At 48.4% G+C, this 144,179-nt stretch overlaps 3 protein-coding genes and 1 non-coding gene across 6 annotated transcripts; 2 read left to right on the top strand and 2 right to left on the bottom strand.

The window, feature by feature from the left end:
* The first annotated feature begins 21,522 nt into the window (after positions 1-21,522).
* PLD2 (phospholipase D2) lies at positions 21,523-88,347 on the top strand. 3 transcript variants are annotated; one of them, XM_063930772.1, is made up of 26 exons: positions 21,523-21,593; positions 52,336-52,460; positions 54,156-54,276; positions 54,733-54,863; positions 55,758-55,909; positions 56,141-56,237; positions 57,115-57,180; positions 57,316-57,374; positions 58,342-58,434; positions 59,069-59,221; positions 62,781-62,930; positions 63,048-63,131; positions 63,730-63,808; positions 64,170-64,280; positions 64,447-64,623; positions 72,830-72,956; positions 73,528-73,646; positions 74,135-74,248; positions 79,466-79,570; positions 81,059-81,147; positions 81,343-81,456; positions 81,838-81,887; positions 82,182-82,319; positions 82,449-82,602; positions 86,611-86,728; positions 87,027-88,347. In XM_063930772.1, exons 3-26 carry the CDS (start codon positions 54,168-54,170, stop codon positions 87,249-87,251), a joined length of 2,814 nt encoding a protein of 937 aa, XP_063786842.1. In that variant the 5' UTR covers positions 21,523-21,593; positions 52,336-52,460; positions 54,156-54,167; the 3' UTR covers positions 87,252-88,347. The 3 variants fall into 3 exon arrangements, with proteins under 3 accessions (XP_063786842.1, XP_063786841.1, XP_063786843.1); XM_063930771.1 differs by lacking the exon at positions 21,523-21,593 and adding an exon at positions 47,123-47,227; XM_063930773.1 differs by lacking the exon at positions 21,523-21,593 and adding an exon at positions 47,123-47,227 and having other exon boundaries at positions 72,833-72,956.
* A 6,151-nt stretch (positions 88,348-94,498) lies between these two features.
* Positions 94,499-94,619, top strand: LOC134938747 (U5 spliceosomal RNA). The gene has a single exon (XR_010181238.1). It is a non-coding gene; the product is annotated as a U5 spliceosomal RNA (small nuclear RNA).
* Positions 94,620-99,710: 5,091 nt separating this feature from the next.
* LOC134934773 (olfactory receptor 5V1-like) lies at positions 99,711-101,430 on the bottom strand. Its single transcript, XM_063930133.1, has one exon. The coding sequence runs from the start codon at positions 101,428-101,430 to the stop codon at positions 100,486-100,488; it is 945 nt and encodes a 314-aa protein (XP_063786203.1). The 3' UTR covers positions 99,711-100,485.
* Positions 101,431-135,648: 34,218 nt separating this feature from the next.
* On the bottom strand, positions 135,649-136,653 carry LOC134934150 (olfactory receptor 6F1-like). Its single transcript, XM_063929649.1, has one exon. It carries the CDS (start codon positions 136,651-136,653, stop codon positions 135,649-135,651), a length of 1,005 nt encoding a protein of 334 aa, XP_063785719.1.
* Positions 136,654-144,179: the final 7,526 nt, after the last annotated feature.

Below are 144,179 nucleotides of genomic sequence, written 5' to 3' on the forward strand. Positions count from 1 at the left end.
TCACAGGCATGTCACTATTACACCTTAGTCTTGTCACTATTACGCCACAGTCATGTCACTATTACGCCACAGTCATGTCACTATTAGGTCACAGGCATGTCACTATTACACCACAGTCATGTCACTATTAAGCCACAGTCATGTCACTATTAGGTCACAGGCATGTCACTATTAGGTCACAGGCATGTCACTATTACACCACAGTCATGTCACTATTACGCCACAGTCATGTCACTATTAGGTCACAGGCATGTCACTATTAGGTCACAGGCATGTCACTATTACACCTTAGTCATGTCACTATTACACCACAGGCATGTCACTATTAGGTCACAGGCATGTCACTATTACACCACAGTCATGTCACTATTAAGCCACAGTCATGTCACTATTAGGTCACAGTCATGTCACTATTACACCTTAGTCATGTCACTATTATGCCACAGTCATGTCACTATTACACCACAGTCATGTCACTATTACGCCACAGTCAAGTCACTATTACGCCACAGTCATGTCACTATTAGGTCACAGGCATGTCACTATTATACCTTAGTCATGTCACTATTCCGCCACAGTCATGTCACTATTACACCTTAGTCATGTCACTGTTACGCCACAGTCATGTCACTATTAGGTCACAGGCATGTCACTATTAGGTCACAGGCATGTCACTATTACACCTTAGTCATGTCACTATTCCGCCACAGTCATGTCACTATTAAGCCACAGTCATGTCACTATTCCGCCACAGTCATGTCACTATTAAGCCACAGTCATGTCACTATTAGGTCACAGTCATGTCACTATTAGGTCACAGGCATGTCACTATTACACCTTAGTCATGTCACTATTACGCCACAGTCATGTCACTATTAGGTCACAGGCATGTCACTATTACACCACAGTCATGTCACTATTACGCCACAGTCATGTCACTATTAGGTCACAGGCATGTCACTATTACACCACAGTCATGTCACTATTACGCCAGTCATGTCACTATTACACCACAGTCATGTCACTATTACGCCACAGTCATGTCACTATTATGCCACAGTCATGTCACTATTACACCACAGTCATGTCACTATTAGGTCACAGGCATGTCACTATTACACCACAGTCATGTCACTATTAGGTCACAGGCATATCACTATTACACCACAGTCATGTCACTATTACACCACAGTCATGTCACTATTACGCCACAGTCATGTCACTATTATGCCACAGTCATGTCACTATTACACCACAGTCATGTCACTATTACACCACAGTCATGTCACTATTAGGTCACAGGCATGTCACTATTACACCACAGTCATGTCACTATTAGGTCACAGGCATGTCACTATTACACCACAGTCATGTCACTATTACACCTTAGTCATGTCACTATTCCGCCACAGTCATGTCACTATTAAGCCACAGTCATGTCACTATTCCGCCACAGTCATGTCACTATTAAGCCACAGTCATGTCACTATTAGGTCACAGTCATGTCACTATTAGGTCACAGGCATGTCACTATTACACCTTAGTCATGTCACTATTACGCCACAGTCATGTCACTATTAGGTCACAGGCATGTCACTATTACACCACAGTCATGTCACTATTACGCCACAGTCATGTCACTATTAGGTCACAGGCATGTCACTATTACACCACAGTCATGTCACTATTACGCCAGTCATGTCACTATTACACCACAGTCATGTCACTATTACGCCACAGTCATGTCACTATTATGCCACAGTCATGTCACTATTACACCACAGTCATGTCACTATTAGGTCACAGGCATGTCACTATTACACCACAGTCATGTCACTATTAGGTCACAGGCATATCACTATTACACCACAGTCATGTCACTATTACACCACAGTCATGTCACTATTACGCCACAGTCATGTCACTATTATGCCACAGTCATGTCACTATTACACCACAGTCATGTCACTATTACACCACAGTCATGTCACTATTAGGTCACAGGCATGTCACTATTACACCACAGTCATGTCACTATTAGGTCACAGGCATGTCACTATTACACCACAGTCATGTCACTATTACACCTTAGTCATGTCACTATTCCGCCACAGTCATGTCACTATTACACCTTAGTCATGTCACTATTAGGTCACAGGCATGTCACTATAAGGTCACAGGCATGTCACTATTACACCTTAGTCAGGTCACTATTACGCCACAGTCATGTCACTATTAGGCCACAGTCATGTCAGTATTAGATGACAGGCATGTCACTATTACACCTTAGTCATGTCACTATTACGCCACAGTCATGTCACTATTAGGTCACAGGCATGTCACTATTACACCTTAGTCATGTCACTATTCCGCCACAGTCATGTCACTATTAAGCCACAGTCATGTCACTATTACGCCACAGTCATGTCACTATTAGGTCACAGGCATGTCACTATTACACCACAGTCATGTCACTATTACACCACAGTCATGTCATTATTAAGCCACAGTCATGTCACTATTAGGTCACAGGCATGTCACTATTACACCACAGTCATGTCACTATTAAGCCACAGTCATGTCACTATTACGCCACAGTCATGTCACTATTAGGTCACAGGCATGTCACTATTACACCTTAGTCATGTCACTATTACGCCACAGTCATGTCACTATTACGCCAGTCATGTCACTATTAGGTCACAGGCATGTCACTATTACACCTTAGTCTTGTCACTATTACGCCACAGTCATGTCACTATTACGCCACAGTCATGTCACTATTAGGTCACAGGCATGTCACTATTACACCACAGTCATGTCACTATTAAGCCACAGTCATGTCACTATTAGGTCACAGGCATGTCACTATTAGGTCACAGGCATGTCACTATTACACCACAGTCATGTCACTATTACGCCACATTCATGTCACTATTAGGTCACAGGCATGTCACTATTAGGTCACAGGCATGTCACTATTACACCTTAGTCATGTCACTATTACACCACAGGCATGTCACTATTAGGTCACAGGCATGTCACTATTACACCACAGTCATGTCACTATTAAGCCACAGTCATGTCACTATTAGGTCACAGTCATGTCACTATTACACCTTAGTCATGTCACTATTACGCCACAGTCATGTCACTATTAGGTCACAGGCATGTCACTATTACACCTTAGTCATGTCACTATTAGGTCACAGGCATGTCACTATAAGGTCACAGGCATGTCACTATTACACCTTAGTCAGGTCACTATTACGCCACAGTCATGTCATTATTAGGCCACAGTCATGTCAGTATTAGGTCACAGGCATGTCACTATTACACCTTAGTCATGTCACTATTACGCCACAGTCATGTCACTATTAGGTCACAGGCATGTCACTATTAGGTCACAGGCATGTCACTATTACACCTTAGTCATGTCACTATTACGCCACAGTCATGTCACTATTAGGTCACAGGCATGTCACTATTACACCACAGTCATGTCACTATTACGCCAGTCATGTCACTATTACACCACAGTCATGTCACTATTACGCCACAGTCATGTCACTATTATGCCACAGTCATGTCACTATTACACCACAGTCATGTCACTATTACACCACAGTCATGTCACTATTAGGTCACAGGCATATCACTATTACACCACAGTCATGTCACTATTACACCACAGGCATGTCACTATTAGGTCACAGGCATGTCACAATTACACCACAGGCATGTCACTATTAAGCCACAGTCATGTCACTATTAGGTCACAGGCATGTCACTATTACACCACAGTCATGTCACTATTAAGCCACAGTCATGTCACTATTACACCACAGTCATGTCACTATTACGCCACAGTCATGTCACTATTAGGTCACAGGCATGTCACTATTCCGCCACAGTCATGTCACTATTACACCTTAGTCATGTCACTATTACGCCACAGTCATGTCACTATTAGGTCACAGGCATGTCACTATTAGGTCACAGGCATGTCACTATTACACCTTAGTCATGTCACTATTCCGCCACAGTCATGTCACTATTAAGCCACAGTCATGTCACTATTCCGCCACAGTCATGTCACTATTAAGCCACAGTCATGTCACTATTACACCACAGTCATGTCACTATTAGGTCACAGGCATGTCACTATTACACCACAGTCATGTCACTATTACGCCACAGTCATGTCACTATTAGGTCACAGGCATGTCACTATTACACCACAGTCATGTCACTATTACGCCAGTCATGTCACTATTACACCACAGTCATGTCACTATTACGCCACAGTCATGTCACTATTATGCCACAGTCATGTCACTATTACACCACAGTCATGTCACTATTAGGTCACAGGCATGTCACTATTACACCACAGTCATGTCACTATTAGGTCACAGGCATATCACTATTACACCACAGTCATGTCACTATTACACCACAGTCATGTCACTATTACGCCACAGTCATGTCACTATTATGCCACAGTCATGTCACTATTACACCACAGTCATGTCACTATTACACCACAGTCATGTCACTATTAGGTCACAGGCATGTCACTATTACACCACAGTCATGTCACTATTAGGTCACAGGCATGTCACTATTACACCACAGTCATGTCACTATTACACCTTAGTCATGTCACTATTACACCACAGTCATGTCGCTATTACGCCACAGTCATGTCACTATTAGGTCACAGGCATGTCACTATTACACCTTAGTCATGTCACTATTACACCACAGTCATGTCACTATTACGCCACAGGCATGTCACTATTACGCCACAGTCATGTCACTACGGGGCCGCTATAATTTTTATTGCTGCTTATTGCAGTGCAAAGAAAAATCTCTTTTTGCTGCTCCGATACCACCCCAGAAAGGTCAGGGTCACGGTACCGCTGGGCCAGTTGTGCATCGTTCAGCTGCTTCCACAAAACAGTACTGATAAATTCCAGTAATAAGAGGTTTGTTAGTGGTGATAGGAATCATCGTTATTGCCCCTACTGTACGTTAGTGAGGACAGGGAGTGACGGGGAGACGGAGCCTCCAACACCACAGTGCACTGCTGGCTCACTTATTATTCTTATTAACATTTACTTACACAGTGTCAGCACATTCTGTTACACTTTAGTCGGACTCAGCAGCAGCCGTCTTTGCCTCTGCGACCTTATGCTAATGCTGACACAAAGCCCTTCCCTGGGTACAGGAGTGCGTCCGGATGTCCTAGTACTCAGATCTATAGGTGCTACATTACCGCCTGGTGCTTACAGATGCCACCATCTGTCACACCTCGGGAACTTGCACCAGCCCTAAGGTGATTATCTCAGTATGGCCTCCTATGTACAGCGTCTCTGTATGCAAAAGGGAGTAGGGTGAACGGCACACACGGGACCCCGCGGGCCAATATCAGAGAGGGATCCTTCTCTGTGTACATAAAAGCATGCAGGCATAGTCAAGAGGTTCAGTTGTTCAGACCAAACAGCACAAAAGGGAAGAAATGTGACTGTGGAATGGTTGTTGGCTCCACATTTGGTTGAGGGTTGGTGTGGGGTGAGTGGTTTGAGTATCTTCTGGGATTTTCAGGCACAACAGTCTCTACAGGTTACAGCAAATGGGGCGCATAACAAAAAACATGAAGCAAGCTGCAGTTCTCTGGGCAAAAGCACTTTGTTAATGAGAGAGGTCAGAGGAGAATGGGCAGAAAGATGCCTAGCGGACGGGAAGGTGATAATGACTCCAAAAGACAGGTATTACAGCGGCTGTGCAGAAGAGCGCCTTTGACAACACAACACAGCACGGTGGTCCGTGAAGTGGATGGGCTACAGCAGCAGAAGACCTCAGAGGGTTCCTCTCCTGTCAACCAAGACCAGGAATCTGAGGCTACAGTGGGCACAGACTGGAATCTCGATGTCTGCCGCAACATGCAGGTGGTAGGGTCAGGATGTGGTGGCAACAATATGAATCAATGGTTCCTTGAGGATATGGAGATATTAGCACTTGACTGTAGTCAGAAGGGAAAGTGCCACTGGAGAGGGAAGCATGGCAGATGTGGGCAGGCTTCGTGGTGGAGGAGCTGTGGTGGATGGAAGAAATGGAGGGTTAAGACCTTGTCCTTGGTAACTGGGGAGAAAGAACTGAGGGCGGGCAGGGGAAAGGGGAAGGCAGGTGAGCATGGATAGTCTCGCTTTTGACTTTGGTGTGGTGGGAAAGTCAGAGATGGACATCGGAAGCTGGTGTTCAGGAACCATCGTTATTCCCGTTTGATGGACACAAGGGCTGATTCATCCTGATTTGGTTGCAATTCATCAATGTGTTCGGGACTGAGCATGCACTGGAGCCGCAGTGCGTTTGTTCTGCAACTCCGGTTGCAACCTGCGGCCACGGGCATCCCTAAAAGTAGAGTGCTGCGAGAACGGGCTGGTGGTGGAACATGTGTGGTGACGATATCACTTATTTGTCTCCTTGTTATTTGTATTGCATTGTGTACTGCCTAGTCACTATTAAGCCACAGTCATGTCACTATTACGCCACAGTCATGTCACTATTAGGTCACAGGCATGTCACTATTACACCTTAGTCATGTCACTATTACGCCACAGTCATGTCACTATTAGGTCACAGGCATGTCACTATTAGGTCACAGGCATGTCACAATTACACCACAGGCATGTCACTATTAAGCCACAGTCATGTCACTATTAGGTCACAGGCATGTCACTATTACACCACAGTCATGTCACTATTAAGCCACAGTCATGTCACTATTACACCTTAGTCATGTCACTATTACGCCACAGTCAAGTCACTATTACGCCACAGTCATGTCACTATTAGGTCACAGGCATGTCACTATTATACCTTAGTCATGTCACTATTCCGCCACAGTCATGTCACTATTACACCTTAGTCATGTCACTGTTACGCCACAGTCATGTCACTATTAGGTCACAGGCATGTCACTATTAGGTCACAGGCATGTCACTATTACACCTTAGTCATGTCACTATTCCGCCACAGTCATGTCACTATTAAGCCACAGTCATGTCACTATTCCGCCACAGTCATGTCACTATTAAGCCACAGTCATGTCACTATTAGGTCACAGTCATGTCACTATTAGGTCACAGGCATGTCACTATTACACCTTAGTCATGTCACTATTACGCCACAGTCATGTCACTATTAGGTCACAGGCATGTCACTATTACACCACAGTCATGTCACTATTACACCACAGTCATGTCACTATTAGGTCACAGGCATGTCACTATTACACCACAGTCATGTCACTATTAGGTCACAGGCATATCACTATTACACCACAGTCATGTCACTATTAAGCCACAGTCATGTCACTATTAGGTCACAGGCATGTCACTATTAGGTCACAGGCATGTCACTATTACACCACAGTCATGTCACTATTAGGTCACAGGCATGTCACTATTACACCTTAGTCATGTCACTATTACGCCACAGTCATGTCACTATTAGGTCACAGGCATGTCACTATTAGGTCACAGGCATGTCACAATTACACCACAGGCATGTCACTATTAAGCCACAGTCATGTCACTATTAGGTCACAGGCATGTCACTATTACACCACAGTCATGTCACTATTAAGCCACAGTCATGTCACTATTACGCCACAGTCATGTCACTATTAGGTCACAGGCATGTCACTATTACACCTTAGTCATGTCACTATTCCGCCACAGTCATGTCACTATTACACCTTAGTCATGTCACTATTACGCCACAGTCATGTCACTATTAGGTCACAGGCATGTCACTATTACACCTTAGTCATGTCACTATTCCGCCACAGTCATGTCACTATTACGCCACAGTCATGTCACTATTAGGTCACAGGCATGTCACTATTACACCTTAGTCATGTCACTATTACGCCACAGTCATGTCACTATTACGCCACAGTCATGTCACTATTAGGTCACAGGCATGTCACTATTACACCTTAGTCATGTCACTATTACGCCACAGTCATGTCACTATTAGGTCACAGGCATGTCACTATTAGGTCACAGGCATGTCACAATTACACCACAGGCATGTCACTATTAAGCCACAGTCATGTCACTATTAGGTCACAGGCATGTCACTATTACACCACAGTCATGTCACTATTAAGCCACAGTCATGTCACTATTACGCCACAGTCATGTCACTATTAGGTCACAGGCATGTCACTATTACACCTTAGTCATGTCACTATTACGCCGCAGTCATGTCACTATTAGGTCACAGGCATGTCACTATTAGGTCACAGGCATGTCACTATTACACCTTAGTCATGTCACTATTCCGCCACAGTCATGTCACTATTAAGCCACAGTCATGTCACTATTCCGCCACAGTCATGTCACTATTAAGCCACAGTCATGTCACTATTAGGTCACAGTCATGTCACTATTAGGTCACAGGCATGTCACTATTACGCCACAGTCATGTCACTATTAGGTCACAGGCATGTCACTATTACACCACAGTCATGTCACTATTAGGTCACAGGCATGTCACTATTACACCACAGTCATGTCACTATTAGGTCACAGGCATATCACTATTACACCTTAGTCATGTCACTATTACACCACAGTCATGTCACTATTAGGTCACAGGCATGTCACTATTACACCACAGTCATGTCACTATTAGGTCACAGGCATGTCACTATTACACCACAGTCATGTCACTATTAGGTCACAGGCATATCACTATTACACCACAGTCATGTCACTATTAAGCCACAGTCATGTCACTATTAGGTCACAGGCATGTCACTATTAGGTCACAGGCATGTCACTATTACACCACAGGCATGTCACTATTACGCCACAGTCATGTCACTATTAGGTCACAGGCATGTCACTATTACACCTTAGTCATGTCACTATTACGCCACAGTCATGTCACTATTAGGTCACAGGCATGTCACTATTAGGTCACAGGCATGTCACAATTACACCACAGGCATGTCACTATTAAGCCACAGTCATGTCACTATTAGGTCACAGGCATGTCACTATTACACCACAGTCATGTCACTATTAAGCCACAGTCATGTCACTATTACGCCACAGTCATGTCACTATTAGGTCACAGGCATGTCACTATTACACCTTAGTCATGTCACTATTCCGCCACAGTCATGTCACTATTACACCTTAGTCATGTCACTATTACGCCACAGTCATGTCACTATTAGGTCACAGGCATGTCACTATTACACCTTAGTCATGTCACTATTCCGCCACAGTCATGTCACTATTACACCTTAGTCATGTCACTATTACGCCACAGTCATGTCACTATTAGGTCACAGGCATGTCACTATTAGGTCACAGGCATGTCACTATTACACCTTAGTCATGTCACTATTACGCCACAGTCATGTCACTATTAGGTCACAGGCATGTCACAATTACACCACAGGCATGTCACTATTACACCACAGTCATGTCACTATTACACCTTAGTCATGTCACTATTAGGTCACAGGCATGTCACTATTACACCACAGGCATGTCACTATTAGGTCACAGGCATGTCACAATTACACCACAGTCATGTCACAATTACACCACAGGCATGTCACTATTAAGCCACAGTCATGTCACTATTAGGTCACAGGCATGTCACTATTACACCACAGTCATGTCACTATTAAGCCACAGTCATGTCACTATTACACCACAGTCATGTCACTATTACGCCACAGTCATGTCACTATTAGGTCACAGGCATGTCACTATTCCGCCACAGTCATGTCACTATTACACCTTAGTCATGTCACTATTACGCCACAGTCATGTCACTATTAGGTCACAGGCATGTCACTATTACACCTTAGTCATGTCACTATTAAGCCACAGTCATGTCACTATTAAGCCACAGTCATGTCACTATTCCGCCACAGTCATGTCACTATTAAGCCACAGTTATGTCACTATTACACCACAGTCATGTCACTATTAGGTCACAGGCATGTCACTATTACACCACAGTCATGTCACTATTACGCCACAGTCATGTCACTATTAGGTCACAGGCATGTCACTATTACACCACAGTCATGTCACTATTACGCCAGTCATGTCACTATTACACCACAGTCATGTCACTATTACGCCACAGTCATGTCACTATTACACCACAGTCATGTCACTATTAGGTCACAGGCATGTCACTATTACACCACAGTCATGTCACTATTAGGTCACAGGCATGTCACAATTACACCACAGGCATGTCACTATTAAGCCACAGTCATGTCACTATTAGGTCACAGGCATGTCACTATTACACCACAGTCATGTCACTATTAAGCCACAGTCATGTCACTATTACACCACAGTCATGTCACTATTACGCCACAGTCATGTCACTATTAGGTCACAGGCATACCACTATTCCGCCACAGTCATGTCACTATTACACCTTAGTCATGTCACTATTACGCCACAGTCATGTCACTATTAGGTCACAGGCATGTCACTATTAGGTCACAGGCATGTCACTATTACACCTTAGTCATGTCACTATTCCGCCACAGTCATGTCACTATTAAGCCACAGTCATGTCACTATTCCGCCACAGTCATGTCACTATTAAGCCACAGTCATGTCACTATTACGCCACAGTCATGTCACTATTACGCCACAGTCATGTCACTATTAGGTCACAGGCATGTCACTATTACACCACAGTCATGTCACTATTACGCCAGTCATGTCACTATTACACCACAGTCATGTCACTATTACGCCACAGTCATGTCACTATTATGCCACAGTCATGTCACTATTACACCACAGTCATGTCACTATTAGGTCACAGGCATGTCACTATTACACCACAGTCATGTCACTATTAGGTCACAGGCATATCACTATTACACCACAGTCATGTCACTATTACACCTTAGTCATGTCACTATTACACCACAGTCATGTCACTATTACGCCACAGTCATGTCACTATTATGCCACAGTCATGTCACTATTACACCACAGTCATGTCACTATTACACCACAGTCATGTCACTATTAGGTCACAGGCATGTCACTATTACAGCACAGTCATGTCACTATTAGGTCACAGGCATGTCACTATTACACCACAGTCATGTCACTATTACACCTTAGTCATGTCACTATTACACCACAGTCATGTCACTATTACGCCACAGTCATGTCACTATTAGGTCACAGGCATGTCACTATTACACCTTAGTCATGTCACTATTACACCACAGTCATGTCACTATTACGCCACAGGCATGTCACTATTACGCCACAGTCATGTCACTACGGGGCCGCTATAATTTTTATTGCTGCTTATTGCAGTGCAAAGAAAAATCTCTTTTTGCTGCTCCGATACCGCCCCAGAAAGGTCAGGGTCACGGTACCGCTGGGCCAGTTGTGCATCGTTCAGCTGCTTCCACAAAACAGTACTGATAAATTCCAGTAATAAGAGGTTTGTTAGTGGTGATAGGAATCATCGTTATTGCCCCTACTGTACGTTAGTGAGGACAGGGAGTGACGGGGAGACGGAGCCTCCATCACCACAGTGCACTGCTGGCTCACTTATTATTCTTATTAACATTTACTTACACAGTGTCAGCACATTCTGTTACACTTTAGTCGGACTCAGCAGCAGCCGTCTTTGCCTCTGCGACCTTATGCTAATGCTGACACAAAGCCCTTCCCTGGGTACAGGAGTGCGTCCGGATGTCCTAGTACTCAGATCTATAGGTGCTACATTACCGCCTGGTGCTTACAGATGCCACCATCTGTCACACCTCGGGAACTTGCACCAGCCCTAAGGTGATTATCTCAGTATGGCCTCCTATGTACAGCGTCTCTGTATGCAAAAGGGAGTAGGGTGAACGGCACACACGGGACCCCGCGGGCCAATATCAGAGAGGGATCCTTCTCTGTGTACATAAAAGCATGCAGGCATAGTCAAGAGGTTCAGTTGTTCAGACCAAACAGCACAAAAGGGAAGAAATGTGACTGTGGAATGGTTGTTGGCTCCACATTTGGTTGAGGGTTGGTGTGGGGTGAGTGGTTTGAGTATCTTCTGGGATTTTCAGGCACAACAGTCTCTACAGGTTACAGCAAATGGGGCGCATAACAAAAAACATGAAGCAAGCTGCAGTTCTCTGGGCAAAAGCACTTTGTTAATGAGAGAGGTCAGAGGAGAATGGGCAGAAAGATGCCTAGCGGACGGGAAGGTGATAATGACTCCAAAAGACAGGTATTACAGCGGCTGTGCAGAAGAGCGCCTTTGACAACACAACACAGCACGGTGGTCCGTGAAGTGGATGGGCTACAGCAGCAGAAGACCTCAGAGGGTTCCTCTCCTGTCAACCAAGACCAGGAATCTGAGGCTACAGTGGGCACAGACTGGAATCTCGATGTCTGCCGCAACATGCAGGTGGTAGGGTCAGGATGTGGTGGCAACAATATGAATCAATGGTTCCTTGAGGATATGGAGATATTAGCACTTGACTGTAGTCAGAAGGGAAAGTGCCACTGGAGAGGGAAGCATGGCAGATGTGGGCAGGCTTCGTGGTGGAGGAGCTGTGGTGGATGGAAGAAATGGAGGGTTAAGACCTTGTCCTTGGTAACTGGGGAGAAAGAACTGAGGGCGGGCAGGGGAAAGGGGAAGGCAGGTGAGCATGGATAGTCTCGCTTTTGACTTTGGTGTGGTGGGAAAGTCAGAGATGGACATCGGAAGCTGGTGTTCAGGAACCATCGTTATTCCCGTTTGATGGACACAAGGGCTGATTCATCCTGATTTGGTTGCAATTCATCAATGTGTTCGGGACTGAGCATGCACTGGAGCCGCAGTGCGTTTGTTCTGCAACTCCGGTTGCAACCTGCGGCCACGGGCATCCCTAAAAGTAGAGTGCTGCGAGAACGGGCTGGTGGTGGAACATGTGTGGTGACGATATCACTTATTTGTCTCCTTGTTATTTGTATTGCATTGTGTACTGCCTAGTAATTATTATGTGTGTTAGATGGGCAGGTAGCCCTCCTCCGGACCCCCATTTTCTTGGCTCCTCAGCTACTGGATAATTTGTGCAGGGAACGGTCATTAGTGGTCAGTAGAAGACCAGGACCAAGTTGTGGAGACCATGGAGGACCTAGCAATAACAGATCTTCTGGCAGCGGGGTCACTGCCAGGTAAGACAGTAAGACTGGAGACACCATGGTCACATCACAACAGGGGCACAGTCACCGCCACCCCCACCCAAAACAACACTTGGTAAAAGCAAAGACCAAACCTTGTACTTTGGCCTCGTTCTTAGACATCTCTGCAGCACATAGTGCATGCAGGGGTAGAGATTTGGGGAGGGGAGGGCTGGGTAGAGGTGGCTGCACAGGGATCAGCCTGCAGGGGGAGAGATTTGGGGAGGGGAGGGGGGGCTGGGTAGAGGTGGATGCACAGGGATCAGTATGCAGGGGCAGAGATTTGGGGAGGGGGGGGCTGGGTAGAGGTGGATGCACAGGGATCAGCATGCAGGGGGAGAGATTTGGGGAGGGGAGGGCTGGGATAGAGGTGGCTGCACAGGGATCAGCATGCAGGGGGAGAGATTTGGGAGGGGGGGGGGCTGGGTAGAGGTGGCTGCACAGGGATCAGCATGCAGGGGGAGAGATTTGGGGAGGGGAGGGCTGGGTAGAGGTGGCTGCACAGGGATCAGCATGCAGGGGGAGAGATTTGGGGAGGGGAGGGGGGGGGTCTGGGTAGCGGAGGCTGCACAGGGATCAGCATGCAGGGGGAGAGATTTGGGGAGGGGAGGGCTGGGAAGAGGTGGCTGCACAGGGATCAGCATGCAGGGGCAGAGATTTGGGGAGGGGGAGGGCTGGGTAGAGGTGGCTGCACAGGGATCAGCATGCAGGGGGAGAGATTTGGGGAGGGGGGCTGCCCAGGGATCAGCATGCAGGGGTAGAGATTTGGGGAGGGGAGGGCTGGGTAGAGGTGGCTGCACAGGGATCAGCCTGCAGGGGGAGAGATTTGGGGAGGGGAGGGGGGGCTGGGTAGAGGTGGATGCACAGGGATCAGTATGCAGGGGCAGAGATTTGGGGAGGGGGGGGGGGCTGGGTAGAGGTGGATGCACAGGGATCAGCATGCAGGGGGAGAGATTTGGGGAGGGGAGGGCTGGGGTAGAGGTGGCTGCACAGGGATCAGCATGCAGGGGGAGAGATTTGGGGAGGGGGGGGGCTGGGTAGAGGTGGCTGCACAGGGATCAGCATGCAGGGGGAGAGATTTGGGGAGGGGAGGGCTGGGTAGAGGTGGCTGCACAGGGATCAGCATGCAGGGGGAGAGATTTGGGGAGGGGGGGGGGGGTCTGGGTAGAGGAGGCTGCACAGGGATCAGCATGCAGGGGTAGAGATTTGGGGAGGGGGGGGTCTGGGTAGAGGTGGCTGCACAGGGATCAGCATGCAGGGGGAGAGATTTGGGGAGGGGAGGGCTGGGAAGAGGTGGCTGCACAGGGATCAGCATGCAGGGGCAGAGATTTGGGGAGGGGGAGGGCTGGGTAGAGGTGGCTGCATAGGGATCAGCATGCAGGGGGAGAGATTTGGGGAGGGGGGCTGCACAGGGATCAGCATGCAGGGGGAGAGATTTGGGGAGGGGGGGGGGTCTGGGTAGAGGAGGCTGCACAGGGATCAGCATGCAGGGGGAGAGATTTGGGGAGGGGGGGGGTCTGGGTAGAGGAGGCTGCACAGGGATCAGCATGCAGGGGTAGAGATTTGGGGAGGGGGGGGTCTGGGTAGAGGTGGCTGCACAGGGATCAGCATGCAGGGGGAGAGATTTGGGGAGGGGGAGGGCTGGGTAGAGGTGGCTGCACAGGGATCAGCATGCAGGGGGAGAGATTTGGGGAGGGGGGGCTGGGTAGAGGTGGCTGCACAGGGATCAGCATGCAGGGGGAGAGATTTGGGGAGGGGAGGGCTGGGTAGAGGTGGCTGCACAGGGATCAGCATGCAGGGGGAGAGATTAGGGGAGGGGAGGGCTGGGTAGAGGTGGATGCACAGGGATCAGCATGCAGGGGGATAGATTTGGGGAGGGGGGGGCTGGGTAGAGGTGGCTGCACAGGGATCAGCATGCAGGGGGAGAGATTTGGGGAGGGGGGGCTGGGTAGAGGTGGCTGCACAGGGATCAGCATGCAGGGGGAGAGATTTGGGGAGGGGGGGGGGGCTGGGTAGAGGTGGCTGCACAGGGATCAGCATGCAGGGGGATAGATTTGGGGAGGGGGGGGCTGGGTAGAGGTGGCTGCACAGGGATCAGCATGCAGGGGGAGAGATTTGGGGAGGGGGGCTGCACAGGGATCAGCATGCAGGGGGAGAGATTTGGGGAGGGGGGCTGCACAGGGATCAGCATGCAGGGGGAGAGATTTGGGGAGGGGGGGGGCTGGGTAGAGGTGGATGCACAGGGATCAGCATGCAGGGGGAGAGATTTGGGGAGGGGGAGGGGGGGCTGGGTAGAGGTGGATGCACAGGGATCAGCATGCAGGGGGAGAGATTTGGGGAGGGGGGGGGGCTGGGTGGAGGTGGATGCACAGGGATCAGCATGCAGGGGGAGAGATTTGGGGAGGGGGAGGGCTGGGTAGAGGTGGCTGCACAGGGATCAGCATGCAGGGGGAGAGATTTGGGGAGGGGGGGCTGGGTAGAGGTGGCTGCACAGGGATCAGCATGCAGGGGGAGAGATTTGGGGAGGGGAGGGCTGGGTAGAGGTGGCTGCACAGGGATCAGCATGCAGGGGGAGAGATTAGGGGAGGGGAGGGCTGGGTAGAGGTGGATGCACAGGGATCAGCATGCAGGGGGATAGATTTGGGGAGGGGGGGGCTGGGTAGAGGTGGGCTGGGTAGAGGTGGCTGCACAGGGATCAGCATGCAGGGGGAGAGATTTGGGGAGGGGAGGGCTGGGTAGAGGTGGCTGCACAGGGATCAGCATGCAGGGGGAGAGATTAGGGGAGGGGAGGGCTGGGTAGAGGTGGATGCACAGGGATCAGCATGCAGGGGGATAGATTTGGGGAGGGGGGGGGCTGGGTAGAGGTGGCTGCACAGGGATCAGCATGCAGGGGGAGAGATTTGGGGAGGGGGGGCTGGGTAGAGGTGGCTGCACAGGGATCAGCATGCAGGGGGAGAGATTTGGGGAGGGGGGGGGGCTGGGTAGAGGTGGCTGCACAGGGATCAGCATGCAGGGGGATAGATTTGGGGAGGGGGGGGCTGGGTAGAGGTGGCTGCACAGGGATCAGCATGCAGGGGGAGAGATTTGGGGAGGGGGGCTGCACAGGGATCAGCATGCAGGGGGAGAGATTTGGGGAGGGGGGCTGCACAGGGATCAGCATGCAGGGGGAGAGATTTGGGGAGGGGGGGGGGCTGGGTAGAGGTGGATGCACAGGGATCAGCATGCAGGGGGAGAGATTTGGGGAGGGGGAGGGGGGGCTGGGTAGAGGTGGATGCACAGGGATCAGCATGCAGGGGGAGAGATTTGGGGAGGGGGGGGGCTGGGTAGAGGTGGATGCACAGGGATCAGCATGCAGGGGCAGAGATTTGGGGAGGGGGGGGCTGGGTAGAGGTGGATGCACAGGGATCAGCATGCAGGGGGAGAGATTTGGGAGGGGAGGGCTGGGTAGAGGTGGCTGCACAGGGATCAGCATGCAGGGGGAGAGATTTTTTTTTTTTGGGGGGGGGGCTGGGTAGAGGTGGATGCACAGGGATCAGCCTGCAGGGGGAGAGATTTGGGGAGGGGAGGGCTGGGTAGAGGTGGCTGCACAGGGATCAGCATGCAGGGGGAGAGATTTGGGGAGGGGGGCTGCACAGGGATCAGCATGCAGGGGGAGAGATTTGGGGAGGGGGGGGGGGGTCTGGGTAGAGGAGGCTGCACAGGGATCAGCATGCAGGGGGAGAGATTTGGGGAGGGGGGGGGTCTGGGTAGAGGAGGCTGCACAGGGATCAGCATGCAGGGGTAGAGATTTGGGGAGGGGGGGTCTGGGTAGAGGTGGCTGCACAGGGATCAGCATGCAGGGGGATAGATTTGGGGAGGGGGAGGGCTGGGTAGAGGTGGCTGCACAGGGATCAGCATGCAGGGGGAGAGATTTGGGGAGGGGGGGCTGGGTAGAGGTGGCTGCACAGGGATCAGCATGCAGGGGGAGAGATTTGGGGAGGGGAGGGCTGGGTAGAGGTGGCTGCACAGGGATCAGCATGCAGGGGGAGAGATTAGGGGAGGGGAGGGCTGGGTAGAGGTGGATGCACAGGGATCAGCATGCAGGGGGATAGATTTGGGGAGGGGGGGCTGGGTAGAGGTGGCTGCACAGGGATCAGCATGCAGGGGGAGAGATTTGGGGAGGGGGGGGGGGGGCTGGGTAGAGGTGGCTGCACAGGGATCAGCATGCAGGGGGAGAGATTTGGGGAAGGGGGGGGGGCTGGGTAGAGGTGGCTGCACAGGGATCAGCATGCAGGGGGATAGATTTGGGGAGGGGGGGGCTGGGTAGAGGTGGCTGCACAGGGATCAGCATGCAGGGGGAGAGATTTGGGGAGGGGGGCTGCACAGGGATCAGCATGCAGGGGGAGAGATTTGGGGAGGGGGGCTGCACAGGGATCAGCATGCAGGGGGAGAGATTTGGGGAGGGGGGGGGGCTGGGTAGAGGTGGATGCACAGGGATCAGCATGCAGGGGGAGAGATTTGGGGAGGGGGAGGGGGGGCTGGGTAGAGGTGGATGCACAGGGATCAGCATGCAGGGGGAGAGATTTGGGGAGGGGGGGGGGGGCTGGGTAGAGGTGGATGCACAGGGATCAGCATGCAGGGGCAGAGATTTGGGGAGGGGGGGCAGGGTAGAGGTGGATGCACAGGGATCAGCATGCAGGGGGAGAGATTTGGGGAGGGGAGGGCTGGGTAGAGGTGGCTGCACAGGGATCAGCATGCAGGGGGAGAGATTTGGGGGGGGGGGGGCTGGGTAGAGGTGGATGCACAGGGATCAGCCTGCAGGGGGAGAGATTTGGGGAGGGGAGGGCTGGGTAGAGGTGGCTGCACAGGGATCAGCATGCAGGGGGAGAGATTTGGGGAGGGGGAGGGCTGGGTAGAGGTGGATGCACAGGGATCAGCCTGCAGGGGGAGAGATTTGGGGAGGGGAGGGCTGGGTAGAGGTGGCTGCACAGGGATCAGCATGCAGGGGGAGAGATTTGGGGAGGGGGGCTGCACAGGGATCAGCATGCAGGGGGAGAGATTTGGGGAGGGGGGGCTGGGTAGAGGTGGCTGCACAGGGATCAGCATGCAGGGGGAGAGATTTTGGGAGGGGGGCTGCACAGGGATCAGCATGCAGGGGGAGAGATTTGGGGAGGGGAGGGGGGGCTTGGTAGAGGTGGCTGCACAGGGATCAGCATGCAGGGGAAGAGATTTGGGGAGGGGAGGGCTGGGTAGAGGTGGCTGCACAGGGATCAGCATGCAGGGGGAGAGATTTGGGGAGGGAAGCTGCACAGGGATCAGCATGCAGGGGCAGAGATTTGGGGAGGGGGGGCTGGGTAGAGGTGGCTGCACAGGGATCAGCATGCAGGGGGAGAGATTTGGGGAGGGGAGGGCTGGGTAGAGGTGGCTGCACAGGGATCAGCATGCAGGGGGGGAGATTTGGGGAGGGGGGCTGCACAGGGATCAGCATGCAGGGGGAGAGATTTGGGGAGGGGAGGGCTGGGTAGAGGTGGCTGCACAGGGATCAGCATGCAGGGGGAGAGATTTGGGGAGGGGGGGGCTGGGTAGAGGTGGCTGCACAGGGATCAGCATGCAGGGGGAGAGATTTGGGGAGGGGGGGCTGGGTAGAGGTGGCTGCACAGGGATCAGCATGCAGGGGGAGAGATTTGGGGAGGGGGGGCTGGGTAGAGGGGGGCTGCACAGGGATCAGCATGCAGGGGGAGAGATTTGGGGAGGGGAGGGCTGGGTAGAGGTGGATGCACAGGGATCAGCATGCAGGGGCAGAGATTTGGGGAGGGGGGGGGGCTGGGTAGAGGTGGCTGCACAGGGATCAGCATGCATGGGGAGAGATTTGGGGAGGGGAGGGCTGGGTAGAGGTGGCTGCACAGGGATCAGCATGCAGGGGGAGAGATTTTTTTTTGGGGGGGGGGGGCTGGGTAGAGGTGGATGCACAGGGATCAGCCTGCAGGGGGAGAGATTTGGGGAGGGGGGGCTGGGTAGAGGTGGCTGCACAGGGATCAGCATGCAGGGGGAGAGATTTGGGGAGGGGGGCTGCACAGGGATCAGCATGCAGGGGGAGAGCTTTTGGGGAGGGGGGGGGGCTGGGTAGAGGTGACTGCACAGGGATCAGCCTGCAGGGGGAGAGATTTGGGGAGGGGAGGGCTGGGTAGAGGTGGCTGCACAGGGATCAGCATGCAGGGGGAGAGATTTGGGGAGGGGGGCTGCACAGGGATCAGCATGCAGGGGGAGAGATTTGGGGAGGGGGGGCTGGGTAGAGGTGGCTGCACAGGGATCAGCATGCAGGGGGAGAGATTTTGGGAGGGGGGCTGCACAGGGATCAGCATGCAGGGGGAGAGATTTGGGGAGGGGAGGGGGGGCTGGGTAGAGGTGGCTGCACAGGGATCAGCATGCAGGGGAAGAGATTTGGGGAGGGGAGGGCTGGGTAGAGGTGGCTGCACAGGGATCAGCATGCAGGGCAGAGATTTGGGAGGGGGGGCTGGGTAGAGGTGGGCTGCACAGGGATCAGCATGCAGGGGGAGAGATTTGGGGAGGGGAGGGCTGGGGTAGAGGTGGCTGCACAGGGATCAGCATGCAGGGGGGGAGATTTGGGAGGGGGGCTGCACAGGATCAGCATGCAGGGGGAGGAGATTTGGGGAGGGGAGGGCTGGGTAGAGGTGGCTGCACAGGGATCAGCATGCAGGGGAGAGATTTGGGGAGGGGGGGGCTGGGTAGAGGTGGCTGCACAGGATCAGCATGCAGGGGGAGAGATTTGGGGAGGGGGGGCTGGGTAGAGGTGGCTGCACAGGGATCAGCATGCAGGGGGAGAGATTTGGGGAGGGGGGGCTGGGTAGAGGGGGGCTGCACAGGGATCAGCATGCAGGGGGAGAGATTTGGGGGAGGGAGGGCTGGGTAGAGGTGGATGCACAGGGATCAGCATGCAGGGGCAGAGATTTGGGGAGGGGGGGGGCTGGGTAGAGGTGGCTGCACAGGGATCAGCATGCAGGGGGAGAGATTTGGGGAGGGGAGGGCTGGGTAGAGGTGGCTGCACAGGGATCAGCATGCAGGGGAGAGATTTTTTTTGGGGGGGGGGGGGGGGGGGGGGGCTGGGTAGAGGTGGATGCACAGGGATCAGCCTGCAGGGGGAGAGATTTGGGAGGGGAGGGCTGGGTAGAGGTGGCTGCACAGGGATCAGCATGCAGGGGGAGAGATTTGGGGAGGGGGGCTGCACAGGGATCAGCATGCAGGGGGAGAGATTTGGGGAGGGGGGGCTGGGTAGAGGTGGCTGCACAGGGATCAGCATGCAGGGGAGAGATTTGGGGAGGGGGGGCTGGGTAGAGGTGGCTGCACAGGGATCAGCATGCAGGGGGAGAGATTTGGGGAGGGGGGCTGCACAGGGATCAGCATGCAGGGGGAGAGATTTGGGGAGGGGGGGCTGGGTAGAGGTGGCTGCACAGGGATCAGCATGCAGGGGGAGAGATTTGGGGAGGGGGGGCTGGGTAGAGGTGGCTGCACAGGGATCAGCATGCAGGGGGAGAGATTTGGGAGGAGGGGCTGGGTAGAGGTGGCTGCACAGGGATCAGCATGCAGGGGGAGAGATTTTTTTTGGGGGGGGGGGGGGCTGGGGCTGGGTAGAGGTGGCTGCTCAGGGATCAGCATGCAGGGGGAGAGATTTGGGGGGGGGGGGCTGGGTAGAGGTGGCTGCACAGGGATCAGCATGCAGTGGCAGAGATCTGGGGAGGGGGGCTGCACAGGGATCAGCATGCAGGGGCAGAGATTTGGGGAGGGAGGGGGAACAGCATGCAGGGGGAGAGGTTGGGGGCAGGCATGTGAGTGCAGGCTGGAGGGAGAGGCTGAGTATAAGATGATTAGCATGCAGTGAGGCTGGGGCAGAGATTTGGGGAGGGCCGGGTGGAGGGGGCTGCAGGGTGACTGGCATGCACTGCCATAGATTTGGGGAGAGAGGCTGGATGGAAGAAGCTGCGGTGTGATTACAGATTTGGGGAAGGCGGAGAGGGGGCGTGGCTGCAGGGTGAGTGGCAGGGGGGGCGTGGCATAAGGGGGCAGGGATTAGGGGAAGAGAAGAGGCTGCATAAAGAGCAGAGATTGGGGAGGGGCGTGGCTACAGGGTGCAGAGATTTGGCAGATAGGGGGCGTGTCATACAGGGGGCAGGGATTAAGGGGAGAGAGTAGGCTGCAGAAAGAGCAGAGATTGGGGAGGGGGCGCGGCTGCAGGGTGATTGGCATGCAGGGTGCAGAGATTTGGGCAGGCGGGGGCGTGGTATGCAGGGGGTAGAGGTTTGGGGAGGACATGGTGTGCTGCAGGAAGTAGTGCGGAGATGCAGACAGGTATTACCGGCATGTGCATGATATATAATATATACATTGTATAGTGTCATACACAGAGACTATGTACATTATACACACACACAGCTGACTGTAACTGAGGTCATCAGTGCACAGGTGACTGCTTATGTGTATATTATATGGGGGCATAGGTGTCTGCTCATGTGTATATTATATGGGGGCACAAGTGACTGCATATGTGTATATTATATGGGGGGCATAGGTGTCTGCTCATGTGTATATTATATGGGGGCATAGGTGTCTGCTCATGTGTATATTATATGGGGGCACAAGTGACTGCTTATGTGTATATATATGGGGGCACAGGTGTCTGCTCATGTGTATATTATATGGGGGCACAGGTGACTGCTTATGTGTATATTACATGGGGCAAAGGTGTCTGCTCATGTGTATATTATATGGGGGCACAAGTGACTGCTTATGTGTATATTATATGGGGGCACAGGTGTCTGCTCATGTGTATATTATATGGGGGCATAGGTGTCTGCTCATGTGTATATTATATGGGGGCACAAGTGACTGCTTATGTGTATATTATATGGGGGGCACAGGTGTCTGCTCATGTGTATATTATATGGGGGCATAGGTGACTGCTTATGTGTATATACATGGGGCAAAGGTGTCTGCTCATGTGTATATTATATGGGGGCACAGGTGACTGCGTATATGTATATTATATGGGGGCACAGGTGTCTGCTTATGTGTATATTATATGGGGGCACAGGTGACTGCTTATGTGTATATTATTATGGGGGGCATAGGTGTCTGCTTATGTGTATATTATATGGGGGCATAGGTGTCTACTTATGTGTATATTATATGGGGGCACAGGTGACTGCTTATGTGTATATTATATGGGGGGGCACAGGTGTCTACTTATGTGTATATTATATGGGGGCACAGGTGTCTGCTTATGTGTATATTATATGGGGGCACAGGTGACTGCTTATGTGTATATTATATGGGAGTCACAGGGTGTCTGCTTATGTGTATATTATATGGGAGGCACAGGTGACTGCTTATGTGTATATTATATGGGAGGCACAGGTGACTGCTTATGTGTATATTATATGGGAGTCACAGGTGTCTGCTTATGTGTATATTATTTGGGAGTCACAGGTGTCTGCTTATGTGTATATTATATGGGGGCACAGGTGACTGCTTATGTGTGTATTATATGGGGGGCACAGGTGTCTGCTTATGTGTATAATATATGGGGGCACAGGTGTCTGCTTATGTGTATAACATATGGGGGCACAGGTGACTGCTTATGTGTATGTTATATGGAGGCACAGGTGACTGCTTATGTATATAATATATGGGGGCACAGGTGTCTGCTTATGTGTATGTTATATGGGGGCTCAGGTGTCTGCTTATGTGTATATTATATGGTGGCACAGGTGTCTGCTTATGTGTGTATTATATGGGGGCACAGGTGACTGCTTATGTGTATATTATATGGGGGCACAGGTGACTGCTTATGTGTATATTATATGGGGGCTCAGGTGTCTGCTTATGTGTATATTATATGGGGGCACAGGTGACTGCTTATGTTTATATTATATGGGGGCATAGGTGTCTGCTTATGTGTATATTATATGGGGGCATAGGTGTCTACTTATGTGTATATTATATGGGGGCACAGGTGACTGCTTATGTGTATATTATATGGGGGGGCACAGGTGTCTGCTTATGTGTATATTATATGGGGGGGCACAGGTGTCTACTTATGTGTATATTATATGGGGGCACAGGTGTCTGCTTATGTGTATATTATATGGGGGCACAGGTGACTGCTTATGTGTATATTATATGGGGGGGGCACAGGTGACTGCTTATGTGTATATTATATGGGGGCACAGGTGTCTGCTTATGTGTATTTCTCTATCGTCCTAGTGGATGCTGGGGTTCCTGAAAGGACCATGGGGAATAGCGGCTCCGCAGGAGACGGGGCACAAAAAGTAAAGCTTTTCCAGATCAGGTGGTGTGCACTGGCTCCTCCCCCTATGACCCTCCTCCAGACTCCAGTTAGATTTTTGTGCCCGGCCGAGAAGGGTGCAATCTAGGTGGCTCTCCTAAAGAGCTGCTTAGAAAAAGTTTAGCTTAGGTTTTTTATTTTACAGTGAGTCCTGCTGGCAACAGGATCACTGCAACGAGGGACTGAGGGGAGAAGAAGTGAACTCACCTGCGTGCAGGATGGATTGGCTTCTTGGCTACTGGACATCAGCTCCAGAGGGACGATCACAGGTACAGCCTGGATGGTCACCGGAGCCGCGCCGCCGGCCCCCTTGCAGATGCTGAAGTCAGAAGAGGTCCAGAATCGGCGGCTGAAGACTCCTGCAGTCTTCTAAAGGTAGCGCACAGCACTGCAGCTGTGCGCCATTTTCCTCTCAGCACACTTCACACGCAGTCACTGAGGGTGCAGGGCGCTGGGGGGGGGCGCCCTGGGAGGCAAATGTAACCTATATAAAGGCTAAAAATACCTCACATATAGCCCCCAGAGGCTATATGGAGATATTTAACCCCTGCCTGGATTCACTAAATAGCGGGAGACGAGCCCGCCGGAAAAGGGGCGGGGCCTATCTCCTCAGCACACGGCGCCATTTCCTCTCACAGCTCCGCTGGTCAGGACGGCTCCCAGGTCTCTCCCCTGCACTGCACTACAGAAACAGGGTAAAACAGAGAGGGGGGGCAAATTTATGGCGATATTTTGATATATATAAAGCAGCTATAAGGGAGCACTTATTATAAGGCTATCCCTGTTATATATAGCGCTTTTGGTGTGTGCTGGCAAACTCTCCCTCTGTCTCCCCAAAGGGCTAGTGGGTCCTGTCTTCGTTTAGAGCATTCCCTGTGTGTCTGCTGTGTGTCGGTACGTGTGTGTCGACATGTATGAGGACGATATTGGTGTGGAGGCGGAGCAATTGCCAAATATGGGGATGTCACCTCCTAGGGGGTCGACACCAGAATGGATGCCTTTATTTATGGAATTACGGGATAGTGTCAACACGCTAAAGCAGTCGTTTGACGACATGAGGCGGCCGGACAATCAATTAGTGCCTGTCCAGGCGCCTCAAACACCGTCAGGGGCTGTAAAACGCCCTTTGCCTCAGTCGGTCGACACAGACCCAGACACAGGCACTGATTCCAGTGGTGACGGTGACGAATCAACCGTATTTTCCAGTAGGGCCACACGTTATATGATTTTGGCAATGAAGGAGGCGTTACATTTAGCTGATACTACAGGTACCACTAAACAGGGTATTATGTGGGGTGTGAAAAAACTACCTATAGTTTTTCCTGAATAAGAAGAATTAAATGACGTGTGTAATGAAGCGTGGGTTGCCCCTGATAAAAAGCTGATAATTTCAAAGAAATTATTGGCATTATACCCTTTCCCGCCAGAGGTTAGGGAGCGCTGGGAAACACCTCCTAGGGTGGACAAGGCGCTAACACGCTTATCTAAACAAGTGGCGTTACCCTCTCCTGAGACGGCCGCACTTAAAGATCCATCAGATAGGAGGATGGAAAATATCCAAAAAAGTATATACACACATGCAGGTGTTATACTACGACCAGCTATAGCGACTGCCTGGATGTGCAGTGCTGGGGTAGTTTGGTCAGAGTCCCTGATTGAAAATATTGATACCCTGGACAGGGACAATATTTTACTGTCGTTAGAACAAATAAAGGATGCATTTCTTTATATGCGTGATGCACAGAGGGATATCTGCACACTGGCATCACGGGTAAGTGCTATGTCCATTTCGGCCAGAAGAGCTTTATGGACGCGACAGTGGACAGGCGATGCGGATTCAAAACGGCATATGGAAGTTTTGCCGTATAAAGGGGAGGAGTTATTTGGAGTCGGTCTATCAGATTTGGTGGCCACGGCTACAGCCGGGAAATCCACCTTTCTACCTCAAGTCACTCCCCAACAGAAAAAGGCACCGACTTTTCAACCGCAGCCCTTTCGTTCCTTTAAAAATAAGAGAGCAAAGGGCTATTCATATCTGCCACGAGGCAGAGGTCGAGGGAAGAGACAGCAACAGGCAGCTCCTTCCCAGGAACAGAAGCCTTCCCCGGCTTCTACAAAAGCCTCAGCATGACGCTGGGGCTTCTCAAGCGGACTCGGGGACGGTGGGTGGTCGTCTCAAAAATTACAGCGCGCAGTGGGCTCACTCGCAGGTAGATCCCTGGATCCTGCAGATAATATCTCAGGGGTACAGGTTGGAATTAGAGACAGATCCACCTCGCCGTTTCCTGAAGTCTGCTTTACCAACGTCCCCCTCCGAAAGGGAGACGGTTTTGGAAGCCATTCACAAGCTGTACTCTCAGCAGGTGATAGTCAAGGTACCTCTTCTACAACAAGGGAAGGGGTATTATTCCACTCTTTTTGTGGTACCGAAGCCGGATGGCTCGGTAAGGCCTATTCTAAATCTGAAGTCCTTGAACCTGTACATAAAGAAGTTCAAGTTCAAGATGGAGTCACTCAGAGCAGTGATAGCGAACCTGGAAGAGGGGGACTTTATGGTATCCTTGGACATCAAGGATGCGTATCTCCACGTTCCAATTTACCCCTCACACCAGGGGTACCTCAGGTTCGTTGTACAAAACTGTCACTATCAGTTTCAGACGCTGCCGTTCGGATTGTCCACGGCACCTCGGGTCTTTACAAAGGTAATGGCCGAGATGATGATTCTTCTTCGAAGAAAAGGCATATTAATTATCCCATACTTGGACGATCTCCTAATAAGGGCAAGGTCCAGAGAACAGCTAGAGATGGGATTAGCACTGTCTCAAGAAGTGCTAAAACAGCACGGGTGGATTCTGAATATTCCAAAATCCCAGTTAATGCCGACACCTCGTCTGCTGTTCCTAGGGATGATTCTGGACACGGTTCAGAAAAAGGTTTTTCTCCCGGAGGAAAAAGCCAAGGAGTTATCCGAGCTTGTCAGGAACCTCCTAAAACCAGGAAAGGTGTCTGTACATCAATGCACACAAATGGTCAGGGTCGCATCTTCAGATGCACCTGCGGATAACCCTGTCTCCAAGGACAAGGGTGTCTCTTCTGTGGTGGTTGCAGAGTGCTCATCTATTGGAGGGCCGCAGATTCGGCATACAGGATTGGATCCTGGTGACCACGGACGCCAGCCTGAGAGGCTGGGGAGCAGTCACACAAGGAAGAAACTTCCAGGGAGTATGGACGAGCCTGGAAACGTCTCTTCACATAAACATTCTGGAACTAAGAGCAATATACAATGCTCTAAGCCAGGCAGAACCTCTGCTTCAGGGAAAACCGGTGTTGATCCAGTCGGACAACATCACGGCAGTCGCCCATGTGAACAGACAGGGCGGCACAAGAAGCAGGAGTGCAATGGCAGAAGCTGCAAGGATTCTTCGCTGGGCAGAGAATCATGTGATAGCACTGTCAGCAGTGTTCATCCCGGGAGTGGACAACTGGGAAGCAGACTTCCTCAGCAGACACGATCTTCACCCGGGAGAGTGGGGACTTCATCCAGAAGTCTTCCACATGCTGGTAACCCGTTGGGAAAGACCAATGGTGGACATGATGGCGTCTCGCCTCAACAAAAAACTGGACAGGTATTGCGCCAGGTCAAGAGATCCGCAGGCAATAGCTGTGGACGCGCTGGTAACGCCTTGGGTGTACCAGTCGGTGTATGTGTTTCCTCCTCTGCCTCTCATACCAAAAGTATTGAGAATTATACGGCAAAGAGGCGTAAGAACGATACTAGTGGTTCCGGATTGGCCAAGAAGGACTTGGTACCCGGAACTTCAAGAGATGATCACGGAAGATCCGTGGCCTCTACCTCTAAGGAGGGACTTGCTTCAGCAGGGTCCCTGTCTGTTTCAAGACTTACCGCGGCTGCGTTTGACGGCATGGCGGTTGAACGCCGGATCCTAAAGGAAAAAGGCATGCCGGAAGAAGTCATTCCTACTTTGATTAAAGCAAGGAAGGAAGTAACCGTGCAACATTATCACCGAATTTGGCGAAAATATGTTGCGTGGTGCGAAGATCGGAGTGCTCCGACGGAGGAATTTCAACTGGGTCGATTCCTACATTTCCTGCAATCAGGATTGTCTATGGGTCTCAAATTGGGATCTATTAAGGTTCAAATTTCGGCCCTGTCGATTTTCTTTCAAAAAGAATTGGCTTCAGTCCCTGAAGTCCAGACCTTTGTTAAGGGAGTGCTACATATACAGCCTCCTGTGGTGCCTCCAGTGGCACCGTGGGATCTCAATGTGGTTTTGGACTTTCTAAAATCTCATTGGTTTGAACCACTAAAGAAGGTGGATTTGAAATATGTCACATGGAAAGTGACCATGCTTCTAGCCCTGGCTTCGGCCAGGAGAGTGTCAGAACTGGCAGCTTTATCTTACAAAAGCCCATATCTGATTTTCCATTCGGACAGGGCAGAACTGCGGACTCGTCCGCATTTTCTCCCTAAGGTGGTGTCAGCATTTCATCTGAACCAGCCTATTGTAGTGCCTGCGGCTACAAGTGACTTGGAGGACTTGGAGGACTCCAAGTTACTGGACACGATCTTCACCCGGGAGAGTGGGGACTTCATCCAGAAGTCTTCCACATGCTGGTAACCCGTTGGGAAAGACCAATGGTGGACATGATGGCGTCTCGCCTCAACAAAAAACTGGACAGGTATTGCGCCAGGTCAAGAGATCCGCAGGCAATAGCTGTGGACGCGCTGGTAACGCCTTGGGTGTACCAGTCGGTGTATGTGTTTCCTCCTCTGCCTCTCATACCAAAAGTATTGAGAATTATACGGCAAAGAGGCGTAAGAACGATACTAGTGGTTCCGGATTGGCCAAGAAGGACTTGGTACCCGGAACTTCAAGAGATGATCACGGAAGATCCGTGGCCTCTACCTCTAAGGAGGGACTTGCTTCAGCAGGGTCCCTGTCTGTTTCAAGACTTACCGCGGCTGCGTTTGACGGCATGGCGGTTGAACGCCGGATCCTAAAGGAAAAAGGCATGCCGGAAGAAGTCATTCCTACTTTGATTAAAGCAAGGAAGGAAGTAACCGTGCAACATTATCACCGAATTTGGCGAAAATATGTTGCGTGGTGCGAAGATCGGAGTGCTCCGACGGAGGAATTTCAACTGGGTCGATTCCTACATTTCCTGCAATCAGGATTGTCTATGGGTCTCAAATTGGGATCTATTAAGGTTCAAATTTCGGCCCTGTCGATTTTCTTTCAAAAAGAATTGGCTTCAGTCCCTGAAGTCCAGACCTTTGTTAAGGGAGTGCTACATATACAGCCTCCTGTGGTGCCTCCAGTGGCACCGTGGGATCTCAATGTGGTTTTGGACTTTCTAAAATCTCATTGGTTTGAACCACTAAAGAAGGTGGATTTGAAATATGTCACATGGAAAGTGACCATGCTTCTAGCCCTGGCTTCGGCCAGGAGAGTGTCAGAACTGGCAGCTTTATCTTACAAAAGCCCATATCTGATTTTCCATTCGGACAGGGCAGAACTGCGGACTCGTCCGCATTTTCTCCCTAAGGTGGTGTCAGCATTTCATCTGAACCAGCCTATTGTAGTGCCTGCGGCTACAAGTGACTTGGAGGACTCCAAGTTACTGGACGTTGTCAGAGCATTAAAAAAAAAAAAAAAAAAAAAAAAAATATATATATATATTGCAAGGACAGCTGGAGTCAGAAAATCTGACTCGTTGTTTATATTGTATGCACCCAACAAGATGGGTGCTCCTGCGTCTAAGCAGACGATTGCTCGTTGGATCTGTAGCACAATCCAACTTGCACATTCTGTGGCAGGCCTGCCACAGCCTAAATCTGTAAAGGCCCACTCCACAAGGAAGGTGGGCTCATCTTGGGCGGCTGCCCGAGGGGTCTCGGCATTACAACTTTGCCGAGCAGCTACGTGGTCAGGGGAGAACACGTTTGTAAAATTTTACAAATTTGATACTCTAGCTAAGGAGGACCTGGAGTTCTCTCATTCGGTGCTGCAGAGTCATCCGCACTCTCCCGCCCGTTTGGGAGCTTTGGTATAATCCCCATGGTCCTTTCAGGAACCCCAGCATCCACTAGGACGATAGAGAAAATAAGATTTTACTTACCGATAAATCTATTTCTCGGAGTCCGTAGTGGATGCTGGGCGCCCATCCCAAGTGCGGATTATCTGCAATAATTGTACATAGTTATTGTTAACTAATTCGGGTTATTGTTGAAGGAAGCCATCTTTCAGAGGCTCCGCTGTTATCATACTGTTAACTGGGTTTAGATCACAAGTTGTACGGTGTGATTGGTGTGGCTGGTATGAGTCTTACCCGGGATTCAAAATCCTCCCTTATTGTGTACGCTCGTCCGGGCACAGTACCTAACTGGAGTCTGGAGGAGGGTCATAGGGGGAGGAGCCAGTGCACACCACCTGATCTGGAAAAGCTTTACTTTTTGTGCCCTGTCTCCTGCGGAGCCGCTATTCCCCATGGTCCTTTCAGGAACCCCAGCATCCACTACGGACTCCGCGAAATAGATTTATCGGTAAGTAAAATCTTATTATTATATGGGGGCACAGGTGTCTGCTTATGTGTATATTATATGGGAGTCACAGGTGAGTGCTCACGTGTATATTATATGGGGCACAAGTGTCTGCTTCTGTGTATATTATATGGGGGCACAGGTGACTGCTTCTGTGTATATTATATGGGAGGCACAGGTGACTGCTTATGTGTATATTATATGGGGGCACAGGTGTCTGCTTATGTGTATATTATATGGGGGCACAGGTGACTGCTTATGTGTATATTATATGGGGGCACAGGTGACTGCTTATGTGTATATTATATGGGGGCACAGGTGTCTGCTTATGTGTATGTTATATGGGGGCTCAGGTGACTGCTTATGTGTGTTATATGGGGGCACAGGTGACTGCTTATGTGTATGTTATATTGGGGCTCAGGTGCCTGCTTATGTGTAAATTATATGGGGGCACAGGTGACTGCTTATGTGTATATTATATGGGGGGGGCACAGGTGACTGCTTAGGTGTATATTATATGGGGGCACAGGTGTCTGCTTATGTGTATATTATATGGGAGTCACAGGTGAGTGCTCACGTGTATATTATATGGGGCACAAGTGTCTGCTTCTGTGTATATTATATGGGGGCACAGGTGACTGCTTATGTGTATATTATATGGGAGGCACAGGTGTCTGCTTATGTGTATATTATATGGGAGTCACAGCTGTCTGCTTATGTGTATATTATATGGGGGCACAGGTGACTGCTTATGTGTATAATATATGGGGGCACAGGTGTCTGCTTATGTGTATATTATATGGGGGCACAGGTGTCTACTTATGTGTATATATTATATGGGGGCACAGGTGACTGCTTATGTGTATATTATATGGGGGGCACAGGTGACTGCTTATGTGTATATTATATGGGGGGCACAGGTGTCTGCTTATGTGTATATTATATGGGGGCACAGGTGACTGCTTATGTGTATATTATATGGGGGGGGCACAGCTGACTGCTTATGTGTATATTATATGGGGGCACAGGTGTCTGCTTATGTGTATATTATATGGGGGCACAGGTGTCTGCTTATGTGTATATTATATGGGAGTCACAGGTGAGTTCTCACGTGTATATTATATGGGGCACAAGTGTCTGCTTCTGTGTATATTATATGGGGGCACAGGTGACTGCTTATGTGTATATTATATGGGGGCACAGGTGACTGCTTATGTGTATATTATATGGGAGGCACAGGTGTCTGATTATGTGTATATTATATGGGAGTCACAGGTGTCTGCTTATGTGTATATTATATGGGGGCACAGGTGTCTGCTTATGTGTATGTTATACGGGGGCACAGGTGTCTGCTTATGTGTATGTTATACGGGGGCACAGGTGTCTGCTTATGTGTATGTTATATGGGGGCTCAGGTGACTGCTTATGTGTATATTATATGGGGGGGGCACAGGTGCCTGCTTATGTGTATATTATATGGGGGCACAGGTGTCTGCCTATGTGTATATTATATGGGGGCACAGGTGTCTACTTATGTGTATATTATATGGGGGCACAGGTGTCTACTTATGTGTATATTATATGGGGGCACAGGTGTCTACTTATGTGTATATTATATGGGGGCACAGGTGACTGCTTATGTGTATATTATATGGGGGGGCACAGGTGTCTACTTATGTGTATATTATATGGGGGCACAGGTGTCTGCTTATGTGTATATTAATGGGGGCACAGGTGACTGCTTATGTGTATATTATATGGGGGGGCACAGGTGACTGCTTATGTGTATATTATATGGGGGCACAGGTGTCTGCTTATGTGTATATTATATGGGCGGGGGGGCACAGGTGACTGCTTATGTGTATATTATATGGGGGCACAGGTGTCTGCTTATGTGTATGTTATATGGGGGCTCAGGTGACTGCTTATGTGTATGTTATATGGGGGCTCAGGTGACTGCTTATGTGTATAATATATGGGGGCACAGGTGACTGCTTATGTGTATATTATATGGGAGGCACAGGTGACTGCTTATGTGTATGTTATATGGAGGCACAGGTGACTGCTTATGTGTATAATATATGGGGGCACAGGTGTCTGCTTATGTGTATGTTATATGGGGGCACAGGTGACTGCTTATGTGTATATTATATGGGAGGCACAGGTGTCTGATTATGTGTATATTATATGGGAGTCACAGGTGTCTGCTTATGTGTATATTATATGGGGGCACAGGTGTCTGCTTATGTGTATATTATATGGGGGCACAGGTGACTGCTTATGTGTATATTATATGGGGGGTCACAGGTGTCTGCTTATGTGTATGTTATATGGGGGCACAGGTGTCTGCTTATGTGTATGTTATACGGGGGCACAGGTGTCTGCTTATGTGTATGTTATACGGGGGCACAGGTGTCTGCTTATGTGTATATTATATGGGGGCACAGGTGACTGCTTATGTGTATATTATATGGGGGCACAGGTGACTGTGCTTATGTGTATATTATATGGGGGCACAGGTGTCTGCTTATGTGTATATTATATGGGGGCACAGGTGTCTGCTTATGTGTATATTATATGGGGGCACAGGTGTCTGCTTATGTGTATATTATATGGGGGCACAGGTGACTGCTTATGTGTATATTATATGCAGGGGGCACAGGTGTCTACTTATGTGTATATTATATGGGGGCACAGGTGTCTGCTTATGTGTATATTATATGGGGGCACAGGTGACTGCTTATGTGTATATTATATGGGGGGGGCCACAGGTGTCTACTTATGTGTATATTATATGGGGGCACAGGTGTCTGCTTATGTGTATATTATATGGGGTCACAGGTGTCTGTGCTTATGTGTATATTATATGGGGTCACAGGTGTCTACTTATGTGTATATTATATGGGGGCACAGGTGTCTGCTTATGTGTATGTTATATGGGGGCTCAGGTGACTGCTTATGTGTATATTATATGGGGGGGGGGGGCACAGGTGCCTGCTTATGTGTATATTATATGGGGGCACAGGTGTCTGCCTATGTGTATATTATATGGGGGCACAGGTGTCTACTTATGTGTATATTATATGGGGGCACAGGTGTCTACTTATGTGTATATTATATGGGGGCACAGGTGACTGCTTATGTGTATATTATATGGGGGGGGGCACAGTTGTCTACTTATGTGTATATTATATGGGGGCACAGGTGTCTGCTTATGTGTATATTATATGGGGGCACAGGTGACTGCTTATGTGTATATTATATGGGGGGCACAGGTGACTGCTTATGTGTATATTATATGGGGGCACAGGTGTCTGCTTATGTGTATATTATATGGGGGCACAGGTGTCTGCTTATGTGTATATTATATGGGGGCACAGGTGTCTGCTTATGTGTATATTATATGGGGGGGGGCACAGGTGCCTGCTTATGTGTATATTATATGGGGGCACAGGTGTCTGCTTATGTGTATGTTATATGGGGGCTCAGGTGACTGCTTATGTGTATATTATATGGGGGGGGGGCACAGGTGTCTACTTATGTGTATATTATATGGGGGCACAGGTGTCTGCTTATGTGTATATTATATGGGGTCACATGTGTCTGTGCTTATGTGTATATTATATGGGGTCACAGGTGTCTACTTATGTGTATATTATATGGGGGCACAGGTGTCTGCTTATGTGTATACTATATGGGGGCACAGGTGACTGCTTATGTGTATATTTTATGGGGGCACAGGTGTCTGCTTATGTGTATATTATATGGGGGCACAGGTGTCTGCTTATGTGTATATTATATGGGGGCACAGGTGTCTGCTTATGTGTATATTGTATGGGGGCACAGGTGTCTGCTTATGTATATATTATATGGGGGCACAGATGTCTACTTATGTGTATATTATATGGGGGCATAGGTGTCTGCTTATGTGTATATTATATGGGGGCACAGGTGACTGCTTATGTGTATATTATATGGGGGCACAGGTGTCTGCTTATGTGTATATTATATGGGGGCACAGGTGTCTGCTTATGTGTATATTATATGGGAGGCACAGGTGTCTGCTTATGTGTATATTATATGGGAGTCACAGGTGTCTGCTTATGTGTATATTATATGGGGGCACAGGTGACTGCTTATGTGTATAATATATGGGGGCACAGGTGTCTGCTTATGTGTATATTATATGGGGGCACAGGTGTCTACTTATGTGTATATTATATGGGGGCACAGGTGACTGCTTATGTGTATATTATATGGGGGGCACAGGTGTCTACTTATGTGTATATTATATGGGGGCACAGGTGTCTGCTTATGTGTATATTATATGGGGGCACAGGTGACTGCTTATGTGTATATTATATGGGGGCACAGGTGTCTGCTTATGTGTATATTATATGGGGGCACAGGTGTCTGCTTATGTGTATATTATATGGGAGTCACAGGTGAGTTCTCACGTGTATATTATATGGGGCACAAGTGTCTGCTTCTGTGTATATTATATGGGGGCACAGGTGACTGCTTATGTGTATTTCTCTAACGTCCTAAGTGGATGCTGGGGACTCCGTCAGGACCATGGGGAAATAGCGGCTCCGCAGGAGACAGGGCACAAAAATAAAGCTTTAGGATTAGGTGGTGTGTACTGGCTCCTCCCCCTATGACCCTCCTCCAAGCCTCAGTTAGGTTTTTGTGCCCGTCTGAGCAGGGTGCAATCTAGGTGGCTCTCCTAAAGAGCTGCTTAGAAAAAGTTTTTAGGTTTTTTATTTTCAGTGAGTCCTGCTGGCAACAGGCTCACTGCATCGAGGGACTTAGGGGAGAGAATTTCAACTCACCTGCGTGCAGGATGGATTGGATTCTTAGGCTACTGGACACCATTAGCTCCAGAGGGAGTCCGAACACAGGTCTCACCCTGGGGTTCGTCCCGGAGCAGCGCCGCCGACCCCCCTTACAGATGCTGAAGATTGAAGGTCCGGAAACAGGCGGCAGAAGGCTCTTCAGTCTTCATGAAGGTAGCGCACAGCACTGCAGCTGTGCGCCATTGTTGTCACACACTTCACACCAAGCGGTCACGGAGGGTGCAGGGCGCTGCTGGGGGCGCCCTGGGCAGCAATATTTAATACCTTTATGGCAAAAGAATACATCACATATAGCCATTGAGGCTATATGTATGTATTTAACCCATGCCAGTTATCTAAAACTACGGGAGAAAAGCCCGCCGAAATAGGGGGCGGAGCTTATTCTCCTCAGCACACAGCGCCATTTTCCTGCTCAGCTCCGCTGTGAGGAAGGCTCCCAGGACTCTCCCCTGCACTGCACTACAGAAACAGGGTAAAACAGAGCGGGCGGGCATTTTTTTGGCGATATTTTGATATATTTAAGCTGCTATAAAGAACAACACTTATATAAGGTTGTTCCCATATATATTATAGCGCTTGGGTGTGTGCTGGCAAACTCTCCCTCTGTCTCCCCAAAGGGCTAGTGGGGTCCTGTCTTCGATAAGAGCATTCCCTGTGTGTCTGCTGTGTGTCGGTACGTGTGTGTCGACATGTATGAGGACGATGTTGGTGTGGAGGCAGAGCAATTGCCGATAATGGTGATGTCACCCCCCAGGGAGTCGACACCGGAATGGATGGCTTTGTTTATGGAATTACGTGATAATGTCAGCACATTACAAAAATCAGTTGACGACATGAGACGGCCGGCAAACCAGTTAGTACCTGCCCAGGCGTCTCAGACACCGTCAGGGGCTGTAAAGCGCCCTTTACCTCAGTCGGTCGACACAGACACTGAATCTAGTGTCGACGGTGATGAAACAAACGTATTTTCAAGTAGGGCCACACGTTATATGATCACGGCAATGAAGGAGGCTTTGCATATCTCTGATACTGCAAGTACCACAAAATGGGGTATTATGTGGGGGGTGAAAAAACTACCTGTAGTTTTTCCTGAATCAGAGGAATTAAATGATGTATGTGATGAAGCGTGGGTTAACCCAGATAGAAAAATGCTAATTTCAAAAAAGTTATTAGCATTATACCCTTTCCCGCCAGAGGTTAGGGCGCGCTGGGAAACACCCCCTAGGGTGGATAAGGCGCTCACACGCTTATCAAAACAAGTGGCGTTACCGTCTCCTGATACGGCCGCCCTCAGGGATCCAGCTGATAGGAGAATGGAAACTACCCTAAAAAGTATATACACACATACTGGTGTTATACTGCGACCAGCCATCGCCTCAGCCTGGATGTGCAGTGCTGGGGTCGTCTGGTTGGATTCCCTGACTGAAAATATTGATACCCTGGATAGGGACAGTATTTTATTGACTATAGAGCAATTAAAGGATGCTTTCCTTTATATGCGAGATGCTCAGAGAGATATTTGCACTCTGGCATCGAGAGTAAATGCGATGTCCATATCTGCCAGAAGGAGTTTATGGACGCGACAGTGGTCAGGTGATGCGGATTCCAAACGACATATGGAAGTATTGCCGTATAAAGGGGAGGAATTATTTGGCGTCGGTCTATCGGATCTGGTGGCCACGGCAACTGCCGGAAAATCCACCTTTTTACCTCAGACCCCCTCCCAACAGAAAAAGACACCGTCTTTTCAGCCGCAGTCCTTTCGGTCCTATAAGAACAAGCGGACAAAAGGACAGTCATATCTGCCTCGGGGCAGAGGAAGGGGTAAGAGAGGGCAGCAAACAGCCCCTGCCCAGGAACAGAAGCCCTCCCAGGGTTCTGCAAAGCCCTCAGCATGACGCTGGGGCCTTACAAGCGGACTCAGGAGCGGTGGGGGGTCGACTCAAGAATTTCAGCGCACAGTGGGCTTGCTCACAGGTGGACCCCTGGATTCTGCAGGTAGTATCTCAGGGTTACAGGTTGGAATTCGAGAAGTCTCCCCCTCGCCGGTTCCTAAAGTCTGCTTTGCCAACGTCTCCCTCAGACAGGGCGACGGTATTGGAAGCCATTCACAAGCTGTTTTCTCAGCAGGTGATAGTCAAGGTACCCCTCCTACAACAGGGAAAGGGGTATTACTCCACGCTATTTGTGGTACCGAAGCCGGACGGCTCGGTAAGACCTATTCTAAATCTGAAATCTTTGAACCTGTACATACAAAAATTCAAGTTCAAGATGGAGTCACTCAGAGCAGTGATAGCGAATCTGGAAGAAGGGGACTTTATGGTGTCCCTGGACATAAAGGATGCTTACCTACATGTCCCAATTTGCCCTTCACATCAAGGGTACCTCAGGTTCGTGGTGCAAAACTGTCATTATCAGTTTCAGACGCTGCCGTTTGGATTGTCCACGGCACCTCGGGTCTTTACCAAGGTAATGGCCGAAATGATGATTCTTCTGCGAAGAAGAGGCGTATTAATTATCCCTTACTTGGACGATCTCCTGATAAGGGCAAGGTCCAGAGAACAGCTGGAGGACGGAGTAGCACTAACCCAACTAGTGCTGCAACAACACGGGTGGATTCTGAATTTTCCAAAATCTCAGTTGACCCCGACGACACGTCTGCTGTTCCTGGGAATGATTCTGGACACGGTTCAGAAAAAGGTGTTTCTTCCGGAGGAGAAAGCCAGGGAGTTATCCGAACTTGTCAGGAACCTCCTAAAACCAGGGAAAGTGTCTGTGCATCAATGCACAAGAGTCCTGGGAAAGATGGTGGCTTCTTACGAAGCGATTCCATTCGGCAGATTCCACGCACAAACTTTTCAGTGGGATCTGCTGGACAAATGGTACGGATCGCATCTGCAGATGCATCAGCGGATAACCTTATCGCCACGGACAAGGGTGTCTCTTCTGTGGTGGTTGCAGAGTGCTCATCTGTTAGAGGGCCGCAGATTCGGCATACAGGACTGGGTCCTGGTGACCACGGCTGCCAGTCTGAGAGGCTGGGGCGCGGTCACACAGGGAAGAAACTTCCAGGGAGTATGGTCAAGCCTGGAGATGTCTCTTCACATAAATATACTGGAGCTAAGAGCGATTTACAATGCTCTAAGTCTGGCAAAACCCCTGCTTCAGGGTCAGCCGGTGTTGATCCAGTCGGACAACATCACGGCAGTCGCCCACGTAAACAGACAGGGCGGCACAAGAAGCAGGACAGCAATGGCAGAAGCTGCAAGGATTCTTCGCTGGGCGGAAGATCATGTGATAGCACTGTCAGCAGTATTCATTCCGGGAGTGGACAACTGGGAAGCAGACTTCCTCAGCAGACACGATCTACACCCGGGAGAGTGGGGACTTCATCCAGAAGTCTTCCACATGATTGTGAACCGTTGGGAAAAACCAATGGTGGATATGATGGCGTCCCGCCTCAACAAAAAACTGGACAGGTATTGCGCCAGGTCAAGAGACCCTCAGGCAATAGCTGTGGACGCTCTGGTAACACCGTGGGTGTTCCAGTCAGTGTATGTGTTCCCTCCTCTGCCTCTCATACCAAAGGTACTGAGAATTATACGGCAAAAGGGAGTAAGAACGATACTAGTGGCTCCGGATTGGCCAAGAAGAACTTGGTACCCGGAACTTCAAGAGATGCTCACGGAGGATCCGTGGCCTCTACCTCTAAGACCGGACCTGCTTCAGCAGGGACCGTGTCTATTCCAAGACTTACCGCAGCTGCGTTTGACGGCATGGCGGTTGAACGCCGAATTCTAAGGGAAAAAGGCATTCCGGAAGAGGTCATTCCTACACTGGTAAAAGCCAGGAAGGAGGTGACTGCACAACATTATCACCGCATTTGGAGAAAATATGTTGCGTGGTGTGAGGCCAGGAAGGCCCCGACGGAGGAATTTCAACTGGGTCGATTCCTACATTTCCTGCAAACAGGATTGTCTATGGGCCTCAAATTGGGGTCCATTAAGGTTCAAATTTCGGCCCTGTCGATTTTCTTCCAGAAAGAATTGGCTTCAGTTCCTGAAGTCCAGACTTTTGTAAAAGGAGTACTACATATACAGCCCCCGGTTGTGCCCCCAGTGGCACCGTGGGATCTTAATGTAGTCTTGGATTTTCTCAAATCCCATTGGTTTGAGCCGCTCAAATCGGTGGAGTTGAAGTATCTTACATGGAAAGTAACCATGCTACTGGCCCTGGCTTCAGCCAGGAGAGTATCAGAATTGGCGGCTTTATCATATAAGAGCCCATATCTGATTTTCCATACGGACAGGGCAGAACTGCGGACACGTCCTCATTTTCTGCCTAAGGTGGTGTCAGCGTTTCACCTGAACCAGCCTATTGTGGTGCCTGCGGCTACTAACGATTTGGAGGATTCCAAGTTGTTGGACGTGGTCCGGGCATTGAAAATATATATTTCAAGAACGGCGGGAGTCAGAAAGTCTGACTCACTGTTTATATTGTATGCACCCAACAAGATGGGTGCTCCTGCTTCTAAGCAGACGATTGCTCGTTGGATTTGTAGCACAATTCAACTTGCACATTCTGTGGCAGGCTTGCCACAACCTAAATCTGTCAAGGCCCATTCCACAAGGAAAGTGGGCTCATCCTGGGCGGCTGCCCGGGGGGTCTCGGCATTACAACTCTGCCGAGCTGCTACTTGGTCAGGGGCAAACACATTTGCAAAATTCTACAAATTTGATACCCTGGCTGAGGAGGACCTTGAGTTCTCTCATTCGGTGCTGCAGAGTCATCCGCACTCTCCCGCCCGTTTGGGAGCTTTGGTATAATCCCCATGGTCCTGACGGAGTCCCCAGCATCCACTTAGGACGTTAGAGAAAATAAGAATTTACTTATCGATAATTCTATTTCTCGTAGTCCGTAGTGGATGCTGGGCGCCCATCCCAAGTGCGGATTGTCTGCAATACTTGTACATAGTTATTGTAACAAACAAATTCGGGTTGTTATTGTTGTGAGCCGTCTGTTCAGAGGCTCCTACGTTTGTCATACTGTTAACTGGGTTCAGATCACAAGTTATACGGTGTGATTGGTGTGGCTGGTATGAGTCTTACCCGGGATTCAATATCCTTCCTTATTGTGTACGCTCGTCCGGGCACAGTATCCTAACTGAGGCTTGGAGGAGGGTCATAGGGGGAGGAGCCAGTACACACCACCTAATCCTAAAGCTTTATTTTTGTGCCCTGTCTCCTGCGGAGCCGCTATTTCCCCATGGTCCTGACGGAGTCCCCAGCATCCACTACGGACTACGAGAAATAGAATTATCGGTAAGTAAATTCTTATTATTATATGGGAGTCACAGGTGTCTGCTTATGTGTATATTATATGGGGGCACAGATGACTGCTTATGTGTATAATATATGGGGGCACAGGTGACTGCTTATGTGTATATTATATGGGAGGCACAGGTGACTGCTTATGTGTATGTTATATGGAGGCACAGGTGACTGCTTATGTGTATAATATATGGGGGCACAGGTGTCTGCTTATGTGTATGTTATATGGGGGCACAGGTGACTGCTTATGTGTATATTATATGGGGTGTCACAGGTGTCTGCTTATGTGTATGTTATATGGGGGCACAGGTGTCTGCTTATGTGTATGTTATACGGGGGCACAGGTGTCTGCTTATGTGTATGTTATACGGGGGCACAGGTGTCTGCTTATGTGTATATTATATGGGGGCACAGGTGACTGCTTATGTGTATATTATATGGGGGCACAGGTGACTGTGCTTATGTGTATATTATATGGGGGCACAGGTGTCTGCTTATGTGTATATTATATGGGGGCACAGGTGTCTGCTTGTGTGTATATTATATGGGGGCACAGGTGTCTGCTTATGTGTATATTATATGGGGGCACAGGTGACTGCTTATGTGTATATTATATTGGGGGGGGGGGGGGCACAGGTGTCTACTTATGTGTATATTATATGGGGTCACAGGTGTCTGTGCTTATGTGTATATTATATGGGGGCATAGGTGTCTACTTATGTGTATACTATATGGGGGCACAGGTGACTGCTTATGTGTATATTTTATGGGGGCACAGGTGTCTGCTTATGTGTATATTATATGGGGGCACAGGTGTCTGCTTATGTGTATATTATATGGGGGCACAGGTGTCTGCTTATGTGTATATTATATGGGGGCACAGGTGTCTGCTTATGTGTATATTATATGGGGGCACAGGAGTCTGCTTATGTGTATATTATATGGGGGCACAGGTGTCTGCTTATGTATATATTATATGGGGGCACAGGTGTCTACTTATGTGTATATTATATGGGGGCACAGGTGTCTGCTTATGTGTATATTATATGGGGGCACAGGTGACTGCTTATGTGTATATTATATGGGGGGGCACAGGTGTCTACTTATGTGTATATTATATGGGGGCACAGGTGTCTGCTTATGTGTATATTATATGGGGGCACAGGTGACTGCTTATGTGTATATTATATGGGGGGGGGCACAGGTGTCTACTTATGTGTATATTATATGGGGGCACAGGTGTCTGCTTATGTGTATATTATATGGGGGCATAGGTGTCTACTTATGTGTATATTATATGGGGGCACAGGTGTCTGCTTATGTGTATATTATATGGGGGCACAGGTGACTGCTTATGTGTATATTATATGGGGGCACAGGTGACTGCTTATGTGTATATTATATGGGGGCACAGGTGACTGCTTATGTGTATATTATATGGGGGGTCACAGGTGTCTGCTTATGTGTATGTTATATGGGGGCACAGGTGTCTGCTTATGTGTATGTTATATGGGGGCTCAGGTGACTGCTTATGTGTATATTATATGGGGGCACAGGTGACTGCTTATGTGTATATTATATGGGGGCTCAGGTGACTGCTTATGTGTATATTATATGGGGGCATAGGTGACTGCTTATGTGTATATTATATGGGGGCACAGGTGTCTGCTTATGTGTATATTATATGGGGGCACAGGTGACTGCTTATGTGTATATTATATGGGGGCACAGGTGACTGCTTATGTGTATATTATATGGGGGCACAGGTGACTGTGCTTATGTGTATATAATATGGGGGCACAGGTGTCTGCTTATGTGTATATTATATGGGGGCACAGGTGTCTGCTTATGTGTATATTATATGGGGGCACAGGTGTCTACTTATGTGTATATTATATGGGGGCACAGGTGTCTGCTTATGTGTATATTATATGGGGGCACAGGTAACTGCTTATGTGTATATTATATGGGGGCACAGGTGTCTGCTTATGTGTATATTATATGGGGGCACAGGTGTCTGTGCTTATGTGTATATTATATGGGGGCATAGGTGTCTACTTATGTGTATATTATATGGGGGCACAGGTGTCTGCTTATGTGTATACTATATGGGGGCACAGGTGACTGCTTATGTGTATATTATATGGGGGCACAGGTGTCTGCTTATGTGTATATTATATGGGGGCACAGGTGTCTGCTTATGTATATATTATACGGGGGCACAGATGTCTACTTATGTGTATATTATATGGGGGCACAGGTGTCTGCTTATGTGTATATTATATGGGGGCACAGGTGTCTGCTTATGTGTATATTATATGGGGGGAAGGAGTCACGTGACTGTTAATGTGTATATTATATGTTGGGGCACAGGTGTCTGCTTATGTGTATATTATATGGGGGGGCACAGGGGTCTGCTTATGTGTATATTATATGGGAGCACAGGTGTCTGCTTATGTGTATATTATATGGGGGGGCACAGGTGTCTGCTTATGTGTATGTTATATGGGGGCACAGGTGTCTGCTTATGTGTATGTTATATGGGGGCTCAGGTGACTGCTTATGTGTATATTATATGGGGGCACAGGTGTCTGCTTATGTGTATATTATATGGGGGCACAGGTGACTGCTTATGTGTATATTATATGGGGGCACAGGTGACTGCTTATGTGTATATTATATGGGGGCACAGGTGACTGCTTATGTGTATATTATATGGGGGGTCACAGGTGTCTGCTTATGTGTATGTTATATGGGGGCACAGGTGTCTGCTTATGTGTATGTTATATGGGGGCTCAGGTGACTGCTTATGTGTATATTATATGGGGGCACAGGTGTCTGCTTATGTGTATATTATATGGGGGCACAGGTGTCTGCTTATGTGTATATTATATGGGGGGAAGGAGTCACGTGACTGTTAATGTGTATATTATATGTTGGGGCACAGGTGTCTGCTTATGTGTATATTATATGGGGGGGCACAGGGGTCTGCTTATGTGTATATTATATGGGAGCACAGGTGTCTGCTTATGTGTATATTATATGGGGGGGCACAGGTGTCTGCTTATGTGTATGTTATATGGGGGCACAGGTGTCTGCTTATGTGTATATTATATGGGGGCATAGGTGTCTGCTTATGTGTATATTATATAAGAGCACAGATGTCTACTTATGTGTATATTATATGGGGGCACAGGTGTCTGCTTATGTGTATATTATATGGGGGATACAGGTGTCTGCTTATGTGTATATTATATGGGGGCACAGGTGTCTGCTTATGTGTATATTATATGGGGGGCACAGGTGTCTGCTTATGTGTATATTATACGGGGGGCACAGGTGACTGCTTATGTGTATATTATATGGGGGGGCACAGGTGTCTGCTTATGTGTATATTATATAGGGGCACAGATGTCTGCCTATGTGTATATTATATCGGATCACATGTGTGTGCTTATGTGTATATTATATGGGGGCATAGGTGTCTGCTTATGTGTATATTATATGGGAGTCACAGGTGAGTGCTCACGTGTATATTATATGGGGCACAAGTGTCTGCTTCTGTGTATATTATATGGAGTCACAGGTGTCTGCTTATGTGTATATTATATGGGGGCATAGGTGACTGCTTATGTGTATAATATATGGGGGCACAGGTGACTGCTTATATGTATATTATATGGGAGGCACAGGTGACTGCTTATGTGTATATTATATGGGGGCACAGGTGACTGCTTATGTGTATATTATATGGGAGGCACAGGTGTCTGCTTATGTGTATATTATATGGGAGGCACAGGTGTCTGCTTATGTGTATATTATATGGGAGGCACAGGTGTCTGCTTATGTGTATATTATATGGGAGGCACAGGTGTCTGCTTATTATTATATTATATGGGGGCACAGGTGTCTGCTTATGTGTATATGATATGGGGGCACAGGTCTCTGCTTATGTGTATATTATATGGGGGCACAGGAGTCTGCTTATGTGTATATTATATGGGGGGCACAGGTGTCTGCTTATGTGTGTATTATATGGGGGGGAAGGAGTCACAGGTGACTGCTTATGTGTATATTATGTGAAATACTCTGTGTCATTATATAATGCTGTATTATAATAATAATAATAATAATAATAATAATTATTATTATTATTAGTGACACTTTATATTATCATACAGCTTGTTCTGATCACTATTAGTGTGCATTTAGTATCATTATACTATTTACTATGGTGATTGTATAGATCATCCATGGTTATTATATAACACTATTGCTGTATGTGTAACCACAGAACACTCTATAACTTACACAGCACTATTACTTATTAATGGACTCATTATACAGCAATCCTTCCTGTTATCGGTGCCGGCTTTCAATTATTTAATAATCATTCCTTAAATTATAAACACTGCTTATGTTAGGACTAGTCATATTGTATTAGTGTGTGTGTGTGGCATTGTGTAGTGGTGTCTGTACTGGGCTGTTTGTGTATATATAGGACATAAAATATGGCATGTTGTAGTAGTGTCTGTACTGGTGTGTGTGTGTGTGTGTGTGTGTGTGTGTGTGTGTGTGTGTGTGTATATCTATCTATCTATCTATCATGGTGTAGTAGTGTTTGTACTAGGCTGTGTGTATATATGGCATTGTGTAGCAGTGTCTACTGGGCTGTGTGTATATAATTGGCATGGTGTAGTAGTGTCTGTACTAGGCTGTGTGTGTATATATGGCATGGTATATTAGTGTTTGTACTGGGCATGTGTGTATATATGGCATGGTGTAGTAGTGTCTGTACTGGGCTGTGTGTATATATGGCATGGTGTAGTAGTGTGTACTGGGCTGTGTGTGTATACATGGCATGGTATATTAGTGTTTGTACTGGGCTGTGTGTGTATATATGGCATGGTGTAGTAGTGTATGTACTGGGCTGTGTGTGTATATATGGCATGGTGTAGTAGAGTCTGTACTGGGCTGTGTGTGTATATATGGCATGGTGTAGCAGTGTCTACTGGGCTGTGTGTGTGTATACATGGCATGGTATATTAGTGTTTGTACTGGGCTGTGTGTGTATATATAGCATGGTGTAGTAGTGTATGTACTGGGCTGTGTGTATATATGGCATGGTGTAGCAGTGTCTTCTGGGCTGTGTGTATACATGGCATGGTATATTAGTGTTTGTATTAGGCTGTGTGTATATATGACATGGTGTAATGGTGTCTGTACTGGGCATGTGTGTGTATATATGACATGGTGTAGTAGTGTCTGTACTGGGTGTGGGCTGTAGCTGTATGGTGTAGTAGTGTCTATAGTGGTGTGTGTGTGTGTGTGTGTGTGTGTGTGTGTGTGTGTGTGTGTGTGTATATGGCATGGTGTAGTGGTTGTGGGCTGTAGCTGCATGGTGTAGTAGTGTCTATAGTGTGTGTGTGTGTGTGTGTGTGTGTGTGTGTGTGTGTGTGTGTGTGTGTGTGTATATGGCATGGTGTAGTGGTTGTGGGCTGTAGCTGCATGGTGTAGTAGTGTTTATAGTGGGGTGTGTGTGTGTGTGTATATATATGGCATGGTGTAGTGGTTGTGGGCTGTAGCTGTGTGGTGTAGTAGTGTATGTACTGGATGCAGGCTGTAGCTGCATGGTGTAGTAGTGTCTGCGATGTATGAGGGTGTAGTGTCTGTACTGGATGTGTAGTGTCTGTACTGGCCTGTATGTATATATGGCATGGTGTAGTAGTGTCTGTACTGGGCTGTGTGTTTATACATGGCATGGTGTAGCAGTGTCTGTACTGGGCTGTGTGTGTGTATGTATGGCATGGTGTAATAGTGTCTGTACTGGGCTGTGTATGTATATATGGCATGGTGTAGTAGTGTCTGTACTGTATATATGACATGGTGCAGTAGTGTCTGTACTGGGCTGTGTGTGTGTATATATGACATGGTGTAGTAGTGTCTGTACTAGGCTGTGTGTGTGTATACATGGCATGGTGTAGTAGTGTCTGTACTGGGCTGTGTGTGTATATATGGCATGGTGTAATAGTGTCTGTACTGGGCTGTATGTGTATATATGACATGGTGTAGTAGTGTCTGTACTGGGCTGTGTGTGTGTATATATGGCATGGTGCAGTAGTGTCTGTACTGGGCTGTGTGTGCATACATGGCATGGTGTAGTAGTGTCTGTACTGGGCTGTGTGTGTATATATGGCATGGTGTAATAGTGTCTGTACTGGGCTGTGTGTATATATGGCATGGTGTAGTAGTGTCTGTACTGGGCTGTGTGTGTGTATATTGCATGGTGTAGTAGTGTCTGTACTAGGCTGTGTGTGTGTATACATGGCATGGTGTAGTAGTGTCTGTACTGGGCTGTGTGTGTATATATGGTATGGTGTAATAGTGTCTGTACTGGGCTGTGTGTGTATATATGGCATGGTGTAGTAGTATCTGTAGTGGGCTGTGTGTGTGTATATATGACATGGTGTAGTAGTGTCTGTACTGGATGTGGGCTGTAGGTGTGTGTGTGTGTGTGTGTGTGTGTGTGTGTGTGTGTATATGGCATGGTGTAGTGGTTGTGGGCTGTAGCTGCATGGTGTAGTAGTGTATGTACTGGATGCAGGTGTTGTGTCTGCGATGTATGATGGTGTACTGTCTGTACTCGATGTGTAGTGTCTGTACTGGATGTGTGGTGTAGTGATGTATGATGTAGTGTCTGCCCTGGATGTGGGCCATACTGTGAGATGCAGGAGTCTGATCCTCTGCCTCCCTCTCCCAGTCTGGGCGTTGCTGTGTTCCCTGGGATGGGTGCACTGGGAGGAACGGATGGTGAGATCACAGGACAGCATCCATGCAGGAGTTACAGGATGGAAGTGCAGTGACATGTACCCAGCCCAGGAACAACAGAGGTGACTTCAGGGCAAGGCCCCGCAGTGTGTGAGGGGTTGGTGCACTGCAGGCAGTGATGCAGTGACTGCGCTGTGTGGGTTTAGTGTGGCAGGGCAGGGAACCGTGTAGTGTCTGGGTGTGTGATTACTTCAGGAACAGTACGCGTCTCTGCAGTGCAGAGGGTGATGTAGTGTGTAAGTTCTGGTATAGAGGAGGAAGTGATGTACGTTATAGTAACACAGCTGTGTTCATCTAGATGTTTATCACTAGTTGTATTAAACCAATTTCTATGTGCAAAAATGTCTTGTATTGTTCTACAGGAATAGCAGAGAGATGTAGTGTGGTGGTGTAGCATCATATATGGGAGCTGGATGAGCACAGGAATAGCAAAGTGATGGATTGGGGTGGTGTTGTGGCATATGTGGAAGCTGAACAAGCACAGGAGTAGTAGAGTAATGCACTCAGGTGGCTCCGTACTGGCATAGTTGTGTGTAACATTGCTCTGTGTAGGAATAGCAGAGTGGTGTGCAGTAGTGGTGTGATATATTTATTAGAAGTGGGATAAGCGCAGGTGTAGCAGAGTGATGCACTAAAGTAATATAGCTGGAGGCTGGCTATGTGTAGGAATAGCAAAGTACTGCTATAGATGTGTGTAAGATGATACTGTGCAGGAATAGCAAAGAGATGTAAAGTAGTGGTGTGATGTTTTTATTAGTACCAGGATCAGCGCAGGTGTAGCAGAGTGATGCACTGAGGCGGTATAGCTGGAGGCTGGCTATGTTCAGGAACAGCAGAGAGATGTGTGATGTATTTATTAGAAGCAGGATAAGCGCAGGTGTAGCAGAGTGATGCACTGAGGAGGTATAGCTGGAGGCTGGCTATGTGCAGGAACAGCAGAGAGATGTGTGATGTATTTATTAGAAGCAGGATAAGCGCAGGTGTAGCAGAGTGATGCACTGAGGCGGTATAGCTGGAGGCTGGCTATGTGCAGGAACAGCAGAGAAATGTGTGATGTATTTATTAGAAGCGGGATCAGCGCAGGTGTAGCAGAGTGATGCACTGAGGCGGTATAGCTGGAGGCTGGCTATGTGCAGGAACAGCAGAGAGATGTGTGATGTATTTATTAGAAGTGGGATCAGCGCAGGTGTAGCAGAGTGATGCACTGAGGCTGTGTGTGTGTGTGTGTGTGTGTGTGTGTGTGTGTGTGTGTGTGTGTGTGTGTGTGTGTCTAATAAGGCCAAATGTATCAAGCCTTAATAAGTGTTACAGTGGAGACAGATAAAGAGAGATAAAGTACCAGCCAATCAGCTCCTAGCTGCCATGTCGCAGGCTGTGTTTGAAAAATGACAGCTAGGAGCTGATTGGCTGCTACTTTATCTCTCTTTATCCGTCTCCACTTTATCACTTGTTAATGTTTGATGCATTTGTTCCTGGGACCATTTAAGCAGGTGTAGGGAATCTACAGTATGCTCTGATAGCTGTCAAGGTATGCTGGGACTTGTAGTTTCACCACACCGGCTGTCCTAGCCGGCAGCACAAGGATATGAGAGTTGTCTGTATGTCTTGGCATAGCCCGTTTTTTGCTCGGCGTATCAGGTGTGTACCTGGAATGAGGATTATCAGGTCTGCCGTGTGTGTCCGTCCATCCAATCCGTAATACACACACAGGACGTCCTGTTATCGTGTAAATCACCCGCATCTCACAGGCGATTACATTTGGGCCTATGTCTCTTTTTTTCTGTCATACTCTGTCTCGTTATATGGGCCAGGATGTAATGCGGTGCGACGTTTAAGTAAAAAAATCTGCCTGCATGTGAGGTCTGGCGAAAATACACACCAGAAACCTAGTGGTTAAACTCGCACAGTGTATTATGAGTTTTTTTACATTGTGCGAGTTTGAGAGAAGCATGCACATATCGGTGAGATCCGTGCATGCTTCTGTCAGGAAAAGTAAAGAAATAGTTAAAAAAAAGAAAAAGAGCAGGTTCCCTCAACACGATAACCAGCCCCGAGCTCTTTGAGGCGGTCCTGGTTGCAAAAATACGGGGAAATAAAATGTGTAGGGGTTCCGCCGTATTTTAACAACCAGCACAGGGCTCCACTAGCTAGGGAGGTAATGCTGCAGCCGGGGGACACTTTTATACAGGATCCCCTGCTAGTCACCCCTGGCCGGTGTTCCCTGGGGGAGTGGGGACCCCATATTAAAGGAGTCCCCCCCCCCCCCCTCCTCCTCCCCTCCCTCTCCAGGCACCCAATGGCCCGGGGCTGTCCCCGCCACCCCTGCGCTGTGGGTGGGGGGTTGATGTCCATTGTGTCAAATAAAATATATATATAATGTCTTTTACCTGTGGAACTAGAGGTCCCAGCAAGCCTCCCCCGTATGCTGGTACTTGGAGAGCCACAAGTACCAGCTTGTGGGGTATTAAGAGCCCGCTGGTTACTGTAGTTCCACCTGTAAAATAAATATTCCAATAAAGACACGACACGCACACCGTCACATTACAACTTTCACACTCGCATACATACACACACTTACACATACTTACCTACATCCCACTCCGCCATTCATGTCCCCTTGTCCAGTAGAATCCATTAGGATACCAGTAAAAAAAAAAAAAAATCCTATACTCACCTACTCCGGTATAGATCGGTCCTCTTCAGTCCATGTAGGCATCCAGGGGTTAAAAAACCCCAAAAACGCTAAAAATCCGGTCCACGCAACTTAAAGGGATCCACGTGTACACATGGATCCCCTTTCCCCGAATGCCGGGACCCTTCGTGACTCCTGTCACTTATAGACCCGCCAGCCAATCAGGGAGTGCCACATCATTGTGCTCTCCTGCCCTCCCAATCAAGCGGAGCGCCTAGTCTATAATAGGGGAAGAAAGCCCCATTGTCGTCTATTCTGGGAACCTGCGGTCTACCGCAGACCGCAAGGTAAGGTTAATTGAGGTCACTCTTGTGGGTGACCCTTAACTAACCTTGCAGTTTACATGAAGCGTCTTCAGTTGGGCATATCTTAGTTGTCTGTCTCTCCGCTAACATCCAAGTTCTGGTTCTCTCTTGTCCGTACTGATGGAATAGTAGCCGGAGAGGGTGGAGTATCTCGTAGTTTAAGCATGTCACATTTATCGTGACAACTATTGTATATACACAATGATAAAACATACATAAAGTATCCTTACATGGCCAGGTTGGACTATTACCAGAGAACGCCGTGAGCCAAGCCTTACACCATCTATTGTGGCAGGTGGTGGACCCAGGTATGGCGACAGGCTGGACTTGCTTCAGTGGTTTCAGCTTTCAGTATCACCTCCCCTGGAGCCAACGCGTTTCTCTATAAATTTCAAACTGTTTATTATATTGAGAAGTATAAAAGTTTGGATTTATGTATTTATTAAGGAAATTGTCTACAGTTGTCATCTCCTACCTTAATTGTGAAAGGTTGGGCTGGGTTTGAATAGAGAGATGCAACACATACCCCTCATGGCCTTACCGAAGATCGGGTGGTCGAAATGCGTTGGTTGTAGGAAGCGGTTTCTGAAAATGGAACATAGAAGTCTAAACTTCATCCAATGAAGTAAGTTCGGTCCAGGGCTATACCTGCGAGTTTGTGTGTAACAACCGTTCCTCACTCATTCCCTGCACTCTTTTTGGATGTCACTGATGTTTTCGTTCATACAACCTATTTGATGTCTCCAAAAAGTGTCTGTCTTGTTTTTGACCAGAAAGTCGGGCCTGTGCGGCTTCTGTGGCTGGGTGTAGTTCTTGTCTACGACTGTGGACTGCTGTGTAGAGCCAGGAGTTAGGGCCAAGCTGTGACGCCTAATCCCAAGCATCTGTGTTTGGTTATTTAGGATATTATTACGAAATGAAAGTGATTGCAGAGTTTAGTGCATTTTAAAAGCTTGAACTTGTGCTTTGGCATTAGTCCGCTCCCTGCAGATAGCGTAGGTGGGGGGGATTCTGCAGAACGTCAGGGATGGAGGCTTATCTCGTCTTTGTCTTTCGTCGTTCTCCCTATCCTGTAGCATTATGCCAAAACTTTTTTTTTTCCAAAAAGAAAACAGCACTTTTTTTTTTATAGAAAACATCCCACGTGATTGCTTCTCCCAGTAGATCTGCTGTGCTCTACAGTCAAAGAGAGGAATTGGGGACATTCCAAATAAAATATTGTGATTCTGAGTCACAAGTTGCCGATATCGGAAAAAGGCCCCTGCGATAGGGCGGGCGCAAGTTTTGATGGTAATTGCGTCTAAAGACACACCAGGCGTTATTACAGTGCCTATACGGGTGTCTCAGTCCTTGCACATTTAAATACAAAGATGAACAGCAGGGAGGGGATTTTGCATAAACTCGCAGTTGAACGACCACCAAAAGACGGATGCGCGGACGCGTCTGATCCCAAATCACCATAGTGTAGGACGTTAGAAGGACCATTTGGATGTTCCTCCACCCATATAACAGCAAGCGTTATCGAGCAAAATCAAGGTTCATAAAATGTATGAAATGATAATTATTCCGTGACTGAGCTTAAAATAACTGGTGGCGTGTTAAGCATCTGCGGTCAGTGCCCGCTCAGTAGAACTGAAAGCCCAGACTTTGTGCCGGAGATATCTGCGGCGATTTCCTCGTAATGCTTTATTGGGGGAGGGGGGAGTCATTTTTGCACGAATCCTCAGAAAACCGCATTTTGTTGAAGGATATTCTGCAAAAGAGAACGGATACGAATTCCCCTAAGTGTCAGCCTGGCAGCAAATCCGAGTGCAGCTGATTTGTCTGCCAGAGCGTTGATCACTGCGACGGCGCGACGACTAATGGCCACACGCGTCCTCTGCCGCAGTGAGTACTGAGCCCCTGAGGCTAAAAGGGGCACGCATCACCCAGAAGTCTGGGATAGATATTAATCAGTGATTTTGGTCCATCATACAGTCAGCACACATGTAAGCGATTGTGTCTGGGAATCCCCGGGAGGAGAGGGATCTCTGGGATAACCTGCTCAGTCTGACTCTTACCCGGGGAAGTGGAGGGAAGGGACAATGAGCAGTAAATATTAATAATACTGTGTAAACTGCAATAAGGTTATATGGAATATAACATACATTATTCATTCAATTTCTCACTTCAGGTACTCTTATCCGAAGTCCTGTAATCCAGCAACGTCCAAAGAAACTGATGGCTACAGTTCAGTAATGTCCTGCAGATGGTCTCTGAGTAGAGTACTGTCTTCTATACTCACTGTGAGGAGCACTGGTACGTTACTCAACTTACTGTAATAAGGAAGAGAGAGCCAGGGGCAGAATGAGAAGATATAGGGGTAGTTTTCTAATGTAATATAGAATATTTGATCCAATTTATGGAAGCCAAGTACCATGCATTCAAGTTAGTAGACCCATGCTTATCAATACTATGTTGGTTTAATAGACTACATTGACCTGGTAATAATTCACTCTTTACTTTGTTTATTTGAATTATCTTCTATGGGATTAGCTTTGTGTCTTGGGTTGGTGATAATGTAGGGTTTGCTCTGTGCCTTGGGTTGGTGATGAACCTAGTGTGGCTCTGTTCCTTTGGTTGATGATGAATCTTGGGTTGGCTCTGCGTCTTGGGATTGCTTTGTTTCTTAGGTAGGTGATAAATGTTGGGTTGACTCTATGCCTTGGATTGTTGATGACTCTTGGGTTGGCTGAGCACCTGAAGTAGGTGATATATCTTATGCTGGTGATTAATCCTGGGTTGGCTCCGCGCCTCCGTTTGGTGATGAAATTTGGGTTGGCTCTGCTCCTTGGGTTTGTGATGACTCATGGGTTGATGATGAATCTTGGGTATGTGGTGTATCTTGGCTTGGTGATGAATATCTGGTTGGTTCTATATCTTGGGCTAATGATGAATCTTGGGTATGTGGTGTATCTTGGCTTGGTGATGAATATCTGGTTGGTTCTATATCTTGGGCTAATGATGAATCTTGGGTATGTGGTGTATCTTGGCTTGGTGATGAATATCTGGTTGGTTCTATATCTTGGGCTAATGATGAATCTTGGGTATGTGGTGTATCTTGGCTTGGTGATGAATATCTGGTTGGTTCTATATCTTGGGCTAATGATGAATCTTGGGTATGTGGTGTATCTTGGCTTGGTGATGAATATCTGGTTGGTTCTATATCTTGGGCTAATGATGAATCTTGGGTATGTGGTATATCTTGGCTTGGCGATGACTATCTGGTTGGTTCTGTATCTTAGGCTGATGATGAATCTTGGGTATGTGGTGTATCTTGGCTTGGTGATGAATATCTGGTTGGTTCTGTATCTTGGGTTGATGATGAACCTTGGGTATGTGGTGAATATTGGGTTGGTTCTGCATCTTGGGTAAGTGATGAATCTTGGGTATGTGGTGTATCTTGGCTTGGTGGTGAATATCTGGTTGGTTCTGTATCTTGTGCTGATGATAAATCTTGGGTATGTGGTGTATCTTGGCTTGGTGGTGAATAGTGGATTGGTACTGAGTCTTGGGTTGATGATGAATCTTGGCTTGCTCATGAATATGGGGTTGGTTCTGCATCTTGGATGGGTGAAGAATCTTGGGTATGCTGCAGTAAGAACATAATTCTTGATCTGGGGACTTGGCACTTAGTGGGTGGATGTAGCAGATGCGGGCAGAATGTAGGTCTCCAGATTCCGCTTGATAGGATATGAATGTTTAGAAATTGGATTACCACAGCCAGTGGACACCACACATTACCTACGTGTAATAGGGAAGAAAGCCTAGGATGGTGGCTGATTGTCATTAGTGTTAGTACTTCTGTGCCTGTCCACATTATTCCACATTAGTAGTACGTGTTGTTTGACAAATATAATATAATAGGTCACTGTCACTGTGTACTGGTCTCATTTAGAGGGTCTGTTATATGCTCCTTCTATACATTTCTCACCACCTGCCCCTTTCCTCAAGGTGCTTACTACTATGCAGACCCCGGACAGCCCAGACGGGTGTTTCCTGCCGGAGCACCTGGACACCGCAGCCTTGGATATCGAACTCGATGAACTGGACTCTATACGAGAAGATGAAGACGGTATGAGGTGGTCTTGTGTATATACCGCGAATATTCTTTATGTCACACGGTTTTATTTCTTTATTACAGTTTACAGTTTGCAGTTAGTGGAATAGATGCTATCTGCCTAAATATCCCCTTCCCTACCTGATTCACCTGGGACAGGGACTAATCGGAAGCTTATTTCATATATATTGTCCTCTTTTTCATCCTGGCAAGTCTACAAATCTGTCACTCATACTCTACAGACTCTGGAGTATATATCTGAGGCATCAGAGTTCACAAACCAGGATCAGATTATCATTAGGTGGTGCAGTGGGAGCGTTATGTAGTGCTGTACTGTATTCCGCTGCAAAACATAATGCAGCTGCACCTGTTACCTGTACTGCATTCTGAAGAGTGAATTATTCTCCACTCATGGCTCACATAGACTACTAGTGATGTTCTTATGTCATAATTGCATGTTCTCTTTTTCAGGTTCTCATCTCAGTCCCTTCCTTACCGTCTATGACCAGAAACCACTCAAACATCAGGGGTCCATTTTCCTGAAAGGAGTCCCTGTACTGGCTCACATATCCCAGACAGAGCGTTACACTAGTGGCTCAAAGGTGATTAGTGGCACATTTATCATTCTGCCCCTCCCCCTGCAGGGTGACACAGTGACACAGGCAGGAGGGAGCTATGAGCCTGTCCCTCCCCCTGCAGGGTGACACAATGACAGAAAGAAGGGTGTTATGAGCCTGTCCCTTCCCCTGCAGGGTGACACAGACAGAAGGGAGCGATGAGCCTGTCCCTCCCCCTGCAGGGTGACACAGTGACACAGACAGAAGGGAGCTATGAGCCTGTCCCTCCCCATGCAGGGTGACACAGTGACACAGACAGGAGGGAGCTATGAGCCTGTCCCTCCCCCTGCGGGGTGACACAGACAGGAGGTAGCTATGAGCCTGTGCCTCCCCCTGCGGGGTGACACAGTGACACAGACAGGAGGTAGCTATGAGCCTGCCCCTCCCCCTGCAGGGTGACACAGTGACACAGACAGAAGGGAGCTATGAGCCTGTCCCTCACCCTGCAGGGTGACACAGACAGAAGGGAGCTATGAGACTGTCCTTCCCCTTGCAGGGTGACACAGATAGAAGGGAGCTATGAGCCTGTCCCTCCTCCTGCAGGGTGACACAGTGACACAAACAGAAGGGAGCTACGAACCTGCCCCCCCCTGCAGGGTGACACAGACAGAAGGGAGCTATGAGCCTGTCCCTCCCCCCTGCAGGGTGACACAGACAGAAGGGAGCGATGAGCCTGTCCCTCCCCCTGCAGGGTGACACAGACAGAAGGGAGCTATGAGGCGAGCCTGTACCTCCTCCTGCAGGGTGACACAGACTGAAGGGAGATATGAGGGTGACACCGGCTGTAGTACCTAGGTACCTGCGATGACTATTATAGAGTATTCTGATGATCAGTGACGGGGTGTGTGCTGCGCTAATGCCCCTCTCTCTGTGTAACAGGTCCGCACCAGCACTTTATATTCCATACACCTGACTCACGGACCCTTCCAATGGAGCATCAAAAAGAAATTCAAACATTTCCAGGAACTTCACCGGGATCTCCTCAGACACAAAATATTCGTCACCCTCCTCCCCCTCAACCCTCTGTCCCGGTACGGCTCAGCAGTGTACATGGCTTATTGTACTGTGGCCTTAGTCTCTTCTCCGCCAATCATAACTCTCCTGAGAGAATCTGCAGAATGTGTGTCGCTGACTGTCTCATTCCCTCAGGTCTCCTTCCGCCTCTTTGCAATAAGGAAGATAATTTAATTGACTATTTATAGCAAATTATGACATTCAGGTAAGTCTGTTAATGAAGCACTGATCTGTTATACCGTCCCCAGCTTTGCCGTGACGCGGCATCGCGTTGAAACCACTTCTGCAATGCCCTCGCTGCCTCGCGTCTCTGGAGAGTCCCCGCAACGAGCCTCCAGCAAACAGGTGAGTCACGTTGGCCTCGTACTCTTTTAATACAGGCTAAACGCTAACTAATTATTCAAGTGTAAAAACAGTTTTAGGCATGAGTTTGGGGTGCGGGGCCCCCTGGGTTGGTGTGGCCTGCTGCCTAATCTAGCACTTTTTTTTGCACCGTATTATTTTCTACCCATGTAACACTTTTACTTGTCACCATTGTAACATTCCTAACATGTGGCTTCTGCTTCTTACTTATGTAACAATTACCTCTCACTTGTGTGGCGCCTTGGGGAGGTTGGCCTGGGGTGGTCCCATGCCCTGGACTTGAACCTTAATGTTAGGGACCCTCCAGATGAGGTCACCTGGTTGCGGTTGGTGTTCCCACATATTTTTGGCCAAAATTTATGCTAAGCACCTCCATTGTGCTTTGTTATATTGCATAGTTTATTATAGTTATTCTGATTAGCATTGCTTGGTGTTATAGAGTGTGCATCTGCATTTTCTTTTTTTCTGTGTGGAACTACTACTAAGTCTCAGCATGATAGCACCTCATGGAATTAAGGTGGGCAGTCCATTCCTCCCCCCCATTCAATTATTCAACTATGTCTGGTCTTTAGTATTTAGAATAAACGTATTTGACCTATCAGAATATTCCCACCACCATTCTGATGGTTTCCTATCACTATATTCTACAGGCCCTCTAGAAAAAGGTCTAGAACTGAATTTCATCGTTTTAGGAAATCCTCCGTTCTTGGGAGGATTCCGTTCCTGCAAGAATATTTTTTCCAGGAACTCTGTTTTGTGTCTGTCTCCTGTGATTTCTCTTTCCTCCGTTGACGCTATAGCGCAGTTTCTGTGTAGACCCTGTCGCCCCTCCTGACACTTTACATCTTGTCATTTGCAGAAATACATGGCCGAATACCTCAACGTGCTGCTAACCAAATCCTTCTACCGAAACTACCATGCCATGGTGAGCCGCGCCCGCAGTGGGGTTCTGCCACCCCTTCTCCATCTTGGTTTTGTCGTCCGTACCTCCAGAACTGTGCCTTCATCTCCCCGGCTTGCAGTGGTTGTTACAAGTGACCAATTTAACTGTTTCTTTCAGATGGAGTTTCTGGAGGTCAGTCACCTGTCCTTTATTACAGACCTCGGGCCTAAGGGACTGTGAGTATGAAAACCTTCAATCTCTCCTTGCACAATGCAGTATTGTTACATGTAACAATATATTGCGTCATTGTACAATGCACCGTGTAGTGTGTACGGCGTTGCAGTATATTGTTACACCACACCACCGTGTCGATTTTTCGCACCGTCGTTGAGGTACCCAGCGTAAGAATCTGGCTGTGAAGAATTGCGCAAACAACCTGATTTTATAAACTGCTGCCAGGTTGTCGCTCCTGAGAGCCTCCGAAAATCACCCCCGGTGACGTGGCTGCTACAGACAAACGCATCGCTAGTCTCTAGCTCCGTAAAACGTCCTGTTGTCCATGTGTTCTACATGCATCAATTCAGTGAATGCTCTAGTACGTACAAGCATTCAAATTCCTATGTAAGAATGATCTTACACGCTAGCTGACCTCATCTTACACGCTAACCTTACACAGGCCCGGCGACAGGGGGGTACAAAGGGTACCTCCGTCCCGGGCCCCGAAGTCCTGAGGGGCCCCAAAGTCCGGAAACTATTCTGCGGCTCCTAGTATCCTCTGTTAAAGCTACCCCGCCATCCCCTTCCTATCCATCCCCTTTACCAGGTGCCGGCTTCCAGCAGCAGAGCTGTGCCATGATTCGTGGGTGTATAGGGGGCGGAGCCTAATGGCTAAAAGTTGCCTGGCTCCATGAGACCTGTGCTGTAACACTGTGTAACCAGGAAGTGTTTCTCCCCCTTCTCTCTCTCTCTCTCTCTCTCTCTCTCTCTCTCTCTCTCTCTCTCTCTCTCTCTCTCTCTCTCTCTCTCTCTCTCTTTTTCCTGCTCCCCTAATGGGAATTGTAGTGACAGCGGCGGGGTATGGGGGGGGGTCGATTTGGGGGGAGGGGCAATCTCTCACTTACTACCCAGTATAAAACTCTTCCTGTGTGTGCTGTAAGCAATATTGTCTTATAATTTGTATTTTTTTTTAAATATTTTTTATAGGGAAGGTTTCATACTGAAAAGATCCGGAGGCCACAGAATTCAAGGGCTCCAATGCTTCGGCCATCACCGGATCTGCTACCGCTGGTCAAAGAGGTCAGACCCTGGCGTGGGCAGTCAGTGTGTACCTTATATTACCTCCAATGCTAAAGGGGAACCATCCTGGGCCATCATCCTTCATACGGTTCAGACAGTCATTCCTCTACAAGGGCTTCCCAAAATGTACTGAGCCGTGGAGAGAGATAAAGTATCAGCCAATCGGCTCCTACCTGCCACGTTACAGGCTGGGTTTGAAAAATGACAGTTAGGAGCTGATTGGCTGGTACTTTATCTCTGTCCATGGCTTAGTACATCTGTCTCTAGAGCAGGGGAAGACCAGGTATGACACACCAGCTGCTTTGAAACTACACATCCCAGCATGCCCTGCCAAAGCTCTGCTGATAGAGCATGCTAAAACTGTGGCAGAGCCTGCTGGGATGTGCAGTTCCACAGCAGCTGGCGTGCCACACATTGCCTTCCCCTGTACCTGTGACGCCGTACTGCCCAGCCTCGCAGTAGCTTCACGCCGTGTCGCTGCAGGTCCTAAACTCTCCCCACACTGTCTCTGGAAAACGAAGATCTACTTACTAACTTTAACTCCTAAACTCCTGATTATTCTATTTGTATAATGTCCTTGGCCCCGGCGGGCGGGGTGCGGTCTGAGCGTAATCCCTCGTCTGGTCTCCTCTAGGTGGCTGGTGGTAAAGGATTCGTTCCTCCTGTATCTGAAGCCGGACTCCGGGGAAATTTCCTTTGTACTGCTCTTCGATCCTGTGTTCAGTATCCAAGTGGGTAAAAAATCCACAGAGACCAAATACGGCGTCCGGATCGAGAACTACTCCAGGTAATGGGGAGATTTACTAACGGCCCTCTCCTTACATTTTTTTTTATCGGTCCTTTTGCTTTTCTCTATAATTTCCCGCTGCATGTTTCATTTCTACAAATGGCTCATCCTGCCCACTGTAACCTATGTAGTGTGCCCTAGATGGCTGCCTCACCTGGCACTTGCATGGGCAGGATGTGTAACACGTGGAACTGTTTATGCACTGGGTATCCTGTTAGCCACGGTTAATTTGATCATTGTATGACTTCTTTCTATGTATTGCTTATTGCACATTGCAACCAATGTAGCGCGCCCAACATGGCTGCCTCGCCCTAGTACTCTGTCGTGCAGAATGAACAATGCATGGTTCTGAGGATTTTGCAATAATCTCGGCCAGTATTTATCTATCCCCATTTACGTGTCATCAGTTGCAGGCATTGCCTGCCCTGTCCAGTGTAATCCCATGTAGTGCACCTAAAATGGCCGCCTCGCCTGGATCCTTCGCGGGTAGGAGGAATAATCCTGCAACAGATGACACAACATGGCCGCCACGTCGTTGTGTTAGGTTCATGGCTCCCAGGTCTCTGCCCGAAGTGCCTGTTTCTTAGTCCACACCCCCTGACTCGCGGGGCGCCCTTGTGAGCAGTGTCCCTTTCACGGGGCACACCCCGTTTTCATGTGTGCGTGAGCGGGCATGCCAGGGCCAAAAAGCGGCCACAGTCCACCAATGTCAGTCTCTGTCGGTACCCCCTCCTCTCTAGCCAGCAGCGCAGCGGAACTGCGCAATAGGGCTGTAACGGAGTCCAGCACCATTTTCCCGGTGATCGGTGCAACCCTGCTACCGCTAAATGGGTGCAGGCTGTGGGCCTCCTGGGCCCAGAGGTCTGTGTGCACCCATTATAGTAACCACTGGTTACTCGGATGCCACTGGGACTTCTGCCCTGGGCAGTAGAGGTTTATCCCGGGTATATGATATTTAGGTAGGAACAGGATGCCAAACCGGGTATGATAAAGTGCACCCCAATAGGACACTAAGAGGGGCATTTACTAAGCAGTGATAAGAGCGGAGAAGTGAGCCAGTGGAGAAGTTGCCCATGGCAACCAATCAGCACTGAAGTAACATCTATAAAATGATACAGAGCTGCTGATTGGTTGAAGGGAAATCAGCAGCTCTGTATCATTTTATAGTATGCAAATTATAGATGTTACTTCAGTGCTGATTGGTTGCCATGGGCAACTTCTCCACTGGCTCACTTCTCCGCTCTTATCACTGCTTAGTAAATTTACCCCATAGCGTCTCACCAGAGACTTTTTGCATCACTAATGCGGATACAGTACAATGTGAGGGTGCACTGGCTGGAGACGCTGGCATTTCATGTGCTGCTGGGTGCCAGTCAGATGCTACTCTGGGTAAGATTAACAGGCTGCATCAGGCATCACATTTTGCATGCGATGCATCCCGCAACTCACTGCCAGCGTAACGGCGTTTAGTAACTCCGTATGCTTGACTATAATCTCATGGGCTAGCTCTCCTGATAAGATCTGTCTTTTCCCGCCCTTTAGCTCTCTCCACTTTTATCTCTCTCCGAGGTATGCTATAAATTGCTCGGATGAGTTTAAGGCGCCGATTCAGCGGCGATGACTTGCTCACCAGTAATTGGCCATTTTGAATCATGTGATGATCAGTGCGTTCTCTCATAATTTAAATAATGCGCAGCGCTGACCTAATGCTGCAATTTAATTATGTCTCGTACACATGAAGCAATTAATCTCATAGACTGACTATGATGGGATGAGGGATTAGTCATTAGTGGGTCATGAGATTAGCGGCACACAACAGCGTAGCGTCTTTTCTGAGGGGCAGATGTATTAACCTGGAGAAGGCATAAGGAAGTGATAAACCAGTGATAAGTGCAAGGTGATAAACGCAGCAGCCAATCAGCTCCTAACTGTCAATTTACATATTGGAGCTGATCGGCTGGTGCATTTATCACCTTGCATTTATCACTGGTTTATCACTTCCTTATGCCTTCTCCAGGTTAATACATCTGCCCCTCAGGGTGAGATATCATTGTGAAGCCTGAAGATCGCTGCTGTGTGTAATCGGGCAATGTTACTGGTGTCTCGCTGCCATATATACAGTATATCTAGCTCTCTCCCAGTCAGCAGATAATGGTTCTGCCTGACGGCTCCCATAATTCAGTCACTTATCCGACACGGCATTTGGTTCATCCCTAATATCCCTCTGCTGGGGACAGATGACTTTCTCGTCCCGTCATCCTCTTATCGCAGCGCTGCCAGATTAGCGAGACTCGGTCTGTAATGCAGAGAAATCTGCTGCTTAGGCAAACGTTAATCCCATTTATCCATTGTGGCTGCAGAAGGACGACTCTCCCTTTCCCAGCTTCTTCCGTCCTTGTGCCTGGGAGATCAAACGGCCTCTTTAATCCCAGTAATGTGACCCCCGTGCACTCCCTTGGACAGCGTGAAGTGGGGTCACGCGGTAATCATTGCTGAGGAGATCTGTAAATAGCTGTGGGAAGCCCCCCCCCCCCCCCCCCCCGCTTCACAGCTCTGTCAGTGGCCCATCTGTGGAAACAACAATCTGCATTGCACAGCACGACTAACTCCAGCCAAAGCCTTGCTGAGCCCACCCTGACTGCATGTGTCTTCCCCCGGGGGCCGGAGAAGTGACCAGGCGTTACTGTAGTGGAAAGGAGATAGTGGGGACTTGTGATCACTGCAATGGATTATATTAAATACTGTGTCGGCAGTTAAGGCGGCACTGTAAGATTTGTACCGTGGGTATTGCATCATAAAGTTACCCAGTACAAACGTGTGCAGAGCGCCCTGCTCGGCCCTCTGCACACGTTTGTACTGGGTAACTTTATGTTGTCTAAGGCAACCAATCAGCTTTGAGGTAACGTTTATCAATTGCATTCTAATCCATGATCTCTAGCAGCTGATTGGTTGCCACGAGCAACTTCTCCACTGGCTCGCTTCTCCAGTCTTATCACTGCTTCATACATCTGCCCCTAAATCCTGCACCAGCAGTGCTGACATTCACGGTGTCCTCAGGTCTGGATATCAACGAGCCACAGTAAGGGGCAAATTTACTAAGATGGTAGTTCTGTTTAAGGTGGGATGTTGCCCATAGCAACCAATCACATTCCAGGTATTATCTTCTAGAAGGTGCTAGATAAATGAGTAGAATCTGATTGGTTGCTATAGGCAACATCACATCTTAAATAGAACTCCCATCTTAGTAAATGTACCCCTAAGAGTGTTAAATCCAACCAGGTAGATTGCTTGTAGTGCCTTTACCAACGCGTTTCATCTCTTAGCCTTCACCAACCATCATATGTTCACGTTCTGTCCCATAGTGTTCCGTGTTACCCAGATGTAGAGAAGCTAGAGGCACATGTAGACTTCAGAGCACACAATTAAACACTGGTACACTTCCCGTGGGGTGTTGTGATTGGAATACACCTATAACCATGATTGTGCGTCCCACAAGCTCATTTACCGACATTTCAGGGCCCCTAAACCCAGATGCTGAGCGCTTGTCTGTAATTTACAGGACGCTGATACTAAAGTGCAGCGGGTATCGCCAGGCCAGCTGGTGGGGGCAGCAGATTAACCAGATTGCTGAGGATCATGGGAAGGATTTCCTGAGCATCCACCGGTTTGTTGCCCACGCCCCGGTGCGGACGAAAACGCAAGTGAAATGGTGAGGATGTGTGTGCGGCTCTTGTGGACTTCCTTTGGCCCACCTCGCTCTGCTTTCCTTCCACATTGCTATTGTCCTCCTGATCCTCCTCCGTCATCTGCTCTTTTCTGTCCTCAGGTTTGTTAATGGGTCCGGTTACTTTGCTGCTGTGGCGGATGCGCTCTTGCAGGCACGGGAGGAAATATTTATCACTGATTGGTGGTAAGATGGAACTTCATAATGATATTCAGAGGGTGCCTGTAGGACTGCTTTAGTAGATGGTGACATCCAGGGGGTTCCTGTAGGACTGCCCTAGTACATGGTGACATCTAGGGGGTTCCTGAAGGACTGCTCAAGTACATGGTGATGTCCAGGGGGTTCCTGTAGGACTGCTCTAGTACATGGTGACATCTAGGAGGTACCTGTAGGACTGCTCTAGTACATGGTGACACCTAGGGGCTACCTGTAGGACTGCTCTAGTTTCATGGTAATGTCCAGGGGGTTCCTTTAGGACTGCTCTAGTACATGGGGACATCCATGCAATAATCTGTAGCACTGCTCTAGTACATGGGGAAATCCAGAGGGTACCTGTAGGACTGCCCTAGTACATGGTGACGCCCAGGAGGTTCCTGTAGGACTGCCCTAGAACATGGTGACACCCAGGAGGTTCCTGTAGGACTGCTCTAGTACATGGTGATATCCTGGGGGTACCTGTAGGTCTGCTCTAGTACACTGTGACATCCAGGGGCTACTTTCAGCTGTTCATCTGCTTCCTATGCCTCAGACAGATCTGCATTGATATATTGTCTCGTCTGTGTAGGCTCAGCCCAGAGATCCACCTAAAGAGACCGGCATCTGATGACACGTGGAGGCTTGACATCATCTTGAAACACAAGGCGGTCAGTACAGGCGGCGTATGAGATCTTGGCATCTCCTCACCCAATGACACAGTGCACAGTTGCTGAAATGCAGGTTGTGCATAGTAGTGGTCATACTGTGGTCACATACAGTTCCTGAGAGGAGAACGTTCTCCAATGTAATTCATCCACCACTGCTGGTTGGGAGTCTCCTGCCCCTTTATATGGCTTGGCCAAAGAACATTACTCTCAAGGTCCACCCTCTGGTTGTTTATGAATTATCCCTTGTTCTCATAGCGCCTGCAGACTTTCTAGCATTTTGCCAAGATTGTCTCATACTTAGTATGGAGTCAGTTTTGCTCTTTGTTCTGTACTATGGTAATGCTACTATTTCATATTGCAGGAGGCCGGGGTGCGGGTTTGTGTGTTGCTGTTTAAGGAGGTAGAAATGGCTCTGGGCATTAACAGCGGGTACAGCAAGAGAGCGTTAATGCTCCTCCACCCCAATATCAAGGTAAGAGAAGAAGACCTGCACCCCAGCACCCACAATGATGCTATGCAGTATATGTCACTCGCTACACCCTCATGGCGTCAGCTTTCCTGGGTGGTCTTCTAGTCTTCCTCTCACCCCCATGTGTCTGCTTACAGTTCCGCCTCCCCATCTCTCCCTCCTCATGTAGGTGATGCGTCACCCGGATCATGTCTCCTCCATCGTCTTCCTCTGGGCCCACCATGAGAAGATGGTGGCCATAGACCAATCTGTGGTGTTCCTGGGCGGTCTAGATTTAGCCTACGGGCGATGGGATGATCACAGTTACCGGCTGACAGACGTGGGCGCTACGGAGAAACAGCAGAAGGTAATTATTGCTCTTCTCAGGGATTCATGTATGTCCTCCTCAGACTGTATCTGTTACTCAGTCACTTTATTCCTGTTACTTCCTTACGTTACTCATCTGTCCTTATCACTTTTCTCCGGTCTTGTTACCCCAATTGCGTTGCTCCTCTGACTCCAGTGCGTTGCTCCTCTGACTCCAGTGCGTTGCTCCTCTGACTCCAGTGCGTTGATCCTCTGACTCTGGCACATTACTCCAGTGCATTGCTCCTCTGACTCTGGCACATTACTCCAGTGCGTTACTCCTCTGACTCTGGCACATTACTCCAGTGCGTTACTCCTCTGACTCTGGCACATTACTCCAGTGCGTTACTCCTCTGACTCTGGCACATTACTCCAGTGCGTTACTCCTCTTTCTCTAGCAGATTGCTCTTCTTACTCCAGTGTTTCTCTGACGTCCTAGTGGATGCTGGGGACTCCGTCAGGACCATGAGGAATAGCGGCTCCGCAGGAGACAGGGCACAAAATTTAAAAGTTTGACCACTAGGTGGTGTGTACTGGCTCCTCCCCCTATGACCCTCCTCCAAGCCTCTGTTAGGTTTTTGTGCCCGTCCGAGCAGGGTGCAATCTAGGTGGCTCTCATAAAGAGCTGCTTAGAGTAAAAGTTTTGATAGTTTTATTATTTTCAGTGAGTCCTGCTGGCAACAGGCTCACTGCAACGAGGGACCTAGGGGAGAAGAAGTGAACTCACCTGCGTGCAGGATGGATTTGCTTCTTAGGCTACTGGACACTAGCTCCAGAGGGACGATCACAGGTACAGCCTGGATGGGTCACCGGAGCCGCGCCGCCGACCCCCTTGCAGATGCCGAAGTAAGAAGAGGTCCAGAAACCGGCGGCTGAAGGCTTTTCAGTCTTCATGAGGTAGCGCACAGCACTGCAGCTGTGCGCCATTGCGCTCAGGCACACTTCACACCGGCGGTCACTGAGGGTGCAGGGCGCTGGGGGGGGCGCCCTGGGCAGCAATGTTAATACCTTTCTGGCTAAAAAGAATACATCACATATAGTCCATGAGGCTATATGGATGTATTTCACCCCTGCCAGGTCTCAGAAAAACCGGGAGAAGAGCCCGCCGGAATAGGGGGCGGGGCCTATCTCCTCAGCACACAGCGCCATTTTCCTACACAGCTCCGCTGCTAGGAAGGCTCCCAGGCTCTCCCCTGCACTGCACTACAGAAACAGGGTAAAAAACAGAGAGGGGGGCATTTTTTGGCGATATTATATATATTTAAGCAGCTATAAGGAAACAACACTTATATAAGGTTGTTCCTATATAATTATAGCGCTTTGGTGTGTGCTGGCAAACTCTCCCTCTGTCTCCCCAAAGGGCTAGTGGGGTCCTGTCTTCTATCAGAGCATTCCCTGTGTGTCTGCTGTGTGTCGGTACGTGTGTGTCGACATGTATGAGGACGATGTTGGTGTGGAGGCGGAGCAATTGCCGGTAATGGTGATGTCACCCCCTAGGGAGTCGACACCGGAATGGATGGCTTTGTTTATGGAATTGCGTGATAATGTCAGCACGCTGCAAAAGTCGGTTGACGACATGAGACGACCGGCAAACCAGTTAGTACCTGTACAGGCGTCTCAAACACCGTCAGGGGCTGTAAAACGCCCTTTGCCTCAGTCGGTCGACACAGACCCAGACACGGACACCGAATCTAGTGTCGACGGTGAAGAAACGAACGTATTTTCCAGTAGGGCCACACGTTATATGATCACGGCAATGAAGGAGGCTTTGCATATCTCTGATACTGCAAGTACCACAAAAAGGGGTATTATGTGGGGTCTGAAAAAACTACCTGTAGTTTTTCCTGAATCAGAGGAATTGAATGACGTGTGTGATGAAGCGTGGGTTACCCCTGATAAAAAACTGCTAATCTCAAAGAAGTTATTGGCGTTATACCCTTTCCCGCCAGAGGTTAGGGCGCGCTGGGAAACACCCCCTAGGGTGGACAAGGCGCTCACACGTTTATCCAAACAAGTGGCGTTACCGTCTCCTGATACGGCCGCCCTCAAGGATCCAGCTGATAGGAGGCTGGAAAATACTCTAAAAAGTATATACACACATACTGGTGTTATACTGCGACCAGCAATCGCCTCAGCCTGGATGTGCAGTGCTGGGGTGGCTTGGTCGGATTCCCTGACTGAAAATATTGATACCCTGGATAGGGACAGTATTTTATTGACTATAGAGCAATTAAAGGATGCATTCCTTTATATGCGAGATGCACAGAGGGATATCTGCACTCTGGCATCAAGAGTAAGTGCGATGTCCATATCTGCCAGAAGAAGTCTATGGACACGACAGTGGTCAGGCGATGCGGATTCCAAACGGCATATGGAAGTATTGCCGTATAAAGGGGAGGAATTATTTGGGGTCGGTCTATCGGATTTGGTAGCCACGGCAACAGCCGGGAAGTCCACCTTTTTACCTCAAGTCCCCTCCCAGCAGAAAAAGACGCAGTCTTTTCAGCCGCAGTCCTTTCGTTCCTATAAGAACAAGCGAGCAAAAGGACATTCATATTTGCCCCGAGGCAAAGGAAAGGGTAAGAGACTGCAGCAAGCAGCCCCTTCCCAGGAGCAGAAGTCCTCCCCGGCTTCTGCAAAGGCCTCAGCATGACGCTGGGACCTTACAAGCGGACTCAGGGGCGGTGGGGGGTCGCCTCAAGAATTTCAGCGCACAGTGGGCTCACTCGCAGGTGGACCCCTGGATCCTGCAGGTAGTATCTCAGGGTTACAGGTTGGAATTCGAGAAGTCTCCCCCTCGCCGGTTCCTAAAATCTGCTTTGCCAACGTCTCCCTCAGACAGGGCGACGGTATTGGAAGCCATTCACAAGCTGTATTCTCAGCAGGTGATAATCAAGGTACCCCTTCTACAACAGGGAAAGGGGTATTACTCCACGCTATTTGTGGTACCGAAGCCGGACGGCTCGGTAAGACCTATTCTAAATCTGAAATCTCTGAACCTGTACATACAAAAATTCAAGTTCAAGATGGAGTCACTCAGAGCAGTGATAGCGAATCTGGAAGAAGGGGATTTTATGGTGTCCTTGGACATCAAGGATGCTTACCTTCATGTCCCAATTTGCCCTTCACACCAAGGGTACCTCAGGTTCGTGGTACAAAACTGTCATTATCAGTTTCAGACGCTGCCGTTTGGATTGTCCACGGCACCCAGGGTCTTTACCAAGGTAATGGCCGAAATAATGATCCTTCTTCGAAGAGAAGGCGTATTAATTATCCCTTACTTGGACGATCTCCTGATAAGGGCAAGATCCAGAGAACAGCTGGAGGTCGGAGTAGCACTAACTCAAGTAGTGCTCCAACAGCACGGGTGGATTCTGAATTTTCCAAAATCCCAACTGATCCAGACGACACGTCTGCTGTTCCTAGGGATGATTCTGGACACTGTTCAGAAAAAGGTATTTCTTCCGGAGGAGAAAGCCAGGGAGTTATCCGAACTCGTCAGGAACCTCCTAAAACCAGGGACAGTCTGTGCATCAATGCACAAGAGTCCTGGGAAAAATGGTGGCTTCTTACGAAGCGATTCCATTCGGCAGAGTCCATTCACGAATTTTTCAGTGGGATCTGCTAGACAAATGGTCCGGATCGCATCTGCAGATGCATCAGCGGATAAAATTGTCGACAAGGACAAGGGTCTCTCTGCTATGGTGGTTGCAGAGTGCTCATCTGTTAGAGGGCCGCAGATTCGGCATACAGAACTGGGTCCTAGTGACCACGGATGCCAGCCTGAGAGGCTGGGGAGCGGTCACACAAGGAAGAAACTTCCAGGGCGTGTGGTCAAGCCTGGAAACGTCTCTTCACATAAATATACTGGAACTAAGAGCAATCTACAATGCTCTAAGCCTGGCAAAACCTCTGCTTCAGGGTCAGCCGGTGTTGATCCAGTCGGACAATATCACGGCAGTCGCCCACGTAAACAGACAGGGCGGCACAAGAAGCAGGAGGGCAATGGCAGAAGCTGCAAGGATTCTTCGCTGGGCGGAAAATCATGTGATAGCACTGTCAGCAGTGTTCACCACATGATTGTAGTCCATTGGGAAAGACCAATGGTGGACATGATGGCGTCCCGCCTCAACAAAAAACTGGACAGGTATTGCGCCAGGTCAAGAGACCCTCAGGCAATAGCTGTGGACGCTCTGGTAACACCATGGGTGTACCAGTCAGTGTATGTGTTCCCCCTCTGCCTCTCATACCCAAGGTACTGAGAATTATACGGCAAAGGGGAGTAAGAACGATACTAGTGGCTCCGGACTGGCCAAGAAGGACTTGGTACCCGGAACTTCAGGAGATGCTCACGGAAGATCCGTGGCCTCTACCTCTAAGAAGGGATCTGCTTCAGCAGAGACCGTGTCTATTCCAAGACTTACCGCGGCTGCGTTTGACGGCATGGCGGTTGAACGCCGGATCCTAAGGGAAAAAGGCATTCCGGAAGAGGTCATCCCTACCCTGGTCAAAGCCAGGAAGGAGGTGACTGCACAACATTATCACCGCATTTGGAGAAAATATGTTGCGTGGTGTGAGGCCAGGAAGGCCTCGACAGAGGAATTTCAACTGGGTCGATTCCTACATTTCCTGCAAACAGGATTATCTATGGGCCTCAAATTAGGGTCCATTAAGGTTCAAATTTCGGCCTTGTCGATTTTCTTCCAGAAAGAATTGGCTTCAGTTCCTGAAGTCCAGACTTTTGTAAAAGGAGTACTACATATACAGCCCCCGGTTGTGCCCCCAGTGGCACCGTGGGATCTCAATGTAGTTTTGGATTTTCTCAAATCCCATTGGTTTGAGCCACTCAAATCGGTAGATTTGAAATATCTTACATGGAAAGTAACCATGCTACTGGCCCTGGCTTCAGCCAGGAGAGTGTCAGAATTGGCGGCTTTATCGTATAAAAGCCCATATCTGATTTTCCATTCGGACAGGGCAGAATTGAGGACACGTCCTCATTTTCTGCCTAAGGTGGTATCAGCGTTTCACCTGAACCAGCCTATTGTGGTGCCTGCGGCTACTAGCGATTTGGAGGATTCCAAGTTGCTGGACGTTGTCAGAGCATTGAAAATATATATTTCAAGGACGGCTGGAGTCAGAAAATCTGACTCGCTGTTTATACTGTATGCACCCAACAAGCTGGGTGCTCCTGCTTCTAAGCAGACTATTGCTCGTTTGATTTGTAATACAATTCAGCTTGCACATTCTGTGGCAGGCCTGCCACAGCCAAAATCTGTCAATGCCCATTCCACAAGGAAGGTGGGCTCATCCTGGGCGGCTGCCCGAGGGGTCTCGGCATTACAACTTTGCCGAGCAGCTACGTGGTCAGGGGAGAACACGTTTGTAAAATTCTACAAATTTGATACCCTGGCTAAGGAGGACCTGGAGTTCTCTCATTCGGTGCTGCAGAGTCATCCGCACTCTCCCGCCCGTTTGGGAGCTTTGGTATAATCCCCATGGTCCTGACGGAGTCCCCAGCATCCACTAGGACGTCAGAGAAAATAAGAATTTACTCACCGGTAATTCTATTTCTCGTAGTCCGTAGTGGATGCTGGGCGCCCATCCCAAGTGCGGATTGTCTGCAATACTTGTACATAGTTATTGTTACAAAAAAATCGGGTTGTTTATTGTTGTGAGCCATCTTTTCAGAGGCTCCTACGTTTGTCATACTGTTAACTGGGTTCAGATCACAAGTTGTACGGTGTGATTGGTGTGGCTGGTATGAGTCTTACCCGGGATTCAAAATCCTTCCTTATTGTGTACGCTCGTCCGGGCACAGTATCCTAACTGAGGCTTGGAGGAGGGTCATAGGGGGAGGAGCCAGTACACACCACCTAGTGGTCAAACTTTTAAATTTTGTGCCCTGTCTCCTGCGGAGCCGCTATTCCCCATGGTCCTGACGGAGTCCCCAGCATCCACTACGGACTACGAGAAATAGAATTACCGGTGAGTAAATTCTTATTTTTGCTTGTATCAAGCTATCATTACTCCATAACAATACTGCTGATACTCTTGTCAGACCATCATATTACACTCATTTCCACAACCCCCACCTACTTATAACTTGTTACATAGCGCTGCATATTATCACTTAATCTGCATTAAACCAAATATTTATGATCCACAACCCCTTGTACTGGTCATTGCTAATTTGGTCCTTCTTGGGCCTCCTATTCCACATGAGCCTTCCTTTCTCCATCTCCATGTAACACTTTTATTCCACACTCCACGTAGGGGGAGATGTATCAAACCTTGTAAATAGAACAATTGGAGAAGATGCCCAATCCGATGCTGTCATTTTATATAATGTTATACGTAAAGGAGAGAATATGATTGGTGTCTATGGGCAACTTCACCACTTGTCTGCTTTAGGTTTGATACATCTCCCCCATAGTTCCTTCTATTAATCCATGGAACCACTTCTGATACTTCATTCTCATCATAAACTGTTCTATTACTCCTTACTAACCCGTACTGTTGCTCCATACTCTTCATAATCCTTCCTATTCTACTTTACACTGTATAATCCCGTCCTGCTGCTCCTCTGCCCGCCTAAAGCCATCTTCTGTTCCTCAGCCTGCCAGCTTCTTCTCTGTCTGTGTAAACCCGTCTGCTGCTCGTCTGCCAGCGTAAGCCTGCCTACTGCTCCTCTTCCTGCCTAAGCCCAACTGCTGCGTCTCTGCCCGCCTAAATCCGCCTGCTGCTCCTCGGCCGGTCAGCTTCTTCTCTGCACGCGTAGGGCCACCTGCTGCTCCTATGCCTGCCTAATCCCACCTGCTGACCTGCCTACTGCTCCTCTGCCCTCGTTATCTCGCCTGCTGCTCCTCTGCCCTCGTTATCTCGCCTGCTGCTCCTCTGTCCTCGTTATCTCGCCTGCTGCTCCTCTGCCCTCGTTATCTCACCTGCTGCTCCTCTGCCCTCGTTATCCCGCCTGCTGCTCCTCTGCCCTCGTTATCCCGCCTGCTGCTCCTCTGCCCTCGTTATCCCGCCTGCTGCTCCTCTGCCCTCGTTATCCCGCCTGCTGCTCCTCTGCCCTCGTTATCCCACCTGCTGCTCCTCCGCCCTCGTTATCCCACCTGCTGCTCCTCCGCCCTCGTTATCCCACCTGCTGCTTCTCTGCCCTCGTTATCCCGCCTGCTGCTCCTCTGCCCTCGTTATCCCGCCTACTGCTCCTCTGCCCTCGTTATCCCGCCTGCTGCTCCTCTGCCCTCGTTATCCCACCTGCTGCTCCTCTGCCCTCGTTATCCCACCTGCTGCTCCTCCGCCCTCGTTATCCCACCTGCTGCTCCTCAGCCCTCGTTATCCCGCCTGCTGCTCCTCTGCCCTCGTTATCCCGCCTGCTGCTCCTCTGTCCTCTTTATACCGCCTGCTTCCACTCTGCCCTCGTTATCCCGCCTGCTGCTCCTCTGTCCTCGTTATCTCACCTGCTTCCACTCTGCCCTCGTTATCTCGCCTGCTGCTCCTCTGTCCTCGTTATCCCACCTGCTGCTCCTCTGCCCTCGTTATCCCGCCTGCTGCTCCTCTGCCCTCGTTATCCCGCCTGCTGCTCCTCTGCCCTCGTTATCCCGCCTGCTGCTCCTCTGCCCTCGTTATCCCGCCTGCTGCTCCTCTGCCCTCGTTATCCCGCCTGCTGCTCCTCTGCCCTCGTTATCCCGCCTGCTGCTCCTCTGTCCTCGTTATCTCGCCTGCTGCTCCTCTGTCCTCGTTATCCCGCCTGCTGCTCCTCTGCCCTCGTTATCCCGCCTGCTGCTCCTCTGCCCTCGTTATCCCGCCTGCTGTTCCTCCGCCCTCGTTATCCAGCCTGCTGCTCCTCCGCCCTCGTTATCCCGCCTGCTGCTCCTCCGCCCTCGTTATCCCGCCTGCTGCTCCTCTGCCCTCGTTATCCCGCCTGCCGCTCCTCTTACCTCGTTATCCCGCCTACTGCTCCTCTGCCCGCCTCCGACTGTCTTCTACTCCTTTGCCCGTCTAAGCCCACCTGCTGCTCCTCAGTCTGCATTAGTCTGCCTATTGCATCTACACCCTCCTGTGGCTTCTTATTCCCCTATAATGCTCCTAGTCCTCCACGTAACACTCCCTATATCTCCTCCTTTTCTCTGATATCTTTTTCTTTTGCTGTCTGTCTCTCGCTGCTCCTTACTTTAAGGTGGCCTCCTGCTGTCTCTCAGCAGGATGGATCCCCAGCTGATGACATTTCTCCTGAAGAGCCTGCAATGACGTCTCAGATATGGCTGGGCAAAGACTACAGCAACCTTATTCTCAAAGACTGGGTCCAGCTGGAGAAACCGTTTGAGGGTAAGAGACCGAAACATACCAACCTTCTATTCTTACCAGTGTGTCACCCTGCAGGGGGAGGGGCAGGCTCATAGCTCCCTACTGTCTGTGTCACCCTGCAGGGAGAGGGGCAGGCTCATAGCTCCCCTTCTGTCTGTGTCACCCTGCAGGGGGAGGGACAGGCTCATAGCTCCCTTCTGTCTGTGTCACCCTGTAGGGGGGAGGGACAGGCTCATAGCTCCCCTTCTGTCTGTGTCACCCTGCAGGGGGAGGGACAGGATTATAGCTCCCTTCTGTCTGTGTCACCCTGTAGGGGGAGGGACAGGCTCATAGCTCCCTACTGTCTGTGTCACCCTGCAGGGGGAGGGACAGGCTCATAGCTCCCTACTGTCTGTGTCACCCTACAGGGGGAGGGACAGGCTCGTAGCTCTGTTGGCATTCATTACACCCTATTCTTGCCATATTCCACCAGCTGTGCACCCCTCTGCTTTTCCTGAGCCTCCTCAGCATATGCAGCTCCCACTACACCTCCAGAACCACTAGGCACCGGCAGTGCGAGCTGTCTCCGCTATGTTATTCCTGTGTGTTATAGATTTCATCGACCGGATGCAAAATCCCAGAATGCCGTGGAGAGATGTAGGAGCCGTGATCCACGGTAAAGCTGCTAGAGACGCCTCTCGACACTTCATCCAGAGATGGAACTTCACTAAGGTGAGTAGCAGACCGGATAGCAGAGGCGGACGGCTGCGGCAAGGGCGCAGGGACCGACTGTGCAGCCGCTGCCTTCAAAGCTCTATTTCTTATGGGCTGGATTCGGGAATGGTCTTCTGTGGACAAGAGTTGCAGAATTGCCATCCGCTGTGCTTGCCGCGGGTGTAGTATGGTATGCCGGCGGCTGGACTCCCGGCGACCAGCATACTGGCGCCTGAACCCCGACCGCCGGAATACCGACACTGTGGCGAGCGCAAAGGAGCCCCTTGCGGGCTCGCTGCGCTCGCCACGCTGCGGGCACGGTGGCACGCTATTTTATTCTCCCTCCAGGGGGGTCGTGGACCCCCACTAGGGAGAATAGATGTCGGTATGCCGGGTGTCGGGATTCCGGCGCCGGTATACTGTGCGCCGAGATCCTGACATTCGGCATACTGAAGACCACCCCTTGCCGCGAGTGACCTCTTTCCGCCTACCCTACTATATTACAGACCACCAAGAGCAAATATAAAGGTCCGGCGTTCCCGTATTTACTTCCGAAATCCCTCAGCACAGCAGAGCGACATACCTACACGGTGCCAGGATGTCACAGCGCCACGGTGCAGGTGAGGCCGTGTGTCTGGTTCCTGAATGTGTGTGGTCACAGGTGATGCTATGTAGTGGAATAGCAGTGGACAGCGCAGCAGCGTAAGAGCAGTGTTAGCGGTATTTGTGTAGCGCAGCGTGATCTTATATTTCTGTGTCAGAGAGTTGGGTCTTTAGTGAGAGCTGAGTGGTTTCAGGGATTACAGAGCGGTAAACAGATGTTAATGAGAGCTGTACATGTGCTGTATGTGTCCAAGAATAGCAGAGTCCGATGTGTAGTGAGCGCTAAGGGTGCTGGATGTGTCCAGGAATAGCAGAGGAATGGTGGTGTAGTGAGAGCTAAGGGTGGCGGACGTGTCTAGGAATAGCAGAGAGATGAAGGTGTAGCGAGTGCTAGGGTGTGCCGGACGTGTCTAGGAATAGCAGAGTCGGAGGTGTAGTGAGAGCTAGGGGTGCCGGACGTGTCTAGGAATAGCAGAGAGTCGGAGGTGTAGTGAGAGCTAGATGTGTGTGAGATGTGTTATGGAATGGCAGAGAGCTGGAGGTGTAGTAGTAGCTGTGCATGCTAAATGGCATCAGAAATAGCGCAGAGATGGGGGTGTAGTAGATATGGATAGCAGAGAGATGGAGGTGTAGTAGAGCTGAATGGCATCAGGAATAGGAGAGGGATGGGGGTGTAGTAGCGCTTAATGGCATGAGGCATAGCAGAGAGTTGGGGGTGTAGTAGAGGTTAATGGCATGAGAAATAGCAGAGAGATGGGGGTGTAGTAGAGCTTAATGGCATGAGGAATAGCAGAGAGATGGGGGTGTAATAGAGCTGAATGGCATCAGAAATAACAGAAATGGGGCTGAATGACAGGAATAGCAGAGAGCTGGAGGTGTAGTAGAACGGAGTGGCTCCAGGAATAGCAGAGAGCTGGAGGTGTAGTAGAGCTGAATAGCATCAGGAATAGCAGAAAGATAGGGGTGTACTAGAGCTGAATAGCATCAGGAATAGCAGAGCGATGGTGGTGTAGTAGAGTAAATGACATCAGGAATAGTAAAGCGATGGAGGTATAGTAGAGCTGAATGACAGGAATAGCAGAGAGCTGGAGGTGTAGTAGAGCTGAATGGCATCAGGAATAGAAGTGAGATAGGGGTGTAGTAGAGCTGAATGGCATCAGGAATAGCAGAGTGATGGAGGTGTAGTAGAGCTTAGTGGCATGAGGAATAGCAGAGAGATGGAGGTGTAGTAGAGCTGAGTGGCATGAGGAATAGTAGAGAGCTGGCGGTGTCGTAGAGCTTAATGACATCAGGAATAGCAGAGAGCTGGAGGTGTAGTAGAGCTGAATGACATCAGGAGTAGCAGAGAGATGGAGGTGTAGTAGAGCTGAATGATATCAGGAATAGTAGAGAGATGGAGAAGTGTAGTAGAGCTGAATGGAATCAGGAATAGCAGAGAATGGAGGTGTAGTAGAGCTTAATGGAATCAGGAATAGTAGAGAGATGGAGGTGTAGTAGAGCTGAATGACATCAGGAATAGTAGAGTGATGGAGGTGTAGTAGAGCTGAATGACATCAGGAATAGTAGAGTGATGGAGGTGTAGTAGAGCTGAATGACAGGAATAGCAGAGAGCTGGAGGTGTAGTAGAACGGAGTGGCTCCAGGAATAGTAGAGAGCTGGAGGTGTAGTAGAGCTGAATGGCATCAGGAATAGCAGAAAGATAGGGGTGTACTAGAGCTTAATAGTATCAGGAATAGCAGAGCGATGGAGGTGTAGTAGAGTAAATGACATCAGGAATAGTAAAGCGATGGAGGTGTAGTAGAGCTGAATGACATCAGGAGTAGCAGAGAGATGGAGGTATAGTAGAGCTGAATGACAGGAATAGCAGAGAGCTGGAGGTGTAGTAGAGCCTAATGGCATCAGGAATAGAAGTGAGATAGGAGTGTAGTAGAGCTGAATGGCATCAGGAATAGCAGAGTGATGGAGGTGTAGTAGAGCTGAGTGGCATGAGGAATAGCAGAGAGATGAAGGTGTAGTAGAGCTGAATGACATCAGGAGTAGCAGAGAGATGGAGGTGTATTAGAGCTGAGTGGCATGAGGAATAGCAGAGAGATAGAGGTGTAGTAGAGGTGAATGGAATCAGGAATAGTAGAGAGATGGAGGTGTAGTAGAGCTGAATGACATCAGGAATAGTAGAGAGATGGAGGTGTAGTAGAGGTGAATAGCACCAGGAATAGCAGAGAGATGGAGGTGTAGTAGAGCTGAAATACATCAGGAATAGCAGAGAGATGGAGGTGTAGTAGAGGTGAATGGCACCAGGAATAGCAGAGAGATGGAGGTGTAGTAGAGGTGAATGGCACCAGGAATAGCAGAGAGATGGAGGTGTAGTAGAAGTAAATGGCACCAGGAATAGCAGAGATGGAGGTGTAGTAGAGGTGAATGGCACCAGGAATAGCAGAGAGATGTAGGTGTAGTAGAGGTGAATGGCACCAGGAATAGCAGAGATGGAGGTGTAGTAGAGGTGAATGGCACCAGGAATAGCAGAGAGATGGAGGTGTAGTAGAAGTAAATGGCACCAGGAATAGCAGAGAGATGGAGGTGTAGTAGAGCTGAATAGCATAGAGATGGAGGTGTAGTAGAGGTGATTGGCACCAGGAATAGCAGAGAGCTGGAGGTGTAGTAGAGGTGAATGGAATCAGGAATAGTAGAGAGATGGAGGTGTAGTAGAGCTGAATGACATCAGGAATAGTGGATAGATGGAGGTGTAGTAGAGCTGAATGACATCAGGTGTAGTAGAGGTGATTGGCACCAGGAATAGTAGAGAGATGGAGGTGTAGTAGAGGTGAATAGCACCAGGAATAGCAAAGAGATGGAGGTGTAGTAGGGCTGAATGACATCAGGAATAGCAGAGAGATGGAGGTGTAGTAGAGGTGAATGGCACCAGGAATAGCAGAGAGATGGAGGTGTAGTAGAGGTGAATGGCACCAGGAATAGCAGAGAGATGGAGGTGTAGTAGAAGTAAATGGCACCAGGAATAGCAGAGAGATGGAGGTGTAGTAGAGGTGAATGGCACCAGGAATAGTAGAGAGATGGAGAAGTGTAGTAGAGGTGAATGGCACCAGGAATAGCAGAGAGATGTAGGTGTAGTAGAGGTGAATGGCACCAGGAATAGCAGAGATGGAGGTGTAGTAGAGGTGAATGGCACCAGGAATAGCAGAGAGATGGAGGTGTAGTAGAAGTAAATGGCACCAGGAATAGCAGAGAGATGGAGGTGTAGTAGAGCTGAATAGCATAGAGATGGAGGTGTAGTAGAGGTGAATGGCACCAGGAATAGCAGAGAGATGTAGGTGTAGTAGAGGTGAATGGCACCAGGAATAGCAGAGAGATGTAGGTGTAGTAGAGCTGAATGATATCAGGAGTAGCAGAGAGGTGGACGTGTAGTAGAGCTGAATGATATCAGGAGTAGCAGAGAAGTGGAGGTGTAGTAGAGCTGAATGACATCAGAAATAGTTGAAAGAAGGAGGTGTAGTAGAGGTGATTGGCACCAGGAATAGCAGAGAGATGGAGGTGTAGTAGAGGTGAATGGCACCAGGAATAGCAGAGAGATGTAGGTGTAGTAGAGGTGAATGGCACCAGGAATAGCAGAGAGATGGAGGTGTAGTAGAGCTGAATGATATCAGGAGTAGCAGAGAGGTGGACGTGTAGTAGAGCTGAATGATATCAGGAGTAGCAGAGAAGTGGAGGTGTAGAGCTGAATGACATCAGGAATAGTTGAAAGAAGGAGGTGTAGTAGAGGTGATTGGCACCAGGAATAGCAGAGAGATGGAGGTGTAGTAGAGGTGAATGGCAACAGGAATAGCAGAGAGATGGAGGTGTAGTAGAGGTGAATAGCACCAGGAATAGCAGAGAGATGGAGGTGTAGTAGAGGTGAATGGCTCCAGGAATAGCAAAGAGATGGAGGTGTAGTAGAGGTGAATGGCACCAGGAATAACAGAGAGATGGAGGTGTAGTAGAGGTGAATGGCACCAGGAATAGCAGAGAGATGGAGGTGTAGTAGAAGTAAATGGCACCAGGAATAGCAGAGAGATGGAGGTGTAGTAGAGGTGAATGGCACCAGGAATAGTAGAGAGATGGAGGTGTAGTAGAGGTGAATGGCACCAGGAATAGCAGAGAGATGGAGGTGTAGTAGAAGTAAATGGCACCAGGAATAGCAGAGAGATGGAGGTGTAGTAGAGCTGAATGGCACCAGGAATAGCATAGAGATGGAGGTGTAGTAGAGGTGAATGGCACCAGGAATAGCAGAGAGATGTAGGTGTAGTAGAGCTGAATGATATCAGGAGTAGCAGAGAGGTGGACGTGTAGTAGAGCTGAATGATATCAGGAGTAGCAGAGAAGTAGAGGTGTAGTAGAGCTGAATGACATCAGGAATAGTTGAAAGAAGGAGGTGTGGTAGAGGTGATTGGCACCAGGAATAGCAGAGAGATGGAGGTGTAGTAGAGGTGAATGGCACCAGGAATAGCAGAGAGATGTAGGTGTAGTAGAGGTGAATGGCACCAGGAATAGCAGAGAGATGGAGGTGTAGTAGAGCTGAATGATATCAGGAGTAGCAGAGAGGTGGACGTGTAGTAGAGCTGAATGACATCAGGAATAGTTGAAAGAAGGAGGTGTAGTAGAGGTGATTGGCACCAGGAATAGCAGAGAGATGGAGGTGTAGTAGAGGTGAATGGCAACAGGAATAGCAGAGAGATGGAGTTGTAGTAGAGGTGAATGGCACCAGGAATAGCAGAGAGATGGAGGTGTTGTAGAGGTGAATGGCTCCAGGAATAGCAAAGAGATGGAGGTGTAGTAGAGGTGAATGGCACCAGGAATAGCAGAGAGATGGAGGTGTAGTAGAGGTGAATGGCACCAGGAATAGCAGAGAGATGGAGGTGTAGTAGAGGTGAATGGCACCAGGAATAGCAGAGAGATGGAGGTGTAGTAGAGGTGAATGGCACCAGGAATAGCAGAGAGATGGAGGTGTAGTAGAGGTGAATGGCACCAGGAATAGCAGAGAGATGGAGGTGTAGTAGAGGTGAATGGCACCAGGAATAGCAGAGAGATGGAGGTGTAGTAGAGGTGAATGGCACCAGGAATAGCAGAGAGATGGAGGTATAGTAGAGGTGAATGGCACCAGGAATAGTAGAGAGCTGGCAGTGAGAGCTGCGTGTGCTAGCTGGGTATAACATTCGTGTGACCAGTAACTCTCCCCATTGCAGGTGCTGCGGTCGGTGGACGGCTGGTCAGCCGGGTGTAATGAGTGCTCTATCCTCAATGCCTATCTACACTGCATATCCCAGGCAGAACACTATGTGTACATAGAGGTGAGGATGCTGCTACTCGCTGCCGACGGGCGTTACACAGCGTGTGGTTGTGTGACCGACCTCCATACCCCACACCATATGCTACTGTATGCTTTATATACACCTTATCAATTCAGTCACTTAAACCAATGACACCCTTCAATCAGAGACGTGGAGGGGGACGGAGGTGGTAGGGGGGGGAGGGGAGGGAACCGTAGGTTGCAGACAGGAGAGAAGTGTTCCCCGTACCAGCCTTACCCTCCCTAATAAATGACTCCTTATATATTATACTACACTAGAGTTTGTGGTCATTCTCTGGGATTGATGTAATCTGTGCCGCGCAGTCAGGAGCTGCCTCCATATTCCATGCTATTTGCATACATGAGACACCGCCGTCCAGAGCCGAAACCATTATCCCCTGCGTGCGACTCTAACCAGCACAAAGACACGGGCAGGAACGGAGGCGCCCAGGTGTGTTTCCCATCCCGCGGTCCTGGCACGGGGCTGTGTACTGGTCATAGCCGCTGGAATGTTCCCTGCTGGCCCACGTGGTGAGAGGAGGGTGCACGGTAGGAGGACGCCATACGCCGGTAGCGGTGAGCCTGTAACCCGTGTTATGTGACCTGTAGGCGCTCGGGGTCCTAGAAGTTCACTAAACCTGAAAAACAAGTTGTGCGGTACATAAATCTGCTGATAAGCAAATGTGTACACACACACACACACACACACACACACACACTGTCAGTGTCTATGTATATCATTGTCAAACCAATTATTTATTTAGGAAGTCACCTGCTCCCGTGAGTCACCGCCCCCGCCTGTCAGCACTTGCTGCGCAGTCCACACCGGGGCACAGTGTTTGCTTTAGCTCTCGGCCATGTAAGCTGCATTGCATTGTAACAAAGCGTTTCCCTGGGACTTTCACTACTGCAAATCCCACTGACGCCTACACATGAGAATGGGAGAATGATGATGTATACAGCACACTGAGAGGCCGAATTATTATAGCTACGGTCTCCCTGTCCTCCCCCTGCCATCTGCACGGTGCAACTGAACGTATGATTTGTCCATATGACCCCTTTCCAATAATTTGCTACCCAATTGCCATGTTCTGAGCAGATTGAGGCCGTTCGCTGCAGACGGCGGAGGCGTGCGGGCAGATCTCCTGGTTCTGTAGCCCACACGGTGTAACTGCTTGTCTGCCCTAGTCCAGGTTATCCGTAATGCCGTGGCCTGTGGCCCATCTGTGGGACTGAACAAGTCTGCCCGCTCTCCGTTCCGCTCGAGTATCTAGCGGACGATTGCAACCGCAGCCCTTGCGCTCAGACGCAGATGTTTGCTTGTAGATGCTTGCGCAGATCTCGTCGTCTTCCCATTATTTCACGAGTGAGATGAGACAGGGCGCGGTGTGTAATAATATCTGCGGGCGGGTAGAGGGGATGCGAGCGTTGGTAAGATCCAGGGGAACTATGATCCTCATATACCGTGCAATCTGCTCTCTCGTTCCAGAACCAGTTTTTCATCAGCTCCACAGATGGACGAACCGTCCAGAACACTATCGCGGAAGCGATTGTAGAGCGGATCTCCCGAGCGCACAAGTGAGAGAGGGGAAGGGGGGGTGGATACTCAGGCCGCGGCCTACCGGCTGTGCACGCACCTGGGTTACGGGTGGGACTAGCCGGTGGTTAGTATTGGATAGTGTCTGGGGCTTTGGGGTGCCCAGGTCTGTCTGTCTGGGGTGTGGTATGTCAGGCTGGTATTATGTAATGACCGTCTACTATCTATTTATACAGGGAGAATGCAAATTTCCGGGTCTTCATTGTGATCCCTCTGCTACCGGGATTCGAGGGGAATATTGAAATGGGGGGAGGAAACTCCATCCAGGCTATATTGCACTACACGTACAGGTAACCACGGGCTGGTCTCTATCTGTATGGTGGGTACCGTGTGATGCATGCGATCAGTTTCCCGCTATGTTGAGGTGTGTGGCGGAATGAGTAGGAGGGGTTATCTGGGACTCGTGTTCCCGGAACTATTCCAGCCAGTTATGTACACCAGTCCAGGGAGGAGAGGATCACCACCCATGGGCCAGAGTACCCTCAGACACACAGGCCCACCAGCAGAGTGGGGGTACTCGGGCCCATCCATAGAGCAGTGTCTGGCCATTCTGACTGATAGGTCTTATATCTCCTCACTCAGGACCGTGTAGTGAATCCTTGGAAAGACGCATCTCCAGGAAGACGATGTTATTGGGTTTGGTGCGTAACTATTTTCCTCTTCTCTTACAGTTCCATTTGTCGTGGAGACAGTTCTATCATCTCTCGCCTGAAGGAGGAAAGTAAGTGTGGTTGGGGGAGAGCGGGGTGGGGACATTACACTCGGAGGGTGGTGGATGTATTGGTTGATGAGGAGCCGACATTCAGCCAATCAAGGCACACCGCCGCTGCGACATGATGCAAGATAGGCCTCAACCCTGTCGTAGGTCCTCATTTTGCTGCACATTGATGAATAGAAGTTTTTAGGCCAGAAAGTGGCTCATTGTGTCATAGGTGACTTTGCGAAGAAGATGGAGAGGGTTCGGTATTGTCGCATAGCTCAGTCCAGTGTGTTTCTCCCCCTTCCTCTCTTGTAGTGGGCGACAACTGGCGCCGGCACCTCTCGGTGTGCGGTCTGCGGACGTACGGGAACATGCCTGATGGCTCTCTGGTCACAGAGCTGGTCTACATACATAGCAAGATGCTGATTGTGGATGACAGAACTGTTATAATTGGTATGTTCTGTGGGAAGAGATGATATGCGTGGTACATGGGCCGCTAAGACTGGCCGCATTTGTAATGTGTAGCTGGTATGCCGTCCTGCAGTGTGTGTGTGACAGGCTCCATTTTGTTCCTTACTCGAGGTTCGGCTAACATCAATGACCGGAGCATGCTAGGAAAGCGGGACAGTGAGCTGGCTGTTATGGTGGAAGATACAGAGTTTGTGCAGTCTGTGATGGATGAGAAGCCGTACCAGGCCGGAAAGTTCTCACTCAGCCTCCGCATGGACTGCTTCAAGTGAGATATCACCGGCGTCTTTACCTTATACTACAGTATCACCCATATCCTCCCCACACACTCCTAAACCATCACTGCTTCTCATACCTGCTACCTCCACCACACACACCATCACCAAGTCTCATACCCACCTCCTCCACCTCACACACCATCACCAGCTCTCATTCCCACCTCACACACCATCACTGCCTCTCATACCCACCAGTTCCACCTCACACACCATCACCAACTCTCATACCCACCTCCTCCACCTCACACACCATCACCAACTCTCATACCCACCTCACACACCATCACCAGCTCTCATACTCACCTCCTCCACCTCACACACCATCACTAGCTCTCATACCCACCTCCTCCACCTCACACACCATCACTAGCTCTCATACCCACCTCCTCCACCTCACACACCATCACTGCCTCTCATACCCACCACTTCCACCTCACACACCATCACCGCCTCTCATACCCACCTTCTCCACCTCACACACCATCACCAGCTCTCATACCCACCTCCTTCACCTCACACACCATCACCAGCTCTCATACCCACCTCCTCCACCTCACACACCATCACCAGCTCTCATACCTGCTTCCTCCACCTCACACACCATCACCAGCTCTCATACCTACCTCCTCCACCTCACACACTATCACTGCCTCTCATACCCACCACCTCCACCTCACACACCATCACTAGCTCTCATACCCACCTCCTCCATCTCACACACCATCACCAGCTCTCATACCTACCTCCTCCACCTCACACACCATCACCAGCTCTCATACCCACCTCCTCCACCTCACACACCATCACCATCTCTCATACCTACCTCCTCCACCTCACACACCATCGCCGGTTCTTATACTCGCTTCCTCCACCTCACACACCATCATCAGCTCTCATAGCCGCCTCCTCCTCCTTCCACATCATCACCAGCTCTCATACCCACCTCCTCCACCTCACACACCATCACCAGCTCTCATACCCACCTCCTCCACCTCACACACCATCACCAGCTCTCATACCCACCTCCTTCACCTCACACACCATCACCAACTCTCATACCCACCTCCACCACCTCACACACCATCACTAGCTCTCATACCCATTTCCTCCACCTCACACACCATCACTAGCTCTCATACCCGCCTCCTCCTCCTTCCACACCATCACCAGCTCTCATACCCACCTCCTCCACCTCACACACCATCACCAACTCTCATACCCATCTCCTCCACCTCACATACCATCACTAGCTCTCATACCCACCTCCTCCACCTCACACTCCATCACCAGCTCTCATACATACCCCCTCCACCTCACACACCATCACCAGCTCTCATACCGACCTCCTTCACCTCACACACCATCACCAACTCTCATACCCACCTCCACCACCTCACACACCATCACTAGCTCTCATACCCATTTCCTCCACCTCACACACCATCACTAGCTCTCATACCCACCTCCTCCACCTCACACACCATCACCAGCTCTCATACACACCCCCTCCACCTCACACACCATCACCAGCTCTCATACCCACCTCCTTCACCTCACACACCATCACCAACTCTCATACCCACCTCCACCACCTCACACACCATCACTAGCTCTCATACCCATTTCCTCCACCTCACACACCATCACCAGCTCTCATACCCACCTCACACACCATCACCAGCTCTCATACTCGCTTCCTCCACCTCACACACCATCACCAGCTCTCATACCCACCTCCTCCACCTCACACACCATCACCAGCTCTCATACACACCCCCTCCACCTCACACACCATCACCAGCTCTCATACCCACCTCCTTCACCTCACACACCATCACCAACTCTCATACCCACCTCCACCACCTCACACACCATCACTAGCTCTCATACCCATTTCCTCCACCTCACACACCATCACTAGCTCTCATACCCACCTCCTCCACCTCACACACCATCACCAGCTCTCATACCCACCTCCTCCACCTCACACACCATCACCAGCTCTCATACCCACCTCCTTCACCTCACACACCATCACCAACTCTCATACCCACCTCCACCACCTCACACACCATCACTAGCTCTCATACCCATTTCCTCCACCTCACACACCATCACTAGCTCTCATACCCACCTCCTCCACCTCACACACCATCACCAACTCTCATACCCATCTCCTCCACTTCACATACCATCACTAGCTCTCATACCCACCTCCTCCACCTCACACACCATCACCAGCTCTCATACACACCCCCTCCACCTCACACACCATCACCAGCTCTCATACCCACCTCCTTCACCTCACACACCATCACCAACTCTCATACCCACCTCCACCACCTCACACACCATCACTAGCTCTCATACCCATTTCCTCCACTTCACACACCATCACTAGCTCTCATACCCACCTCCTCCACCTCACACACCATCACCAACTCTCATACCCATCTCCTCCACCTCACATACCATCACTAGCTCTCATACCCACCTCCTCCACCTCACACACCATCACCAGCTCTCATACACACCCCCTCCACCTCACACACCATCACCAGCTCTCATACCCACCTCCTTCACCTCACACACCATCACCAACTCTCATACCCACCTCCACCACCTCACACACCATCACTAGCTCTCATACCCATTTCCTCCACCTCACACACCATCACTAGCTCTCATACCCACCTCCTCCACCTCGCACACCATCACCAGCTCTCATACCCACCTCCTCCACCTCACACACCATCACCAGCTCTCATACCCACCTCCTCCACCTCACACACCATCACCAGCTCTCATACCCATTTCCTCCACCTCACACACCATCACCACCTCTCATACCCACCTCCTCCACCTCACACACCATTACCGCCTCTCATACCCACCACTTCCACCTCACACACCATCACCGCCTCTCATACCCACCTTCTCCACCTCACACACCATCACCAGCTCTCATACCCACCTCACACACCATCACCAGCTCTCATACTCGCTTCCTCCACCTCACACACCATCACCAGCTCTCATACCCACCTCCTCCACCTCACACACCATCACCAGCTCTCATACCCACCTCCTCCACCTCACACACCATCACCAGCTCTCATACCCACCTCCTCCACCTCACACACCATCACCAGCTCTCATACCCACCTCCTCCACCTCACACACCATCACCAGCTCTCATACCCACCTCCTCCACCTCACACACCATCACCAGCTCTCATACCCACCTCCTCCACCTCACACACCATCACTAGCTCTCATACCCACCTCCTCCACCTCACACACCATCACCAGCTCTCATACCCACCTCCTCCACCTCACACACCATCACCAGCTCTCATACCCACCTCCTTCACCTCACACACCATCACCAACTCTCATACCCACCTCCACCACCTCACACACCATCACTAGCTCTCATACCCATTTCCTCCACCTCACACACCATCACTAGCTCTCATACCCATTTCCTCCACCTCACACACCATCACCGCCTCTCATACCCACCTCCTCCACCTCACACACCATCACCGCCTCTCATACCCACCTCCTCCACCTCACACACCATCACCGCCTCTCATACCCACCACTTCCACCTCACACACCATCACCGCCTCTCATACCCACCTTCTCCACCTCACACACCATCACCGCCTCTCATACCCACCTCCTCCACCTCACACACCATCACCGCCTCTCATACCCACCACTTCCACCTCACACACCATCACTGCCTCTCATACCCACCTCCTCCACCTCACACACCATCACTGCCTCTCATACCCACCTCCTCCACCTCACACACCATCAATGCCACTCTCATACCCACCTCCACCTCACACACTCCTACATCATCACTGCCTCTCATACCCAACTACTCCTGACACACTATCACTGCCTCCTGTTTCATTTCACACTAGCCCTCTCTCTGCATGTCTCGCTATTTTACCCGAATATCCCTGCACTCTCTCCCGTTACAGCACCGTTCTGGGCGCTAAGACACCTCCGTGTCTTAACGTCTCTGATCCAGTTTCTGATCAGTTCTTCAATGAAGTATGGAATCAGACGGCTCTAAACAACGCAGCTCTGTACGATCAGGTACGTGTAATGCAATGCATAACACCACCTATTCCGTGATGAGGACACACACCCCAGATACCCCAGAACAGGGTGGGGATTAGGCATTAGCAGCAGTTTTGTTGGAGGCGAGAAGGAACATGGGAAAAGAGAATGAATTTACAGTGGATGCAATCAGAGTATGGGGGAGTGGGGGAGGGTTTATCTTTCTCTGCGTGACATGTTTGTTTAAATTGTTAATGAGAGTGACTACAAAACATCTTCAGTTTTACTTCCATCCGCTAATTTTGTCTTGTCCTTTCCTCCCCCCTACTTTAAGGTGTTTCGCTGCCTCCCCACCAATGCTGTGCAGAATCACCGCGCACGCCAGGTGTATACCGCCGTTCCCCATTTGGCATGCACTGACCCCAACCTGTCCAGAGATATGCTAGCCAGGGTCAGGGGTCTGCTGGTGGAGTTCCCACTGCACTTCCTCTCCGAAGAGTGGCTTCTACCGCCCTTGAATTCCAAGGAAGGCGTTATACCAACAGAGGTCTGGACGTGACCCGCGAAATACACTAAGCGTCAGCTCATACCGCCATCTCTGATGTCCAGAATATAACGGTTATAGGACGTCTTCTGCCAGCTCTCCACTGCAAGCATTCCATGAGAAGTCACGTCACCTGCCGCGTATCCGACGCACATCCACACACTGTCCTGTCCGATCCCACATCTGTGTTCTGTGTGCACACTGTATCCTCTATTAATCACACACACACACTCTGTCCGTCTCTTGTGTACTGTATACACACACACACACACACACACACACACACACACACACTGTATCCACACACCCACACTGTATCCTGTATTAATCACACACACACACATTCTGTCTGTCTCTGTGTACTGTACACACACACACACACACACACACACACACACACACACACACTGTATCCACACACTGTCCTGTCCGATCCCACATCTGTGTACTGTGTGCACGCACTGTATCCTGTATTAATCACACTATCCTGTATTAATCACACACACATTCTGTCCGTCTCTTGTGTACTGTATAGACACACACACACACACACACACACACACACACACCCACACTGTATCCTGTATTAATCACACACAGGCATTCTGTCTGTCTCTGTGTACTGTATGCTCACCCACACTGTATCCACACACCCACACTGTATCCACAGACACACACAATCCACTTCTTTATCCCATTCATAGCCATACACTAATGCTTTGAGATCTCCTTCTCCTCTTTTCACCTCTCTCTTTCTCTTTTCCTACCTCCCGGTTACGCTTGCGATATGGACACGTGGCGTCGGCACAGCTGCAAATACAAAGTTTCTCTCTATTGTTCAATCCTTTCCTGCAGCTGGAGAACGGCGGGCGGTGGTGTTACGGAGGGTGAGAGGGCACTTTCTTTTTTCATTGCAGGAACAAATACCCCCAGAAAGTATATTCATCCAGCCGCCGCCCATCCTGGATCCCCGGATCTCCCTCTTCCCACTAATCTGCAGTGTTTACATAACCGCTGTGGTTTTTTTTTTACTATTAAAATTGTATTAACCTCATATTACGCTATAACGAGCTCACAATGCAATAAACACTAGTAGCGTCTTCCATCATAATTGTCTTCCAGAGATCTGTCTGTTGTGTTTTCAGCTTTAACACTAATAATTATTGATTTAAGTTATGGGAGTGACTGGAGTTTGTGATGCCAATAAACATTTTTATCTCTTTTACCCCTTCTATGCAATGTGGGTGGGGTGGGTGCTGTCGCCAGCTTCACCTCAACCTGTGGAGGCTTTATGTGCTGATCAGAGACGGATTAAGGGCCACATGGGACTGAAAATGATCACTGGCCTATTGTGAGAAAGGGAGGAGCTGTGACCAGTTCTGCGTGGGTGTGACCAGTGATGTGTGGGCGTGGTCAGTGTCGTGTGGGCGTGTACACCCCATACACTATCAGCTTCAATGTCTCCCTAAATACAGAAAAATTTGCTTCATTATCTGATGGAAATAGTGATTTAATACTTACGATTTATGGCCGACCAAGTGGCCAGCTGGGTGGCTGGTCACTATTATGCGGTCCTGATGATGGGCCTATATTTATGTGGAGGCCTGGAGCTATAATCCCATTCGTCCCATTGTTGATCTAGCCCTTGCACTGAACTTAAGTCTAAAAACCGTTCTGACCTTTACAAAGGTAGCGGAAAGCACTCACTCGAATTGTCCTCTATTTGCCAGGATCCTAAAATGAAGCCTGATTTTTACAGTTAGATAGAGGAGGCTTTATTTGCTGAAAGCCCTCTTCTGCCCTGACCCCATGTAAGGTAAATGAACTGTGCTTTTACTATGACTTCAGAAGCTTCAATAGGGCCACGGTGGTTTCAGGGAAATGCGCTTTACCTGGCAAGGTGTCACTTCCAGCTGAGACTACGATATCCGTCGTGGGGCTAGATTTACTAAGCAGTAGCTTTCATCATGTAGTCTGATCTGAAGTAATTTTAGCATCTTACGTTGGTTCCTTTTTCTCAGTGCCCACTTATCTCCACCTCCATAAGTAGCAGCTGCCGCCCCATTGCATAACGTTTGTTATATGGTGGACAGGTGGCGATACCGGTCTACTCACCACTAGAGGTGCCCATGGTCTGATCTTCTTTCATTGCTATGGTAATAAGAGCAGGGCAGGGGCCACCAGATTTGAGGCTACACATTCGTGGTCCACCCTCACAGAGGTAGTTACACCAATGGCCATCAAGCCTTATTAACATTTGTGGTGGTCTGTCAATAAAATGTTGCATTTCCTAGTACAGGCTGTGATCCAGTCCACTACCATATACAGTAGTAATCTCTGTGTTCTATGACCGCTAATACTTTTATATCCCAAGGTGGAACAGGATAGGCTATAAGCAGTAGAAGGGCCCATACTTTGATCTAATCTAGTCTCTGTCCTACAAGTAACATTTCAAATCCCCCCCCCCCTTTTACTATTATTATTACACTTTTTATTGGCGCCACAAGGGGTTCGTAGCACCATACAAAGAAAACGGACAGAACAGGGTAAAACAGAACATTATAGTAGCCAAAACAAACCGGACACAAATAACAACACCGCAGCCAGAAGGCGGCTAAAGTAAGGACACGACATCAACCATGATGGCAACATTAGTAATCTAAGCCGGCGGAATGGATGAACGGCTACAAGTGCATGGAATTCCAGAATATGGTCAGTGTGTGGGTGAGGACCCTTCTTCTAGGAGCTTACAATATTGGGGGAGGGGGAGACAAAAGACATGAGGCATGAGTAAGTCAATGGGGACATGAAGGTAGAGAGATAGCGATGGCTCGGGAAGGAGGAAGGTAGTGAGATTGAGATGGCCAGGGCAGGAGATGAGGCGAGGCACCAGGTGAATTGGTTATGAGCTAGATGGGTATGCTGTGATGAACAGGTGGGGGCTTTCTTTTTCATCCACTAGGGGTCACTGGAGTACTCTTGGGATATGGACGGCGTAGCAGAACAAAGGCACTGAATATTTAAATTTAGAACTCTCCACCCCTCCATATCCCAGAGTACCTCAGTGTACGAACCCAGTGTTTTTTCTGTGCTCAAAGCACTAACATCGGCTTGTGGGATTCCCACACTTGGATGGAAGATTTTATTAATTTTTCATTTTGACTTTTTTAATTTTTAATTTTACACTTAGCACATCCCTTCCCAGTTTCTGGAAAAACATGGGTCCGGGATGGTGCCGCTGCAAGGCAGCGCATGGCGTGTCGGTCCTCACAAAGAGCACCCTCACAGCCACAGGCAGCCCACTGTCTCCTGCAACAGCTGGACGGAGCTTACATAAAGAAGCCCCGTCACAGCCAGCAAGAAGTTATCAAAAGGAACAAGCTGGACGGAGCTTACAGAAGAAGCCCCGTCGCAGCCAGGAACAAGATGACTTGAAAGCTGGACGGAGCTTACACATAGAAGCCCCGTCGCAGCCTTGAATAGGAGAAAGGTAAGCTGGGGAACGGGGCGGTCAGCGCAGGCTGCCGCCCCGCTAGGTGGGTCACAGTGAATGCCGCTTCCACGCACCGCCCGCCACAGCGCCCAGCCGCTACGTCTGAGACTCGCTCCAGACGGCAGCGCTTCGTCCGCCCGTCCCAGCCGCTCCGTCCGGCCGACCAGCACATCCACCCGCAGACGCTCACTAACAGCGTTAACAGGGTGACAATCGGGCCGCTGCTCCATCCGGCCGCCCAGCACCGCAGATGCCAGCCTCCCTGCAAGTCTTCCCGGCTGTTCCTGAGAAGACACAGTGTTACAGGGGGGAAGGGGGGCGGTGGAATCGGGCGGCTCACTGCGGAAAGGGTATGTAAAATACATATATAAACAGCAGTTATACTATATATATATATATATATATATTTATTTATTCATAGAGCAATGCAGCTAGATGTGACAGTAAATAATGCAGACATGTATTATAACCTTTCAAAATTCCCCAAACAATGGAGAGAGTATAGCTCTCTTCCAAGTTGGAGGGTAACCCGCACCAAGATATGATTATCCAAGTAATCTGTATGCTTGGGATACCTTTACGTAGAATAATGCCACTATCACTATTAGTGAATAAATCATGGAACATTAACAAGGTAATTATAGGTGCTACCAACTGATTTAGGTCAGGATATAAAGTCAAATCCCCAAAGGGAGGGGAAAGAAAAAAGAAATCAGTTATTTGTGCGGTGCACACAACCCAATATCTACTGTATTAAAATTAATTTCTTTATTGATAATTCGTTAAAATCCCTGTATTATTCACACATATAGGCAAAATGCCACATTCAATGTTTATTGTGTATATAGATAATTGAGATAATTTTTTCAAACTAGTATTGTCCTTTATTAAGAATCAAGCGAAGTAATAAAAGATAGTAAGGAAAGTGAAAAAGAATGAAAATAAGTGGATAAAGATTAAAAACAGAGCTGGTGTGCCGAGTGCATTTTGTATTTGTATTATAAGATAATCCTAATATGCGTGGACCGTACTAATTCCTGCTATGTTATACTTAAACAAACGTTCTCACTGAAGGATCTGTGGGTAATTGAATCCAATGTAATTCATTAATAAGTATACATATATTTATAGATAACAGTAGCAGAAAATAAGTGCTGTATTCAAATAATTATTGAGGATTCCATAAGATCATACCCTTGGGATATTGTATATTATGCCTGCATGATTAAATTACTGAAAATAATTTATTGTGTACTTAATTATTGTACAACAATTATATATGAGGTGAGATCCAAATCTTTTAATGTGACAATTGGAATTCTCACACTGCCCTTATCTTGTATTATATTGGCACAGTTGCCTGGAAAATACTGGCAATATAGACTGTGAATCTGCTGTATGATACTATTGATATAATATCACAAGTTGTTAAACCACTATAGTGCCCTGAGGAAGCCTATAAGCGAAATGTGCATTGGCTTTGAGCTAATGTGTCCGATGTGCTAAATATAATTACTTGAAATAATGTCCTATTAATATATGTGTGCACCGTATTTAGGGGTATTGCTATAATTAGTCCTAGGCAGCGTTCCGGACGAGCGGTGCAGCCGCCCGTCTTGCTGTATGTTATATGTGATTTTTAGCAACAAGAAATCTATGATGGCACTGCTAATCTCACGGCAGTAGCTATAGGAATTAATAACTTCCTTTGCTGACTTCCCACTGACGTATTGTATCAGTCAGGAATTATTAGAGTGAATATATTAAATATACTGATTCAGTTCTATTATATGAGGTTACTATATATGAAACATTCGTGAAGATACTATTAGCGGGAGTGGCTGCAGTGGTTAACAATTCTATTTGCTGAATGCTTAATACATTAACCTATGGGTCCATGTGAATACAGTTCCTTATAAGGATACCTTTAACTGCGTAATATCGGCAGCAGTAAGCATCAATTTGACCACAAAGGCACCTACTGCAACTGCCCGTTTTGCTGGAGACCACATGTGACTGTTAGGAACAAGAAATTAATAACGGCACTGCCAATTTATGGCAGCAGTTATAGGAAACAAGAATTCTCCTTGCCTGATATCCCACTGACGTGTTGTATTAAACAAGAACCATTAGAGTGGATACCTAATGGTATATTGATTAGGCTTACTCAGCTTTATAATATATGAGGTCACCATATATGAAATAACTGTTATGATACTCTGAATTATGCCGTGCAGCTGCAGTGATTAATAATCCTATATGTTTAATGCCAAATGCATATACTGGTTTATCTAAATAGAGATCTCAATAATAACACTGTGAACTGCGCAATATAAGCAATAGAAAGTAATTATTTGATCACAGAGGCACCACTTATAATTGTAGAGTGCACACTGACACGTTTCTACTGTGCATATTATATTAAGTGTGGCACTATATGAACATACAGGTGCTCTGGTTAGCCCCAATTACTGAATTCATTGACCATACCTAGGTTCTTTTGAACTGCAGACCTTTCTTGGAAAACATAACATGGTGGTTTAACAACTTGTGATATTATATCAATAGTATCATACAGCAGATTCACAGTCTATATTGCCAGTATTTTCCAGGCAACTGTGCCAATATAATACAAGATAAGGGCAGTGTGAGAATTCCAATTGTCACATTAAAAGATTTGGATCTCACCTCATATATAATTGTTGTACAATAATTAAGTACACAATAAATTATTTTCAGTAATTTAATCATGCAGGCATAATATACAATATCCCAAGGGTATGATCTTATGGAATCCTCAATAATTATTTGAATACAGCACTTATTTTCTGCTACTGTTATCTATAAATATATGTATACTTATTAATGAATTACATTGGATTCAATTACCCACAGATCCTTCAGTGAGAACGTTTGTTTAAGTATAACATAGCAGGAATTAGTACGGTCCACGCATATTAGGATTATCTTATAATACAAATACAAAATGCACTCGGCACACCAGCTCTGTTTTTAATCTTTATCCACTTATTTTCATTCTTTTTCACTTTCCTTACTATCTTTTATTACTTCGCTTGATTCTTAATAAAGGACAATACTAGTTTGAAAAAATTATCTCAATTATCTATATACACAATAAACATTGAATGTGGCATTTTGCCTATATGTGTGAATAATACAGGGATTTTAACGAATTATCAATAAAGAAATTAATTTTAATACAGTAGATATTGGGTTGTGTGCACCGCACAAATAACTGATTTCTTTTTTCTTTCCCCTCCCTTTGGGGATTTGACTTTATGTATTATAACCTGTCCTGTGATATCAGACCTATATTAATGATTATCATGTATAATAGGCTATTGAGCCTATATATTAATATCTGTGATTATCACTGTATAATAGGCTATTGAGCCTATATTAATGTATGTGATTATCACTGTATAATAGGCTATTGAGCCTATATATTAATATCTGTGATTATCAAATAGGCTATTGAGCCTATATTAATGCTGTATAATAGGCTATTGAGCATATATTAATGACTGTATAAGAGGCTATATTAACACTGAACAATTGTAACTTGTTCGGTGATTATCACAGTCAGCATGGCAAAGGGGCCATTTTAACCATGCTTCCTGTTGTTTTTCCAGTTTGTAATTCTGGAACATTCCTGCCCTACATCTCTAAGCCACCAGAGGCGCAGGGGTGTTAGTGGGAATTTGGTTCGGGTTTCACATGCCCATGTGAATTGCTTTTCATATAAAGAATACTCTGGTTTCTCTTCAGATCGAATAAATCTTTCGCTTTTTACTACAGATTTCCGTTGAGAGAAACAACCATGAGTTTCATATAAATATGCTTTTCAGCAATAAAATATATATATGATAATAACTTCAATAAGTCGTGAAAGTGTCTGTCCGTTGACTATTGTGGTGTCTGTCTGCATAGCGAGTAAGGCTCTAGCGCAGACTAAAAAATAATTTTAAAGATCCTATGTTAAGCATTGGCAATTCAAATTAAAAGAGCGGTAATCGGAGTCTCGGAAGTTACTCCACCAGCACTAACGAAGGACAGTCTTTCCAAAGGGCCAATTTCCCTTTGGGTACCAGGGTGTTTATTTAACTGGTCTTATAATTTAATGCACGATTCTATGTCAAATCTCACACCGATAACTACGAGTGAGAAGGGTACATTAGTCCAGCACTCAGATAGTGCGGGGTTTTTGACAACCATACATTGCTAAATCCCAGTGAGTCAATGTCTCCATTTTTACAGAGACTGAGTAGACTCTAACCACTATTTAAGACGCGATCCGCCATTGGTAAATGCGTCTGTGTCAAACATTATAAAGACCCAAGATACATTTGGGTCACTAGACTATGTATGGAAACAATGAACTGTTAAAAGAAGCTGCAGAGTATATCTGTAAAGCTTCTGCTAACGCCGGTTACTTCGATTCTCACTTTTCATCGTCACTAGTTTAAGCGCGACAAGGCCAGAGCTTGTTTGGTCCTAAATTTGATATTCAGCCATTACCGCATCCAGTATCAAAACGGAGATACTTGTGCCGGCGTTTAATCCCTTTAGACTTCAGTTTTTTCAAGGCGGTGGTACAAAACAGTCACGCCTTGTAACGACAGGACGCTACAGTCAGCAAGCCAGTGGCTTGACGACCTCTTAGGCCATCTCCATGTTCCAATTGTGGAAGCGCGTCTTTACACGTTACATTTGCGTTTCCAGACATCAACTCATGGATGTCTCAGCTATTTACAGATTAAAGGACAAGACTGCCTCTGTCGAACGGTTTGGCAGGTTGCCATTTAGTCTCTGCTGGGTTTCAGCTGTCTTTATAACCAGGCAGTAGTACACCAACAGAGTCAGGGTTACTTATTCCCCTCTGTTTGGGGTAACAAAACCAGATAGCTCCGTCGCAGTCTCAATCAGCAAGTCACTTACTGCAGTTTGAAAATGGATTTTCTGCGGTTAGTATTTGCATATTGGAGCCACAAAATTGCATAATTGCACTTGATCTTCACAATGCGTATTTACCCATTCCGGTTTGGTCATCACAGGTTCTAGCGTTTGCAAAACACCACAAACATTAACCATTTCAGGTCTACCGTTTGGCTTCTTGTCAACGCCTCGGGTATTTACCAAAGTGATGTTGGTGATGATAGCTCATCTCAGAGTCCTGACAGTGACAATCGTTCCATACTTAGACGATCTGCTCATAAGAACTCTGTCTCAACAGAGTTCCTCTAACTTAGACGATCGGCTCATAAGAACTCTGTCTCAACAGAGTTCCTCTAACTTGCGCTACTAATGTATACTGCGGTGGCAGGTCAAGTTAAAAAAAAAAATCGCATCGAATTCCGTCTGAACGACGTCAATTCCTAGGTAAGATTATAAATACAGTAAATCAAAGACATTTACCTACTACACCAGCAAGAACAAATGTACATCTAGTAATTAGTGCAAAAGCCACGCACACTAGCGGTACATTGGTGTATTCGCCTGTTAAGAATAATGATGTGTTTTCAAAGCGCTTTAGTTCGCCGCCCTTCACTCGCGTTTCCCACAGAGGGGCGAGGGTGTATATACTCTGGACGAGAGTCTCAGAGGTTCAGGAGTTGTAGTTAAAAAAAAAAAAGATCAGCGACAGAGGTTCTAAAACGGATCACGACAGATTGCTGTCGATAAATGTTCTGGAACTCCGTGCAATTTACAATGCACTACATGCTTCGCTTTCAGTCTGACCAAGTGCAGTCAGACAACGCAACGGGAGTTGCATACACAACAACCAGGGAGAACCAAGAAGCCGCATGGCAATGCGGCAGGTAACTCGAATCCTCAATTGCCCAGAACACCATTATGTGATGATGTCAACGGGGTTCATTCCGCAAGTGGACATCTGTTAGACAGATGATCTCACCCGTCAGGATTTATATCCTGAAAACTGGACATTAAATCCAGAGGTGTTTCATATGTGAGCCCACAGAAGGGGTTACCCTCAGGTATACATGATGGCATCTCGCCACAATTACAAAAGCTCAGTATGTGTACAAAACGACAGATCACAAGGGCAGTGGCGGTGGAGTCTCTCACATTCGTGTGGTCATTCAGCATCGTGTATCTGGCTCCACCATTTTCCGCTGCTCTCTCCGTTGCCAAAACGGATCATAAGACAGTTCGTCACAGTCATACTAGTGATATCTCATGGGTTTCGGAGAGCTTGCTTCTCGAATCTCCAAGGAATACTTGCACACGATCTTGGCCAGCTCATAATACGTCCAACCTGTTACAACAGGGAACGTTCTTTTACCCATAGTTACCTATGTACCTATTACCTATGTACCGCAGCTGCGGTTGACGGGGTGGGGGTTCAGACCGCCCTCTTAAGAAAAGAAATAGGGCATTACAGTATCGGTTATACCAACCATGTTACGAGCTAGTAAGCCGCTTAAGGCAGCTCATTATTACAAAATTTGGTGTGCTTATATAGGTGGTAAAGCTCGGAAGTTTCCGACATCATCTTTCAAGTTACCCGTATTCTGTTATTTTACAAACGGGGTGGGATGGAGAACTGCGTTTATCTGCACTGAGGGTGCAGGTATCTGTGTGGTCAACTTATTTTCAAAGACGTTTGACTCTATTGCGTCTGTACACACCTTTCTACAAGGTGTCATCAAAGTGCAGCCTCCATTTATCCCACCTACAGCGCCAGGTGACTTGAGGTTGGGTTCAGATTTCTTACAGTTTTCATATTTTGAACCCTTACAACAAATGGGGATTAAGTTTCTCACTTGGGAAAACATTTTTCTTCTAGCCTTAGCTTCGGCAAGGGTTTTGGTTTCATATTTGGGTGCCTTGTATTCCAAGCCACCGTATTTGAGTTTTCTCATGACAAAGCAGATCTTCGGACGAATTCCGCTTTCTTATTCTTCACATCAATATACCAATAGTGGTTCCTGTGTTGACAGCACATTCTAGAATTCTGAATGTGGTACACGCATTGCGCGTTTATATATGTCCCGAACGTCTACAGTACGTGATACGGATACGTTGTTTGTTCTCTAGGATGCTGCCAACTGGGGTTAGCCAGTTTCTCAGCAGACATTATCCAGTTGGATAATAATGACTACAAGTCAGGCTTACTTTAAGGCTAAGTTACAATCGCCTACGTCAGTAATAGCTCATCCCACAGGTTCTGTGGGAATGTCAGACCCAGCGGGTCGTGGAGCGTCTACGACGCGGCTACATAGCCTTCAGTGCACCACGTTTGTGCACGTTTACACGTTATGAATGGTTGCGGCATCAGCATCTAGCTTTGGCTGCCTACTGTTACAAGTGTCAAACAGCTCTCCCGCCCACGAGGGAAGCTTTGGTACGTCCCAAGAGTACTCCAGTGACCCCTAGTGGATGAAAAAGAAAATAGGATTTTGGTACTTACCAGGTAAATCCTTTTCTTTGAATCCATAGGGGGCACTGGACGCCCACCCAGAGCAGTTTTACCTGGGTTGTTTTAAGCTCAGAGGAGCTTAGGGTAACACGTTTTACCTGGTTTGTATTAAGCTCAAAGGAGCTTATGGTAACACATTTTCACCGATTGGTTCAAACTATAAAGGTCTATCGGTTATGCTGTCAACTGTTTAGTTGACATTAACGTTATGGGTCAACTTTGTTGTTGTCCGTTATGTTATAGGAATTCTCCATTGTCAACCTCTCTATAGTAGTTCGCTCAGTAAAAACACTGGGTTCGTACACTGAGGTACTCTGGGATATGGAGGGGTGGAGAGTTCTAAATTTAAATATTCAGTGCCTTTGTTCTGCTACGCCGTCCATATCCCAAGAGTACTCCAGTGCCCCCTATGGATTCAAAGAAAAGGATTTACCTGGTAAGTACCAAAATCCTATTTTTAGTGCCCGGGAGAGTCTGATGGAGCCGGGGAGTGCGTTCTAGTGCAGGTGCAGCACGGGAGAAATGTATTCGTGCGTGAGATGCAGTAACCAGGGAAGAGGAGAGGCAACGGTCAATGGCCAACTGGAGGGGGTGGGTAGGAGTATGTAGAGTGATGAGGTTGGAGATGTAGGAAGCAGTATTTTGTAAGTCACCAAGTACTGACTTATAACATACTGCACTGTTCCAATTTTCAAGTCAAGTTTGGTTAGACAAATCGTAATCTCCAATATAACCTATTCCTTTTCATCTCACCCATGCTAAGCAAACATCACATCTTCCTTTTTCTCACTTGGAAAGTCCACCATATACTGCTACTTCAAATAACTTGAGAAATGAACTGTGCTTACTGTGCTCAACCAATTATCAGCTCTCACCAGAGACAGAACGTCATCCCAATGGCCTGGAAACAAGATCTCACCTACTCCCAGTAAAACAGAGGCTTGCAATTCTCTATGTAGGAACTAACAAGGACACACAATGTGTAAGTGGCCACACTCTGCCTCTCCAATGCTACAGGCGGTGAACAACTCTGGTGGCAAAGATCTTGGACCTGCTTCCATCTGACGCTCCAAGGTGAATTCCTTGGTTATCTCTCACCCACACCATCACCCAATAGCTCCCCCAAGACCTGCAAGAAGTCTGATCACTTTGCCACTAAATATTTTTTAACTCCATTTCTCCAATTTAGAATGGAAGATCGATCTCTATACAACATATCTTATGCACATTTATTTATTTATTGTTGTGGTCTCAGCCAATTAGTTTTCTAGTGATAATTCTTTATAATCAACAAATGAGAAGTCTCCAACCTCCACGGTGTCTGGGAAATAAAATTGTTGGGGGCACGTCCATGAAATCCCCAAGTTTTTGTTAAACCAAACCATAGCTTTTTAGCCCCCATAGACACTATTCTGCAAGTTTCTGAAAGGCATTAGATCCATACCAAGCAGACTACGTAAAAGGAGATAACAATTAAATCAACATGAAGACTTATTGTATTGTAGAAGCATCTGCTCAATCAGGTTCTGCCAGTGCTTAATTATTAGTTTGACAACATTTGAATAGTATTATGCACTCTAAATGGACCTTAAGGCCTTGTATGGCTAAAGTAAGTGGACCTTTATAGAATTTTGTAGGGGTAATGGAGGTTTCAATAGAGATAACCCTACCGTTTTGGTACACTGGTGAGGGCATCCATAGAGTGGGGATGGATTTTGGGTTGAGTACTTGATCAATGTCTTTCCCATTGCTGATCGCCTGCTTTGGTGGTGCCTCAGTTGTGTATCTTGTGCCAACTCTACTTTTGCTATCCTGTATCTAACCAACGTTTAGATTCACTCTCTAATGAAGTATTCCTATCTGTTGCCTAATTGTTCAGATGCATGATCTTGGGAGGAGTTCATATAGAGGGCCCTCTGCTTATGTGTGTGTCACAAGCTTGATATCATCAGGTTGGTGTGTGGGGTGGGGAGGATCAGCTATAGACTGAGGACAATTTATGTGCAATCACCAAAGAGGAAGCTTCTGCATAAAAAGTACTGGACTCACCATTGAAAAAAGTTTATCTAATGAACAATGCTAAGTGACCCAGAAAAAAATAGTTATTTGGAGTCCTGAGGACCGAGTTTGAGAACCTGTGGTCTAGACCTTCCCTATGAGATGTAATTTCTCCTCCCTCCTCAATGGGTTTCAATGTATGTTAATGATCAGTGGTGGAAATGGTAATCATGATTCTAAAACATTACATGGAATTTCATGCTCCAATTATTCAAGCCTTGTCTTCGTGGATAGTGCTAGATTGCTCTCCATTGCATCAAAGTCTTTGCAGACTTGTAAATGGCAGATCTGATGTCCTGGCTCCTCACGCTGTAGATTAGGGGATTGAACAATGGTGTACCCAGTGTGTACAGTAAAGAGAGACCTTTGTTTGTATTCACAGAGTTTTCTCGAGGTGGGACTATATAAATGCATGACAGCGTGCCATAGTACATACACACAATGGACAAGTGGGAGCTGCAGGTGGAGAAGGTTTTCTGTCTGCCACTGGTGGAGGGGATCTTCAGGATGGTGTGAAGGATGGAGATGTAGGTAACCACAATAAACGCGAATGGAGACAAAATGACGGGGAAAGAAACCATAGCTGCGGCCAGTTCCACTGGTGATGTATCAGAGCAAGACAGTCGTAGAAGAGGCGCAATATCACAAAAGAAATGATTAATTACGTTGAGGCCACAGAACTGTAATTTGTCTAAGAAAATGTACACAACAAGAGAACACGTGAATCCCACCAGCCAGCAGAAGGTGACTAGCTGAAGTTGATGGGTGAAGGTCATAATGATGGCATAGTGTAATGGTCTACAGATGGCCACATGGCGATCCAAGGACATGGCTGCCAGCAACAAACATTGGGATACGGATGGAACACTTAACAAATAGAACTGGAGTATACATCGGGCAACTGATATCTTTCCGCCCCCCGCCAGTATCAGCCACAGCATATTGGGCACAATGTTACTGGTGAAGAGGATTTCCGACAGGGACAACTGGCAGAGGAAGAAGTACATGGGGGAGTGGAGGCTCGGGTTGAGGACAACCAAGACGATGACGAGGACATTTGCTGACAAAGCCATGACATGAATGATCAGAAAGAGGATGAAAAGTAAAATCCGGAGGTTATGGAGGTTTCCGAATCCCAGGAGAAGAAATTCTGTGACCGCTGTCTGGTTCCTCTCGTCCATTTACTGGAGAACATAAGACAGCAGAATGTGTGCTTAATAAGGGTTCACAATAACATAAGATGTTGTTAAAACATTTCTTATCGAAATAATATAATTATTATCGTTTATATATGGTGGTACAAGATGTCCTACATATAGTAACACAATTATTCATCAATAAATGGGATAGACTTCAGTCAGGCTTCCGTTCCCAACATTCCACAGAGACAGCACTGACTAAAGTGGTTAATTATTTGGTCACTACGAAGTCTAAAGGCCACTACTCACTACTTATTCTTCTAGATCTATCTTCTGCATTTGACACTGTAGACCACTCTCTTCTCATACACGCACTACAATCCCTAGGTCTTAAAGACACAGCCCTTTCTTGGTTCCTATCGTACCTATCTAATCGCTCCTTCAGTGTTTGCTTCTCTGAATCTACCTCCTCTTCGCTACCTCTTTCAGTCTTGGGTCCTCTGCTTTTCTCTATCTATACCTCATCTCTTGGTAAACTAATCAGCTCTTTTGGTTTTCAGTATCATCTGTACGCAGATGATACTCAAATCTACCTATCCTCCCCTGACTTGTCCCTATCTGTACTGGACCGTGTCACTGAATGCCTTTCTGCCATCTCATCCTGGATGACATCTCGCCACCTCAAACTTAATATTTCAAAGACAGAGATATCAGGTTGGTACCTACTATTGGCCGGTGGAAATATAATTAACTCTATCACTGTTGAAAACTCCACTATCTACCCTACCCCACAAGCTCGCTGCCTAGGTGTCATCCTTGACTCTGATCTGTCCTTTGTTCCCCACATTCAATCTGTCTCAAGATCATGTTACATGCATCTAAAAAACATATCCAAAATACGACCATACCTTACACAAGACACTGCTAAAACTCTAATCCACGCTCTCATTATCTCCCGCATTTATTATTGCAATAGTCTCCTAACTGGTCTTCCCAAAACGAGACTCTCACCACTACAATCCATTCTGAATGCAGAGGTGAGGCTTATCTTCCTCGCTAGACGTTCATCGTCTGCAGATCCACTCTGTCAGTCCCTCCATTGGTTACCTGTACTCTACCGCATTCAATATAAAATACTTTTACTCACACACAAGGTCATTAACCAAACTACACCAACGTACATCACTTCGCTTATCACAAAATATCTCCCAACCCGACCTCTTCGTTCTTCACAAGACCTGCGTCTCTCATCCACACTCATTACTCGCTCCCACTCACGACTGCAGGACTTTCATCGGGCTGCACCCACTCTGTGGAATGCCCTCCCACGCACAATAAGACTCTCCTCTAGTCTCCAAACCTTCGAGCGTTCCCTGAAAACTCACCTCCTTAGGCGTATCAAATTCCAGAACCGCCCACATAACTTTCATAAACCTTCCTATCAAATTGCATCCACTCTGTACAGTCCACACACATCCTCACATGTCTTCTCATTCTATGCAATAGATAGGCATATGTAAACAAGGAAAGGTGCTATTTCCCTATAGACTGTAAGCTTGCGAGCAGGGCCTTCCTACCTCTATGACTGTTATCACCCAGTTTGTTATTGTTATTTCAAATTGTAAAGCACAACGGAATTTGCTGCGCTATATAAGAAACTTAATAAATAATAAAATAGCGTATGATAACAATTAGCATAATGTTATAACTAAAAGCAGGGTGGAGTCGGAAGGGTATGGAGAGAAGGATAGGGGAGGGTAGAGCAACACACTATAGTTAGTAAAAGCAAGCAGTCATACGTTTGGATGGGGGTAAATAAATCCCATACTAAATAAACCTTTAGTGGAAAAAGTCAACTGAAACACCGGACTATGGCCCTCATTCCGAGTTGTTCGCTCGGAAATTTTCATCACATCGCAGCGATTTTCCGCTTAGTGCGCATGCGCAATGTCCGCACTGCGACTGCGCCAAGTAAATTTGCTAAGAAGTTTGGTATTTTACTCACGGCTTTTTCATCGCTCAGGCGATCGGAGTGAGATTGACAGGATGTGGGTGTTTCTGGGCGGAAACATGCCGTTTTATGGGCGTGTGGGAAAAAACGCTACAGTTTCTGGGAAAAACGCGGGAGTGGCTGGAGAAACGGAGGAGTGTCTGGGCGAACGCTGGGTGTGTTTGTGACGTCAAACCAGGAACGACGAGCACTGAACAGATCGCACTGGCAGAGTAAGTCTCGAGCTACTCAGAAACTGCACAGAGATGTCTTATCGCAATGTTGCGAATCTTTCGTTCGCAATTTTAAGAAGCTAAGATTCACTCCCAGTAGGCGGCGGCTTAGCGTGTGCAATGCTGCTAAAATCGGCTTGCGAGCGAACAACTCGGAATGACCACCTAGTCACTGGTAAGAGACTGGGGAAGGAGAACAAAGGTGCACTAGAGGCAACGGTAGTGCTAGTTGGAGAGAAATAAAAAGGAGAGGGCCCTCCCCATAAGGGCTTTTTGCCTAAGACCAACAGGCCTAACCAGGAGTGTGAACTGTGATAGAAAATAGGTAGGTGGACAGAGATGTAGAGAAATTAGCAGGTCCAATAGGATTTACAAAGGGGCAAGTATTAGGTGCACAATTGCTGATGTGGATGCTGGTAGAGAGGCTGATAGGGTGAGTTGGAAATGTCCTGGCAACTCCTGGCATAATGGGGAATAGCTAGGGGGCAGCCTAGGTGGGTACAATTGTAACCTTTGGCACGGCTGTGTCTGGTTGTACACTGTGTGGGACATCCTCTGAGATCCAGGAAAAGGATTCTCCTTGGTTGCTCTGATGATTAAGCACAATAGAACAGGCCAAGGAGCAACCCCAGACTACATTTCAGCAGTCCAGCAACTTCCATACAATGCACGGACTCAGGAATACCCAGTAGACAGTTGATGGAGCAGACAGAAGATGCTCACTGGCCAATCTAAGACACAATTGGAATGGCCAGGGAATGTAATCTACCTGCTGGGCATCAATGGCTTCTGTCTCATCAAGTAGATAGCAGCTAGCATACTGCTTGTCGGATGGCTCTGGGATGGACATCAATCTGAATGGTGGGAGGTCTCCAGACAGCGATTGGTGAATGACTGGACCTGTCCACCAATAAGAGTGCAGGAAGTTGGCACATGCAGGGCCGAATCATCTACAAAGAAGTTTAGATGGCCAACTAAGGCCCGGTGGTTCCTATGGGCCCAGGTCTTTTCATTCTTTATTAAGGTCCACAAGCAGTTTTGTTACCGGCTTCTAGTGAGGGGGTTATTGGTTGTTGTGATTGGGCGCAGTGTTTGCACCAGTGGCACCTTGTTGCACATAGCTGGGGCACTGGCTGCGACAGACCTTGTGGCAGAGCCAGCAGGGAAGTCCCTACAGCTCAGATAAGGTGATGGGTGTGCGATTGTGTTGCATTGATCATGCCACTAGGGGCGGTGTAAAGCAAAGTCCCACCCAGTGCCAGACCCTCCCCTGAATTTGTGATGTCACAATGAGGGGTGGGGGCTGCTGGGACCAGGGAGGAGCCAAATGCTTTGCTGTAGCAACCGGAGCATTCTAAGGACACTCCAGGTATCTCTCTAGAGCCCTGAATGTGTGTCTTTTCCCTGTCTTCTATACTGTTATACATTTTTGGTTGTAGTTAAACCCGTGATGTTACTGAGTGATCTTCCGGAGACTGGAGCGTTTGTGTAATCAGCATTCGGTGGTGTGTGATGAGTGAGTGTGGGAAATAACAGGAGTGTTTGGACACTGCAGATGTCTTTTATACCGGAACTCTCTGGGAGTGACATCACTGACACTGGTGGGCGGGGTCAGCACTCATACCAACTGCCATTGCATGCCAATGTGATGACATCATATTTATCACTCTTCAGCTTTATAAATATTAATTGGTAAGTAGATTGCTGCACTTTTACTTAATATCGGTCGCTAGGATTGATGTTGGTAGAATACTGGTCAGATGTGGACGGCATGTGTAATATTTTATTAAAGAGATTTGACAGTTTTCCAAACTACGGGATTTACCACTTAATTGGGAAATTCTTTTTCCAAAAAACGCTCAGAGATTGTTAGGGTCTTTTTTTTATGATTGAATTAGGTCAAGAACATATATTTAAAACATCCAAAACTATTTTATATAAAAAAAAAATAATTACATTGTAAAATATTGTGTTTTTGAAACATCAGAACATCATGACCATCAACATCGGACCATCGGAACACTGCGAACCATTGCGGCTTTGATTTTCCTGGCAGCTGCTCAGGCTGGGTGCAAACTCGGGGGGCTGAGGGTTGGGTGTGTGTGGGGGATAATTTACATTTCCCCAGCGGCTGCTCCTCTGTGCAGCCGCCGGGTGGGGGGGTCCAGGGCTGGTTCTAAACCGTGTGGAGCCCCCCCCAGGTAAAATAGAGTTGGTGCTTGCCGAAGGCGCGTGCCCAAAAATAGGGGCGTGGCCACAGTTATCCCCTTGTAGCTGTGCACCCTGTAGCTGTGCCCCCAGTAGATTTGCCCCCTGTAGTTGTGCCCCTTGTAACAGTGCCCCCTGTAGCTGTGCCCCCTGTAGCTGTGCCCCCAGTAGATTTGCTCCCAGTGGCTGTGCTCCCTGTAGCTGTGCTCCTTGTAACAGTGCCCTCTAGGTGTGCCCCCAGTAGCTGTGCCCCCAGCAGCTGTGCTCCCAGTAGATTTGCCCACAGTAGCTGTGCCCCCTGTAGTTGTGCCCCTTGTAACAGTGCCCCCTGTACTTGTGCCCCTTGTAGCTGTGCACCCTGTAGCTGTGCCCCCAGTAGATTTGCCCACAGTAGCTGTGCCCCCTGTAGTTGTGCCCCTTGTAACAGTACCCCCTAGCTGTGCACCCTGTAGCTGTGCCCCCAGTAGATTTGCTCCCAGTGGCTGTGCCCCCTGTAGCTGTGCCCCTTGTAACAGTGCCCTCTAGCTGTGCCCCCAGCAGCTGTGCACCCTGTAGCTGTGCTCCCAGTAGATTTGCCCTAGTAGCTGTGTACCTTGTAACTGCCCCCTGTAGCAGTACCCCCTAGCTGTGCCCCCAGTAGCTTTGCCACCTGTAGCAGTGCCCCCCAGTAGTTGTGACCCTTGTAGTTGTGCCCCCTGTAGCTGTGCCCCAGTAGCTGTGCCCCATTGTAGCTTTGCACCCAGTTGATTTGCCCCCAATAGCTGTGCCCCCTGTAGCAGTGTCCAACACAACACAAAACAATACTTACCAGCCCGCTTCTGCTTCCGGACCGCTGCTGCGCTGTCTTCCGTCTCCGGCCGCCGGCTTCTCTCTATGTGAGAGACGTCATGACATCTCTCCCACAGCAGCGCTGCCTAAACACTAGAGGTCAATTATGATCTCTAGTGTCTGTCACTGGAGCCAGCTGCAGCGGGTGCCCACACAGCCCACGGCGCCTGCTGCAGCCGGGTAGAGTGGGGATCAGAAGTAGCGGCTCTTCCCGCGGCGGCGGCATCCTCGGGGCAGAAAAAAGCCTGCTTGCCCGTGGCAAGAGTCGCTACTGAGGGGGTCCTGCCATGCTGACTGGTCAACAGTATTCGGCAGCACAGCAGACACTGGGGGAGCGTGCAGGGATGCAGAGGGGCCGGAAGGTTCAACCAATCAAACTCGAGCTATCATTTCTCTATTGCATTCTAGAAAATGACGCGTTTAAAAGCTTTAGTAAATCAACCCCTAAATCTGATGAATGTTGCTGCGGGACAGAGAGACAAACTGAGCAGCAGTTGCAGTTTCTTAGAGAATAAAAAATGGTAGCACAAAATCTGCATGTATCGGGACTGCATGGTGTGATCTGTACAGGTCTGTATATACCGAGACCACAGGAAATAATACATAAGCCGATGATGGAAGTAATCATCTCCAGCTACTAATGGCGGCTGCGGACGTAAAGCTCTCCCTCTTGTGCAGCAGCAAAACCAGGGAGCCAGAATGCAAGCAGGATATGCAGTGCAGGCAGAGACACAGGATTATCAGGTGTCATGAGCTACCAATGAAGCTTCCCGGCCAGAGGAGAGATAGGAGAGGGGAAAGAGCCGGACGTGACACAGGGATCTCAGCTTCTCTTCCCACGCCTGGGTTTCTGGGTCCTGTGTAACTTGTTATCTAATGTGGGTCTAGAGCAGGAATGGGGAACCTTCGGCCCTCCAGCTGGCATGCTTTGCTACAGTTGTGCTCTTTGGCCATGCTAAACCTGGGGCCGAAGGATCCCCATCCCTGGTGTAGAGAGAGACCGCCTGAGTCCTGTCCCCGTGTGTAAGTAGTACAGAGACTGCTGCTATTCTTGCATGTGACAAGATAAATTATAGATGTTATTTTTCTATGTGTATTTTAAGTTTTTTTTTTTTTTAAGATGTCTTTGTCCCACTACAAGAAGACTTTATAAAATAGTTGTTTGTCAATTAGGTGGTGCTATAAACAGTACTCAGGCATTATTGACCTATTAGTTCAAATCTAATATACACCATTGGTTTAAATGTAATATAAACAATCTATACCTCCTAACATGATTTATTCCAGGAGGGACAACATTTTCTCTACCTAGACTTCCTTCTTAAGTTCTGATTGCAATCACCTGTGTCAAAACACCTTTCTTATCAATTAAATAGTTCAACACAGGTGACACCAATCACATATTATATTAAGATTGAAGTCCAGGTAGAGAGCATTTTGTCCCTCCCGGAATGGGTCATGTTGGGAAATATGCACAATCTAATATACCCCCCCTCCCCCTCCCCCTCCTTCCCTTCCGTCCAGGCCCTCCTGTCTGCACATCATGGGTGGGCTACTGTACATCTAGGCTTACCAACCCGTCCCTTTAAACCAGGACACTCATGGATTACACAGGTTCTGTGGCTGAGTAGAAACAGGGGAAAGTCAGCCAGCCACAGAACCTGTGTAATATATATTGATAGTACGGTGAGCCTATGTACATCCAGTATTTAACTGTATGCAGGGGTGTATCTAGGGGTCTGAGCGCCCCTGGCAAAGTAAGGAACTGGTGCCCCCCCACCTCCCCCACCCAGGGACACAGAGGGGGGAGTTACAGATAGGCTGAGGTCAGGGACACTGAGGGGGAATTACAGGGAGGGTGTGGGCAGGGACACTGAGGGGGGATTACAGGAGCAGTTTCGGACTGGGGCATGAAGGGCCCACCGGGGGAATGCAGTGATAGGGGCCCATAATTAAGGGTGTGGCCAGCCTTCAAAGGGTGTGTGGCCTCCACAGAAGCTTGAAATACACAATAGTTTAGTGCAGTGTAATGCAACATATATACCATGTATAATACAAGTGCACAGTCTGGAACCTGATCCCTAGAGGAAGGAGTGGACACTCAGGCAGTGTGGCCTGCTACCGGTGGTTTCCCTGGTACCCCTGTGGGCCAGTCCGACCCTGTACAGGAGTGTGCGGGCAGGGACACTGAGGGGGAATTACGGGGAGGGTACGGGTAGGGACAGTGAGGAGGAATTACAGGAGGGTGTGGGCAGGGACACTGAGGGGGGAGTCACATGGAGGCTGAGGTCAGGGACACTAAGGGGGAATTACAGGGAGGGTTCAGGTAGGGAAAATGAGAGGGAGGGGCTACAGGGAGGCTGAGGTCAAGGACACTTAGGTGCAATTATAGGGAGGGTGCGGGAAGGGACACTGAGGGGGAATTACTGGAGTGTGTGGGCAGGGACACTGAGGGGGAATTACTGGAGTGTGCGGGCAGGGATACTGAGGGGGAATTACGAGGAGGGTGTGGGCAGGGAGACTGAGGGTAAATTATGGTTAGGGTACGGGCAGGGACACTGATGGGGAATTTGCGGGAGGGTACGGGCAGGGCTACTGAGAGGGAATTACAAGGAGGGTACGGGCAGGGATACTGAGAGGGAATTACAAGGAGGGTACGGGCAGGGATACTGAGAGGGAATTACAGGAGTGTATGGGCAGGGTCACTGAGGGGGCAGTTACAGGGATGGTGCGGGCAGGGACACTGAGAGGGAATTATAAGGAAGGTGCGGACAGGGACACCGAGGGGATATATGCACACATACATACAGTTAAAAACCCCTCTCTAGGTGTGGTGGCACTACATGTCCCAGCAAATCCAGTTGACAAGGTGTGCTGGGACTTATAGTATCAACACAGCTGGACAGGCAGTCACTGGTCTAGATACCTCTCCATACAGAGCTCTTTGTAAGCTGTGATCCAGACTGCCAGGATAGACCATGCAGTGCAGCTATGGTACGGCAGAATATGTACAGGTATGGTTATGCTGCACTGCTGACTGCTGCTGATTGTAGTGGCTGGTGTCTGGTGACAGACCGCGTGGGACCAATGAGAAGGGGAGCGGATGAGGAAGAGGAGGTGCCTCGCTCCTGCCCATACCTGGAAGTGCCCCTGGCTATATTCACCATCATTGTGAGCGTAGCCACAGAGAGTGTCAGAGTGCAATATGCTTCTGAGAGTCCGGCAGTGGATGAGCACTGCTAGGGGATGTACTCGGTGAGAACTACTATGTCATTCTACCCCCTGGCGTGTGTGGCACTGCCGTGTGGCGCCCCCCCCCCCCCCCTCCCCCCTTGGCCGGCGCCCCTGGCAAGTTCCATCCTGGCCAATAGGAACATACACCCCTGCCTGTATGCAAGCCTAATATATGTATTTGCCTCCCTTGCATTGTTTGTACAGGTGCAAAGTATAAGCCCCTCATTGACTGATATCCCCGAAACAGATACACACAGCAATATGGCAGCACGCAGCGAGGAACCACACATTCTCTTATATATAATACAAGTTACAAGTGCAATTCCACAATTCCAGGTCATCTAATAACAACATTTATTTAAAATGTTTCATTTATATAGTTGGTTCTGCCAAATGTAACAATTATTATTCACAATGACCTGATGTAGCTGAAGAGTGGATTTATCTAAATGCATTGAGATAACGAGTATAATGCAGTCCTTATCTATAGCATAATCGACACAGTTAATTGAATCAACTAATTTATTGTTAATACAGATGATGTTTTGGTGTAAGCGATACGGCCCCCTGTGCTACCTTACCTGGCATGGTATTGCTGCATGTACAGGCCGATGTGCTGTACGGATAGGAGACTGTGTTATACCCTTATGCCGGGCCTCAGGGGACGTCTGCCAATATCCCAGAGCTCGTTTCATTATTGTCAGGAGACTCATTAGTGCTTTGTTCTATCCATTCCGTAAAACTATTATTAATGGAACCGCTGTGATTACTTAATTAACCACACGCACTTTAAAACCAAATGTGACTTTTAATGCATAATTATTAAAATATTAAACAGGATGCGGCAAGATGGCTGCTGTCAGGATCCTACATACAAACAAGAATAACAGAAATAAGACAGCGCTGACTGAGATGGATTGTCAATCAAATTACAATAATATTTAATAAATTAAAATTACAATAAAATATTGAATAAAATAGGTCTCACTGCACTAATGAGCTTATAGTCACCATACATATAAGAATTAATCACTTGCCGCTTGATCCAATGTCCCCATGGGACTCGCACAATTGAAATGTCCCTTATCCTGGGGTTGTTGCCCAACCCCCGGGCCGAATGCTTGTAGTAACAACGCTTGAGGAATAACTGTCCCAGTAGTGTAGCAATACAACAGGAAAGTACTCACCAGTAGTGCGTAGTTGTGATGATGTTCGGTCCTTGTTATATGGATGTGGGTACAAATAGCGCTATTTTGGCAGAGTCCACAGAGGTCCAAGCGGTGATAGGTATTCAGTGAAAAGGTGACACAGGCTCACACCTGACGCGTTTCACAGCTGACTGCTGCTTTATCAAAGGTGACTGTGATCCTAACTGGCAGTGTATTTATACCTGAGTTAATAACTCCATTCATTACAGCTGGTTTAGACAATCCATCTCATTATATGTATGTAAATTACTAAAAATCATCACTCTATATATTATGTAGATAGACTCAAGGCAATATAAAAGACACAATATACCCTATGAACCGTTATACCTTTATTAGTCATTAAAATATACTTATATTCAGTCCGAAAGTGCTGGAACGCACGCAGACTTCCGGACTTCCGGTTAATGACCCGCATAGGTTGTTATGGAGATAGATCTTCAATTGTGCGGGTCCCATGGGGACATTGGATCAAGCGGCAAGTGATCAATTCTTATATGTATGGTGACTATAAGCTCATTAGTGCAGTGAGACCTATTTTATTCAATATTTTATTGTAATTTTAATTTATTAAATATTATTGTAATTTGATTGACAATCCATCTCAGTCAGCGCTGTCTTATTTCTGTTATTCTTGTTTGTATGTATGATGTCATAGGTGTGACTAGCCTATCCAGACAGCTGCTAAATATACATTAATTGGAGCCACAGCTTGAGCGCCCCTTCCAACTCGGTTGGTTATTTCTGTTTTTGCTGTCAGGATCCTGACTGTAAGTATAGCGGGTGGGTTAGGGCCGGGGGGAGGGGAGGGGGGTAGGTTCAGGCGCCACCCATGGGGGGGTTAGGGTTAGGCTGTGGGGTGAAGAGGTTAGGGTTAGGCAAGCGCTAGGTGTAGTGAGTATAATGTTGGTGTAAAAACTAACATAAATAAAATAAGGAAATAAAAAAAGAAAAGAAAATAAAGATAAAAAGAAAAATAAGTAGAAAGAAAAAAAAAGGGAAAAGTGCAATACAAAAGTCAAATAAAAATGATGATAATGTTTACAACTCCTTTATAGTGCTTATTGGAGCTTTCAGACACTTGGGGGGAAATTTACTAAGCTCCCGATTTTGACCGAGATGCCGTTTTTTCATCAAAGTGTCATCTCGGTAATTTACTAAGCACTAATCACGGCAGTGATGAGGGCATTCGTAATTTTTTGCAAGTTCAGGTAAAAAATTACGAATGAATACACCATCGGTCAAAACGCGGCTGTTTAAGTATGAATCTCGGTCATTTACTAAGAAGTGCAAAGCAAAAAAAGAACAAACACTGCCGTGAAAAATTACAACTCGTAAAAAAGTGCTAAAAAAAAACAGACCTGCTTTTTTTATTCGTGATTGGATAGGCATGCACGGATCCATGAGATCCGTGCATGTATATCAGTGGGAAGGGGTGGGAAAGTGCTTATTTTTAAAAAAAAAATTGCGTGGGGTCCCCCCTCCTAAGCATAACCAGCCTCGGGCTCTTTGAGCCGATCCTGGTTGCAGAAATATGGGGGAAAAAATGACAGGGGTTCCCCCATATTTAAGCAACCAGCATCGGGCTCTGCGCCTGGTCCTGGTCCCAAAAATACGGGGGACAAAAAGAGTAGGGGTCCCCCGTATTTTTAAAACCAGCACCGGGCTCCACTAGCTGGACAGATAATGCCACAGCCGGGGGTCACTTTTATATAGTGCCCTGCGGCCGTGGCATCAAAAATCCAACTAGTCACCCCTGGCCGGGGTACCCTGGGGGAGTGGGGACCCCTTCAATCGAGGGGTCCCCCCCCCAGCCACCCAAGGGCCAGGGGTGAAGCCCGAGGCTGTCCCCCCCCATCCAATGGGCTGCGGATGGGGAGGCTGATAGCCTTTGTTGTAAAAGAAAAGATATTGTTTTTAGTAGCAGTACTACAAGGCCCAGCAAGCCTCCCCCGCATGCTGGTACTTGGAGAACCACAAGTACCAGCATGCGACGGAAAAACGGGCCCGCTGGTACCTGTGTACTACTACTAAAAAAATACCCAAAAAAACACAAGACACACACACCGTGAAAGTATAATTTTATTACATACATACACACATACATACATACTTACCTTATGTTCCCACGCAGGTCGGTCCTCTTCTCCAGTAGAATCCAAGGGGTACCTGTTGAAGAAATTATACTCACGAGATCCAGGGGTCCAGGCTCCTCGGGAAATCCAGGGGTAATCCACGTACTTGACAAAAAAAACAAAACGGTGTCCCGACCACGAACTGAAAGGGGACCCATGTTTGCACATGGGTCACCTTTCCACGAATGCCAGAAAGCCACTCTGACTTCTGTCTAAGTGGGTTTCATCAGCCAATCAGGGAGCGCCACGTTGTAGCACTCTCCTGATCAGCTGTGTGGTCCTGTCCTCGCTGACAGGCAGCACACGGCAGTGTTACAATGTAGCGCCTATGCGCTACATTGTAACCAATGATGGGAACTTTCTGCCCTGCGGTTGACCTAAAGTGACGTCACCGCTGAGCAGAAAGTTCCCATCATTGGTTACAATGTAGCGCATAGGCGCTACATTGTAACACTGCCGTGTGCTGCCTGTCAGTGAGGACAGGACCACACAGCTGATCAGGAGAGTGCTACAACGTGGCGCTCCCTGATTGGCTGATGAAACCCACTTAGACAGAAGTCAGAGTGGCTTTCTGGCATTCGTGGAAAGGTGACCCATGTGCAAACATGGGTCCCCTTTCAGTTCGTGGTCGGGACACCGTTTTGTTTTTTTTGTCAAGTACGTGGATTACCCCTGGATTTCCCGAGGAGCCTGGACCCCTGGATCTCGTGAGTATAATTTCTTCAACAGGTACCCCTTGGATTCTACTGGAGAAGAGGACCGACCTGCGTGGGAACATAAGGTAAGTATGTATGTATGTGTGTATGTATGTAATAAAATTATACTTTCACGGTGTGTGTGTCTTGTGTTTTTTTGGGTATTTTTTTAGTAGTAGTACTACAGGTACCAGCGGGCCCGTTTTTCCGTCGCATGCTGGTACTTGTGGTTCTCCAAGTACCAGCATGCGGGGGAGGCTTGCTGGGCCTTGTAGTACTGCTACTAAAAACAATGGCCCTCATTCCGAGTTGATCGGTCGCAAGGCGAATTTAGCAGAGTTGCTCACGCTAAGCCTACGCCTACTGGGAGTGTATCTTAGCTTCTTAAAATTGCGACCGATGTATTCGCAATATTGCGATTACAAACTACTTAGCAGTTTCAGAGTAGCTTCAGACTTACTCGGCATCTGCGTTCAGTTCAGTGCTTGTCGTTCCTGGTTTGACGTCATAAACACACCCAGCGTTCGCCCAGACACTCCCCCGTTTCTCCGGCCACTCCTGCGTTTTTTCCGGAAACGGTAGCGTTTTTATCCACACGCCCCGAAAACGCTGTGTTTCCGCCCAGTAACACCCATTTCCTGTCAATCACACTACGTTCGCCAGAGCGAAGAAAAAGCCGTGAGTAAAAATACTATCTTCATTGTAAAATTACTTGGCGCAGTCGCAGTGCGAATATTGCGCATGCGTACTAAGCGGAATTTTACTGCGATGCGAAGAAAATTACCGAGCGATCAACTCGGAATGAGGGCCCATATCTTTTCTTTTACAACAAAGGCTATCAGCCTCCCCATCCGCAGCCCATTGGATGGGGGGGGACAGCCTCGGGCTTCACCCCTGGCCCTTGGGTGGCTGGGGGGGGGGGACCCCTTGATTGAAGGGGTCCCCACTCCCCCAGGGTACCCCGGCCAGGGGTGACTAGTTGGATTTTTGATGCCACGGCCGCAGGGCACTATATAAAAGTGACCCCCGGCTGTGGCATTATCTGTCCAGCTAGTGGAGCCCGGTGCTGGTTTTAGAAATACGGGGGACCCCTACTCTTTTTGTCCCCCGTATTTTTGGGACCAGGACCAGGCGCAGAGCCCGATGCTGGTTGCTTAAATATGGGGGAACCCCTGTCAATTTTTTCCCCATATTTCTGCAACCAGGATCGGCTCAAAGAGCCCGAGGCTGGTTATGCTTAGGAGGGGGGACCCCACGCATTTTTTTGGGGGATTTTACATTGTTTAATTAAAAAAAAAAAAAATAAGAACCCCAGCACGGATCACACAGATCCGGCCGAGATTGATTGTAAAAAAAAACGGCAGTGTTTTGCTAATCACTGCCGTAAAAATAGGTAAAAAAAAACGAATGACATCGACATCGGAAGAAAAGAAAAACCCGAATACGACAGCTTAGTAAATCCATCGTAATCAATTCAAAAAGTTGCAGTTTTACACTGTCGATGTCATTCGTGATTGAACTTTGACCTTTTTTAGGAAATTACGAATCTTAGTAAATTTACCCCTTGGTGTTTTGCTGGATGGATAAAGTTCTTAGAGGCAGAGACTATCCCTGGCTTTCCCTATCTCCAGATACTGTCTGATATAATTTAGCATATGATGGGGATAAGGCAATGGACAGCAAATTGTGGTCCAGGAGTTGGTAGTAGGGTGAGGTTGGGGCTGCTTTGGGGGTCTCCAGGCATCGGACTGGCACCCGAAATGAAGGGTGCATTGATGTGATGAAGTGTGTGTGGGGAGGAAGGGGGGGGGTCGAACAATAATGTGCCTAGGGGCAGCCTGACCCCTAAATTTTGACCCTGGGCTTCACCTGGCGGAGGTTAGTGTCAGGCACCAAGGGGGGAGGTTAGGTTTAGACTCCAGAAAGGGAGGGTTGGGGAGTAGGATAGAGGGGGAACAGTCTTAAATCCCCTGTGACGGAATTTACACTATCGGGGTGCTGCTGTCGGTATTCTGGCCGTCGGTATCCTGTCAGCCAGGATTTCATATTAATTCCTATTAAACAAGTCTTATGTGTGCAATGACTCATTCCTTTAAAACCAACATTGCTGTAAACCTTGAAACGTAAAAATAGGTATTAGGTATAAACAATATTACTGGTATATCAGATGGACAGGGTCATAATAGAGATAAAGTTCCAGCCAATCAGCTCCTGTCATTTTTAAAACACAGCCTGTGACATGGCAGTTAGGAGCTGATTGGCTGGTGCTTTATCTCCGTCCACTTTATCTCCATCCAAGGCTTAGTAAATAGACCCCATAATTCCTACATAATGGCCCTCATTCCGAGTTGATCGCAGTGAATCATCGCATCGCAAACGGCCTGAAAACAACTAAACGCGCATGCGCAAAAGCGGAAATACGCATGCGCGAGCATAGCGATACGACACTTGTGCAAAAATACTACAAAGAAAACTGCTCGTTACACAGAAACGAAAACGGGGAGTGGCGAAGGCGTGACAGAGGCGCGACTTCGCAATGGTCCGACATGGGCGTGAAAGTGGGCGTATAGTGTGGGAGTATGCAACTAGCAGTAGGCGTGTTTTTCGCATAAATGCATTGTCGCTGTTAAACATAACATAGCAATTCCTTGCAATCTTCACGCAGCAGCCGAGTAGGTCTGCAGTTACTCTGCATTTGCGAAGTAGTGTTACAAGTGTGTATGCACTAATTAGCAGTTAATTGGAGAGCCCATTCATCTGTTGGCCAATTACTTGCTAAACACTGCTCTGCTGAAGTAATACTACCAAATGCAAACAAGTGTAATTAACCAAACTTAAAAACAAATTAATCAACATCTAAACTAAATAAAATGTAACGTTTGTATATTCTAAATATCAAGACCAACATAATGCAGCATACCCTTAATTTTGTGCATAAATTAATTTGTAGACTTTGTTTATAATATCTGTCAATATTTAAAATGATGTCCTGTTGCCCATAGTAAAACAAATCCCGTTTAAAAAAAAAAAAAAGAATATGGACATTAAAGTGTGGTGCAAGGCATACCTGTTGCATTTTTAAAGATGCAATGTTTTTTTTTTCCTGATTGTTCCCTTGTTCCCCAAGTGTCTATATGGTTTGCTAAACTTTCTGGAAATAAGATTAACATAATGCATTAACTTGAATAAAGTACACAATTTTTGAATAATATTTTTTTTTATTACTGTTGTAATATATTTTGATATCAAAGCAACATGGCTACAGGTGAGTATCACAGGCAAAGATGGACCAAGCAGCAAGCAGATGGCACTGACACAAAAGACATAGCAGAACTCAGTACTAGGGAAACTCCAGCTTCTGAAAAAATCATAATTTACATGCAAGCAAATAATCTGGTGTAAACACCCTGCCGATGTGGGTGGCTCTCTGCCACTGTGGGCAAGGGAGACAGCGATGGCCTGGAGCCCTTGCAAGATGTTAGTTGCAAGGCTTTGGAATGAGGAGGCAAGTTGTTCTTGTCCCTGCCTGATCTCTGCCAGACCTTGGCAGAGTTGAGCAACACCTTGCTCAACACTGGTTCGGTGCTCAGTGAGCCGGACAGCTATCTGGCTTACCTCCCGGATGACCCCGTCCTGAAAAGCATTTAGGCTCTCACCATACCTAGCTATTTCAAGCAGGATCTCCGGGATAGCAGAGGGTTGGGTGGGGGGGCCAGTTGGAACCTGGATAGGTGGGATTTGTGGGCCCACACTACCAGACCCACTAGGTCCCTCCACCTCAGCCTCAGCCACATAACCCTCCTGTGACTCCAACTGCTCACCCCCCCTGTGCTGTGTTAGGTAGCAAGCAAATAGAAGAATGTGGGGAAAAAGAGTAGAAAACAGCATTATGGTTTTTTTGTTTTTTTTTACATTTTAAATACCAGACAAATATGTGTGTAAACTTACCTGGCAAGTCATGTTCCGTCAGGATTTCAGGCAGGTCCGTGTCCATATGAGACACTCCTTGCCCCTCCTCATAACTCACACAGTCCATCGCCATCTCCTCCAACTCTGTAAACTCTACAGCGACAGCTGGTCCTCCACCTGTAGCCCTTGAGGCATTCCACTCCGCAGACCTCTTGCCCTTCAGGCGGGATTTGAAGTCGGCCCAACTACATATGTTTTGAAAAATAGGGGCAAAGTAGAGTATTATTAATTTATGTAATAATATATAGGACACATGTTCTGGTTTTGTTTGCTATACACAACATCACAAGTAACTACCTTTTGAAGACTACTTAGCACAGATAATGGACTGCCAAGATGCACTTACCGTCGTCTAACTTCCTGTGATGTTCTGACGATAGAGCCGACTTCATTCACAGAATGAGTGATGTCCCTCCAGATGCGATCTTTCGTAGCAGCACCCATGTTTTTCGGGCCTCTATGTATTTTGGACATGGCCTGCGTGACCAAAACACGCAACTCCCTCTTAGTGAATGCTGGCTGTCTTTTTTTTCGTCTTGAAGTAGCCTGTGAGCTTTGCTCCTGTTGCTCCTCACCATCTTCCTCGTCACTAGCAGCTTCTGTATGTTGTGGTTGTGTGGCTAATGATGAATCTCCCTCAGTTTGCCCAGTATGTGTGTCTGGCAGGGTAACCCCACTTAACTGTTGGGATTCAGAAGCTGTAATGTCTCTAGTACTGGGTCCTGCGTCTTCTGAATCCGCAGAGGCGGATTCCAGCATTCGCCGCTGCAAATCTATGCGTTTTTTGGCCAATTCTACCTGCTGCCGCTGCAAGCGGTCCATCTCTGCTGCAAAATCCTCACGAGTTGCCATGTTGGTAATGACATGTCTGTACGCACAGGTGTGTAGGTATTTATAGGTATGTGCGCAGCGTTAATTCACACAGGTGTAAATTATGCTAATAGTGTGACTGATTGTACTGCTTATTTAAGGGCCTGCTTTGCAGCCTGTGTGAGTGTGTGTATGATGACAGTAGCTGGTGTGTTTTGTGAGAGAAGGTGGTCGACGTTTGTACTTTGCAGAGTGAGTATTTTTTGCATTGTCAAGCATACAGATGTCCGTTTATTAGCTTATAGCATGTAGAGCGTAGTGCGTTTTTTTGGCGAAGTTTCGTTTGCGAGTATTCCTACATTAGTCATTTATAAAGGCAAGTATGTTTGGTGGTGCAATGGAGGTGGGTTTCTGTATTTGGGAGGATATCTGTTTGTTATTTAAATGGCTTAGAATGCCATATGTTTTTTTTTTTTACCCTGTACTTTACAGTGTGTATGTTATATTTGTTCTGAAGTTTTTTTGTGCTCTTAACCTCCTTGTGTGTCTCTTGTAGGTCACAGTTATTTGGAGAAACTATCCATATTTTCTTTGTGGCCAATTAGCCATTTTCCTTTTTCAAATTATCTGCAGCAAGTCACTTGTCCTTTATTGATCAGGTAAGTACCCTAGCCCTGTGTGTCCTGGAGTATGTGTGTGTTAAAAGTGTGTATCTTATGTTTTTAGTCAAATTTGTTTTTACTTTAATGTTGATTTTTGTGTGTGCCAATTTTTGTTAAAGCTCAAAGTAGGGCTGTTCTTGGCTGTAATAGCTACTAAAGGGACCACTTTTTTAAAGAATTTGGTTAGAATTAGAAAACTCATTTACATTATTCATACTTAGTTGTTAGAATATATATTGTTGGTGTTATTATATGGGTATGTTTGTATTCTTTCATACTTTTGGAATTGTGATGATAACCTATGTTTGAAACACTTATCAAATTTTTGTTTTCACTTTTGTTTAAAAATTTGAAATTTTGTGTCGTAATTGATTCCAGAAGAAATGTCGTATGCTCCTGCAGTAAGTTAACACCCATACACTTTTACTTAGATTATGGATGACAATGTGTGTTTTAAATTATGTATTATTTTCAATATTCTTACCTTCATTTTAAGTTGGTGATGTTGATTTTTGTGGCTGCTGAAGCCCTCCCACCCCAACCCACGGAAGCACTCCCACCCCAACCGCTGCCAGCCCTCCAACCGCAACCGGCTCCTCATCAACCAAGGCAACGCTGGCGTGCTAGGCCACCAATTTTCCGTACCCGTGTCCTCTTTTTTGGGATGCCTGATGATGTGGTTTTGCGAAGATACAGGCTGCCACCTCATCTAATCCTAGACATAATAGAGAGTGATCTGGAACCTTCAATTCGGCATCCTACAGCAATACCACCATTGACACAATTCCTTGCTGTGTTACATTTTGTTGCCACAGGTTCATACCAACATGTTGTGGGAGATCTGGTTGGCATGTCGCAGGGCCAGTTCAGTAAGGTCCTGCGGCGTGTCAGCCAGGCTTTCATCAAGCGTGTTAAGCAATTTATTGCTATGCCTTTGGATGTTGGTGCCCTAGATGTGGTGAAGCGGCAATTTGAGGAAGGTGGTAGTCGCTTCCCACATGTTATTGGGGTTGTGGATGGCACACATGTAGCTATTGTGCCACCAAGACATAATGAAGAAATTTATAGAAACAGGAAACTGTTTCATTCTCTGAATGTAATGGTTGTTTGTGGGCCATCCCTCCAGATCCTGTCCCTGAATGCGAAGTTCCCTGGGAACTCCCATGATGCCTATGTAATTAGACAATCAGGGATATGGCAGAGATTAAGATCGAGGCAAGGACAAGACATGTGGTTATTTAGTGAGTTTTTGTCCAATTTTTTTAACACTAATATTTTTACAATATAATTTGATAATTAAAATAATTTCTTCTCATCAAACAGGAGACCGTGGATATCCTTGCACCCCCTGGCTCATGACTCCTTACCGTAAGCCCAGGCCAGGACCACAGACGGCATTTAACTCCGCGCTTACTGCCACTAGACAGCTGCTGGAGCGCACAATTGGTGTCCTTAAAGGACGCTTTCGTGTGCTCCACCGCACTGGTGGCGACATCATGTATTCGCCGAAGATGGCAAGTAAAATAGTGGTCCTGTGCGCTATCCTCCATAACATCGCTGTAAGGAGTCGCGTGGAGCTTCCTCAAAAAGAGGAATTGCCTGATGAGGAGCCAGGGGTTGGGCGGAGATACGGTGGAGGGAGTGTTTCCCGGAGTGGCAGTCAAGTAAGGGCACACATTGTGGAAGAATATTTCAGGTATAGTTTTATATTTTTTTTATCATTTTTAAAATCTAAAAACAATGTATATTTCTGTGAATTTTGCTATGATGTCATTAAGGTAGCTATTGAAAGCTCATTGTGTATTTGTTTTGTTGTGTGTGATTATATTCATATTTGTTTATGTAAATATTCAAACATGTTAACCTTACAATGTGTGTTTGTGGTTTTGTTTTTTCCAAGTTGGTTCAAAATTTCAATATTTTTTTTTTTATTTCCATTCCTGTTTTTTTGAAATTAACAAACAACATATGTTACTAAATGTTGTTCACTTTGTGACTGTGCAGCTGATTGCTCATACAAAAAGTGGTGAGTACACAGTTTTAGTTTTTTTGATCATAAAAGTGTGTGTGTATAATTGTGCGAATAGGTGACTATTGTCATACACTTCCGCGACTGCGTATTTCCGCTCTAGCGAACACCCCTCTACTCTTCCCAGCACTGCAGCCAGCAATAGTGTTGTCAATGCACACATAAATAAAGTTTTTTGATATGACACCATATATCTTAGACCAATCACATGCCAACACACACTATAAATATATGCCCAAATAAGGAAAACGCCATTGCCATGATGCGTGCAGCACCTTTCACCAGGCGGGAGCTCCGCGTCCTGGTAGCGGTGATGGACCGCCGCGTAGGCCCATTTAAGGGATGTTATAAATTTTTGTGAGTGTCATTATATGTACAGTGTTTATGTGTGCAATGTTTTGTGTGTCCACTCTAGGTCGACACTCATTAGTTCGACAGGGTTGCCAGGACAACATGGTTTATATGTGCTCAGTTTTCAGGCTAACATTTCTACCTGAGTGGAGTTTAGTATGTTGTTAGTATTTTACACTTGTGCCTGTGTATTCATAATGTTTGCACTTTCAAATCACATGCTTCACTTTGTTAGCCAGCCTAACAACACAATGATTTGTGGTGTGAAAGTTAGACTCACAAAATGCTTATTGGATTTTTCAACACCTGTTTGACCTTATTTAGTAAGGGCGGCTTTCAGGGAGTGTGGGCATGCTAGGATATTGTTGTCCTTCTGAAGATGTTGATATGCAGTGTGATGATGCAGGGCCAAACCCCCAAAAATTGCATTCTCTTCACTCCAGATGTGAATGAATGCCAACATGGTGTTACATTTACTAAGATGGTAGTTCTCTTTAACATGGGATGTTGCCCATAGCAACCAATAAGATTATACTTGTAATTTTTTTGTCCACTTTTACAAGATAATATGTATAATTTGATTGGTTGCTATGGTCAACGTCCCATCTTAAATAGAACTCCCGTAGTAGTAAATGTACCCCATGGTGTGGTACACTTTCTTGTAAAAAACAAAAAAACATTGCTGAGCAGGCTTGTGTGTTGTTCTGCTACTGATTTATCCTTAAAACAGCCATGATGTAGTCACTTAGGCATTAAAGCAGGCCTGTCCAAACTGCGGCCCTCCAGCTGGTGAGAAACTACACATCCCAGCATGCCCTGACACAGTTTTGCATTCTCTGACCCCAAAACTGTGTCAAGGCATGCTGGTATATGTAGTTTCACAACAGCTGGAGGGCCTCAGTTTGGACAGGCCTGCATTAAAGTGTGCTTTGTGCCCTGCTTGTATAATAGGTAATGTGAGTAAGTTATTAATGTTTTCTTTGACTCTTCTTTTCAGATGCTGCAGTTGGAGATCCCAGCACTTTGCCAGCACTTTTAGGGCGGCTAAAAGCCCATTTAAGGGATGTTATAGCCGACATTGAGGCTATTGAAAATGTCCTATAATTTTCTTTTGTTAATTTTGTTTACATTTTAATTTCTTTATAAAAAAAAAATTGTTGAAGTTAAGTGGGTGTTGTGTTTATTTATGCTATAAAGGAACAGCACATTGGCGTGCAGAAATTGGTGACCTTAAACAGTTCACACATCTTACTTAAGATTAAAAACATAAAAATAGAACGCAAAAAATTAAAAATACAAAACCCGTTAGGAGGTTATGGATTCTAAATACATGAAAAGACATTTATTCACACACTACACATATACACAATACTTCAAACATTTGCATTAGAGCGTGAAAAATTCCCATATCTATATTTGTCAATTTACCAGTGTGGCCGGAGAGCCCCCAGCCACGAGGCAAATGGCCGCCCTGGCACTGAAGGGGTTAATCCCTAGTGCCCGGCGCCATTTGCCAGGACAAAGGGGCTCTTGGCGCCAAATTTGAATTGTATTATGGGCGCTAGGCGCCGTGTTTTATTCATGTAAAAAAAATGTGTAAACTGGTATTTTAAATGTGCCGTGGTCCCGGACCCCTCCGGAGACCACGGCAGGGAGGACAGCCCCCGGCGCGCTCAGCAGAGTGTGCGCGCCGGGGGAGAGGAGACAGCCGCTGGCCGCCGGAGTCCGGGAGCTCCGCTCCCGGCGGCGGTCGGTGCACCCCCAGGCGCACTGGAGTGTGCGCGCCGGGGGAGACGGGGACTGCTGCATGCGGGAGATCAGCTCCCGCTGCAGCCTTCCGATGGGCACCGCCGGAGTCCGGGAGCTCCGCTCCCGGCAGCGGTGAGCACAGCCCCCCGGCACACTGAGCTGTGTGTGCGCCGGGGGGGGGAGAAGGGTGAGCCGCTGCGGCTGGGAGCTCAGCTCCCGCTGCAGCGCGCTCTGGGTCTGCCAGTGCTGGGGACGGGAGCTCCGCTCCCGGCGCCTCAGTACACTGGAGGCGACCAGCCGCGGCAGCCGGGACGGACGTCCCGGGCTGCCGGGCAGCGAGGGGGGTGCGCTGCAGCCCGGCTCCCCGCCGGACGCTGCAGCGAGGCACAAAATAGTCAGCGCCGCTCATGGGGGACCGGGCAAGCCGGCTCCCTAGCGGCGTGGGCACATTAGGCGGCCAATCAAGATGATGAAGCGCTGGGGTCCGGGAGCTACGCTCCTGGCGCCTCAGCGCTGAACAAAGCCAGAGTCACGGCGGCCGGGACAAGTGTCCCGGGCCGCCGGGCTTAGGTACAGGGGGGTGCGCCGCTGCGTGCGGCGAGGCCACAAAAGTAGTGCCACCCTGGGGGGACAGGGAGAGCCAGCTCCCTGGAACCCCAGAGGCAGAAAAGCAGGCTGGAGGATGGGGGAAGCCAGCCCCATACCTCCAGCACACAGAGAGCCCTCGCAGCCAGGCTGCAGGGCTAGGGAAGGCACTGCAGTGCCTGAGTATGTAGAGCCTGTGCAGGGCACAGGCTCAGTGTATATTTAACAAAGGGAAATGTACAGTGTGATTTAAAAATGTAATGTATTTAAAGATAAAATGCACTTACTTGGTTGTGTGTCCCAGGAGGGGGGAGTCCATGGCTGTGCAGGCTGATGGATTCTCCCAGACCTTTTCCCTAGAAACGGAGTGCATTCCCATCCAGCCTCGCAGTTCCAGTGGGGACAGGGAGAAGGAGAGGCAGCTCAGCTATGGAACGGGCTGAGGGGTTTCTTGGAGCTCCGTGGAGATCGGCCGTAGTGGCCGGGAGACCTGGACCGGGGGGCCAGGCTGCCCAGCTCTGGAGCCCAAGTCCAGGCTGCAGGCAGTGAGAGGGGTCCCGGGCAGGTTTCTGGAGGTCAGTTTGGGAGGGAGGAACTTCCCCCCAGCCAGACTGAGCGGCACCGTGGGAGTAGCCTGCTCTCCCAGATGGGAGAGACAAAGGAGACCGGCCACTCCCCACTGTCCATTGGGAACAATGTTGTGTGTGCATGAGTCCAGAGCATGCACAGCTCATGGGTAAACATTGATTGGTTGTACACCACAGGGCGGGCTTACCCCCTGTGGTAGAGGGTCTTGGAGAGGGATAAAAGGAGGGCAGTTGGCCCATAGGAGTGTGTATTGTAACATCTTCTTCTGCTGAAACATCTTATTTGTATGCTGTTGCCCCTAGCAATAGGGAGGAGCCTTTTTCAAGGTTTTTGAGCAATAAAACACCTTTGCCTCAAGAAGACTGCTTCATCTTGTGACCAACAGGGGTAGGCCAAACCTAGCCCCGTTCTCCGGCTGTCCAGGGAAGCACCTGACGTCTCCAAGCTCCGCCTTCTGCCAGCTACCGGTAGAGGCCTAGCAAGTGGCTAGTGGGGATTCGTCAACACCACACAGGTGTGGTAAAGCAGTGCGTCGGCACATACAGAGCAGAACCGTGGTTCCAAACGCCACGGCAGGTTAGGAGTTTGGTGGTGGCAGCGAGAACCCGCCCACAGCGCAGTGGGTGGAGTCAGTAACAGGCGGTTACTGACAGTAAGCGGGAATCCCCTATGTGGTCAGGCCTCGTGCGGCTTGACCTTCCATTCTGTGCGCAGTCGACGGGACGCGGCAAGCGGCGAGTGCTTCCGTGCGGTTCCGTCCTGTCACAGAAATTGGTGGCAGCAGTGGTGGGATAATCCCAGGCGGCTTTTCATCACCTGATTGGAGAAGCCGAGTTACTCAGGAGAGGAGTAACTGCAGCGCAGGAGAACGCACAAGATGGCGGAATTCAGCGGAATGTCCAAGGAGGATCTGGAGATCGTATGCCAGGGGAAGGGTGTGGATATCCATTCCAACGAGTCCAGAAGCGTCATGAAGGCAGCGCTCAGGAGCGTGGAGGAGTCTCATCGGGCGGAGGTGGAAAGCACTGACGGCGTCAGCATCGCAGAGGACGGCCCACCAGTGGACCTTCGTAAGGAACCGGTGAGAACCACAAGCCCCGCCCTCTCTCACAGCAGCAATGTTTCCCAGCAATCCCTAGCAGGGCCAGGATCCCAACGTCCCAGCGGGGGCAGTACGGATAGCCTAGCAGATCGGCTAGCGGAATTGGGGGAAAGGGCAACGGAGCAAGAGCGCTTGATCATCATCCAGATGTGGCGTGATGAGCGGGCACCACAGGCCGTGGTACCCCGGGAGCCGTTGTCAGCTGTTGTACACAGATCGGGACGTATTCAGTTTGCCAAGTTTGCAGACAGTGATGGGGACATTGATGGACATTTGCAAGTTTTTGAAAGGACTTGTAAACTACACGATCTACCCAAGTCAGAGTGGGTGAGACACCTTGTGCCCACTCTGCATGGAGAGGCCTTGGAGGCCTATCGAGGAGTGGCGACGGAGGACTGTGGGAACTACGACGAAGTCGAGAAGGCCCTCCTCCAGCGATTCTTCATCACTCCCGAGTCTTACAGGAAGAAATTCAGAGACTTGCCTAAGAATCCTAGCAGCACCCATGAGCAGTTCGCCACCCAGCTGCGGCAGTACGTGGTGAAGTGGGTGAAGGATTCAGAAGCAACTACATGGGACGCACTGATCGACCTGATCTGCAGGGAGCAGTTCTACCGCCGGTGCGCCCAGGAAGTGAAGGAGTGGGTGCTAGATCGGGAGCCACCCAGCTTAAAGATGGCTGCCCAATTAGCAGACAAGTATGTGGCAATTCGGCCACGGGGGCAGAAGCGCCCCGCCAGCAGCCAGCTCCAACAGACTGTACCACCAAGGGGACCACCCTCTTCAGCTCATCACCCCCAAAGACAAGCATCTTCCAACCCGGGTGCTCTTGGCCAGCAACCGCACCGCAGCGTCCCTGCAACTGATCAGAGATCATCGGTGCCACGACTGGAGAAGAAGTGCTACGGCTGTGGGAAAATCGGACATCTGAGGATGAACTGTCCTGCATCCCAAGCACCCCAGACTCGTGCCCCAAATCCGAGTGCTGGAGCCCGGATCGCTTGTTTGACGAGAGGAGATGAGCCTACAGAGACTGTTCCCCCTCCAGTCAGTCCGATGGAGTGTGGCGAGAGACAGGTGCACTCTGCGGAGAGAGTCACCTGCATGGCCAAACAGCCCCTACACAACATGTGGAGGCACCTGCAGCCAGTCCACGTGGGACCCCTGCAGGGAGAAGGCCTAAGAGACTCTGGGGCCTCAATCACTGTGGTGAGCCCCCACCTTATAAATCCTGCTGGAGTATTGCAGGGTCGCACTGCCACGATCACCCTGGCAGAAGGAACAGAAAAAGCGGTTCCCATGGCAAGAGTCTACCTGGACTGGGGAGCTGGACCAGAGTTGCGAGAAGTTGCCGTCATGGATGGTCTCCCAACTGATGTGGTCCTAGGAAATGATCTGGGTGGTGGGATCGTCACTATGTTTGTTGGCGCCATTCCCCGGAGTCAAGTTCCAAAACCACCGTTGACATCAGCTACTCCAGCACAGCCCAGCCCAGAGGAAAAGACTACAGCTGCTAGACAACTGCCAGCACAGCCAACCACAGCATCAACCAGCCCAGAGGAAAAGATTACAGCGGCTAGATCAGCACATCGACCCCGCATGCCTTTTGCCTCTGGTATGCCCACGTCCCCTAGCAACGCAGAGGATGTCGGTTCCAGCTCGTTTGATCCTGTGGGGGTGCCCAATGATGTTCCTGACCCAAGTGGTTTGCCAACTCCGGCGGTGAGTATGAGAAACCACACTGACTTTTCCATGACTGACCCCTACCAGACTGACCCTAGTAGTCCCCACCTAGATCCCCCTGTAGTGTGTCCCAATTTAGGAGAGATTGAGGGCCGCAGGCAGGAGTTTAGGGAGGCTCAACTCTCTGACCCATCCCTGAAAGGCATGAGGCGCCACTCTGGCAGCGGCCTTGACAGGGTTGGGGCAGGAAGTTTGACCTGGCGGGAAGGGTTAAGGTACAGGGTAGCCAGGAAAGTGGGAGGGGATAGACCAGATAGGGAATGTGTCCAACTGGTCCCCCCAGGGAACTTTCCTGTGCAACCGGTGTCGGTTGCCAGCGAAACCCCTTTGGACAGTAACCCGGAGACAGCCCGTACCCTGAAGTGCCTGACACAGAGCTTACCCTGGTCTGGAATGTCGGATGACGCCCAGACCAACTGTAAGGCTGGTGCCATGCGTTGGCAGCCGGGGCACTCCAGCGTTTGTGTTGTCTCTGGGACTCTGCCCATAGGAGAACCCTTGCAGCAAGTTGCTGTGGACATAGCAGGTCCCCTGCCTGTGCACAGTAGATCGGGGAAGACACGCAGCCTCCCTGTAGTGGATGCCACACAGGATCCAGAGGCTGGTGGTCTGGCCGCCATCACTGTGGCACAGGTAGCGGACGAGGAGGAAAGAGTAGGCCTAGGTGACAGGGTAGGTTTCCCGAGTCATAGGTCGACAGAAGAGGATTGGAGGGCAGGTCTGACAGTTAGGGCAGACAATTGCCAGATAGGTATGACGGAGGTGCAGTGCCTGGGGCACCATGTGGGAGGAGACAGGGGTAGGCCCAACCCAGAGGGGGTGGAGGCAACCAGAGGCTGTCCCCGACCCACATCACCCAGACCGGTACTGACCTTAGAACCTGTAAGGCCCTACGGACATGTTGTCATTGACTTTAGTCCTGTAGTGAACCCCTTGACAGAGATGGCTAGGAAGGGCATTCCCAAGTCAGTGGACTTTGCACCCGCTTGCGAGTTGGCATTCCAGTCATTGAAGGAGGCTCGGGTACCCGCTCCAGTGCTGATGGCGCACATTCTTGACCAGGACTGTGTGTTACGAACTATTGCGCCACTGCACGGACTGGGAGCAGTACCGAGCCAGAAAGAGCCATATGGGCAGGAGCACCCTGTGGCCTGTTTGAGCAGAAAACTGCTATTGTGGGAGGTGGGGTATGCCACAGTTGGGACACCGTGGGTGGCACTTGTTTGTAACCGGCCCCCCACAGTGGTGACTTACCACCTACCTGTTAGGTGGCTGCAACCTACCTTGGGGAAATTGGACAGACTTTTGTGGTGGAGCCTTGAACTTGGACTTCAGGTGGACTATTTGAACATTGTGCACCCACGACGAGAGGCCCACTGCACTATGGATGAACTGTCTAGGCCAGAGCCTACACCCCCCAGGTAGCGTCCCCTTCACCCCAACGGACTGCGGGACCAGGACCCAAATCGTTGGGACATGGGTCCCTGGTTGACCCGCTTGAATGGGGGGGGAGGAGTGTGGCCGGAGAGCCCCCAGCCACGAGGCAAATGGCCGCCCTGGCACTGAAGGGGTTAATCCCTAGTGCCCGGCGCCATTTGCCAGGACAAAGGGGCTCTTGGCGCCAAATTTGAATTGTATTATGGGCGCTAGGCGCCGTGTTTTATTCATGTAAAAAAAATGTGTAAACTGGTATTTTAAATGTGCCGTGGTCCCGGACCCCTCCGGAGACCACGGCAGGGAGGACAGCCCCCGGCGCGCTCAGCAGAGTGTGCGCGCCGGGGGAGAGGAGACAGCCGCTGGCCGCCGGAGTCCGGGAGCTCCGCTCCCGGCGGCGGTCGGTGCACCCCCAGGCGCACTGGAGTGTGCGCGCCGGGGGAGACGGGGACTGCTGCATGCGGGAGATCAGCTCCCGCTGCAGCCTTCCGATGGGCACCGCCGGAGTCCGGGAGCTCCGCTCCCGGCAGCGGTGAGCACAGCCCCCCGGCACACTGAGCTGTGTGTGCGCCGGGGGGGGGAGAAGGGTGAGCCGCTGCGGCTGGGAGCTCAGCTCCCGCTGCAGCGCGCTCTGGGTCTGCCAGTGCTGGGGACGGGAGCTCCGCTCCCGGCGCCTCAGTACACTGGAGGCGACCAGCCGCGGCAGCCGGGACGGACGTCCCGGGCTGCCGGGCAGCGAGGGGGGTGCGCTGCAGCCCGGCTCCCCGCCGGACGCTGCAGCGAGGCACAAAATAGTCAGCGCCGCTCATGGGGGACCGGGCAAGCCGGCTCCCTAGCGGCGTGGGCACATTAGGCGGCCAATCAAGATGATGAAGCGCTGGGGTCCGGGAGCTACGCTCCTGGCGCCTCAGCGCTGAACAAAGCCAGAGTCACGGCGGCCGGGACAAGTGTCCCGGGCCGCCGGGCTTAGGTACAGGGGGGTGCGCCGCTGCGTGCGGCGAGGCCACAAAAGTAGTGCCACCCTGGGGGGACAGGGAGAGCCAGCTCCCTGGAACCCCAGAGGCAGAAAAGCAGGCTGGAGGATGGGGGAAGCCAGCCCCATACCTCCAGCACACAGAGAGCCCTCGCAGCCAGGCTGCAGGGCTAGGGAAGGCACTGCAGTGCCTGAGTATGTAGAGCCTGTGCAGGGCACAGGCTCAGTGTATATTTAACAAAGGGAAATGTACAGTGTGATTTAAAAATGTAATGTATTTAAAGATAAAATGCACTTACTTGGTTGTGTGTCCCAGGAGGGGGGAGTCCATGGCTGTGCAGGCTGATGGATTCTCCCAGACCTTTTCCCTAGAAACGGAGTGCATTCCCATCCAGCCTCGCAGTTCCAGTGGGGACAGGGAGAAGGAGAGGCAGCTCAGCTATGGAACGGGCTGAGGGGTTTCTTGGAGCTCCGTGGAGATCGGCCGTAGTGGCCGGGAGACCTGGACCGGGGGGCCAGGCTGCCCAGCTCTGGAGCCCAAGTCCAGGCTGCAGGCAGTGAGAGGGGTCCCGGGCAGGTTTCTGGAGGTCAGTTTGGGAGGGAGGAACTTCCCCCCAGCCAGACTGAGCGGCACCGTGGGAGTAGCCTGCTCTCCCAGATGGGAGAGACAAAGGAGACCGGCCACTCCCCACTGTCCATTGGGAACAATGTTGTGTGTGCATGAGTCCAGAGCATGCACAGCTCATGGGTAAACATTGATTGGTTGTACACCACAGGGCGGGCTTACCCCCTGTGGTAGAGGGTCTTGGAGAGGGATAAAAGGAGGGCAGTTGGCCCATAGGAGTGTGTATTGTAACATCTTCTTCTGCTGAAACATCTTATTTGTATGCTGTTGCCCCTAGCAATAGGGAGGAGCCTTTTTCAAGGTTTTTGAGCAATAAAACACCTTTGCCTCAAGAAGACTGCTTCATCTTGTGACCAACAGGGGTAGGCCAAACCTAGCCCCGTTCTCCGGCTGTCCAGGGAAGCACCTGACGTCTCCAAGCTCCGCCTTCTGCCAGCTACCGGTAGAGGCCTAGCAAGTGGCTAGTGGGGATTCGTCAACACCACACAGGTGTGGTAAAGCAGTGCGTCGGCACATACAGAGCAGAACCGTGGTTCCAAACGCCACGGCAGGTTAGGAGTTTGGTGGTGGCAGCGAGAACCCGCCCACAGCGCAGTGGGTGGAGTCAGTAACAGGCGGTTACTGACAGTAAGCGGGAATCCCCTATGTGGTCAGGCCTCGTGCGGCTTGACCTTCCATTCTGTGCGCAGTCGACGGGACGCGGCAAGCGGCGAGTGCTTCCGTGCGGTTCCGTCCTGTCACAACCACAACAATGTTTATGGACAATTATGGCTACAAAGTGTTCTTCTGGTATTCTTTGGAGACTTAATTGGTCAGGACCATTGTCATTAATTACACTAATTGGGTTCGTAATTGAGGAGGGCTTGTGGACTTTTAACAGAAAGGTGTAATTCCACTGAATAGGAAAAAAACCCCATTGTGGAGCGTTTGTCCGCAAAAGTGTGCACTTTTAACATGGATGTGTAAATCTACTAAAACTTAGTATTTTTACGATGAAGTATGTGTTAATGCGATAGTTTCGCATTGCTGCGATGGTTTCGCATTGCTGCGATGTCATTTCGCGTACGCCCACTTTGTGTAATACTGCGTACGAATTAGCAAAAATACGTTGAGGGCGGAATTTCGCAATTTTGCAACATGTTCGCAATTTTGCACATACCTTGTGCGAACGAAAAAAATAGCTAACAACTCGGAATGACCCCCAATATCCCAGATCTGTCACTCTGTGACTGTGGATAACGCTAGGCGTGGCTTGGAGCTCTCATTGGGTTAGCGCTAGGTCTATCACACCCAGTCCACAGCTGATTGGCTGAGAAAAGCCCTCCCACACAGGTTACATCCAATGGGAGGCTCTGCCCTTTGCCTGCTGCGTCTTCCCTGGACTTCACTGGGCTGCATAGGGCCTCGCCGTCGGGGGGAAAGCTGCGGTGCCTGTACAGCAGGAGAACATTATCTTCCACTATAATGCCATCCCGCCATATAACACACAGGAGCCTGGTATAGGTATATCAACAGTAGTCAGCAGTGTAAGGCGCTCCGTTGTATGCGTCCCACCGCCAGCGTGTCACGTTTACTCGGCGGGTGTGAGGGCTTATGGCGCGTCTCCTGGGCTCCTGGACACTCTACCTCCCTGCCCCACCCGCGGCACCGCCGCAACTGCCCCTCCTTCCCCCCCAGACCCCATTCGCGTCTCCCCCGCTTCCACCACTCCCCCAACCACAGCGCCTACTAGGTGATTCATCGTGCCCCTTAACCATCGCACGCCCTTTGCCCGTGCAATATTTAACCACTCACAAAATTATGATTGGAGGTAATACCCCATATAATAAAAATATTGCACGCCCCAAAGGCCTGCAAGGGTTAAAGGGGCGTAGCCCCTTGCAACAGTGTGAAGAGCGCCCGTGGGGCGCGATGAATCACCTAGTTATCTATAAAGACGCTAGCAATTTTTAGCAGCCGTGCAAACGCTATGCCGCCGCCCACTGGGAGTGTATTTTAGCTTAGCAGAAGTGCGAACGAATGTATTACAGAGCGCATGCAAACATTTTTTGTGTAGTTTGAGAGTAGCTCAAAACCTACTCAGCGCTTGCGATCACTTCAGACTATTCAGTTCCGGATTTGACGTCACACACCCGCCCAGCGTTCGCCCAGCCATGCCTGCCTTTTTCCTGGCACGCCTGCATTTTCCCAAACACTCCCTTAAAACGGTCAGTTGCCACCCAGAAATGCCCACTTCATGTCAATCACTCTGCGGCAACCAGTGCGACTGAAATGCATCGCTAGACCCTGTGCAAAACTACATCATTCGTTGTGTCCGTATGTCACACGTGCGCATTGCACCGCATACGCATGCGCAGGACTGCCATTTTTAGCCTGATCGCTGCGCTGCAAACAAATGCAGCTAGCGATCAACTCAGAATGACCCCCAATGTTCAGTATCAAGCAAATCATCTCATCTATCAAGATATATATGGTCTAATAGTGCAGATTGTAATTCCCTTAGAGAAGGGGAAGATTTCTTAATCCAATTATCCAGGATCATTTTCTTACCCTTGGCTACTATAGGAGCTGATAGAGGAACCATGTGTTCAATGGAATCATGTTCTTCCCTTATGAGCAAAAAGGAAGGAAGCGGGTGAAAAATGAAGTTGTGTCTGGAAGGTTTGTCTCATAAAGGCTGTACAGCGCTGCGGAATATGCGTGCGCTATATAAGTTAGACATTGTCTGAACTTAGCTGCCGAATAAAAAAACCTCATCTTTGAGCCAACTGGCTGGTTTAAAAAATGGGCAGGTTTGCCGGCGGACACAGGGCTTTCAGGGTAACGTCGGAGGTAAAGATTAGCTATCTTCTAGAATCAATGGGTTACACCAACCTTCTACTAAATTGGGACCCAGCTACATTGGACCATTTAGGATTTCCTTGTCCATCAAGCTGGGCTCTGTACGTCTAGACCTACCTACTTTCAGGAGAATTCCCAGGACATTTCACATATCATTACTGAACCTGTGTTTAACTCCAGCGTTAACAGAGATCTTTCTAGACCTAAATCCAGTTACCATGGTGGACATGAGAGATTGAATAAGAGATAGGAAATATTCTGGATACCAGATGGTGGAGAGTTGCAATATTTGGTACACTGGACATGATATGAGTCAAGGAAAGGTCTTGGGTTACTCAAAGGCTAAAAGGACCCTTTCATAATCCGTATTTTAGGGGCTGGACCCTTCCTCAAGGGAAGGCGGGGAAGGGGGTACTGTCAGGAGTTGTAGTCGCAGGTGCAACTGCTCCTCTGGTCACTCAGTTGCTATGGTGCTGTTAGGTGAACGTGCCCAAGTGTTCTGCCAATTGTGAATTAATGAGAAGTTATTACTTTGGTCACATCTTCTCTTTCTTCTGAGGGTTTTTTTTCCTTCGTCTTCAGTGATTTCTATCTAAAATTATTCAAAATTCTCATAATAATGAAAATTAGCATACATATATTACAGGAGAAGTCCATGCAGTAACAAGTTCCAACCTGCATGGTATGCCCATGGAGAAAGGAATTGGTGGGTATAATCAGATGACCTTGCTCCACCAGGAGACCACAGATATTTTTAGCACTGATAGATTAGAGGGTGGATACTCATCCCTGAGAAATATAAGTAGGCTTACTCTACCACTATTAGAGATTCCCTCTTTCCATCAATGATCACCTGCTACTGATTCCACCCACTGTACGGCGGGTAACTTGTTGCCACCAAAGGCTCCTACAATGGCACCTTGAATCACTTCTTCCAGGCTCCTACCACCAGCACCTGGAACTGCTTACTTCTGAGGATGTGAGCAGTGCTGCAACACTTCCTGGGTAGTGTTGGCACATTACCACTGGTCCCTTACTATGGACCAGTCTCTGCAGGGTAACTGCCAAAAGATTTCAGCTTGGAGACACCAGGCTAAATCCAGAACAGCCGGAGAATGGAATATAATTTTGCACAATTCCGATGGCTACAAGATACAGAAGATGTAGACGTCATAAGGCAAGATGTTTATTGCTCAAATGTCTAGAAAAAAGACAAATACCAGCTTGGGACAATTCACAGCACACAAAAGGACACAGCCCTACCCCAAACCTCTTTGACTAGTATACAATCAGCTAATTATCTCATATAAATACATCTTACATTTCAAAAGAGCTGAACAATTTCCTCTTTCATGTCATACATATACATCCCACACCGGTTTAAGTCAAACACAATCTGATTTAGCATATAACTGTCTATATCGGAAACACTTTCTTAGATAGCTTCACAATATAGGAATCTCCCCTTGAGTGCCTTTCAAAGGCAGGGTCACCACCAAACCGCCTGCTAAGCAGGAGAATTACCATATTAATGGAAGATAACCTCCTCCTCTTCCTCATCCTCCTCTTCCTATTCCTCCTCTTCCTCCTCCTCTTCCTCCTGCCACAAGTCTATTAGTGTTGTACCAATTACATTTGGCCCCTTAGTGCTCACCATAAAATTTGTGTGTGTATTTAAAGGGGGTGTCTTGCTTGCACAAACATCAGACAATACAGATTAACTGTGAATTTTTTGTTTCACCCATACATAAGACATGTGAAGGACAAATTGAGTATGGTGTCCAAATACTTCATGATAAAGGCATACAAAACAGTACAGCTGAAATCCTAACATCAGAAAAAGGGGATGGGGTCAGGATAGGTGGAATGCAAATATATTATAACATTATAACAGGAATGTGTTCAAGGGATGTCCAAATGTCTTAATTCCAAGATAGCTATAGCGAGAAGTCCACCAAGTCCAGTTTCATACTGGTTTTTGTACATCAGAAGCTGCCAAGGATTGGGTCTAGTCCAATTATGGAAAAGGGAGAACTTCAGAACATGAAATATTGGTTTTCGGTGGAGATATGGGCAATGGATGGAACAAGTTCATCATAGGAATCAGTTCATCATGGGAATGATGAGCAAGTTCATTACAGGAATCAGACCCAACCTCTTCTATAAAGCATCTTGTCTCTTACGTTCCCTCAGGCGTTACGGTATAATAATGAACACTATTTAAGATGTACTTTGTTACTTTGATTTTTAAATTTCACAGAGAATTTATTATAGAATTTGTTTCCAGCCTGGTCTTTCCAGATACCAGTACATTGATTTCCATGGCATAAAAGTTCTGACAGATTTATAAACGGCAGATCTGATGTCTTGGCTCCTCAAGCTGTAGATTATTGGGTTGAGCAATGGCGTCACCAGTGTGTAAAGTAAAGAGAGTCCTTTGTTTGTATTCACAACGTTATTATTGGTGGGGAATAGATATATAAACCCAAAGGTTCCGTAGTAGACACACACAATGGTTAAGTGGGAGCTGCAGGTGGAGAAGGCTTTATGTCGGCCACTGATGGAGGGCATCTTGAGGATGATGTGAAGTATAGAGATGTAGGTAACCAGGATGAACATGGATGGAGACAAAAGGACAGGAATAGCAACCACCGCGGTGGCCAGTTGCACAGGCATCGTATCGGAGCAAGACAGTCTTATTAGTGACATAATATCGCAAAAGAAGTGATTAATTATTGTAAGACCACAGAATTGTAATTTGCTCAAGAATATGTATATAACAAGTGAGCATGTGAAGCCCATCAGCCAGCAGAAGGAGACTATCTGATTCTGACGTGTGAAGGTCATAATGTTGGCATAGTGTAATGGTCTACAGATGGCCACGTGGCGATCCAAGGACATGGCTGCCAACAACAAACATTGGGATATGGTTGGAACAGCTAATAAATAGAACTGGAATATACACCGGGCAACTGATATCTTTCCGCCCCCAGCCAGTATCAGCCATAGCATGTTGGGCACAATGTTACTGGTGAAGAGGATTTCCGACAGGGACAACTGGCTGAGGAAGAAGTACATGGGGGAGTGGAGGCTCTGGTTGGCTCCAACCAATGCAATGACGAGGACATTTGCCGATAAGACCATGACATAGATAACCAGGAAGAGGATGAAAAGTAATATCCTGAGGTTGTGGAGGTTTCCGAATCCCAGGACGAGAAATTCTGGGACCCCAGTCTGGTTCCTCTCGTCCATTCCTTGGAGAACGTTAGACATCACTTGTGATCAGAGAATGCTGGTTTCAATTTAAAAGAAAACATGGTTAAAAAATGTCATATGACTATATTGTTCAGAGTCCATATTGTGTCCTGGCAACTCGTACATTAATGGAGAAAGCGTAGGCTTGGACACAAGATATCTGTGATGATGTCTCTGGGGGGGGCAATAATGAGGGTTCTCAGAGTCAAAAGGCCATTTCCTGTTTCCACCTTTCTACATCCAAAAGTGTACACAACCGAGAGCTAAAGTTCCATAGTTCCATAGGGCCTAATTCAGATCTGATCGCAGCAGCAAATTTGTTAGCTAATGGACAAAACCATGTGCAGTGCAGGGGGGGGGGGGCAGTTATAACGTGCAGCAAGAGTTATATTTGGGTGGGTTATTTTGTTTCTGTGCATGGGAAATACTGGCTGCTTTATTTTTCCACTGCAATTTAGATTTCAGTTTCAACACACCCCACCCAAATCTAACTCTCTCTGCACATGTTATATCTGCCCCATGGTTGGGTTGGTATGGGCAACGTATCCACTCTTTCTCCCTCCAAGACTTGATACAGCTCCCCACCTAATGGGTATTTTATACTGACCAAACCCAGCTGTATAATCTCAAATGATAAAGATGGAAGCCATCTTTGTTCATAGACTCCATGGGGTATATTTACTAAGATTCGTGTTTCTCCCGATTTGGAGGGAGATTAAACACGAATTACATCGAATGTGTGAATTTGCAACTTTTTGAATTTTTTACGCCAGATTTACTATGCTGTCGTATTTTGCATTTTAATTTTTTTCCGATGTCGATGTAATTCGTAATTTCGGCCAGTGTTTTACGGGAGTGAATAGTAAAACACTGCCGACATTAACACAATGAATCTCGGCTGGATCTGTGTGATCCGTGCAGGGCTTCAATGTGCACCTTTCGTAAAAAAAAGAAAGTGTTACAAATAAAAAATAAAAAATTGCGTGGGGTCCCCCCTCCTAAGCATAACCCCCCTCCTAAGCATAACCAGAACTTTGCGGTCAGCGGTGAGGTTACTCGCGGTCAACCGCTGACCGCAAAGTTCCCACCATTGGATACAATGGAGCGCATAGGCGCTACAGTGTATCTCTGCCGTGCGCTGCCTGACTGACAGCTCAGGAGCGCACAGCCAATCAGGAGAGTGCCACGACGTGGCGCTCCCTGATTGGCTGAAGGGACCCTCTTTGACAGGAGTCAGGGGGGGTCCCGGTAGTCAGGGAAAGGGGTCCCATGTTTACACATGGGACCCCTTTCAGTGCGTGGTCGGGTTTCTGTGGTTTTTTTTTTGCCAAGTACGTGGATTATACAAAGAACAGAAGGTACACTGGATTATGTGAGTATAATTTTTTTCTCAGGTACCCCGAGGATTCTAAATGGAGAAGAGGACCGAGCCTCGTGTAAACATAGGTAAGTATGTATGTATGGAGGTGTGCATGTATGTAATAAACTTTTACTGTCACGGTGTGTGTGTGTCCTGTTTTTTGTTGGGTATTTTTTTAGTAGTAGTACTACAGGTACCAGCGGGCCCGGTTTGCTACCGCATGCTGGTACTTGTGGTTCTCCAAGTACCAGCTTGCGGGGGAGGCTTGCTGGGATTTGTAGTACTGCTATTAAAAACAATATTCTGATTTTTTACACTTGGCTATCAGCCCCCCATCCGCCGCCCTTGGATGGGGAGGACAGCCTCAGGCTTCACCCCTGGCCCTTGGGTGGCTGGAGGGGGGGGACCCCTTGATTTAATGGGTCCCCACTCCTCCAGGGTACCCCGGCCAGGGGTGACTAGTTAGTGATTTAATGCCAGGGCCGCAGGGACCTAGATAAAAGTGTCCCCCGGCTGTGGCATTATCTCTCTGACTAGTGGAGCCCGGTGCTGGTTCAAAAAATACGGGGGACCCCTACGCTTTTGTCCCCCGTATTTTTTGCACCAGGAGCCCGGTGCTGGTTGATGAAATATGGGGGAACCCCTGTCATTTTTCCCCCCATATTTTGTCAACCAGGACTGGCTCAAAGAGCCCGAGGCTGGTTATGCTTAGGAGGGGGGACCCCACGCATTTAAAAAAAAATAAATTTAACACTTTCCCACCCCTTACCACTGATAAACATGCACGGATCTCACGGATCCGTGCATGCCTATCAGAACACGGTAAAAAAAAAGCAGGTCTATTTTAAAACTGCTTTTTTTTTACGATTTGTTTTTATTCACGGCAGTGTTTGGCTATTGCCGGCAGTGTTTGTGAAATACAAATTTTAGTAAATTACCGAGTTCTATCAAATAACAGGCGTATTTGACCGATGGTGTATTCATTCGTATTTTTTTTCTTTGACTTAAAAAAAAATACGAATGCCCTCATCACTGCCGAGATTTGTGTTTAGTAAATGACCGAGATGACACTTTGAAGAAAAAACACCATCTCGGTCAAAATCGGGAGCTTAGTAAATATACCCCCATGTTTTAATATATCCCATTGACATTTGATAAGCTGTTTAAAATAGTTTTTCAGCTCAGAGCTGATATTGGAACAAGTGGAAGGTTTTGCACTTTGTATGACCTTTTAAGTGAAAAACACAGTTCTATTTTTTTGGTACTTTCTTGCTTGACATATAGCTGTCAGCAGGTAGACATGTAGGCTTCACAAAGGTATCTGTCCCGTTTGTGGTAAGGCAGGTGTGAAACAATATCAGTATGCAGGGTTGGACTGGCCCACAGGGGTACAGGGAAAATCCCTGGTGGGCCCTACTGCCTGTGGGCCCTCCTCCTCATCTGTTGTTCAGGTTCCAGACTGTGCACTGGAATTATACATTATAAATATGGTACCTTATACTGAACAGGACTATGGTGTATTTCCTACAGTGCATTACTGGTACAGTATCATACATGTACTAGCAGTATTTAATGAATATATTTATCAAGGGACCCAGACAATGCACACTGTACTGTTTTGGCAAACCAATATGACAGCTGGACACACCCCCTCTGGAGACTGGCCACACCCCTAAACATGGGCCCCTACCACTGCATTGCCCCGGTGGGCCCTTCATGCCCCAGTCCGACACTGAATGTATGTCTTGTTTTTGGCAAAATTCCCCATAGTTAACCCAATAAATTCATATGTTAATTATAGAAGTTTCTAGATATATGACGTATAAGATAAGGTTTTGTTAGCCAATAAGATAGAGCTATGTGTCAGGAAACTACGTCATTGTATGCAGAGTTGAGCTTCTTTATATTGTACTGTTTTTTTTTTAATTAAATGCTTCTGCTATTTCCTACTTGACTCTCTCTGTTTAACTGGTCACTGGCTGCAGCCGTGAATGCACCTATTGCTGACCGATTGAGTGTGCACCTGAGCTGGGATCGACGAGGGTTGCCCTCTCCAGGGTATGCCTTGTTCACAGATTTGACTGAGCTCCACTGATGACCTCTGTAATGCTACATGTAGTAGTGCCTTTTCAGCCCTTTCATTAAAGCTATGCTCCCTCACTCCAGTCCACAGAGACCCCGAACAGTGCATGTTTCTTCTTCACGGTCCACAGGAAACCATAGGGATACGTTGGGGTGTAGGTGGTTGGAGAGGACCGGGCACCAAACAGTTAAAGCTTTAGCTCCCAGAATGCCTTGGTCAGGAGCCCCTATACCCCGCCCCCGGGCCAGCCAGTTTTAGTTTGGTGCCGGCAGGAGCCAGATGCACCCTTAAACAAGGGGGCTGGTTTTTTTTCTTTATGATTTCCTTTTATTTTTAGTAATGTTTCCTCAGAGCAAGCAGCACTGTGTGTCCTATAGGGAACCTGCGCTGCTGCGCCAACAACTTCCCGCCAACACCACAACACTAGTGAGTGGTCCAGTGATTTCGGCAGGCGCCAGCGGGGCACAGCTAGCAACGATCCGCTGGGGACCCAGGGCTGCAGCCAGACAACGAGGAGCAGGGAAGGCGATTCCCTGCTCGCGGGTTATCGCAGGTTCAGCAGCCTCTGCCACCAGGTGCAGAGACCACCGGAAGCACTGATGTGGGCGTCCGGTTCATATGCACCCCCACTAGACCACCAGGCCACTTACATTTGGCATCGGCGACACATTTTGAAGGTCAATCAGCCCTGGGGGTTAATGTCAGCACAGGGGAGGTAGGCTCTCCCCCAATAGCCCCTCTCCTGGCTCAGAGCACGATCCCTCGCAGAGGCTCCCCGTCTCTGATCTACTCCTCCTCCCACTCCTCCCCTAGTGAGATGCTCATCAGCCATTTTTCTTCACAAGCCTGCTGTAGCAAGTCTCAGGAGAAGTCAGGTCCAGTCTCCCTGTATACCTCTCCCCAGGGCCTGGTTATACAGTACTTATCCGATCAGCCTATTAAGGTTTGTGCAGCTGATATTTGCCCACTTGGGCGTCTCTCTAGTTGCAGCTAGTTGATTGGCTGTCAGCTCCTACTCTGCTTCCTGCAATGGGGTTCCTTCAGCAATAGCAACCTGCTTTGACTACCCACCTCCCCCCCATACATCCTACCTGGATGGATACTTTTTCCTACTCTGTTCAGAGTTTGGTCAAACGTCTGTCGCTTTTCAACAAATGCTTTAAGGTGACAGACATGCTGTACATTCATCAGGCTTCGGATTCTGAGTTGTCATCTGATGAGGAGTCTACCTCTGTTCGTGATGAACAGCGCTCTAATGTGGATGTTCCCACTTTAGTGCGGACAGTCAAAACGATCCTGGACATAGAGGAGGAGCCGGCTCCTAAGCCTAAAGCCCCAGTGTTTAAATGACAGAAAGTCGTTACAGAAGAATTCTCTCAGTCAGATCAGCTTACTGACCTCATGCGTGAAGCCTGGATTAGGCCTAACAAGCGGTTCCAGTTACAAAAAAGGCTTACGTCCTCTTACCCTTTTCCAGTAGTAGAATGTACTAAATGGGAAGCTCCCCCCTCCGTAGATGCTCATGTGGCTTGTTAAAAGCTCTATGTTGCCTATTCCCACAGCGTCCTCCCTCAAGGATACCACTGACAGGAATATAGAAACACTGTTTACTTTCATGCAGGCGCCATTACACTGCCAGCTTTGGCTGCGGCCTGGGTGGCTAAAGCCATTGAAAGCTGGGCAGATGTGCTCGAAGGCAGCCCCCCCCATCAGATGCTACCAGGGTCCAATTGTCCCACATCTCCCATATTAGGGAAGCGGCTTCTTACCTTGGGGAAGCAGCTTTAGATACAAGAGTACTCGCTTCTAAAGTGTCTGCGAGCTCTGTGGCAGCTTGACATGTTCTCTGGCTCTGCTCCTGGAGGGCGGACTCTGATTCCAAGAAGGTGCTTGAATCTCTACCCTTCACAGGTGACATACTCTTTAGTGCCAAGTTGGACAAGATTGTGGCCACTGGCATTGCTTCTAAAACTGCCTTTCTGCTTTCAGCTGCTGTCCCAAAGCCCAGGTCATTGTCTTTTCAGTCCTTTCACCCCCAGGGGAAGGCTAAGGCCAGTCCTTTCCCAAGCGGACCAATAGTCCATGCAATGGAGCCTGGGGACTTTATGGCCTCACTGGATATTTAGGATACATACCTGCATGTGCCTATCACATCCCACTATCAGCAATACCTCAGATTCGCTATCCTCCAGCAGCATTATTTATTCCAGGGGCTGCCCTTTGGACTCTCTACAGCCCCTCAGGTCTTTACCAAAATTATTGCAGTCATGGCTTCACATCTCAGGCATCAGGGGGTCCAAATTCTTCATTATCTGGATGTACTACTGATTTTAGCCCAGTCTCCGGTAGGTCTTGTGACAATATCTCCATCTAACCATTGCCTTCCTGCAAGCGCACGCTGGATTATCAACTGGAACAAGTCCACCCTGTCTCCTTCTCAGAGGATGTTACATCTAGGAGCCCTCCTAGATTCTCAGGTTCAGAGGATTTTCCTGCCAACGGACAAGATAATGGCACTTCACACTTGCCTGTGCAGATTTCTTCCACTCAGCCATACAGATTTTGGGGTTTATTGTCTCCACCTTTGACATGGTGGAGTACACCCAATTACACTCCAGACCTCTCCAACACCTGATTCTGTCACATTGGAATGGGTAGCATCATCATCTCAGATCTCAAACAATTATACTATCCCCTGAGGTCTGGCTCTCCCTTTGGCTCTCCCTTATGGGGATCAGTACTAAGTGCCGCCGGCCAGAATCCCGGCGGTCGAAATACCGATGCCGGAATCCCGACCACACAATCCCGACACGGGTGGCGAGCAGAACGCAGACCCTTGCGGGCTCGCTTCGCTCGCCACGCTTCAGGCACGGTGCCTCGCTGCGCTCGGCACACTATTATATTCTCCCTCTATGGGTGTCGTGGACATTGACGGAGGGAGAATATGTCGGGATTGTGGTGGTCGGGATTGTGGCGGTCGGGATTCCGGCGTCGGTATTTCGACCACCGGGATTCCGGCCGGCGGCATCTTGACCGCATCCCCCCTTATGTGGTGGCTGCAGACGTCCCACTTGGACAAAGGTCATCCCTTTTGGATTTCAGATTGGTCACTGCTCCCCACCCTTGGAGGCTGGCATCCATGGTGAGAAGTACCCAGTCAGCAGTCCTTTTAGGGATGTTGAACAGTCTACAAAAGTCGCCTGCCCATCAACATACTGGAGCTCTGAGCAGTGTACAACGTGCTCAGTCTGGCGCAAGACCTTCTTTACAGCTGACCTGTTTCAGTCCAATCCAACAAGCGACCGTGGTAGCCTACCTCAATCATCAAGGAGGCACAAGAAGTCTGCCCACCATGAGAGTCATCTTATAGCTATCTTGGCAGTGTTCATCCCAGAGGTTCTCAACTGGGAAGCAGACTTCCTCAGCAGACAAGATGTCCACTCCGGCAAGTGGGCTATACATTTGGAGGTCTTTCAGGTTCTGGTAGAAAATTGGGGCATACCGGACGTACAACCACAAACTGCCTGTATACAGGTCCAGCAGCCACCTTCGTGGACGCTCTGGCAGTATGGTGGAACTTCAGTCTGGCATATATTTTCCCTCCAGTCTCACTCCTTGCAAGGGTTCTTCAAAAGTTCAAGCAGGAAGGAGGCACTGTGCATGTCATAGCTCCAGACTGGCGAGGCACCATTGGTTTGCAAACCTGCAGGGTCTCTCAACAGACACTTCCTTTTGGCTTCCTCTATGGCCAGATCTGCTGACTCAGGGTCCATGTCTAGACCCAGACCTGGCTCATCTGTCTTTGACGGCATGGCTCTTGAGACATCCCTTTTAAGATCTAAGGGCTTCTCAAGCTCTGTTGTTCATACAATGCTTCAGGCTCGTAAACCTGCCTCGACCCAAATTTACTACAGGATTTGGCACACTTATTTTCAGTGGAGTTCCCCCAGGGGCTATAATCCTACTGTTTTCAGAGTTGTGAGAGTTCTTGCCTTTCTCCAGGCAGAGTTGGACTTAGGCCTTCGCATGGCATCCCTCAAGGTACAGGTATCTGCTTTGTATGTTTAGTTTCAGCGAAAGATCGCTCTCCTACTTGAAATC

This window comes from Pseudophryne corroboree, chromosome 6 (assembly GCF_028390025.1).
Source record: "Pseudophryne corroboree isolate aPseCor3 chromosome 6, aPseCor3.hap2, whole genome shotgun sequence".
Taxonomy (NCBI): Eukaryota; Metazoa; Chordata; class Amphibia; order Anura; family Myobatrachidae; genus Pseudophryne; species Pseudophryne corroboree.

Bases quoted from the DNA above. Each gene is read 5' to 3' on its own strand.
- LOC134934773 (XM_063930133.1), bottom strand. From the start codon at position 101,430: ATGGACGAGAGGAACCAGACAGCGGTCACAGAATTTCTTCTCCTGGGA.
- LOC134934150 (XM_063929649.1), bottom strand. From the start codon at position 136,653: ATGTCTAACGTTCTCCAAGGAATGGACGAGAGGAACCAGACTGGGGTC.
- PLD2 (XM_063930772.1), top strand. From the start codon at position 54,168: ATGCAGACCCCGGACAGCCCAGACGGGTGTTTCCTGCCGGAGCACCTG. The intron at 56,238-57,114 runs GTGAGTCACGTT...TGTCATTTGCAG, and splicing joins AACGAGCCTCCAGCAAACAG to AAATACATGGCCGAATACCT. The intron at 86,729-87,026 runs GTACGTGTAATG...CCCTACTTTAAG, and splicing joins ACGCAGCTCTGTACGATCAG to GTGTTTCGCTGCCTCCCCAC.